This window comes from Erinaceus europaeus, chromosome 3 (genome assembly GCF_950295315.1).
Source record: "Erinaceus europaeus chromosome 3, mEriEur2.1, whole genome shotgun sequence".
NCBI lineage: Eukaryota > Metazoa > Chordata > Mammalia > Eulipotyphla > Erinaceidae > Erinaceus > Erinaceus europaeus.
The window spans coordinates 31087992-31232170 of NC_080164.1; the positions used below are offsets into that span (position 1 = coordinate 31087992).

Consider the following 144179-nt stretch of genomic DNA (forward strand, 5'->3'; position numbering starts at 1 on the left):
GGTTCAATCCCCAGTACCACCATCAGCTAGAGCTAAGTAGGGCTCTGGTAAATAAACAGAAAGAAAGAGAGACAGAAAGAGAGAAAAGGAAGAAAGAAAGAAAGAAAGAAAGAAAGAAAGAAAGAAAGGAAGAAGAAAGGAAGAAGAAAGTATTCTCATATCAGCTGTTGCGATTTTAGGGTGGGTTGCTTCAAAGGCCATCACAGATCACCCTGACACATTAAACCCTTCCTTTCACCACTGCTCAGCCTGCATAGGATGTGAGTGACTCACCATGTCACACAGCACCCCAGCACTACTCCATCACCCACTTTCTCTTCAGGGACTTTTGTCTCACATTTAGTCATGTTAAACGTGTGTGACAGTGTCACCTGGTTGTGTGCTCTTCAAGGACTTTTGTTCCCTGTATCTGCAGTGATTCTCTCCTGTTTGCTGGGCAGATCTTCCAGACTTTGTTTTAGTATCCCTTCCACCGGGAAGACCTACCCAATTCACCAACCCTAGCTGGACCCCAGTGCACCCACAAATATCAGAATCAGAACTGTTTTATGCATTAAACACTACAGAAAAATAAACCATGAACACATTCCTAAGACAAAACCAAAATGCTTAAGTCCACTCCAAACACAAGAGGGGTAATCAGAGCAGAGAGATATGGCAATCTTTATGTTTCTTTTGAATTTTATTTATTAATAGTTTGTTACAAGATTGTAAGATTACAATGTATAGTTCCCACCACAACCACAACCAAAGTTCTGTATACCCACCTTCCCACCTTCCAAAAATAACCATTATAGTTCTTATAAATCTTACAAATAGTTTGCTAGTATCTGGGTATTTTGTTTTTGTTTGTGTGTTAGTTTTTGGCAATTCATGTAAATCAGATCTCTAGATTCCACATGAGTGAAATCATCTGCTTGCCTTCATTCTCTTTAATGAAGTAAAGTCTTAAGCCTTTCAAGTCAAGTCTCTGGAAGGTTTCCATTGTCTGTGAACTTTGAATAATTACGGTTATTATTATGCAAAAAATATTTTCCTGCTTCTTTAAGCCAACCACTTTTATTTCAATACCTTATTCTTAGTGTTTCAATATATACTGTAATCTTAACACGTCATGCTTCAGATATTTTACCTTTGAAACATTTTACTAAACACAAGACTACTATGAAGCATTGGCAGAACCTTTTCTGGGATGAGGAGGAAGCTGGTAGAAGTGAGAAGCCCAAAGCTGAAGCACCAGGGAATTCCACAAAGAGATTCTGCCAGTTGTGTGCCTAGAAGAGGGAGCTTTTAATGTAGTTCAGTACAGGGGCTGGGGAGATAGCATAATGATTATGTAAAAAGACTTTCAAGCCTGAGGCAGAAAAGGCCCCAGATTCAATCCCCAGTACCACCATAAATCAGAGCTGAGCAGTGCTCTCGTAAGAAGAATAAAATAAATCTAACATAAAAATAAAGCAATAAAGTAATTCAGCAAAATAAATCGTGACATTGTTATAAACAGTATGTGCTTAGCAAGCGCGTGTTTGTGTTGTTGCTTGTAACTGCATACTTGTCTGGGCACAAAAACATGTCATCTAATAAATTAGCAGATGCACTGATGGGCCCAAAGAAAGTTATGATCCCTGGGGATAAAGAGAGTGGGGGCCTGGGGTGATGGAATAGGGGATTAAAGTGAGAGGAAAGGGGAAGAGAGAGAGTAAGTGACCCCCTCTACAGTGATAAGGAAAACCAATCTGAACTCTGCAGCAAGAAAAGCAGCAACAGCCCAAGACAGAGAGGGATGATTTGCGCGACACTTGGGAAGTAGAGGCTGGTCAGTCCCGCCCCCCCCCCCAAGTCCCTCCTTCCGCCTCTCGCCCTCCCCAGAGAAAGAAAAAAAAAAACCAAACCGGTAACCTCTACCCGGCCGTCTCCCATTGGGCATGTAAATGAGAGACATCTTCCAGAACCAATGAAACGCGGCCACGGCTTGGCGACCGTCTTCCGGCCCGCCTCCGCCGCGCCGACCCGAACCTGCCTCGCGGACTGAAGGCGGGACTTGGGGCGGTGGCGGGGGCGCGGCGCGGCGACGGAGCTGAGGCGAGGGCTGAGTGTGCGGCTGCTCGGACGCTCGGCATGGCTCTCCCCGTGATCGGTAGGCGCGGGGCTCCTGCTGCGGGGGAGCAGCCTGGGAGGCCGTGATCTTCCACTGCGGGGCTTCGGTCCGGTAGCGGGTGGGTGCGCGCGGGGCCTTCGCGGAGCCCGCGCTGGACTAGGGGCGTGCGGGCCCGGCCCACGAGGGCGACGACGGGGAGAGCTCTGAGGGTAGTCGGGAGACCCCCAAGGGGAAAGGCAGCTGAGGGGGAGCAGCCCTTGGTGGAAGCGGCCCTGCGGGATTTCAGGCTTGGGGGGGGGGAGAGGGCACGGTAGTGGGTGCGCGAGGAGCTGGGGCGGAGGCGGTGCTCGAACCCGGGGCTGCGGGGACCACCCGGGCGGGCTGGCCGCCAGGCCCGGGGATGGAGAGCCGCGGAGGAGCCGCGGAGGCAGACCACTTAGGGCACAGTCCCGGAGGAGGTTACGGGCATTGGGGGTGCAACCTAAAAAGGGGGCGCCGGGCTCAGTGTGGGCTGGTTGCCAGGCCTGAGCGTGTACAGAGAACCCTCCAAGCCCCCCGCTTAGAGGGGGCAGCGGGAAACGTGCAGACACAGCCCGAAGCCAGCCTCTGGAAGGAAGAGCACGCACAGTGCCTCCCCTGCCACGGGGCTGGGGGTGCAAGGGTGCAGGGCGGGGGTGGGGTGGGAGGGTTTTAACTGTAACCGAGCTTCTGAAAACTAAATCCAACCCAGACTGTGTTCCGCGAAAGATGTCGATGTCTGTTTTAGAAATTACAGGTGGTCAAGTTGAGAGGACCTCGCCACCAGCCGTGAGCTCTCCATCCAGACCCCAGCCTTCCCTCCCCGGCGTTGACTAGCAGGGACTGGGAGCGAGTGACTGACTCCGGGCTTGAGTTGATACAGAGTGAGCTAGGCACACATGCTGGCTGTAGTGGGCTGGGCTGGGGTGCTAGTGATAGCAGACTGAGCTTTAAAAGAGTGTCAGTTCCCTCATGATCTTAATGCAGTCTGTCAGCCTTTTGGGGGGAGCCCTCCTGGTTTCTCGATGGCCGCTTTGGGATCCTGTACTCTTGCTAGTAGATGTGGGACAGAGATATTATGGCTGTGGATTTATAGCATCCTTAACGACTGTGAAGGAATAATGGGCAGCCACAGATGGCCAAACCATCTGCTTCCAGAGATTGTAGACGCTTGGATGTTCCAGTTTCCCATTGGTCCTCATTATCAGTGAGTGGGCTGTCGATGGGAATTTCAGGAACAGCATTATTGGTCGCCACTGACCTACTTTAGTCTTATGTGGGTCCAGGGTTTTCTGTTCCGTTGAGGTTGGTTTTTGTTTGTTTTGTTTGGTTTGGTTTTTGAGGAGAGGTGCATTTATGTGCCTGAATTTCACACAACTTTTATTTTTTTAATTGGATAGAGAGAAATTGAAAGGAGAGGGAGGTAGGGAGGGAAAGAGAAAGAGATACCTGCAACCCTGCTTCAATACCTGTGTAGCTTTCTCCCTGCAGGTGGGGACCAGGGGCTTGAACCTGAGACCTTGTTCACTGTAATGTGTGCACTTAACCAGTTGCACCACCACCTGGCCCCTACACATCTTTTTCAATCTTTTTCTAAGTTGTGTTTGATTTCCTTCTATCTGTACTAGTTTATATTCCCCTTTAAGGAGTTGTCATCTGGAACGTTTATGAAGACATTTCTTTCTTTTTTTTTTCCTCCCCACACCCACCCCCAGAGTCTTTTACTTTAGTGCAATACGCCAATTCCATTTTAGGTTCTACTTGTGTTTTCTTTTCTGATCTTTTTTTCAACTTCTGCCTGAGAATGAGATCATCCCATATTCATCCTTCTGTTTCTGACTTATTTCACTCAACATTATTTTTTCAAGGTCTATCCAAGATCGGCTGAAAACGGTGAAGTCACCATTTTTTACAGCTGAGTAGTATTCCATTGTGTATATATACCACAACTTGTTCAGCCACTCATCTGTTGTTGGACACCTGGGTTGCTTCCAGGTTTTGGCTATTACAAATTGTGCTGCCAAGAACATATGTGTACACAGATCTTTTTGGATGGATGTGTTGGGTTCCTTAGGATATATCCCCAGGAGAGGAATTGCAGGGTCATAGGGTAGGTCCATTTCTAGCCTTCTGAGAGTTCTCCAGACTGTTCTCCACAGAGGCTGGACCAATTGACATTCCCACCAGCAGTGCAGGAGGGTTTCTTTGACCCCACACCCTCTCCAGCATTTGCTGCTGTTACCTTTTCTGATGTATGACATTCTCACAGGAGTGAAGTGATATCTCATTGTTGTATGAAGACACTTCTATTCAAGAGCTATATATCTCTTGGGAGAACCATGCAAAGGCAATCAGAAGTTCACCATCATTAATAGAAGCAAGCAGACTGATAAGATAGTTTACTTGTTTTGCCACACTGGTAACCTGGGTTCAAGTCAGGCTCCCACCTTGAGGGATGGAGGTGACTTTGGTGCTGTGGTATCTTTCCCTCTCTACTTAAAAAAGTTGGCCAAAGGGCGGGAGGTAGATAGCGTAATGGTTATGCAAAGAGACTGTCATGCGGAGGCTCCAAAGTTCCAGGTTCCATCCTCCTCACCACTGCAACCCATGTTCGAAGACATGACATTTGCATGGAATGGAAGTATATTCTTGAAGTAAAAGTAACAATCCATCCCTATGGTGACTTAAGCTTTCTTGTAACCACCTGAAGAAGAGAAAATATCCCTATTCCCATCCCTGATTGGCAAGAGAAGGGAAAGAACTTAATTTGAGTTTGAGAAGTTATAAAGGGAAATCTATAATAAAGTGTCATGTATAAACATAGTGAAGTTTTTAAAATTTCATATTGCATACAGAAGTAAAAAAAATTCACCAAAATATTAATAGGTCATTCTTTTTTTAATTTTTATATTTTTCTGTATTTTACCTTTTGTTGCCCTTGCTGTTTTTTTATTGTTGTTGTAATTATTATTGTTGTTGTCATTCTTTCTTTTAAATAGATATCTCTTTCACTTTTTAAAATTTATTTTATTATTTATTTCACAAAAGAGACAAAGGGAGAGAAAGACCAAAACATCACTCTGGCATATGCTCTGCTGGGGATTGAACTCCATATCTCATGCATCCAAGTCCAGCACTGTAACTACTGTGCCACCTCTGGGGCTGCATTTGACTTTTCTGTTACCGAAAATTTCCAGTGAGTGCCGTGTATTGGAGTTGTATCAAGTTTTGCAAAAAAACAACAACAACCAAAAACCAAAGAACTTCTAAGTAGTGGGTCTCCCTAGAGGACTATCCAGGACCAAACTTATTAAGAATTAGGACCATATCTGCATAGGATCTTACTAACTTGCTTTGATAAATATATCAAACTGTAAATGTTTTTTGCAGCAATGAAAAGATTATTGAGGGACACCATCCAATAGAAATAAGATTTGGGACCAGGGAAATATATGCATTAGTAGCACACAGGACTAGAATGCAAGAGGTCTCAAGTTCAGTCACCAGCACTGCTGGTAACCATAGCTGTAATTTAAATTTTTCTAGTAGATACATTTATAAAAGGAAAAAAAAAGTAAAATTTGTTTTGATATACTTTATACTTACAGTACATCTGTCAGTGTAAAAGTTGTGGGGGGTGGTCCATGTGAGTGATGATGCCATGTTGACCAGCACTCACTGGGAACCCCCGTGGTTGGCCTTACTCTATCGCATTCACCTTTTCCCATCCTGCAGAATGGAGGAGGTCATCCTATCACTGCTTCTGGGCTCCCTCCCCTCCTAACTCTGTTACTTTGTTTTGCTATTCCCTCTGCTTTATCATTAACCTCTCCAGCTTGGCATGCTATTTCTTCTTTTTCATATTCAAATCACTCCCATCTTAAAAAATAAAACTTGCTAGGGGAGCCAGATGGTAGGTAGCGCAGCGGATTAAGCGCACTTGGCATGAAGTGCAAGGACTGGCAAAAGGACAGTTCGAGTCTTAGGCCCCCACCTGCAGGGGGGTTACTTCACCAGCACTGAAGCAGGTCTGCAGGTGACTGTCTTTCTTACCCCTCTCTGTTTTCCCCTCCTCTCTTGATTTCTCTGTCCTATCCAGTGACAACAACAGTAATAATAATGAGCAACAAAGGGAAAAAATGGCCTCCAGGAGCAGTGGATTCGTAGTGCAGGCACTGAGCCTCAGTGATATCCCTAGAGACTGAAATAAACAAACAAATAAATAAAAATAAAATAAAACTTCCTTCTACCCTTTATTCTCTTGCTCCCTCTCATTTATAATAAACTTGTAGGGGCTGGGCAGTAGTGCAGCGGGTTAAGCACTCACGGTGTGATGCACAAGGACCGGCGTAAGGATCCCGATTCGAGCCCCCGGCTCCCCACCTGCAGGGAGGTCACTTCACAGGCGGTGAAGCAGGTGTCTATCTTTCTCTCCCCTTCTCTGTCTTCCCCTCCTCTCTCCATTTCTCTCTGTCCTATCCAACAACAATAACAATGATAAACAACAAGGGCAACAAAAGGGGAAAAAATAAACTTGTGTAAAGAATGGTCAGTATAGCTCTTACTCTACTCTTTGTAAACTGCCTCCTGCTTGTTTTCACTTTCAGGGGTCCTAGTGACCTGTCATTATATCTGATCACAGTCTTTCCTGCCTGACTTTCCTATGGCATGTGTTACTGCCACCTATTCTTTCCCTTGGTTTACGGGACACTGCCCACGTTGTAGCCAGAAGACACTTTGTCAAAAGCAAATCTGATCACATGCCCTGCGTCCTTTTTAAAATATATTTACTTATTCCCTTTTGTTGTCCTTGTTTTTTTATTGTAGTTATTGTTGTCGTTGTTGGATAGGACAGAGAGAAATGGAGAGAGGAAGGGAAGACAGGGGGACAGAAAGACAGACAGCTACAGACCTGCTTCACCACTTGTGAAGGGACTCCCCTGCAGGTGGGGAGGGGCTCAAACCAGGATCCTTAGGCCAGTCCTTGTGCTCGCTTTGTGCCACGTGCGCTTAACCGGCTGCACTACCGCCGGACTGCCCCCGCGTTAATCCTTTAGTAGTATTGTGTCATAGTATTTTGTGGGGTGGCATGGTCTAGATCATGTACATGCATGCTACCAAAATGGCATGTTTTAAATCTTTTGGAGAGGGAGCTATTCCACCAGCACCCCTCCACTGTCCCTGGGGTTCTCCCCTTTGCATCCCCCAACCCCGCTCTCCCCCCTGTTGCTCTCATGTTGTGCTGGGACTTTGTTCAGACTCACCTATAGGGTGAGCTACCCCCCTCCACCCTGGGCACCATTACCTTTTATTAAAACCATGGTTTTCTTACAGTCTTAACAATATAATTCAAACACAGTATACTTGAAGAGTGTGATTATTTCTTCATGTTCCTGGCATCCTATACCTTTTTCTCTTGAGCACTGAGAAAACAACATGGGTGAATGGAGGAAACTTGGAAATGCAGCTTAGAGAGCCACCAACACGATCTGACCATAGACTGGCCACTTGACCTCATTCTGTCTTGGCTTCTTTCTTTACAAAATACAGATTATTTCTGTCGTCTAGTCAGTAACGCTGTGAAATATCAAGTGACGTAGTATAGGTGAAAGTTCTGTGCGAGTCCAGGTGGAGGATTTCACAAATCAGAATGCTGTTGGTGCACACGCCTTCAAAAAGAAGTCCTCTGGGGGTGGGGGGAGGTGGTGCTTAGAAACTTTCCATTTGAGATCTTCCAGATTCTATTTATTAAGTAAGCATTTAAATTGTGATTTAAGATGACATGCACAGACACCTACCTTAGAAAAACACTGGTCTCACATACTGCGTATAACAATTTAACAACCATTTGTTTTGCTGAATGACTAAAAGTTCCGATGTTTAGTTAGGCAAAGTTCTTGTAAAGTCGTGGAAGGAATAAATAGTGTGGATTACCCAGTCACAAAGCTAGATGTCAAGTTCCAGTTTTTCAATGTGTTTCCAAAGTACTGATTTTTTTTTTTTTTTTTGCCATGTGCGCTTAACCCGTTATGCTACCGCCCGACGACTTTTTTTTTTTTTTTTTTATAATTAATAACTCGAGTTGAGTGGGCAGACTGTCTTGTTAGCCTTGCTTAGCAATGCAGGCAGGAATTAAACTCTAGGGATTCCAACAGCTGTAGGAAGATGTGGAGGATCCTGACCCTCCTGTGTGAAGGGCCATGGCTAGTTGAAGGAAACACTAGCTGCCCTCTTTGCCGTCAGAGCATAAACTGCCACTAATGGTGTGCTTTTTGTTGTCACTTCAGGTCTGGTGGCCTGTACCTTCTTTCTATCGGTGAATGGGCTGTATTCCTCTAGTGATGATGTCATTGAATTAACTCCATCGAATTTCAACCAAGAAGTTATTCAGAGTAATAGTTTGTGGCTTGTAGAATTCTATGCTCCATGGTAAGTATTATAAAATAGTTGCTAGACCTTTATGATACTTTATAAAATTTGGCGGAATGCTCTATGAAAGTGTGACTTCATTCATCCACCTGGATTTACCTAGTGTACTTGGTTAAAAGAGTTAGAGAGGGGCCAGGCAGTGGTCCACCTGGTTAAACACTCACATTAAAGAATTAGAGAGGAGTCACCAGGGAGGTGACTTAATATTAGAGCTCAGGATTTATATCTATAAGGCTTTGGATATGATATTCCATGCTGCTTATCATGCAGCAGTGCACTCCTGCGTGTATGTCTCTCCTTAAATTAAAGATTAGGGGGAGTCGGATGGTAGCACAGCAGGTTAAGCACAGGTGTCGTGAAGCTTAAGGACCAGCATAAGGATCCTGGTTTGAACCTCTGGCTCCCCACCTGCAGGGGAGTCGTTTCACAGGTGATGAAGCAGGTCTGCAGGTGTCTATCTTTCTCTCCCCCTCTGTCTTCCCCTCCTCTCTCCATTTCTCTCTGTCCTATCTAACAATGACGACATCAATAACAACAATAAAAAACAACAAGGTCAACAAAAAGGGAAAATAAATAGATATATGTATGTATAAAAGAGGGTTGATTCCAGAAACAATCAGTGTCATCTTAAAAGGTAGTTTAGTTTGGAATACATTCTATTTCTTTATATTCACTGTGGGTGGGGTGGGGAAGCAGTGTAATTCCCATTGAAATTAGTAGTACGTGGAGGTATATAGTCAGAATATAATTGCATTGTTCATGTGGATAAAATATTTTTGACACCAAATAAAACAAAAACCCAACAAATAGAAGATTGGTGGAAGTGGAGCAGACTATGCAAGAGACAGTCCCTGCTATAAACATTGATTGGAGGCCCTCGGTACTCAGAGAAGCCACCTAGCACCAGCCAGCTGTGTGTGTCTTACAGGAGCTGCATGGTGATCTGAGATCCACAATAGTCTTGTTTGGTTGGTTGCTTTTTTTGCCACCAGCATCATTCATGGGGCTCTGTACCTGCACAAGGAATTCACCTCTGGTGGTCTGGTAGGCTATCAGCCATGAGGTTCCGAGTTCAGTCCCCCTGGTAGCACACGTGCCAGAGTGATGTCTGGTTCTTTTTCTCTCTCTTCCTATCTTTCTCATAATTTTTTTTTTTCCTCCCTGGAGCACTAAGCAGCTCTGGTTTGTGATGGTACAGGGGATTGAACCCTGGGACTTTGGAACCTCAGGCATGAGAGTCTCTTTGCATAACCATTATGCTGTCTATCCCTGGCCTAAAAAAAAGGGAAGGGGTTTCACCTCTACTGGTAGCTTTTTTCTTTTTCTTTTTTTTTTTTTTTTTGCTAGGACAGTTAAATTGAGAGGAGAGAGGGAGAGACACCTGCAGCATTTGCTTCATTGCTCATGAAGCTTCCCCTCCTGCAGATGGGGAGTGGGGTCTCAAACCTAGGTTTTTGCACATTGGAGCTTGTGTGCTTAACCAGGGGCGCCACCACCCCCAGAATAGTCTTTTTAGGTGTCGACCATGCCTCCTGGCCTCACATAAAGATTTTCTTTACTTAGGGTGGTGCCAGGATTTTGGAGCCTCAGGCGTGATAGTCTCTGCGTAATTTTCTTACCTAAGTGGGCTCATTTTAGGGTATGCCTGATGAAGGGTTTTCCCCTATTACTTTTTTCTTTTTGGAAGACCTGCTACTGAGTTTTGGAAACTTAATACCAGTCCTCATGGACTCTTGCACTTAACATTGTGTAGCAAATTAAAGCAAAACCTTTTACTTTAAGCATTTATGTGTTCACACTGTGAATACTATTTGTTTTGAGATTTTTTTTTTTAATCTATTTGGTTTTTGTTTGCCAAATCCAAATGAGAGTTCACAGTACTAAATGTACAAATTGTAGTGTGCAAACTGTTAAACTGTTAGATCTTTTTGTGTAGTTTTTTTCTTCTGCTTTCTTAATGCATAGTTTTTATACATCAAGATTCTTATCATCCATGGCATGAGTCATTCACGTTGTTTGGGGGGCACTACAAAGCTACACTTGACAGCATAATTGATAAGACAGGATTGGGACCTGGTAGATAATTGTTACTGTCACACAGGTAGAGTTGTGCTTCATTGTTCTTGATGAGAATGTCTGCTGTCACACAGGTAGAGTTGTGCTTCATTGTTCTTGATGAGAATGTCTACTTAGAACAGACACTTTTAAACTTCTTTTTTTTTTTTTTTTGCCTCCAGGGGTATTTCTGTGGCTTGGTGCCTACACCACGAATCCGGTATTTCTGTGGCTTGGTGCCTACACCACAAATCCTCTGCTCCTGGAGGCCATTTTTCCCATTTTTGTTGCCCTTGTTGCATTTGTTCATTTATTGTTATTATAGCTGTTGTTGATGGGTAGGACAGAGAGAAATGGAGAGAGGAGGGGGAGAGAAAGATAAGACACCTGTAGACCTGCTTCACCACTTGTGAAGCGATGCCCCTACAGGTGAGGAGTTGGGTACTCGGACCGGGATCCTTAAGCCAGTCCTTGCGCTTTGTGCCATGTGCACTTAACCCGCTGCACTACTGCCCGGACCCCTAAACTTTTTTTTTTTTTTAAGAGTTCTTTATGAGACTTCTAAAGACAAGCAGGAAAGAGCTCTCTCTTTTAATACTTATTTTTTTGTTGCCTTTATTGGTTTTTTATTGTTGTAGTTACTGTTATTATTATTGATGTCTTTGTTGTTGGATAGGACAGAGAGAAATGGAACGAGGAGGGGGAGAAAAAGACACCTTCAGACCTGCTTCACCACCTGTGAAGCAACTCCCCTGCAGGTGGGGAGCCGGGGGCTCGAACCAGGATCCTTATGGCTGGTCCATGTGCTTCTCACCACCTGCGCTTAACCTGCCGCACTACCGCCCAACTCCCCTAAACTTTTTGTGCTTGGACTTTAGCAGTTTGGTGTGAAGGCCTTAGAATCCCTTCCTAGAATAAAATAGCATGTAGGGTAAAGTAGAGCATATAGCATCACAAAGGAAACCTAAAATATTGAAAAAAATCAACAAAATATTGAAGTACATCTATATGTACTTACATAACTACAAGATCCAGCAGCAGTTCTAGCACCTAGCCACCCATAATTCTGAAGTTAGTAATGAGTTTGAATTATTCTTTTTTTTTAAATATTTTTATTTATTTATTCCCTTTTGTTGCCCTTGTTGTTTTATTGTTGTGGTTATTATTGTTGTTGTCATTGTTGGATAGGACAGAGAGAAATGGAGAGAGGAGGGGAAGACAGAGAGGAGGAGAGAAAGATAGACACCTGCAGACCTGCTTCACCGCCTGTGAAGCGACTCCCCTGCAGGTGGGGAGCCAGGGTTCGAACCGGGATCCTTATGCCGGTCCTTGTGCTTTGCGCCACCTGTGCTTAACCCTCTGCGCTACAGCCCGACTCCCTGAATGATTCTTGAAGCTACTGCACATGGCGCTAAGCAAATGGCTGTGACTTTTATTCCTGAAATAATTAGAAGTATGACTAAATTATGTTGTTAATATTTATAGTTAATGGAATCATAAATTTGACATGCTGACTAATGAAAATAGAGGGTGTTTTTTTGCCATCAGAAGTCACAGAGCTCCAAACTTTTGGTTTGGAGCAAACTTTTGTTTGAAGACTTCTGAGTCAGATAGAGGGTATTCTATACTTTTATATCTGTGACACTTTTATCTGACTTTATACTGCTTGACATTGATGTTGAAAGTTATTTTCAGGCCAGTGATATAGCTCACCTGGAAGTATACATGCTTCACCATAGACAACCTGAGTTCAAGTCTTGACACCACCACCACCATGAGCGGGGTTGTGGTGTGGGGGGGAGGGGTTTCAGTACTGTGGTCTCTCCTTCCGGATCTCTCTCTTAGTGTCTGTGGTCTTCTTGGATGCTTTTTTTTGAATGGGAGATAACAGACTAACTGACACTTTGTGTTTTCATCTCCTAAAAGGTGTGGCCACTGTCAGAGGTTAACACCAGAGTGGAAGAAAGCAGCTAGTGCTTTAAAAGTAAGTCTCTGTGCCCACCATCATTGGTCTGTACCTGTTTAAATAAGTGTACAAATGGGCTTGGTGTCTGATAAAAAGCCAGTTGACGTATTGTTGTCCAAAACCCTGTTCTAGTGCTGAAATCATGTAGAAACAACAGGTTAATAAACAGTATATTTTTTGTTTTGGTTTGGTTTATTTTTATGACCAGAGCAGGACTCAGTGTTCCCTGTTAGTGGTGCTGGGGATGTAACATGTATGTTACTGTTGTGCTATCTCTCAACCCTACACTATGATTTTTTTTTATTGTTGTAGTTATTATTACTAATGTCATTGTTGAATGGGACAGAGAAATGGAGAGAGAAGACAGAGAGGGGGAGAGAAAGATAGACACATGCAGACCTGCTTCACCGTTTGTGAAGCGATTCCCCTGCAGGTAGGGAGCCGAGGGCTCGAACTGGGATAGTTGTGCAGGAATTTTTTTTTAAAGATTTTGTTTATTAGAACCAGTGCATCACACTGACATAAACATAACATTAACACATAAACACATGGGATGCCAGATACTAGACTTGAGAACCCATGCTTCCAAGTCCAGTGTCCCGCTCTGTGTGCCACCTCTCGGGCCCTACACTGTAGTGTTTATGTTGGGCTTTCTTAATTTTGTTTCTTGGGCAGTTGTTATGTCATCAAGTCCTGATGATTCCAGAAGCTGTAGTGTTTCCTTTATGGGACTAACTTGCTTGTCAGCCATCATTTCAGTTGGGAATTAAGTCCTCAGTGATTCTGTTTCTATACCTAAGCCTATCCTTAACTTATCTCCTCTCTGAACTGGCATGAATCAGATGACCAGTTTCTGCTTCAGTTGAGGAATACGGCTAGGGAAATAGCTCAGCATAGCAGAAAACATGACTAAGGTGCCTGAGACTCCCAGTTCGGTCCTCCCCTCTCTTGTACTGGTTTGGTGTACTGGCTGCTCTCGTGAAATAAATACAATTTTTTTTTTTTAAAGAAAAGTGAACATTTCTGTTCTTTTTCCACAGGGTGTTGTGAAAGTTGGCGCAGTGAATGCAGATAAGCACCAGTCCCTGGGAGGTCAGTACGGTGTCCAGGGATTTCCTACCATCAAGATTTTTGGATCCAACAAAAATAGAGCAGAGGATTATCAGGGTGAGGACTTTTCCTAACTCCCAAGATACTGTAACTTGTTACCTCTACTTTCAACACGTTTCTCAGTTCCTTTGTCTCCAAATTTCTTCATTTATAACATGGGATAGAATATTCCTCCCTCTTCTGGATTCCAAAAATTGAATAAACATTATAACAGGTAAAATATCTTTTGTTATGCATTATGTTCTGCTGCCTTCTTGTCTTGTTGTAATTTTCTAAATGCCATTTACTTAGTAAAGTTATACAAGTATTTTGTTCTAATTTCTCTTTCCTCTGTTCTACAAAAAGGGTCTTAGCGTATCCATGTGGGGGGAAAAAAAAGACTCTGGAATTTGAAAGTAGTGTAAATTGTCTTCTGACGTTAATTTGTGGTATTCTTCCCATAAATTTACACCTTACATAAACACATAGTTAATTATTACAGTTGGTTTTAATCTTCTAAACTGTTATGATAAATAAGTACCACAAAATTATCCCGTGTTGTAAAAATGTAAAGTATCTGATGTGGATTAGTGAGGTAAAAAGAGAATTCTGACTCTAGAGTCTCAAAGCTAACTTTTTAGTTACCCTGTTCTTTTATGGAGTAATCCTATTTTAATTAAGATAAACCACAAAGGTAATTAGGGACAAAGAAGATAGTGCATAGGTTATGCCTGAGTCTGCAAGGCCCCAAGTTTAGTCCCTGGCACCAACATGAGCCAGTTGACTGGTTCTGTGTTTAAGATTTCATTATATGGGACATTTAAGGTACTAATTTTAGTGTCTAACATTTGCTTGTTTTTAAATGCTCTATATGAAGAGAATGAGCTTCTATGGTTGGGGGTGGTAGGAAGGAGATTCTACATCACAATATAGCAAAACATTGTAGTTTGTACTTTTTGTATTTTGCACATTGTATTTTGCCTTGTATCGCACTGATCAAGAAAATGTTCTAGAAGAAAAAAAAAGGAAAGTGAATAGGAATGTTGAATCTGTGGAGTGTGAACTGCTGGCCTCATCACTTAAGCCCAGCAAAATTGTGTAGCTGCAGCAGACAGTAAGGCCTACAAAGCCTAAAAGATAATGGCTGCCTGACCCTGTACAGAAGGAATTGCTGGTTTTTGTATTAGAACATGGGGCCAGGCATTGGCGCACCTGCTTAAGCACACACATTACAGTTCACAAGGATCAGATCAAAGTTCAAGCCCCTGTTTCCCACCTGCAGGATAAAGCTTCACAAGTGGGGAATCAGGGATGCAGGTATCTCTCTGTCCCCTCCCCCCCTCTGTCCCTCCTTTTCCCTCTCCCCCTCCTCCCCCTCAACCAGATTATGGTGGTGCAGGGGACTGAACCTGCAACTTTGGAGCCTCAAGCATGAGAATATGTTTCCATAGCCATTATCCTATCTATCCCCACCCTCTCTCTCCCTCTATATTCCCCTTCCCTCTCAATTTCTCTCTGTCTCTATCCAATAATAAATCAGTAAAACAAACAATAAAAGGTAACACACTTGCTATTGTCCAAGGTGTAGTATGTGATGATGTAAACACATTCTGTGTGCCACTAAGTCTACTATGATCTCAGTTTTCCTCTTTCTGAGCAGTTTGGTTAGAAAAATCTCAAGAAAAAAGACTGAGTGAAAGATGAAATTCTACAAAGCTGAAGGAATTTTTTTTTTTTTGGAGTTTTGTCTTTCTGCTTTGAAGATCTCCTGGAATATATTCTCCTTACACTTTTGAAACATAGCCCCCTAAGTCTTGAACAGAAAGATTTGGGGAGACTCTTATCATTATCACATTTTTATAAACATATGAGAGAGTTTCACATGAGACACGGTCGAGTGACAAGCCAAAGCGTCGCTCTGGTGCATGCAGTCACGGGTTGGGATTCCATCTCCCCATGTGAGTCAAGTCCAGTCCTCTCGCCACTTAGCTACTTCCCAGTCCTTCATTGTTCTGTTTTAGTACAAGGTTTGTAACTTATTAGTAGTAAGTTCAGCCACAGAATCCGAAAATTTGACATGATAGCATTGTAAGCAAGACGGAGATTTGTTTTTCTTTTCTTTTTTTTTTTTTTTTTTTTTTTTTTTACCAAGAGCACTGTTCAGCTCTGTTTTACCAAGAGCACTGTTATGGTGGTGCGGGGGATTGAACCTGGGGAGATTTGAGTTACTTTCCTGTATATCTTTTCTGTTTTTTTGTTATCTCAAAGAGATACTTTTGTTGTGGCGGCTTTTATCATTTGGGAAATGGTGTTTAGAAACTTCCCTATTTTCTTAACTAGATAGTAAGCTTCTTGTTAATTTGAATATATGTTCAGTAAACATTTGTGGCTAACTCTCATGGTAAATGGCATTTGTAAGTGAGAAAATCTATTAAGAGAAAACTGGTTTTTCACATGCAGAATGCATTCTAGGGAGAAAATGCCTCTATACTAAAATTGCGGGTGGTAAATTTGAGCTGCAGATGAAGCCAACAAATCTGAAGGTGCAAGTCTTTTTACAGAGCCCACCCATTTCCTGTTTATCTGACATCCCCTGTCTTCCTATAGGTGGCAGGACTAGTGAAGCCATAGTCGATGCTGCTCTCACTGCTTTGCGCCAACTGGTGAAAGATCGCCTTGCTGGCAGGGATGGTGGGTACAGTTCTGGAAAACAAGTAAGGATTAATAATTATTACATTTTTTAACGTGTGTGATGATTTTGAAGCCTGAATGTAGAACTCATTGTAGAAAATCATGTTTTTAAATACTTATTTATTTTAATGAGTATGGGGAGGTAGAGTCTGAGCACTGCTTAGCTGTGACTTATGGTGGTGCTGGGGATTAAACCTGAGAGCTCAGGCAGAAAAAGCCTTTGGCATAACTATTATGCTGTCTCCTTAGCCCCCAAATGATTTTTTCTAATAACTTAATTTGGTTACCTTTCAATTAAAAGAACAGGTGTTGGGACCAACTGCCCTCCAGTGAGGCAGCCGGCGATCTCACTTTACCTCCTGAATCACTTGTCACCAGAGCCAGTCGGTCCCAGAGCATCTCACCACAGTTGCAGGACAAGAATCAGGCCCCCAGCTAAGCTCCTTGGGCACAGGCATGAATTAGGAATTTGTACTGCCAAGTGAGACAGGAGCTTTCTCATTGAATTCACTTCCAAAGAGGAGAATGAAACCACCTCCCCTCCAGAGTGACATTGGTCCAATAGGGATAAAGCTTGGATGAGCTCTTGACCTATTTGTGGGGGTCAAATGCAAATCCATGGACAAGTCTGTGTGAATTCACTTGGAAGACATAAAAGTTCCTATTCTGTGGATTGCTATCTTAAGTGCCCTCATATGAAATATGAAATTTAACTGTGATGTATTTTTTTCTTATGAAAAGGCATCTCGGGGATAAGTACAGATGCCCCTTCACTCTTTTAAAAGGCTAGTAAAACTAATTACCTTCTGCACATTTAAAGCCTACCCATGCTCTTTTATTTCAGATAGACATTGAATGATGCATTCATTCATCTTCCCCTACTCCTGTAGCATTTGGTCTAGACAGTGGGAGGCTAATTCCATAAGGAGAGTTGACTATTACTATTACCTTCCAAGAATGATTGAAGCTTTATGGCAAACAGTAACTCTAGTTATGTGTGAGGTCTTGGGAATGAATCAGGTGCTATATTTGAGTCTGAAATAGCAAGTTGTCAGAAAAGTCATGACATTTTTTTCTATGTAAAAATGTATCATGACTTTTGACAACCCAGAAGAATATAGTGTGGGTTAGTAAGGGGTTCGGTGGTCTGAAGCACACATCCTAAGACCCTGATTTCCAGCACCACCTAACAAACAAGGGTGGTATTGGGAGGGTGGGGTGACATAGAAATGTGGTAGGGGCAGATAGCACGGTGATTATGCAAAGAGACTCTCCTACATGAGGCCACAGAGTGTACCATCTCTACCCCACCCAGTAGATCAGCATTTTATCCTTTAAAAAAAAAAAAGAAAAGAAATGCCAACATGGTCCTCTGATCTCTCTCACAAATGGTTGAAATTTATTTATTGTCACCAGAATTATCACTGGAGCTCAGTACCTGCATGATTCCTCCACTTTGGTGGTCTTTTTTTCTATTTTTTTTTTTAGAGGAGGGTGATAGCAAGAGAAGGCAGGAGAGACAGTTCAGTACTACTCCACTGCTTGTGAAACTTGTCCCCTGTGTGCTCAAACTCAGGTCCTCATGCTTGGTAACATGTGCACTCTGCTTAGTACTTCTTCTTAGGGCCCCACCAAAGCCCTAAGAAGAAGTACTTGTATTATAAGTGATTCATTGAACCATGTTGCGTTTGTTTTATAAAATAAGTAGTAATGATAGAATTCAGATCCTTGTTATCATATTGAAAATACTAGTAATTGAAAGTAAATACTATGTAAAGCAAAAGTTTTCTTTTTATCAACAATTTTTGAAAGTCTCTTAAATATTTTTATTTTTTATTTATTAGATACAGAGAAAAATTGTGAGGGGGTGGGGAGATAGGGAGAGAGACAGAGAGACACTTGCAGTCCTGCTTTACCACTCATGAAGCTTTCCCTCTGCAGGTAGGGTGGGGACCAGGCTTGAACCAGGGTCCTGGCGCACTGTATTGTGTGCACTTAACCAGGTTTGCCACCACCTGGCCCCTTTTTATCAATGATTTAACAGTGTTCTACAAAATTATAAGACTTCAGGGTTATAATCTCACACACTTTGCCAAAGTTGTGTACACACACACACACACACACAACACACACACACACACACACACACACACACACACACACACACCAACCACCATAGTTCTCACAGAGTCCAGGAAACATCTTGAGTTTTTTTTTTTTAATGGGAGGGGAGAGAAGTTCATTTCTTTTATTCATTTATATTCCATACTTGAGCAAAACCACTGGGTAGTTGTCCTTAACTTCTTATTTTACTTAGCTTAATCATCTCCAGTTCCACCTATTTTGTTTTAAATGATATATTCTCATCTTATTAAAAACAGATATTAAGCAGTAACCTCACTTTGAGTAAAATAATTTTAACTTGGAATAAAGACTTTGTTAAAATGTAGAAATGATTTTTGTTTATGTGTGGGGAAAATATACATGTGTAAAATAAGAATAAGAACTGTGTTCTTTTGGCCAAGTTGTAATTTAATGTTTCATGTTACAAATCATAGGGAAGAAGTGAAAGTTCAAGTAAGAAAGATGTGATTGAGCTGACAGATGACAACTTTGATACGAATGTTCTTGACAGTGAAGATGTTTGGATGGTTGAGTTTTATGCTCCATGGTGTGGACACTGCAAGAAGTAAGTGCTTTTCACCAAGTACCTTTTTAAGCCACTGTGATTTTAGTGCATCTTTCTAGCTTGGTTTTGGACGTTTGTCCATTTTATTCCTTCTCTCTGGCAAGGAACAGTCTGTTCTTTGTAAATTTGGTTTTATTTTGATTGTTGTTAGAGTCCATATATAAGTGAATTGTATGTAACTCTTGTTTAAAAAGCCAAACCAGATAATGTCATCACTAAGATTTCTGGAAAAGTGCTGACTCTTATTTTTTATTGTAATTTTTTTTTCTATTGCAATTTTTAAAAAATTGTCAACAGGGTTATTACTGGGGCTTGGTGCCTGAACAGCAAGTCAACTTCTCCCATTGACTAGTTTTTGTTTGTTTGTTTTTTTTGTTTGTTGGTAGGACAGAGAGATTGAGAGGAGAGAGATAGGGATAGAGACCTACATTACTGTTTCATCACTTATGAAGTCCCCACGCACACTGGTAGGGATTGAGGGCTTGAACCCAAGTCCTAGTGCACGGTGGGTGACATGTGCACTCACCCTATGTGCCACAGCTCGGCCCCAAAAAGCTCTGACTGTAAATGAGTGTTTCCCTATCATATTTTCAAAGATTAACAGATGGCATCCAAATTTGGAGGGAGTGACAAAGGACTGAGATGTACATGTGAGAGGTATTATATATATATATATTTTATAAAAAGGAAACATTGACAAAACCATAGGATAAGAGGGGTACAACTCCACATAATTCCCACCACCAGATCTCCATATCCCATCCCCTCCCCGATAGCTTTCCTATTCTTTACCCCCTGGGAGTATGGACCCAAGGTTATTGTGGGATGCAGAAGGTGGAAGGCTTCTGTAATTGCTTCCCCACTGAACATGGGCATTGACAGGTTGATCCATACTCCCAGCCTGTCTCTCTCTTTCCCTAGTAGGGTGGGGCTCTGGGGAAGCAGGGCTCCAGGACACATTGGTGGGATTGTCTGTCCAGGGAAGTCTGGTCAGCATCATGCTAGCATCTGGAACCTGGTGGCTGAAAAGAGAGTTAACATACAAAGCCAAACAAATTATTGACCAATCATGAACCTAAAGGCTGGAATAGTGCAGATGAGTGGGGGGTGTCTCCATTTTTTAGATAGCTAGTAGGCATATTCTAGTTAAATTCCAAAGGGTCTGTGGCTATACTAGTTTTTTTGTTTGTTTGTTTGTTTGGTTTTGTTTTTTCTCCCTGAGCCTGAAATCTGATATGCAGGTGGATCCAAGTTATTGTCTAGGGAAATGATGTCATGGCTGGAAAAGGGACAGAAAGCTGGATCTGGGAAGAGAGTAGCTCCCTAATATGGGAAAAGGGTATAAATATTGTTGACTATAAACCCCATCTATTTGATTTGGTCTGGGGCCCATATTCAGCTTAGGAGTCTATGTGACCTCTGCATCCCTGTAGATCTGAGCTCACATTCTGTGGTCATGAGTAGGAACATTCCAAGCTGCCCCAATATCAGGACCCATCGCAAAAAACTTTCATGGCTGAGGATCTGAGCCCAGGTTCAGTCCCTAGCAACAACATAAGCCAGAGTGGAACAGTACTCTGGTTAAAATATAAACAAAAAAATCCTATAAGTTATAACTGTACTGGACAGAACTAAATGCATCAATTAAAATATACTGAAAGTTAAAATTCAGTTTTAGGGACTGGGCAGCAACTCCCTCAGTGCATCCCATGCCTGGGCGAACCCCTAGTGCCTAGGAGCATCCTGGCAGACGGAGTACTGCCAGTGATATCTCTTTGTCTTGAAAACAACAAATAACAAGCCAGGCTGAGGAGACTGCTCAGTAATATCTCTCACGGGTGAGGCCATGTGTTTATCCCCAGTGCTGCATGGGAAAAAAAAATGTTTACAATATGTTAAAATCTGTTTCAATAGCCTGGAGCCAGAATGGGCTGCTGCAGCTACTGAAGTAAAAGACCAGACAAAAGGAAAAGTGAAACTAGCCGCTGTGGATGCTACAGTTAATCAGGTTCTAGCCAGCCGATATGGGGTGAGTATACTGATGGGGCTCATTGCTTTGGGAAATGTACAGCATCTAAACTGGTACTTCACCCACAACTCCTGGCCGCCCTGTGAGGAGGAAGAGACGTTTAGACATATTGTAGTGAATAAATTGAATAACTTTATTGTTATAACTAAAATATCTGGAATTCAGAGCCATTCTTATCTTGCTCTTCAATATACACTGTGTGCTCAGTGTGAGGCACTAGCTCTCCCAAATTTTTACCAGTTGCTCATAAATCTTTTACAATTGACCCACTTGTTCCAAAAACAGATATTATGTTAAGTAGATATCAAAGGTTTCAGTCAGTTTGGCTATCAGCATGACAATCAGACTGTTAAAAAAACCCTGATTGGTGGTCAGGGTGGTGGTGCAGTGGATAAAGCATTGGGCTCTCAAGCATGAGGTCCTGAGTTCAACCCCCGGCAGCACATGTACCAGAGTGATGTCTGTTTTTTTCTCTTTCCTCCTATCTTTCCTATGAATAAATAAATTCTTTTTTTAAAAAATCCTAATTGATAGACATGTCTGTCATGTCTTAGATATTGATGCAGGCTGGGGAATTATCTTGTTAAATTGATGTCTATATGGTTTAAGAAAGCATGGTGATCTGTTTCTTATGCAATTAATTTGCTTTTTAAAAACAGATTAGAGGATTTCCTACAATCAAGATATTTCAGAAAGGCGAGTCCCCCATGGATTATGATGGAGGAAGAACAAAGTCTGACATAGTTTCACGGGCCCTCGATTTGTTTTCTGATAACGCCCCCCCTCCTGAGCTGCTTGAGGTAAAGTACATCAGTCACTGGTGGAGGGAAGTTTGTTCAGTCTGGTGGTGGAAATGTTAGAGCAGTCTTGATTCTCTTTATTAAAATGTCCCATTTAAGGTGATTTATATGCTTTCAAATGGGCAAAACTTTACTGATTAGAATCCTGCTTTTCATAATTTCTGGTGCTAAAATAATTGCACAGTGAGAACAGATGTACCTACACTTTAAGATAGTGTAGACTAGTATGTAAAAAGCACCATTTTGATGCATCTGCATAGATTTCTCATTTCATTCTTGTATGAGCACTTAAAGGTATGTACTGTTTTCCCTCTAACTTACATATGAGGAAGCAGGCCAAATGAGCCTTGAATTGATGTGATTGTACACATACACATCAGTCAAGCTAAACCTAGGAGTTCTGATTTCAAAGACTGCATACAAGAGCTTCACACAACCAAAAAGACAGCGCAGGAATAAATAGTAGAAGCCCTCTACAGTTTTATAGTTGGTGTTTCTATAATGATTACAAAGAAGTAGTATTAGGAAGAAGTCTTTTTTTCCCTCTCTTCAAATACTTTGGTCTTAATGAAAATTCCGATGCTAATTTTTTTTTCCAAGCTTACCTTTATGCTTTGTGGCATGTGACCTTCCAACCACCTCTTGTCTTCTGGGTCCCACAGATCGTCAATGAGGACATAGCCAAGAAGACATGTGAGGAACACCAGCTCTGTGTTGTGGCTGTGCTGCCTCATATTCTCGATACTGGTAAGATGGCACAGACCCACCTTCCTTTACGTGGTCAGCAGTACTTGCTCTGAAAAGACTTTCTAAATGAATTGATATTATAGACTTCCTTTATTTCACCTTGATTCTTATTCTATTTTTGTATGTCTAAATCAGGAGCTACAGGCAGAAATTCTTATTTGGAAGTTCTTCTGAAGTTAGCAGACAAATACAAGAAAAAAATGTGGGGGTAAGTTGCTGAATTTATCTGACTGTCCATTGGGTAGGAGAATATAGAGCTTCCTAAAAGTTTGAGGCTCCTGGTTTCCTGTTTCTCTAAGGCATGCCATCTTAATGCGTGCGTGCGTGCGTGCGTGTGTGTGTGTGTGTAAGATAAAAATTGGAGCTAGCTCACCAGAAAAGGCACATGCTGTACTATGTACATAGCCGAGCTTTGAGCTCTGGCATCAAAGCATAACATGTAGCTCTGCTGTGGTATCTGCTCCTCTCTCTCTCTCTCTCTCTCTCTCTCTCTGTGTGTGTGTGTGTGTGTGTGTGTGTATGTCTGTATCTAGATGAAAAACATGGCACAAACGCAGTGAAATCTCGCACACACAAAATAAATTTTAAAAGATAATTATCATGGCCAGGAGGAGACACAATGAATAGATAAAGCATTGAACTTAGAGGTATTGGGGCTCCAAATTCAATCCCCAGCATTTCATGTATCCAAGTGTTGTCCTGGTTCTCTCCCCAAAATAGGATAAAAATATCTAGGAAGAGGAGACACAATATAGATCTGTTTATAAAACAAGAGTCTTATTTATGCAATAGCATTTTTTTTTCTTATGAGAATTGCATGATGTTTGAAATGGTGGTTGGGGCCCCAGGCTAGCACACTGCAACTTAATCAGTAAAATAGCTAAATCCTAATACCACCTTAAAAGCTAAATCAAGAAGTATAAGAGAGTACTTATGTTAGTAGCACATGTATTAAAAGTCAGAACAGTGCAGAGAAGATAAGTGATTAAACTAGAGGAGCTTCTTGGCTCACTTCTGAGTGAGGACTTGGTCTGGGCAGATTTATGAACAGGATATGCTGCTGTCTTCTCCTTGATCCTCCTGATTCTCACCCTCAAACATCTGTTCCTGGGAGTCAGGTGGTAGTGCAGCGGGTTAAGTGCACGTGGCGCAAAGTACAAGGACCAGCCATAAGGATCCTGGTTCAAGCCCCTGGCTCTTCACCTGCAGGGGAGTCGCTTCACAGGCGATAAAGCAGGTCTGCAGGTGTCTGTCTTTCTCTCCACCTCTCTGTCTTCCCCTCTCCATTTCTCTCTGTCCTATCCAATGACAGTAACAATAGCAACAATAATAACCACAACAATAAAAGGGGCAACAAAAGGAAATAAATATATATAAAAAAGTAAAAGTAAAAACAAAAAATCTGTTCCTGTCTCTGATACTTCATGCCCCCTGCTGTCCTTCTCACAGTGACTTAGGTTTAGTGGTCGGTAGTTGAGGTCTGGAGAGACAACTGTTTTTTTTTTTTTTTTTTAATATTTTAATCTGTTTATTATTGGAGAGAAATTGAGAGGGGGGAAGGTAGAGAGGGAAGGAGACAGACACCTGCAGCCCTGCTTCACCACTCATGAAGCTTCCTCCCTGCAGGTGGGGACTAGGGGCTTGAACCTGGGTCCTTGAGCACTGTAGTGTGTGGTGTGTGTGCTTAGTCAGGTGTGCCACTGCCTGGTCCCGAAACACTGTCTTAAAGAGAGACCAATCCACTTTGGGGGTTTAATGGCATTAGACTTTAGAGAAGAACTATAGTTATTTGAGAGCATATACACTGTGCATTTTTTTAAAGATTTATTTAATAATACAAGACAATTGTTGGGAAAATAACAAGCATAATGGTTATGTAAATAATTTTCATGAGGGTTCAGGGTTCCATGTTCATCTCCCAGCATCACCATAAGCCAGAGCTTAGCAGTGCTCTGCTACAATGATAATAATAATAATAATATACAGTAAAAGAGAAGGGTGGGGAGAGAGAACCATCACATCACTCTGGGACATGGGTGTTTAAGTATAATATTTGTCTGTCAGATCTGCTGGTGAGATCTTTGTGGCTGCTAGATGGTCGTCCTGGGATTGCTCCTCTTTACACATGCACAAACCTTGGTTTAAGCCCTGACCCCCACTGCACTACGGATACTTTGGTGCTGTAGTGTCTCTTTCTGTCTGAACAAGGTGACTCAGCAGCCTAGGGAGTAGCATAGTAGTAGAATTCTGGAATTAAAACTTGAGGTCCCACATTCAGCCTGAGCATCATTACTGTAATAATGCCCTAGTTTTTCATCTCTCTCTCTCTCTCTCTGTATGCCTTATGAAATAGATTTTCTACAAATAATTTTTTTAAAGTTCACCCACAGTTATGAAGTCCTAACAGTGGCCACAGAAAGCAAAAGAGGGATCCTTGCCTTGACACATACTCTGCTTTTCTAGATGGCTGTGGACAGAAGCTGGAGCCCAGTCTGACCTTGAGAATGCGCTGGGCATTGGAGGCTTTGGATACCCTGCCATGGCTGCCATCAATGCTCGCAAGATGAAATTTGCTCTTCTAAAAGGCTCATTCAGTGAGCAAGGCATTAACGAGTTTCTCAGGTAATTCCTTGAGTCTTTATTTTGATATGGTCTCTGGTTTAAACTAGAATAGGCAACAGGTGGGATTATTATTATTTTTAAAAATATTTATTTATTCCCTTTTGTTGCCCTTGTTGTTTTGTTGTAGTTATTATTGTTGTCATTGTTGGATAGGACAGAGAGAAATGGAGAGAGGAGGGGAAGACAGGGGGAGAGAAAGATAGACACCTGCAGACCTGCTTCACTGCCTGTGAAGCGACTCCCCCTGCAGGTGGGAGGGATTATTTTTAATTGACATGGCAGAGGATTGGAGTTTATAATTATGTCATGTTCCTATGTTTTGCCCTTTTTGGTGGGTGGTTCTCCATAGTGAGTGACGCTTAACCTTCCTTGTCCTCAGGCTCCCTTGCCATTCTGTGCAGATGGCATTTGGGCACTTGCTGGTTTTCCTAAAGGTCACCTTTGGCTAGAAGCAGCCCTTTCTTACTCACTCTCATCCTGGTATTCTTTGAGCCACGAACTTCAGATGATAAGGCTCCATTTCTGTGAATTGGTTTTAGAGTGTCATTTCAAGGCTGACCAGTTTAGCCAGGGAAGTAGCTCCCTGCTCGGATGCTGTACTGTGGTCTTTCTCTCTACCATTCTGTTTCTGTTTTTTAAAAAAAAATTTTTTTTTAATCCAACTAATTTATAGAGTTTCTATTCTATGCTTCTCATTCTCATCCTAAAATGATTTCAATGTGTGCTAAATTTTATTAGTGCCTCATTCCTATAGTTAAGTTCCATGATGGTGTCTCTTAATAGGATGTTATAAAGAAAATTCATGTTTTACATTTGACAGTAAATACAATAGTTTGTACATGCATAACATTCCCCAGTTTCCCATATAACAATACAACCCCCACTAGGTCCTCTGTCATCCTTCTTGGATCTGTATTCTCCCTACCCACCCACCCCTAGGATGTTATTTCTAATTACTACTATGAAGAAAGCCTGCTATTAATTTCTTGGTAAATAGTTTCTGAATATTAATTATGATTTGAATTAGGAAAGACTTTTTACCCTCCAGGAATTTGCACATAGACAAGAAGACTACTTATAAATGTATTTCATTGGTTTTCTTGATTTTTTTTTTTTTTTTTAAGACCAGAGCACTGCTCAGCTCTGGTTAATGGTGGTGCTGGGGATTGAACCTGGGACCTTTGGCACCTCAGGCATGAAAGAAAGACTTTTTGCATAAATATTCTGCTGTCTCTGCAGCCCACTTCATTCTGTTTCAACAGCTAACTTCTGTATCAGACAATCTTAGGAAACTATGGGCTTCAGCCTTTGACTCATCTGGAAGTTAGATGTCCTTATCCCAGCTTTAATTTTTTTTTTTTTTTACATTTATTTTCAGGCTTATTTGCTATACACAGAGGAAAGAAATACTTTATGGACAATAGAATGCTGAAGGTTCTAGGGTTTGAGACCCTACCGGCTAGTGGACTTCAAGCTTGGTGTCATGTTAATAGTAGAAAACCTCAGAGCCCGCCCATTATCAATGGGGGAAGGAAGCAAAATATATACATGACAGTAAACTTGTTTATAGCAAGGGAGATTGAAAGCATAGAAAGCATATCATCAGGAGGAAGAATGCTACCTGGAGGTGGGGCCTCGCTGAGAGCTAGTGCACAGACCTGCTGTGGTCTGGCTCCTGGAAAATCAGACACAAATCACTAGTGCATAGTGTGCAGAATTTGTCATAAGCAACCTGTAGAAGTATGTGTAAATGATGAAGCTAAATTAATGATTGCTTGGTTTCATGAAACTGGCCAGCCTAAGTCAGTAAGTGATTTCTGCTTTTTTTTTTTTTTTTTTTTTTTTACCAGAGCACTGCTCATTCTGGCTTATGGTGGTGTGGGGGATAGAACCTGGGACCTTGTAGCCTCAGGCATGAAAGTTTTTACATAACCATTATGCTATCTCCCCTGCCCTGACTCCTGCGTCTTCCTTTGAAAATGCCTTACTGTGGTCCCGGGAGGTGGCGCAGTGGATAAAGCATTGGACTCTCAAGCATGAGGTCCTGAGTTCAATCCCCGGCAGCACATGTAGCAGAGTGATGCCTGGTTCTTTCTCTCTCTTCCTGTGTTTCTCATTAATAAGTAAAATCTTTTAAAAGAAAAAAAGAAAAGAAAATGACTTACCATGTTCCTGAAGTGAGATCCTGAAAATAGAATTCTCATTCTCAGCCCTGGGATTCTGTCTGAGCCATATAGCTGTTTGCCCATTCACACTGAAGGGTGTTAAGCAGTATTCCTGGCCTCTGCCGCTAGATGCCAGTAGAGCTCACATGCACAGAACTGTGATAGTTAAATGCCTCCAGACATTGCCAAATGTCCTCTGAGGACAAAAGCTGCTCCCATTTAAGAACCGCTGTCATATATTATGTTTAAAAAATAATAATAAAGGGAGTCAGATGGTAGCGCAGTGGGTGAAGCGCATGTGGCACAAAATGCTAAGGACCGCATAAGGATCCCGGTTCGAGCCCCAGCTCCCCACCTGCAGGGGAGTCGCTTCACAAGTGGTGAAGCAGGTCTGCAGGTGTCTATCTTCCCCCCAACCCCCATTTCTCTCTGTCCTATCCAACAACAACGACATCAATAATAACTACAACAATAAAAATGATAAAGATGATACTGTTTAGAAGGTATTTAAAGTTGTTTCTTCATCTGCGCCAACAGCCCATTGTAACTATGTATGCTTCTTTTGGTTATTCCCCTCAGAGAGCTCTCTTTTGGGCGTGGATCTACAGCACCTGTAGGAGGTGGGACTTTCCCTACCATCAGCACCAGAGAACCTTGGGATGGCAAGGATGGCGAGGTGAGTCACTAGCCAGAGGCCATACAGGACTCTTACCCATCCTGTTTTGACTTTCCCAACCCCTGTGCGTTTGTGCTACTTAGTAAGGTCTTCCCATCTAACCTAACCCTTGGCGTGTCGTCCAAGATATAGACTTGGAGTGGTTCTAGATTTGGGGAGAGCGCTTCTTTACTCTCAAGACCCTTCTTAATCCAGGGCCTGAGTGTAGCTCACCCAGTAGGGTGCATGCCTTGCCATGTGCAACATGGTTTCCAGTCTCAGTACCATACGGGAGGGAGTGTCATAGCAGGGGGAGAGAGGTGTTTGCACACGTGCATATGCAGGGCGGCTGCAGTGGTGTGGTATCTCTCCTTCCCTGTCACTATGTCTGAATTGAATGAAAAAGCCCTGAAATGGTGACGTTTTGCATGCTTAAGACTCGAGCATCATAAACAACAATAAAAACTTTAATTCCCTATTCAAAAGTGCTACGTGACATTTGATATTTTTGGCAGACACCAAGATCAATTTTAGGTAGCTTTCCTGATTCTTACCTAAAACTGGCAAACATTTAGCCTGGAATTCATTTGCTTTGCTCTAGAGAAACGTAAAATTATAGGTGGCTGGGTGGTGGCACACGTGGTTAAGTGTCCATATTACCAAGCGCAAGGACTCAGGTTCAGGCTCCCCCCACTTCCCACTCCAGTGGGTCTACTTCATGAGCAGAGAAGCAAGTCTGCAAGTGTCTTTCTCTCTCCCTCTAGCTCCCTGTCCTTTCTCAACTTCTCTTTAGCCTATCTTTAAAAGAAGGAAAAACTGGGAGTCAGGCGGTAGCGCAGCGGGTTAAGCGCACGTGGCGCAAAGTGCAAGGACCGGCATAAGGATCCAGGTTCAAGCCCCTGGCTCCCCACCTACAGGGGCATCGCTTCACAGGCGGTGAAGCAGGTCTGTAGGTGTCTATCTTTCTCTCCCTCTCTCTGTCTTCCCCTCCTCTCTCCATTTCTCTCTGTCCTATCCAACAACGACAACAATAATAACTACAACAATAAAACAACTAGGGCAACAAAAGGGAATAAATAAATATTAAAAAGAAGGAAAAACTGACAGCCAGGAACAGTGGTTTTGTAGTGCCAGCATAGAGCCCCAGCAATAACCCTAGTAGCAATAAAAATAATGATGATAAATAAATAAAAGAAATGTACAATTATGGCATTGTACTGGCACATTTCTGCCTCACTTCCTTAGGACAGCTGAATAGTTAACCAGCTTTGAAGAAGTTTACGTTGTGTTTCCTGTTCTCAGCTTTTTCCATCTACATAGTAGAAAGTTAAGAGCCGGATTGGGCTGGGGAGGGGAAGACTGGTTTTGTAACCCAGAGAGTATCTCTAGAGGTTTAAAAAAAAAAAAAGTGTGATAGTTGCGTTTTCAGAGTCTGTGGCAGACCCTGCAGGCCTGAAGCTGACAGTCGTTTCTGTTTTCCAGCTTCCTGTGGAAGATGACATTGACCTCAGTGATGTGGAACTGGATGACTTTGAAAACGATGAGTTGTAAGAGGCTCAGCATAGATGTCAGTTTTCTTTTCTTGGGAGTGGATTTGTCCAGCAGTGCCAGAAAATTCTTCAGGGACATGACTCTACCAGTGACCTTTTTAACCAAGAAGTAGCACGTGATCAGTCATTTGAGAACACTGCAACAGTGAACTTTTGCCTCTCAAGAAAACAGTGAAAAATTCTATGAATTGTAACCAGTGAATTGGGTTGTATTCTGCTGAGTGAGATTTTGAAGGAAACTAATGGGCAGTTGAAACACGTTTCCTCTGACTGCTGCTTGGATGTCCTTGGAAGTTGTTTCTTATATAAGTTTTTTTATGTGATTATTTCATTTGAATATTAATGGCTTTTTCCATTAAAGAATAAAACAATATTTTGGACAATGCCAATAAATGTATGGAGTTACTGTCCATATCATAAATTCAGAATCTGATGTTTAGCCAGCAAACTGGCTAAGTCAAGAGGAGGATTGACCCTGGTGTTTTTCCTCATTGTGAACTAGTGATTCAGATGACACTATCTGGATGTCTGCTCCAACAGAGTTCGCCTGTGTTCTTCTGCAAGGTCAAGTTGCATTTTTGTGAAATGTAAAGGATGAAAAGCAGTTGAGACTAACATGTTGTGCCCAGTATGTTGCCTCTGGGCTGTCACCAGTAACTAACTTAAAGAATGTAGCTGGCTTTACAATTAACAGGTTCTTCAGGGATCGTTTTTTTTTTTTTTTGTGTGTGTGTGTGTGTTATTACCAAAGCCTCACAAAATGTCCGAGATGTGAAATAAAGCCGCAGGTCACCAGTCTACAGGCAGTCCCCACTGATGTAAAACATTCAGGGAAATGAAGTTTTGAATTATGTTAGATCATTAAGAGGAGAGACAGTTTAAAGGAGTAAGAGTGTTTATTGTAACTTAAAAAAATAAATACATCTAACTAACTTTTCTGAGCAATTTCTCTTAGAAATCTAAATCCTGTAGGGTAGGTAATAGTAAACGTTTCTGCCTATAGGAGAGAAGCAACTGCTTGTTAGCGTGAGTATGAAAGTGTAGTGGGCTCAGCTCCTCCTTTTAGTCAAGAAGACTAAGGTCAATGTGGAAGTAAACATAAGGAAAATAGTCTTGGTTACTGAGTTGTAATCCTGGGATCTCCACCGATGCCTGCAAAAAAAGAAGAAGAAAAAAAAAAGACAATTTGTAAGGGCCAAAATAAGGTTACTGTTTGATGTTTATATTTTTGAGGTTAAGCGTATGTTCTTTGAAGGACCTGCTCCTCCCTGAACCTCAGCCCTCATATGCTCATGCACACACTCCACTCTTCACATGTGAGAAATGTAATTTTCCCCCCAAGTCTAGCAAGCACTAATTTTACAGAGTATCTCCCACATGGGAGAAGGGTGACTCATGGAGAAACAGCTACTTCTAGGTTATATACCTACATCTAATAGACTTGCAGCTGCTACTTGGTCCAGATGTCTGAAAACAGAGTTCAGCACCTCTCTTAAACGCTTGGTGGATGACTTCTTGTGAGGCTGAAGGAGCACTGCTTGAAAATTCACTGGTAGTCCATACCTTCTCAGACAAAATGTGTAAATGGGTTACCCTTCACACAAGTTAGAAGTAAAATGGATCAGACAAGTGATTAAGAATAAAACCTATCAGCATAGCTGAAACTAAGCATGAACCAAACAGTATTAAAAGAGCAGCTAAGTTACTTTGAAGAACATCTTTAAAATGCAAGATTTTGTATCCTACCACTTTGACAAATTTGTTTCTATTTGCTTTTTAGTGGAGTCTTAATCTTTTTCTAGCCTGATGACACTGGCAAATGGCAACACCTGGGGGTGAAGTTCACTGACAAATAGCCAGGTGCTGGATGGCTGGGAGGGCATGGTGAAGCAGGTCCTCAGGTGTCTTTCTCCCTATCTCCCCCTCGATTTCTATCCTATCCAGTAAAATGGAAGAAAAATGGCTGCCAAGAACAGGGGATCACAGTGCAGCAGCAAGCCCCAGAGATATCCTTAGAGGCAAAAAAAATTAAAAGGATGAGATCCTGGGTTTGATCTCTGGCGTTGAGTATACCAGAGTGATGATGCCCTGGTTCGTTCTCATAAGTAATTTGTTAAGTCAAAATTGATTTTTTTTTTAATCCACTCTGCTTTTTCTATAGTTTTCAAAACAAGTTTTGCTGGTAGTGGTTTGAGTTTTACTTGTGCTGCCTTAATGATGGGGCCTCCAAGGTCTATGACAGAGTCTCTGCTGGTCATTTTAGGAGTCACTGGGCCCTGGGAGGCTGCATAAGGGTCTAGGCAGAGCCAGCTGTAAAGAGTAGGAAGATACTATCCCAAGTCTTGTGGGAGAGGGAAGGGTTGTTTGACCCAGGGAGTCTTAGCATGTTGCCATGAGCCAGGAGTCAAGATAGAAAAGGTCAGGGTAAGTCAAGTGGAGGTCGAAGGGGCCCAGACACTCTCAGAGCTGGCTCCCACCCACAGGAAAGCTGGGTGGGGCATATCCTCCACAAACCTGAGCACAGACTCCACAAACACTCTCAGTGCCTTGATGTGGATCCAGGCAATAAAGGCTTCACTGAAGTTCACCTTGAGCCAACGCAACAGTGGACCCTGCAGAGACAGGAGAGCTGGTGACTCCCCCAGGCCACTGACCACTCTCCCACGCACCTGACCAGAAAGGTGTAGCCACCAGGAGGGCTGAGCCGAGAAGATACCAGCAGAAGCAGCAAGTCAGGTGGACGACCTGGGTGAAGACCAAGGCCACGTCCTCCAGGGTACCTGGTGCCGGGGAAGCTCAGGGGGCCAGCCACCTGGCACCTGCGTCAGTCGGGCCACCACAGGCTGAACAGCTCCTGACCTCAGCAGGTCCAGTGGGCAGCTGCCCTGGAGCCCACCTTCTCAGAAGGTTCTGCCCAGGCCCTGACATTGTCACCAGCTCTCTCTTGCAGGAGGGCTCCTCAGCCCCACCTCATATGGCCACAACTCCTTGGGGTCATAGCAGCTATCATGAATGCCAGTGTGGCCAGTCCTCTGGCAGAGCACAGGAGTCTCACAGCAAAAGCTTTGAACACCCAGCTGATAACCTCCAAGTGCCCACAAAGGTCCAGCCAGGGCAGCCCGGGGAGGGAGAGGAGCTGAACTGCCCAACCACCGCCCCCAGGAGGGCTTGCCCGCCACCAGCTGCAGCCACCTCCAGGCAGGGCAGAGACACCCTGGCCACCAAGCACCGGTCACTGCTGGGTGGGGGGGTAGCTCCAAGAGGCCCTGCAGGGTAGGAGAAAGGCATGATTCCAGACTCCTTGAGTTGAAGACCTCCAAAGCCACGCGAGATCCCAGGAAACACAAGGATCCATTTTCCCAGAGACACCTGAGCTGGAAAGGACATGCGAGCCAGCGAACCCCGGGACTCCGGGGGAGTTGCTTACCTCACCCTCGCCCTCACTCTCTCTTTCTCTGTCGGTCAGCCCCGCAGTGGGCCTATCAGGGTTCCCTAGCGGGGTTACCTTAACCTTGTGGTCCGGGAAGGTGGATGATCCCTTTTTAAGAGCAACACAGGAATTTTGCTAAAGGCACAGAAATGATTTATTAATCTTTCAGCAAACATGCATGACAAACAAACAAATAATTCTCATCACCTGAAAGGCATGTGAGAGCAGGGAATATGAGTGTACCCCCCAGGGACTGGTGGACTAGGTGGACTGCAGATGTGTGTGTGTGTGTGTGTGTGTGTGTGTGTGTGTGTGTGTGTGTGTCTGGGATGATAGGTCAGCCCCCAAAGGGTGTTCAGGTCATCAGTCTTCATGCTTCATGCCCTTCCTCTGCCTGACCTTAATCAGAACCTCCCCACCCCCAAAATAGACCAGGGCAAGGATAGCTCTAGCTGAATTGTACGTCTGGACTCAGCTAAGCGCAGCTGTAGCAGAGTCCTAGACCTTGGCGGTGCACTGAAGCAAGCAGTGTGCAGGAAGTTCATCAGGCAGGCCATCAGACACTGACTGACCCACACACCATCTTTCTTTGTGAACACAGGGAAATCCCATCCTATGCACTCAATGGGAACTGGGTCTCCAGAATCTAGTCCCTGTCTTCTGATCAACAAGTAACAAAGAAAGGAGGCAAGGTTTACCTCCAGAGGCTAACAGGAGCCAGAGCATCTCAAGAAGCCAGGCTGGACCTGACCCCCGCTACCCCACTCTGGCTCACTGTAGGTGAGAGCCTCACAAGCAGATAAATGTTCCAGATTAGTGTGTCTCCTTCGGAGCTCCATTTCCCTCCCCCAGAGCACCCCTGGCTGTGCGCCCTGAGGACGAGAGGGTGTAGAAGTTGACACTCTGTAAAAAACACCAGCTGGCAACCTGAGACCCAAAGCAGCAGGTGTGGGGCTCCCTTATTCTAAGAACATCCAGCGGGCCTACACAATGCAGAGTTGAGTGCCAGAGGCTCTCCCTGCCCACCTGGTCTTGGGCAAGGCCTCCTTCCTGAGAAATCCCTTAGAAAAGCCATCACCCAGGGCTGGAGAGACAGTATAATGGTTGTGCAAAAGACTCTCCTGTGTGAGGCTCCAGTATCCCAGGTTCAATCTCCAATGCCACCATCAGAGTTGAGCAGTGCTCTGGTCTCTCAACTCTCTCTTCCCTCTACCTCCCTCCTCTAAATTAAAAAAAAAAAAAGAAAAAAATATATATGGCAGGAGTAGATAGCATAGTGGTTATGCAAAGAGACTGTCATGCCTGAGGCTCCGAAGTCCCAGGTTCAATCCCCCCACACCACTATAAGCCAGAGCTGAGCAGTGCTTTGGTGTTTCTCTGTGTCTTTCTCTGCATCTCTCTCAAAAATAAAATTAATTAAATAATAAAAAAGGAAGAAAGAAAAGTCATTATTCTCTGGCTCTCATACAGAGATACTGCAGAGTCTTGGGAACAGGATTGGGCAGCCAGGAGTTTGGGGTAGCAGAGGTGAAGGCTTGCTTCTTCCCACAGGGAATCTGGGGCCATGGACACTGCTCTGAGGCCTTCAGGCTCCAGCTCCAGCTCAATCTTTCAGGTCAAGGAATACACTCAGAATCCACCCCCAAATCTGACAGATTTTTGGATCTGAGAAATATGTGTATACATGTCCAGGGCTGGGTGGTGGCATACCTGTTTAAGCACACATGTTATAATGTGTAAGGACCCAGATTCAAGGATTTGATCCCCACCTGCAGAGGGAAAGCTTTGCAAGTGGTGAAGCAGTGTTGCAGGTTTCTCTCTGTCTCTCTCCCTATCACCCTCTTTCCTCTCGACTTCTGGCTGTCTCTATCCAATAAATAAATAATTTTTAAAAAGTAAAAGAAAACATCTAAAGACACATGTCCACATGTATACACGTGTATATGCACACTCAGGGGGAGGGTTCAGACCCCAGTGGGGTGGACCTGGAGGTGATGCAACCATTAAAGCACTGAACCCAAGAGCATGAGTCCTGAGTTCAGTCCCTGGGATAGAAAGTACTAGAGTGGGAATCGGGCAGTAGGTAGCGCAGCAGGTTAAGTGCAGGTGACACAAAGTGCAAGGACCAGCGGAAGGATCCCGGTTCGAGCCCCTGGCTCCCCATCTGCTGGGGAGTCGCTTCACAGGCAGTGAAGCAGGTCTGCAGGTGTCTGTCTTTCTCTCCCCCTCTCTGTCTTCCCCTCCTCTCTCCATTTCTGTCTGTCCTATCCAACAACAACGGTATCAAAAACAACAATATCTACAATAATAAAACAACAAGGGCAACAAAAGGGAAAATAAATATTTTAAAAAATTTAAAAAAAAGAAGAAAGTACCAGAGTGCTGCTGCTTCTGGTTTTTTTTTTTCTCTCTCTTCTTTCTCTCTTCCCTTCCTCTTCTTTCTTTCCCTTCCTTCCTTCCTTCCTTCCTTCCTTCCTTCCTTCCTTCCTTCCTTCCTTCCTTCCTTGCTTTCTTTAACAGAACAATGCTCAACTTTGGCTTAACGGTACTACGGGGGATTGAACCTGTACTTTTGGTGCCTCTGGCATGCAAGTCTTCTTGTATAACATTTATGCTGTCTCTCTAGACCCTCTTTATTTTTTTTTCCTTTATTGGGGGATTAATGTTTTACATTTGACAATAAATACAATAGTTTGTACACACATAACATTTCTCAGTTTTCCACATAACAATACAACCCCCCAGACCCTCTCTTTAATGAATAAGTAAATCATTTTCTTAAATCCTTGATGGGGAAGGCAGGGCTAGATTATTAGCCCAATAGTAAAGAATGTGCACCATCTCCACCAGGGACCATGGCTTTGGTCCCAGGCACCTTAGCCCCTGACCACCACCACCACCCCCCAAAAAAAGATCCTCATTCTGCACTTCCACATGATCCATTCCCCTTTCCTCCTCTAAGGAGGGATGGGCCAATCCAGTGGGTCCCTGAGAAGCCCATTTGAAGAACCCCAAAGCAGGTACAGCTTATCTGGAGTCCCTGTAAAAAAAAAAAGGCCATTGACTCCAAGAGGTGCAGCTGGACGTGCAGAAACCCCTGTTCGATGCTGGAGGAGGCCGGGGAGCAAACACTCACCCCACAGGAAGCACTCAGTGCCACAGAAAAGCACATACTTACAGCTCTGTATTTACACAGTCTCTCACCAGGGCCTGGAGGACATTCTACTCATTCCTCCTACCCTCTTCATCACTAGAGGCTGTACTGGCAAGAGCTTCTGCAACCTTCCCCCAGGGCGTGGGGCAAAGAGTACCCAGAACCCCACCCAGCCACCTGGCTTGACCCAGCCACAGCTGGGGGCACTACATCTTGGATGTGTCTGTTTCCCAGGGCGGCAGAGCGGCCTGCCCCAGGCTACACCATGGATTACACCTCAGGATTCAAAGTCTGGTCAGTTCATTCTGGGGCTGAGCTGCCTTCACAGGGGAGGTTTGGCGTGGCTGAGTGGCTGCTGTTGGAAGTCTCAAGGACAAGCACACACACTTTGCTAAAGTAACTGTGAAGGTGAGGGAGGGTGTCACCTCAGCCTGGAAGTCACACCACCAGGGACGTCGGTGACACACCAGTCCTTCTCTCTGGAAGGGGTGGAACTGCATGGAGCCTGGTCTGCCCAGTTGGGGAGCCAGTCAGGGCCCTCTTCTACTGGAAATGTTCATTTAATCAAGTTCTCACACTCAAAGTGGAGCTAAGAGGCCCTCCCTGTCCTAGGAGGACAGGGCACATGACAGATGTCATATAGAAACACATCCTGCAGGCTGTCTGCCAGCTCAGGCGCTACCTCCACCTCTCCCATGCACAACCCCAGCCCCAGCCCCAGCCCCAGGGGAACAGGTGTCCTAAATGGTAGCACCCAGGGGAATGGCCCCTGTGGGGACTTGCTGGGCCCTATTGCCCCTGGGGTGTGGTAGGGATGGAGGAGTGAAGCCCATGTCCCACATAAAGGCCACCCAAGATTGTGGCATCTACTCACATATTGTTGCTTCTTATCAGACAGCAATCGGGTCATCTCCTCCCTTTCCCTTTTAATTTCTTTCTCATCATAGTAAAACTCACGGACAGTAAACCTGAAAGCAAACACACAGGAGGCTTTCACTGAAAGAAAGCCTCCATGTGAGTGAAGACCCCTCCCAGGAGGGCAGACAGAAACAACACCCAGGACTGGCCTGATCCGACTCATACTTGTTTTCTTTGGCTTTGGTTTTGAAATCGTTGATCACTTTCCGAAACAGAGTCACGGTGAAGAGGCCACCCTCATTGTCCTCGGCAATCAGTCTGTTGGAGAGAAGCATTTGTTGGCTAGGCTTGACACCAGGCCCCCCCCCAGGGGTCCCTCCTGAGCTGCAGCCCCCTCTCTGCCCTGAGGTCATCTTCAAGCTCCCTATAATTTTATTCTGCCCACCCCTACATAGGTCCAAATCATATGGGAATTCATTTCATCCATTAAAAAAATCAGGGGGTGGGGACTGGGTGGTGGTGCACCAGGTTAAGCACACATAGTAGGAAGCATAAGGACCCACACAAGGATCCTGGTTTGAGGCCCTGGCTCCCCACTTGCAAGGGGGCATTTCACAAGCAGTGAAGCAGGTCTGTGGGTGTCTATCTTTCACTCTCCCTCTTAATTTCTCACTGTCCTATCCAAAAAAAAATCAGAAAAAAAAATAAAATATGGGTAGGCCAGATGGTGGTCAGTTCCCATGTGCAGACCTGGGTTCAGGATCCAAGTCCCCACTTGCAGGGGAGAAGCTTTATGAGCAGTGGAGTAGCACACAACCACCTCTTCTCTCTTCTCTCTTCCTATCTCTCTCTGTCTCTCACCCTCTATTAAAAGGAAACAAAATGGTCACTGAGATCAGTGAAGACATTCAGACACCAAGCCCCAATGATAACCTTGGTAGCACAAAAATAAATAATTAAAATTTTTAAGATGTATTTATTTATTTGTAGGGTGGGAGGAGCAAACCAGAAGAACATCACTCTGGCACATTCAATGCCAGGGATTAAACATGGAGCCTCAGGGGATTCAGCGGTGACACACCTAGTAAAGCGCACACATTACAGTGCGCAAGGACCCAGGTTCAAGCCCCTGGTCCCACCTGCAGGGGGAAAGCTTCATGAATGGTAAAGCAGGATGCAGGTGTCTCTCTGTCTCTTTCCCTCTCTTATCTTCTCCACCCCTCTTAATTTCTCCCTGTTTCTAATCATTAAGTAGCAGTATAATTTAAAAAGCACACACACACAATAGGGAACCTCATGCTTGAGGGTTCAACACTTTACCCCCTGCACCACCTCCCAGGCTGCTTAAAATGTTTTAAGATTTACTATTATATGTGAGAGAGTTTCCTATGAGAAAGAGAATCCCGAGCCCCATTCCAATACATGTGACTACAGGGACAGAAACAGGAATCTCAGCATGCTTGTCGGATACTCCACCACAGCTGAGCGGCTTCCCCAGCTTCGGTTTCTTCATCTTTGGACTGTAGGTAAGCAATTACATGATGTTTTCCTAGCACAGCGTGCTTCTCCTGTTCTACACCAGAGTAAGATTCATTCCTGCCGCTGTGTGAAGCACTGGTTTTCCCAGCAGGGGCCAGATGTGGTGGGAATATGTGCCTTTATCTCTTCTCTAATCAACTGACCTAGTCCCCAGGGTCACATGCTGAGACCCTTGCTCCTCTGCTAAGCTCTGCAGCCACCACAGTGCAGCTATGTCCTGGCCCCTTGGGCATTCTCCTCTTAACCTTTAATCTCCTCCACCTGCTGGTCAGGGTGGGCCTCCCAGAGGAGGCATCAGGGAAGTGGAGCTCTGAAGCTGAAGGAAGTCAGCCATGTGACTAAGAGCCTGGCTATGTTAGACAAGGGGTTTCAGAGGGACGTGTGTGTGTGTGTGTGTGTGTGTGTGTGTGTGTGTGTGTGTGTAGGTTGAAGGTGACATCAGCTTGGCCACATCTGGTTTTGAGTGACCCAGAGCACCTGCACATGCCCTCCAGGGACCCCAGGACCTATCTGGGGGTTGACTTACTTGGTCGACCGAGGGACCACCATGTCTGAGAGGGACTCGTAGGTTTTTTGCCATTGCGTGTAGCTCTGTCTGTGGAAATAAAAACAAAACACTCAGTGTTTTTTGCAGGAAAGTCTGTGGGGGTAGCCTGAGAGCTGAGGAAGTTGGACACCCCTTTTCCCAAGAAAATGGGGTGAGCAAGGCAGGGAATAGGAAGAACCTACAAACATCCTGTGATGTCCTGGAAACTCCCCCTGGGGCAAGCCAGCTGACTTCTCCAGCCTTGGGACCAAGGATAATAAGAAATAAATGATTATCGGTGGCCATCGCCCACAAAATGGCCTATCCTCTCACTGCTGGTACCACCACAAGCACCATCTCCTGCTCCTGTTGCCACCCACACAGCTGCCCTATAGGGTTCGTGTTCCTTCTGTCTGCCAAGGCCAATTCCCTTCTGTGCTCACCCACAAAGGTCTAGATCCCAACCCCACTTACTTGGGGACGATGACCAGAAGTGTGATGAGGTACTCAGAATCCAACACAAAGTCTTCTTTGCTCACAATATCACTCAGTGTCCTCGTGAAGAGGTTTCCCCTGGACCCAGGTGAGACAAAGGGTTGTGAGCAGCAGCAGCAGCAAGGTAAACTGAGGCAGAGGGGGCCTGGGCTGGGGGGATGCACACCACAGCACACAAGTCCTGGGACAGAAGGGGCAGGAGGGAGGTGGCACTGGGACAGGCTCTTTGTGTAGAAACTGGAATAGCTGGGCCTGGCGGGGCCACGGGAGCTGTCACCTGTCTCCTGTGAACTATCGAACGTAACACCTCACTCCCCTGCGCTGCCCCAAGAGCCACCGACTACTGAGAGGGAACACAGCAGGCCGCGGGTAACTTGAGTTACTCAAGTGTCAACAAAGCGGCTGGCTCAAGTGGCTGTCTGCATGGAGGACCTGATAGTGTTCTGTTTCACTCGACACCTTACAGGCCTGGCAGCCAGGGGACACTGACCTGAAATAGCTTTCTACATGCCCAGTGGAACCTGTGTTGGGGATATAGTATCTTTTTTTAAAAAAAAAATCACTCTATTGGGGAGGCAGTGGTTACTATACAGTTGTTGGCACACGGGTGCATTCTCTCATCTTACCATGACAGGTGTCTGCAAAACATCCTCACCCCACCTTAGGTCCTTCTTCACCATCATGTACCAGGACCCCAGAGCACCCCAACCCCCTCTCTTCCCCTCCCTCCTCAGAGTCCTTTTCATCCGTGTGAGACCCACAGTATCTTTAGCATGTGGATCGAGGCTGTCCTACAAGCAAATGGGTCAAGACGTGGGGGAGAGGGGGAGACAGCATAGTGGTTCTGCAAAAGACTTTCCTGCCTGAGGCTCTGAAATCCCAGGTTCAATCCCCCAGCACCACCATAAGCTAGAGCTGAGCAGTGCTCTGGGGAAAAAAGAAGATAAGGAAAAAGAAGAAGGGGAGGGGGAGAGAAGGTGTAAGGACAATGAGGAAGAAAAGGAGACTTAAAATTTGAAGACATCAATCTTAATTTTAAAAGAAAGAAAGAAAGAAAGAAAGAAAAAAGAAAGAAAGAAAGAAAGAAAGAAAGAAAGAAAGAAAGAAAGAAAGAAAGGAAACCCAGCATCGGCAGAATAGCTCACTTGGACAGTGAACTGCTTTGCCATGTGCACAACCCACACTGGAGAAGTTTTCAGTGCTGTGGTCTCCTTCTTTCCTTCTTTCTTTCTCTCTTTCTTTCTTTCTTCCTTCCTTCCTTTCTTTCTTTCTTTCTCTCTTTCTATCTATCTATCTAGTAAATAGATAATAAATACATTTTTTAAATAAACAAAAGGACTGGGGAGATAGAATAATGATTCTGCAAAAAAGACTTTCATGCCCAAGGCTCTGAGGTCCCAGGTTCAATCCCAAGCTCCACCATTAGCTGGAGCTGAACGGTGCTCTCCACTGGGCTACCAGAGCCCACCACCCTCTGCTGGGCCAGTCTCTGATAGTCAGCCTCCTGCTGCCTTTGCAGAGAGCAACCTTGACAGAGCTTCTACAGGAGACTGGGGTGCACCCCAAGTGGCCTCAGTGGCCAGGGAGAGGCTAGCAGGAGGGAGGAATAACATCATTCTTTGTCCCTCTGCTGACTTATCTGCTCCAGATCCTGGTTTGTTGTTGTTGTTTGTTTGTTTGTTTGTTTTTTAAACCAATTATTGCTCAGCTCTGGTTTATGGTGGTGTGTGTGGGGGTTGGGGGTGGGGGGTTAGGATTAAACCTGGGACTTTGGAGCCTCAGGCATGAGATTCTCTTTTGCATAACCATTATGCTATCTATCCCCAGCCCCAGATCCTCCTTCTCATGGCACACAGCTCCTGGACAGAGGCAGGAGTACTGGGTCTGTCTGTCTGTCTGTCTCTCTAAGACACAGGCCCTGGATGAGCCAGCAGACTGAAAGTCATGTGGGCAGCCCAGCTGGAAGCCCTGCCCCAGCTGGACTCAGAGGCCAGGAGCGGACACTCACATGGATCTCTTCTCCAGGTTCTCCAGGTTGGTCTTCAGAGTGTTGTAGGCAGCTGTCCGGGACTTGAGATCTGTCTCAATCTGTGCCAGTTGCTATTTGAGAAAGCCACGAAGTCATAAGAGTTGGTCCACCCTTTCCCACAATGGCTGCAGGTGCTCCTTAAATACCATGGAGCAATCGGTGGGCCCCTTCTGTTTGTAGGGACAGCCTCTGCAGATCTCCCTGCTCACCAGGCTCCCCAACACAGTCCCACAGTAAACCCATGGGAGGCAGCAAAGGAACTAACACCCCCACTTGCAAAGTCAGAGGCCCCACCCCAGACACCGGTGGCTCTCCTAGGAGCCCCTCAGTGCTCCATGATTTGAAGATCAGAGCACTGTCCAACTCTGTAAACTCACTGGTCGGATGGCCTAGGGGACACAATCTTGCAAGCCCTGTGCTTGACCACTGAGCTATTCCCTAGGTCCTCCCGGGATTAATTGGAGACTGTCTTTCTGAAAAAAATCCTGTGGTTATTGGGAGATGCAAGGAGGACAGAGGGAGACTGGCAGAAGATGTCTTGGTGTGATGACATAGGAGTTCTGGAGAGTGTAGTGAGGATATCCGGTGCATGTGAGTGCAGAGATATGCTCCTCAAACCTTAGAATATTGCAAACCAGGACCAGGCAGTGATGTACCTGACTGAGTACACACATTACCATGTGCAGAGACCTGGGTTCAAGGCCCCAGTCTTCAACTGCTGGGGGGAAGCTTTACAAGGAGTAAAGCAGTGCTGCAAAGTATCTTTCTCCCTATCTAGAATATTGCAAATTAATGAAAAAATTACAGAATCCACAAACATGAAATTGGTTCAGCGAAATACAACACCTCCATTGTGGGTACTGGAAAAATGGACTAAGCACAGCAAGTCCTAGTTTCTGTCATCCAGACATCCTCGGAAATTTGAACTTGATGCAAAAAGTAGGCCCTAGAGTATACTTCATCCAAGGTTAGGCGGAACTGACTTTCTCCACACAACTCCAGAAATGAGAAATGACACTGAGAGTAAGGATATTATTTGAGGGTCTGCTGTAGCTTCATATGTGGCATCAGTGGGTTGCATGGTGGGAGTGGGGGTTCCCAAGGCTCCTAGAGAGAAAGAGCACACCTCCCATTTTTCTCTTCTGTTCCCACATTCACAGATATCTTAAAGTGCTCACCACTGGCCTGGAAGAAATTTTTATGCTTCATAAATCAAGTGATGCACAGAGCAGTACATGGCAGCTGGTAAGTCAGATTTCAAGGATCACGTATTAAGGGGAATTCTGGAAGATCGGAACGACTTGAGAGTTTGTCTTGGTTTTGGTTATCACTGGGGCTCTAAGCTTGAATGATTCTTCTGCTTCCAGAAGACAACTTTTTTGTAGATGGAGATGGAGGGTGGGGAGAGAAAGAGAGAGAGGACACCACCACAGCACTGCTTCACCACTTGAGACACATCCTTTATGATTCACTTTGAGTGGGACATGTCCAAAATAAAAGGAAACATAATCAAGTACATAAACAAATAAAATCCTGTACCATCCTTATGCCACTAGCCAATGACAAAATCACAGAGGGGATTTGGGGTGCCAGTGAAAACTGGGGCTTTGGAAGCAGTGAGGGAGGCTCAGACCTGAATGCCAGCCTCTGCTCCTGACAGGCTCGGCTTGTGGGCTTTGTGCCATGTGGGTACTGTGAGCTAGCACAGCCCAGACAGGACAGCTACCCAAGACGTGTTTAGGAAGGTCAAGTTTTGTTGAGGAAGGTCAAGTTTTCTGGTTGTTCATGGGCACCAGCCCACTGTGATTCTGGGCAGGGCGACTAGCACGGGCACAGGCTCGCCAGAACCAAAGCCTCCTGGTTCCACTCCTTCTCATTGCATGACCTACTGGCATGTCCCATGTCTGAAGGTGGGTGTGACAGACAGAAGCCCCGAGGTCTCCTGGAATGCCCCCCAACAGCCCTCAGAGTTGCTTCAGGTGAGGGCCTGCACCCCGAGAGACTGCCCCCAAGAGGTGCAGGTCCCCACCAACCTCTGGCTGTTCCTCTGGGGAGACCAGGAGCCTTTCTTTCCTCTTCTCTTTTTTTCCTTTTTGCCACCAAGATTATCACTGGAGTTCAGTGTCTGCACAACTCCAGCATTGCTGGTGGCCAAATTTTGAAATAGATTTCTTTTTTTGATAACTTATTTACTTATTTATTTTTGTTGGATAGAGACAGAAAGAAATTGAGAGGGAAGGAAAAGGCAGAGAGGGAGAGGGAAAATAAGATACCTGCATCACTGCTTCACCACTTGTGAAGCTTTCACTCTGCAGGTGGGGCAATTAAAATTTTTTTATCGTTTATTTATTTATTTTAAATTTTATTTTATATTTATTTATTTATTCCCTTTTGTTGCCCTTGTTGTTTTATTGTTGTAGTTATTGATGTCGTCGTTGTTGGATAGGACAGAGAGAAATGTAGGGAGGAGGGGAAGACAGAGAGGGGGAGAGAAAGATAGACACCTGCAGACCTGCTTCACCGCCTGTGCTTCAACTCCCCTGCAGGTGGGGAGCCAGGGCTCGAACCGGGATCCTTATGCCAGTCCTTGTGTTTTGTGCCACCTGCACTTAACCCTCTGAGCTACAGCCCGACTCCCATTATTTATTTATTTTATTTGCTATTGGACAGAGAGAGAAATTGAGAGGGGAAATGGAGACAGACAACTGCAGCCCTGCTTCACCACTCCTGAAGCTTTTCCCCCTGCAGGTAGGGATCAGGGGCTTGGACCTGGGTCCTTGCACACTGTAATGTGTGCGCTTAACCAGGTGCGCCACCGCCTGGGCAGCCCCCCACCTTTTTAAAATATTTTTTTTTTTATGGAGGATGGAAGACAGAGAGGGAGAGAGGGGCAGGGGGGTAGCTTCACAAGCGGTGAAGCAGGTCTGCAGGTGTCTATCTTTCTCCCTCTCTGTTTTCCCCTCCTCTCTCCATTTCTCTGTCCTGTCCAACAACGACAGCAATAACAACAACAATAATGACAATGATAAATAACAAGGGCAACAAAAGGAAAACATGGCTTCCAGGAGCAGTGGATTCATAGTGCAGGCACTGAACCCCAGTGATAACCCTGGAAGAAAAAAAAGAGGGAGAGAGAAAGAGAGAAGAGAGACATCTGCCAACACTGCTCCATCACTCATGAAGCTTCCCCCACCATACGTGGCAATGGGGGGGCTTGAACCAATGTTCCTCTCATATATACTGGGTGTGCTACCAGATGCACCACCAGCTAGCCCCTGAGACTGAGATGCTGCCACACTGTGTGCAGAGGCTGCTTGTCCTGCATTCTTGTTTAAGGGACACAGGCAGGCTCACTGTGACTGCTGGAAGGACCCAGGGCTGCCTGGGGTCAGCACTGGGCTGTTCAGATTCAGACCTGCCTGGACACCTCACAGCCTGATGGATGGTGCAGTGCCTCCGCGCCTCCAGTTAACAGACTCAGACCTTCCACTGAAAGAATAAGACCTCAGCCAGGACTGGCGTGTCACTTGTATTCCCAGAGCAGGATATGTGGGGAGCCAGCACCCAGACTCTCTGTCCGGCTGGCCTCAGATAACAAAGTCCCTGCACGGAGATAGCTCAGGCTTTTAGCAGTAGTGGTGCCCACGGATGGTACAACCAAGACCTACATTTCCAGCACAGGGTGAGGAGCCCATGGACCCTGGAACAGCTACTGAACTTCTCAACCAGCACCCCTATCTCAAACAGGAGAGGATTACTACCTACCAAAATGCCCATAGGCAGGGGGAGGAGATGGCTCACCAGCTACAGCGAACACTTCACTGTGTGTAGAGACCTGGGTTCAAGCCTCCAGCACCATGTGGAAGCCTCGGTAAACTCCATGAATGGAATGGTGAGCAGTGCTGTGGTGCCTTTCCTGCTTTCTCTCTCTCTCTCTCTCTCTCTCTGCCTAACATCAAAAAAAAAAAAAATTGAAAAGTCTACGAGGGACAGCAAAATTGCACATATGTGAGGCCCCAGTAGCAATAAAATAACAATGATTAGGGCTGGGGAGACAGCATAGTGGTTATACAAGACTTGCATGCCTGAGGTTCTGACGTCCCGGGTTCAGTCCCCAGCACCACCATAAGCCAGAGCTGAGCAGTGTTCTGGTTAAAAAAATAAGGGACCGGGTGGTGGCGCACCTGGTTGAGCGTACATGTTACAGTGCTCAAGGTTCTGGGTTCGAGCCCTCAGTCCCCACCTGCAGAGGGAAAGCTTTGCAAGTGGTGAAGTAGGGCTGCAGGTATCTCTCTGTCTCTCTCCCTCTGTTTCCCCTACCCTCTCGATTTCTGGCTATCTCTATCCAATAAATAAAGATAATAAAAAATAAAAATAAATAAAATAAAAATAAAAGTAACTATAGAAAAGGTTATATAGGGCTGGTAAAACAGCTCACTTGAGTGGTGCTGACCCAGTGAGTGACCCAGGTCAAAGTCTGGCCCCCACTGCATTAAAGGAAGCTTTGGTGTTGTGATCTCTTTCTCTCTCTCTAACTTCTCTGTCACAAAAAGGGGGTCAGGGCAGGGAAGTGGCTTAATGACAGTCTACATAAAAGTATAAAGAGTTGGTATATTCCACCAAAGTAAAAGACTCTGGGGCAGGGGACAGAGGGGAGTGCTCAGGTCCTGGAACATGATGGGGAGGACCTAGGTGGAGGGTTAGAATGTTCTGTAGAAAACTGAGAAATGTTACACATGTACCAATTACTGTCTTTGACTGTCAACTGTAGAACACTAATCCCCCCAATGAGGAAAAACTATATAAGGAGGGGAAACGGTGGAAGAAATAGAAGTAATGAGAGCTCTTCTGTACAGAGGTGTTCAAAGGGTTAGGGTCCTCAGTCTCTCACCACCTCAAGCTAATTGAGAAAGGTTCAAGGGAATAATTCAAGCTTGGTTCACAAACAAGAACTGTATTATTATTATTATTATTATTATTATTATTATTATTATTATTATTATTCCAGAACACTGCTCAGCTCTGGCTTATGGTGGTGCTGGGGACTGAACCTAGGTTCTCTGGTGCCCCAGTTGCAGGTCTTCTTGCATAACCCCCAGAGTGGGGTTGTATTTTGCTGATGCCTAAAAATGTCTCAAAATGAGGCAGCAAGAGGAAGAAGAAGAAAATAAAAAAAAGACTGAAAGGAGAGGAAGCTGCAATTCTGACAATCTGATAAATCTGGATTTCAGGCCTATAGCCATACCACCAGAATGGGCACCTTCTCCTGAACTCACTTTCCTGCCCAAGTCCCCCTTCAGTTGATTCCCTGGGCTGGAAAGGAGCCAGGTCCTGTCCTCCACTTCTGCTGGGTTCCCTTTAGGGCCATACCCTGATGCTTTCCAGAGGGTATTTGTCACTGGGCAAGACTCCCCCAAGACAGACCAGCATTGTCCCAGATTGACTCGGAATGCTCAGGGGCCCTGCCTGGCACCCCACGCCTAGTGGAGGGCAGGGCACAGCGTCTAGTGTCTGGGGGCACTGTGAGTACAACAGTTCTCCCCCAGGGTGCCTGCCACACCTGGCACAGGGGCTCCGGACAGCCCCTCTTTACAGGGCCTTCCACAGTCACTGGCTGATTGTCCCCAGAGAGGCTGGGGCCTCTGTGAGGTAAGAGGTGTCCCAAGAGCTGCACCCAGATTCCAGAGCCTCGGGGCCCCACCCGGACCTACAGAGACAGGGCTGTGTGAGGACGGGTCTCAGAGGCCACCTCCTTCACCCAAATTGCCCAGCCACACCTGGGTGGTTCTGCTGTCTGCCCAGACAATGGGGAAGCTTTGTTCCCTGCCTAGCTGATGCTCCCTCCCAGGCACCTGAGGCCAACAGGAGCTGTGACAAGTCAAGGACCTAGTGTATGGTGACAGGAAGGGAGGACAGACAGTGGCAGAACTAAATCTCAGAGTTCTAGCCAGGGATCACCCCTCTGCGAGTCACATCTACCCTCAAAAATTTGGACCTTCATGTTTTTGCTCACAAAGGCAGAACTGGAGGCCAGAGAGAAGGGGTTGCCCCTCAGGAGGTCTTACTGTTGTCCCAGGTACCTCAGAGCCATGCCCGTCCTAGGGTGGTGGCTTCCATCAATGTCTGGTGGAGTTAGGACTTGGAAACAGAGTTTGATCCAGTATATCCTCCCTCTGGGAGTGGGAGTGCTAGGTTCACAGGAGAGAAACTTATCCAGCATTGTTCCACCACTCATGAAGCTTCCCCTTGAAGGTGGGGATGAGGCTTGAACCTGGCTCTTTACATATGTTAATGTGTGTGTTCTACAGGGTCAGCCACCACCTACTTTTCTAAAGGCCCATGAGTGGAGTGCACTGAATGGCCTAGAGTCTGAACCCACAGAGAGCTCAGAGAGCTGCCAAGGGAAGGTCTGGAGAGGTACAGACACCCCATCAGGTTATGGGGCAACATGAGAGGAGCCATCACAGACCCCTGCAAGCGTCAACCCGGCTTTGACCTAGCACGTTATGATTGGGCCCTCCTCAATCACTATCGAACAGGCCATGGCCGGTGCGCCGCTATGTTCCATCGCTGGGGAGCCAGAGACGACCCGAACTGCCCCTGCGGCTCCAGACTATGACCCACATAGTCAACGACTGCCACCCATCCAGATTCAAAGGAGGTCTCGAAACTTTACATCAGGCTCAACCTGACGCTGTTGACTGGCTACGGAAGAAGGGCAAACGCTAGAAGAAGAAGAGGAGCCCCAGAGGGCAGGGAGTGGCTTCCTCCTTTTCCCAACCTGCCCTAACATTGGGAAAATGTGAAAGGCCCCATCTCAGAGGCCCATGTGGGTAAGAGTGATGGAAACAGAGGGAAAGGGAACTTGATCCGAGGTCACTCCACAAGGCTCGTGCCCCAGCCTCCAGCCTCCGGCTCCTGAAAAGCAACTTCCCACTCTGCCGGGCTCCAAATGCCCTGGAGACCCTCCCCAAGAGTCAGATGTCCCCTGTCACAGAATCCTATTTGTCCCCGGAAGGAGCCTTCTCCTACCTTTGCTAGTGTGTCCACCACACCCACCAGCGGCTGCTTCACGGGGTATTTGGCCATGTCCCATTCAAAGTGGGTCACGAAGGACGTCAGGTCAACTGCAAGCACACAAACACAGTTCAGCAAAGGAGCAGACACCCCAATCTGTGATAATGAGACTGTTAACACCAAGCCTGATAACCCATTCACCCCCCGAGAAACATGTAGAACAGAGGATAGGCTCAGGACCCTGGGAGCAGGGTACTGAGCCACTCCTGACTGACCATGGGCTGCACTCTACACCCCTCCAGAAAACACCACCAGCTGTAACAGGTGCACTTCTGTGCCCCAAACACCCTTCTGACAGCTGCCCACCTCATAAATATGTACTTAGGTGACTCCACTATCTTAAGAGGTGGTGTCCAGGAGTGTGATATTCAGGGAACACCAGGCTATCTTTTTTTTTCTCTTTTAATATATTTTTTTAAATATTTATTTATTTCCTTTTTGTTGCCCTCATTTTTTATTGTTGTAGTTATTATTGTTGTTATTGATGTCATCATTGTTGGATAGGACAGAGAGAAATAGAGAGAGGAGGGGAAAACAGAGCAGGGAAGAGAAAGATAGACACCTGCAAACCTGCTTCACTGCCTGTGAAGTGACTCCCCTGCAGGTGGGGAGCTGGGGGCTTGAACTGGGCTCCTTATACTGGTCCTTGCGCTTTGCGCCACACACGCTTAACCCACTGCGCTACCGCCTGACTCTCTCTTTCAATATTTTTATTGGGAGGTAAATGGTTTATATTACAGCAGTTGGAACAAGGTACAATTTCTCATCTCCCCAGGATAGGCGTCTACAAACACTCTGACCCCCAACTTCGCTTCTTCTCCACAGTCAGGGACCAGGACACCAGCTTCCTCTCTGTCCTCCTTCCCCATAATCCTTTGTTTTGATGCAATACATCAAACCCAATCCAAGTTTCCCTTTCGGTTTTCTCCTTCCTTCCTTCCTTCCTTCCTTCCTTCCTTCCTTCCTTCCTTCCTTTCTTTCTTCCTTCCTTCCTTTCTCTCCCTTTCTTTCTAAAGATTTAAAAAATACTTATTCCCTTTTGTTGCCCTTTTTTTTTTTTAAATTGTTGTAGTTATTGATGTCGTCATTGTTTGGATAGGACAGAGAGAAATGGAGAGAGGAGGGGAAGACAGAGAGGGGAGAGAAAGATAGACACCTGCAGACCTGCTTCACCACCTGTGAAGTGACTCCCCTGTCGGTGGGGAGCCGGGGGCTCGAATCAGGATCCTTATGCAGGTCCTTGCGTTTTATGCCACCTGTACTTAATCCACTGCACTACCACCCGACTCCCCTGTCTTTGTTTAAGTCCCACCTATAAGTGGAATTTAACCAGAGCACTGCTCAGCTCTGGCTTGTAGTGGTGCTGGACACTGAACCTTGAAGGTCTGAGTCTCAAGCATTAAAGTTGTTTACATAACTATTATGCTCTTTCCCCAGTCCAACACAAGGCTATTGTTTGCCTTTTTCTGTTGCCCCTGGCTCCCACAAACCCACAGGCAGTAATGGGTGCCACCTGCTCAAAAGACAAGCCATGACCCCACCTTCTGCTGCCAAGGACCATGGGGGCGACTGACTTCACACGCCTGCTCTCTCCTAAAGAAGACATTTCAAACACAAGCAAGACACTGGCATCATTGAGCATACTTTTGACTGTATGGTACAAAGGTCCATTTCCCAACACGTGCCATCGATCAAGGACATTGATCCACTACAGGAACCTTCTCTGGGGCTGGGGCAATGAGGTGCTTTGATAGAGAGAAACAGTGATGGGGTAGGGTAGAGGAAGAAGAAGCTAAGAGTAACCAAAGCTCTGGGAATACAGAGGAGCCAGCAGGGTCAGCAGGAGGTGGGGACAATGACCCACAGAGTGCCAAGGTGGAAGGAGGGAACACTGGCTACATTGGGCAGCTACAGAGGTGGCAGCATTGGATGAAGTGGATGAGAGAGGAGGGGTGTTCCTCTTGGGACAAGCCCTAGTTTAAGATGTAGGAGGAGATTTGCAGGGAGGGGCTGGGTGGTGGGAAAAAAAAAAAAAAAAAGATGTAGGAGGACAAGTCCTTTGAAAGGAAATGGGGTTCAGAGTGGGGAACTGTCTATGGGGAATTGGAGGAAGTGCCTTCAATTAATGATGCTGCTGTTGGGTCAGAGGAGAAAGCACAGTGATTATGCAAAAAACTTTCTTTTAAAAAATTTTTTTTTCAATATTTATTTTTCCTTTTGTTGCCCTTGTTTTATTGTTATAGTTATTATTGTGGTTGTTATTGATGTTGTCGTTGTTGGATAGAACAGAGAGAAATGGAGAGAGGAGGGGAAGACAGAGAGGGGGAGAGAAAGATAGACACCTACGGACTTGCTTCACCACTTGTGAAGTGACTCCCCTGCAGGTGGGGAGCAGGGGGCTCGAACCAGGATCCTTATGCAAGTCTGCAAAAGACTTTCATGCCTGAGGCTTCATGGTCTAAGATGCAATTCCCTGTACCACCATAAGCCTCCAAGTTGCAGACACAATATGAATCCATCCTGACTTCCCTGGGTAGATGACCTCACCTATGGGTCCCGGAACTTCACCTCTCCAGAGCCCCACCCCACTAGGGAAAGACAGACACAGGCTGGGGATATGGATCCACCTGTCAAAGCCCATGTTCAGCGGAGAAGCAATTACAGTAGTCAGAACTTCCACCTTCTGCACCCCAAAAAGAACTTTGGTCCATATTCCCAGAGAAATAAAGAATAGGGAACCTTCCAATGGAGGTGATAAGATATGGAATTCTGATGGTGGAAACTGTATGGAATAATACCCATGTTATCTTACAATATTTTTCCAATATTTTTCATCATTATTAAATCACTATTAAGATTAATAAAATGTCAGGAATTAAGCCAACTCCCCCTGCTCCATCCGTTTCCAACTTGCCACTTCTGGTTTTATCCTATAAAAGCATTGGCTCTCTGATCAATAGATCCTTCTGCATTACCATGCTGCCACAAGTTCCTGAGTGATCTATTTCCCAAGTCGCTGAGTGAGTAGCAGCCCAGGCTGAGTCCGGTAGAGTTCTCTCCAACCCAGAGAACACGCCCCCCGGGGAAGAAGCACCCTCATGCTAGCCCAGCAATTAAATAAAAACATAATAATAAGGATGTCGTGTTTGGTGATGATCATTAAAATGGTAACATTTACTATTTACCTTGGCCAGGTCACATGAATTATTTCCTTTAATTAACTCTTCACCCCTATTAAGAGCTATTATTCTTTCCATTTTAGCAATGAAGAAACTCTGGCATAGAAAGTTATGTAACTTCTGCTATAAAATGAGACCACAAGCTTCAGAAGAGTCACAGGGCGCCCCACCCTCTCTTACCTGACCCAACTATACTCAAGCACACTGCAGCAAAAAAAAAAAAAGAAAGAAAGAAAGAGAAAAGAAAAGAAAAAGAAAAGGAACATGGGAGTCAATTGGTAGCATATCTGGTTGATTATACATACATATTCCCATGTGCCAGGTTCCAGGTTCCAGCCCCTAGTCCCCCACCTGGAGGACTCTTTACTCTTTACAAGAGTAAAGCAGGGCAGGTGTCTCTTTCTCCCTCTCCCCTCTCCATTTCTCTCTGTCCTATCAAAAAGAAAATAAAATAACTTAAATAATTTAAAAAGTGCATTGCATGAAAGTAAAAGACTCTAGGGTGAGGGGGCAGGTTCAGGTCCTGGAACATGATGGCAGAGGAGGACCTAGTGGGGGGTGAACGGAATGTGGAAAATGGAGAAATGTTACACATGTACAAACTATTGTATTTTACTATTGACTGTAACCCACTAATCCCCCAATAAGGAAATTAAAAAGAACAAAACAAAGCAAAAAATGTTTAAAAGGGAGCCTGGGCAGTGGCACACCCAGTTAAGCACATATATGACCATATTCAAGGACCCAAATTAAATTCCCCAGTTCCTGGGGCAGTAATGCCATGGGTTAAGTGAAGGCGCAAAGCACACGGGCCGGCAGAAGGATCCCAGTTTGAGCCCCTGGCTTCCCACCTGCAGGAGAGTCACTTCACAAGTGGTGAAGCAGGTCTGCAGGTGTCTTTCTCTCCCCCTCTCTGTCTTCCCCTCCTTTCTTCATTTCTCTCTGTTCTATCCAACAACAATGATATCACTAACAACAATAATGATTACAACAATAAAATAACAAGGGAAAAAAAAGGGAATAAATAATTTTTTTAAACATTCCCCAGTTCCCACTTGCAGAGGGAAAGCTTCACAAGTGGTAAAGCAGTCCTGCAAGTTCCTATCAATCAATCAATCAATCAATCAATCAATCAACTATCTATTTCTACCTCCCTATATATCTCCCTTTCACCCTCAATGTTTCTCTGTACTGTCAAATAAATAAATATTTAAAAAGTTAAATAACAAAAGTCTAAAAAGAGGTATGCACATTTCTGATCTCCTTCCCAGGAACCATAAGTCAGTATTATTCAAGTAATTAAACCAAGAAAAGGTCCTTCAGATCCCAGTGGAGTGCCTCTGAGTCAAGGGTGAGCCCTGACCTGAGAGAAGTAATGTAATGTCCTTCTAAGATGCTTACTTTTCCTCAACCCACCACATGTTCACACTAGCAAAAGGCCATATGAATACACAGTGAGAAGATGGACTTCTACGAGCCCTCACCTACAACCAAGCCAGCAGACATTCTGCTCCTGCAGCCTCCAGAACTCTGAGAGCTAAAAAGTCTGTTGTTTCAACACCCCCATCTACAGATTTTTATATGGCAGCCCAAATCTATAGATCTTGGAATTGGTTTGGTATTAGCAGGGATTGTGGCATTTCTACCCAGTATCAGGGAAATGACTTTTACAGAGGATCCAGGCCTGGAAGGGAGTAATTACTAGCTGGGCAACAGCAGAGCAAGGGTCAGAGGCTGAACATAGAGGTGGCAGGGGACACCTGCCTCAGCAATGGTCATTAATCCCATTGACTGGTCCCTCTTGTGGGCCAAGCAATGGGCAAGCATGTTTGTCATACATGTACCATGTGGTCACAGGCTCACAGAACAGGGAATAGCCAGCCTCCAGCAGAAGGAACCAAACAGCTGTGTGCTTTGGAATCTCTCTCTTCTCCTCCTGAATGCTTCCAGATCCCCACAAGCACACTGTCAGCAAGCTACCACCCACCACCTTATTCTCTGTCTTTTACTGCTACTTTGGTCCTTCCACAACAGGACCAAGACCAGTCCTGCCTCACTTGTCCTACTAACCAGAGGCCATGGATATTCAACTGCTCTGTTATACTAGACTTCATGATCCTAAACAAAGAAGGCGTACAACTCAATAAGGAAAACTACATTTCCCAGAATTCTTAGTCCCAAGCATCCAAGAAAGAAAAAAGTGCCCCAGTGGAAGAATAAAAGGCAAATGTTAATGCTTGATTGATTCTGGGTCTTAAATACTAGAAGCAGAGGAAGAAAGGCAAGAAGCAGCAGAAGCATGAAAGAATGGGGAGATGCAGTTAGAACTGAGAGCATATGAGGCCATGTGATGGCACACCTGGTTCCGTGCACATATTACAATGCACGAGAGCCAAGGTTCAAGCCCCTGGTCCCCACCTGCAGAAGGGAGGCTTCATAAGTGGTGAATTAGTGCTGTAGGTGTTTCTCTCTCTCTCACTCTCTCTCTCTTTCTCTCTCTCTCTCATTTTCTCTTTGAACGGAGGCGGAAAGGTAGCAGTTGTCATGGACGTTTCTTTTCTGAGTGTTTTTCACTGTTTCTTTTCTGAGTGTTTTTCTCTAAGACAATAAAACCTCATTTTTGGTACAATTAATAAATGTTTGTTGGTTTTATTTGGTTGTCAGAAAATCATGACACATTTTTGCATAGAAATACATTAAAAAAAGAAAACATAAAATAATACATCATAACTTTTCCAAGAACCCCAAAGTAGCCCCTAAAATGTAACAGCCTCAAATTAGTGATTTCCATTCTAATAGAGGCAAAAATCCCATATTAACTTGCAACACAAGCTCTCCCTATACCAATGACACTGCATGGCCACCCCTGATTTTCTTGTTCTTTCTTGTCAGGCACCTTGAGAGCAGGTGTAGTCTCTTGTGGCCTCAGTGCCCGTCACAAAGTCTGACACTAACAAAAGCTTTGTTCCATTCTACGAGGCTTCCTCCAAATCAGAGAAGGCTGAACACAGGCCAGCACCTCTGGAGCAACAATTATCTCATCAGAGAACTAAAACAAGACCTTCCTGGCAGTCCAGCAAAAGACCAAACCAGACAGACAGCCATGTGTTTACAATAGGTGTGCACATCCTAAGGCCTGCAGCAGACAGTTGTCCATACTGGCTCCGAGTCTGCTACAATCAAACTATCTGTGTCCTGTCAGGCTATGAGCTCAGCGCTCAGACCAAGAACAAACAAAACCAAAGGTGTCTAGGCAAAGGTAAGAGGCCCTTAAGGGATTAAGCTCACTGACAGGTAAGAGAGCCATGCAAAGGGAGCTGCCAAGGTCATGCAGGTCTTTACCCAAAAGGCCAGTGTCTGATAGCACCTGCGTTGTCAGATGTCCTAGTGTACCCTGAGGGTGATGGGGATAGGCCCATGTGCTGGGGACAACAGTCCCTCTAGGCCCTCCTGATGATAGGAACATGGGGGTGCTCTCCAGAAGGAAATCCACCCTTCCCCTACCATGGATATGCTGTCGGGAAATTTGCATCAAATTAGTTTCAAAAGGTCTCTGAGACTGGGAAAATAGCACAGTGGTTATGCAAAAGACTCTCAAGCCAGAGACTTCAAGGTCCCAAGTTCAATCCCCACACCACCATAAACCAGAGCTGAGCAGTGCTCTGGTGTCTAGATAGATAATTAAAATAAAATTAAATAAAAAATTTAAAGGTTTAAGGGCTGCAGAGCCTTTACTGTTCCAACATGTGTCAAAAATGTTCAGGAATTACCCATGAATAAGTTTAGTGTTCTGGATTTTTGTTTGCAAGGGCTGGTATAACAAACAAGGTCTAGAACCTCTAGTCTTGGAAGTTAATGGGGCAGGGGCTGGGCAATGGCTTACCTAGCTAAGCACACACATTACAGTGTACAAGAATGCAGGTTCAAGCTCCTGATCCCCACCTGCCAGTGGGAAACTTCATGAATGATGAAGCAGTGATGTAGGTGTCTTTCTCTCTCTCCCTCTCTATATCCCAATTCCCTCTCAATTTCTCTCTGTCTCTACCCAAAGTAAATGAAAATAAAAGGAGGACTTGGACAGAATATTCACTACAGAAGAGATCCAAAAGGCTGAGAAACACATGAAAAAATGCTCCAAATCTCTGATTGTCAGAGAAATGCAAATAAAGACAACAATGAGATATCACTTCACTCCTGTGAGAATGTCATACATCAGAAAAGGTAACGGCAGCAAATGCTGGAGAGGGTGTGGGGTCAAAGGAACCCTCCTGCACTGCTGGTGGGAATGTCAATTGGTCCAACCTCTGTGGAGAACAGTCTGGAGAACTCTCAGAAGGCTAGAAATGGACCTACCCTATGACCCTGCAATTCCTCTCCTGGGGATATATCCTAAGGAACCCAACACATCCATCCAAAAAGACCTGTGGACACATATGTTCTTGGCAGCACAATTTGTAATAGCCAAAACCTGGAAGCAACCCAGGTGTCCAACAACAGATGAGTGGCTGAGCAAGTTGTGGTATATATACACAATGGAATACTACTCAGCTGTAAAAAATGGTGACTTCACCGTTTTCTGCCGATCTTGGATGGACCTTGAAAAAATCATGTTGAGTGAAATAAGTCAGAAACAGAAGGATGAATATGGGATGATCTCACTCTCAGGCAGAAGTTGAAAAACAAGATTAAAAATGAAAACACAAGTAGAACCTGAAATGGAATTGGCGTATCGCATCAAAGTATAAGACTCTGGGGTGGGTGGGTGGGGAGAATACAGGTCCATGAAGGATGATAAATGACATAGTGGGGGTTGTATTGTTAAATGGGAAACTGGGGAATGTTATGCATGTACAAACTATTGTATTTACTGTTGAATGTAAAACATTAATTCCCTAATAAAGAAAAAAATTAAAATAAAGGGGGTAGGAAAATAGCATAATGTTTACGCAAATGATGTTAATGCCTAAGGCTTCTAAGTCCTAGGTTCACAAGTTCAATCCATAACATCACCATAATACAGAGCTAAACAGTGCTCTGGTAGAAGAAAAAATTAATTAATGAAAAAAAAGTTATGGGGGTGGGAAGTGGCACAGTGAATCAAGGATTGACTTCATTCCCTGGAACTGCATATGCCAGAGTGATACTCTGGTTCTCTTCACCTCTCCTTCCTCTGTCTCTTTCTTTTTTTTTTTTATTTTTTTTTTATTTTATTTAAGAAAGGATTAATTAACAAAACCATAGGGTAGGAGGGGTACAACTCCACACAATTCCCACCGCCCAATCTCCATATCCCACCCCTCCCCCGATAGCTTTCCCATTCTCTATCCCTCTGGGAGCATGGACCCAGGGTCATTGAGGGTTGCAGAAGGTAGAAGGTCTGTCTCTTTCATTAATAAAAAAAATAGCATAAAATAAATAATAAAAAACTAAAAAAAAGAAGTCATGAGAACCCAACTGGCAGGCAGCTTCAAGATAACAAGACACAATGACTGACTAGAATCAAGTATATTTCCTCCCTTTAGAAAGAGGCCATCTCTAGATCTGGAATCACTAGACTGGGGATGGATACTAAGGAATGAAAACATATCAACTTTCTTTCTTTTTTCTTTTCTTTTTTTTAAAATTTTTTGATTAATATTTATTTCCTTTTGTTGCCCTTTTTTATTGTTGTAGTTATTATTGTGGTTGTTACTGATGTCATCGTTGTTGGATAGGACAGAGAGAAATGGAGAGGGGGAGATAGAGAGAGGGAGAGAAAGACAGACACCTGCAGACCTACTTCACTGGCTATGAAGCAACTCCCCTGCAGGTGGGGAGCCGGGGGCTCGAACCGGGATCCTTATGCCGGTCCTTGTGCTTTGTGCTACGTGCGCTTAACCCACTGCACTACAGCCTGACTCCCTCTTTTTCTTTTCTCTTCTTTCTTTCTTTCTTCCTTCCTTTCTTTCTTTCTTTCTTTCTTTCTTTCTTTCTTTCTTTCTTTCTTTCTTTCTTTTTTTTTTTGCCTCCAAGGTTATTGCTGGGCTTAGTGCCAGCACTATGAGTCCACTGCTCCTGAAGGCCATTTTTTTTTCCCATTTTATTGGATAGGACAGGGAAACTGAGAGAGGAGGGGGAGAGACGGAGTTAGACACCTGCAGACCTGCTTCACCACTTGTGAAGAGACCCCTTTCAAGTGAAGAACTGGGATTCTTATGCAGGTCCTTACTCTTTGTAGTATGTGCGCTTAACCCAGTACACCACCGCCCAGCGCCCCCCCCCACCACCATTTTTAACATAAACTCCATTCTTCCTGCCTGAGAGGCCAGGCTTCTGTGTAGCAAACCACTCTACCTTTAATCTGGTCTTATTAGTAGTAGTATTGTTATCATTTAGGGTTTGTTTTGTTTTTGTTTGGTTTTTAGAGACAGAAAAAAGATAGAGAAGTATTGCTGAAATAGCTCAGTTGGGAGAGCGTTAAACTGAAGAAAAGAGAGGGGGGAGAAGTAGGGGGAGAGAGAGAACTGCAGAGAAGCTTCTTCCTTCAATGCTGTGGGAGCTCCAACCTGGGTCACACACACAGCAAAGCAACACATTAGCCAAGTAAGCTATTTTGCTGGGCCTAAATCTGTTCTTCAGTCAAGAGCCCTATGAATAATTTGCTGGGAAATGAAAATCAGTAATCAAATTAATTATTTTATTCACACCAGCAAAAAAAAATCTTACTTTAACAAACAAACAAAAACTTGTAACTTTCTCCACTCTAATAAAAGATTTGTATATTTTGTAAGAGGGAGATAGCATAATGGTTATGCAAAGAGACTCCCATGCTTGAGGTGCCTGAGTTCCAGGTTCAGTCCCCCACACCACCGTAAGTCAGACCTAAGCGGTGGCCTGGTAAAAATAAATAAATAGGGGGCTGGGCAGCAGCGCAGCGGGGTAAGCGCACATGGTGCAAGAATCCTGGCTCGAGTCCCCAGCTTCCCACCTGCAGGGGGGTCACTTCACAAGCAGTGAAGCAGGTCTGCAGGTGTCTATCTTTCTCTCCCCCTCTCTGTCTTCCCCTTCTCTCTCCATTTCTCTCTGTCCTAGCCAACAACAACAACTTTAACAACAATAACAACAAGGGCAACAAAATGGGAAAAAATGGCCTCCAGGAACAATGGATTTGTAGTGCAGGCACTGAGCCCCAGCAATAACCCTGGAGGCAAAAATTAAATTAAAATAAATAGATTAGTTAATTCATTTAATTAAATTAAATGTTAGGGGATGGTGACCAGAGGGCTCTGAATTCCAGTTCCATCAAGACCCAGAGAGAAAAGAAGAAAAAAGAAGGACATTTGTAAGTAGCAATAGGTGTAGATGTGACTTAGAAAGGAAGAGAGGGCAGGACAATAGAAAAAACATACCTAAATATAGATAGGTATAGAAATAATAGTCCACTCATATCTGTGACCTTGGGAGAACTACTACAGTTTCCAATGGAGGGAACGGGGACACAGAACTCTGGTGGTGGGAATACTGTAGAATTATGCCCTAACTGGAAGCAATTACAGAAACCAGACCTTCCACCTTCTGCATCTCACAATGACCTTGGGTCCATACTCCCAGAGGGATTAAAAGTAGGAAAGTTATCAAGGGAGGGGATGGAATATGGAGTTCTGGTGGTGGGAATTGTGTGGAGTTGTACCCCTCTTATCCTATGGTTTTGTCAGTGTTTCCTTTTTATTAATAAAATAATAAAAAGAATTATTCCTTTATTACCTCACAATTTATAAATCTATTTTAAATCACCAATAAAAATGAATAATAACATATAAAGTCAACATAAATTAATAAAATTTGCATTGTTGACTTAACTTTCACCAGTTTGTGAGCAGATGGGAGAAAAAAAAAATGCAAAGCCAATAGTGCTTTCTCATTCTAAGGCGAGGAAAAACTGTTTGAGCAAAGGGACTTCCCAAAGGTGCTCAAGAGAAGAAGACTGGTGAGAGGAATGGGCACTTCCAAGGCTCACAGAGAGCTTAGCCATTAATAGTCATTAACTAAGAGCAGACCACAGGCTATTAGGTACAGAAGTTCAACTTCAACTGCAAACCAAAGGATTCCCATGCCCTAGACACATTAGAGCTGGGAGAGGCTGGGAACACTAGAGAAGGGAAAGAGTTAAATAGTTGCTCTCTGTGTCCTGTGGATATCGTGAGTCAGGTGTATGAAACTGTCACTTGAGAAACCTATCGCATCGTGACCAGATCACTGTAGTACCCCTACCCCCACCCCAGTTAGACTGAGATTCCACTTTCCCAGGGACATGCAGGCGTCACACTGAGCACACACACAGGGCAAACAGCACACAACCTACTCTTTAAACATTTCATTTTTTCCTTTAAACCTGCAATAGAATAAAAGGTGGAGTTAGCAAACCACATGAATAGATAGAGGCAAGTTCAGATTTGGGAGTGTGAACATTTCTTTATGACATTTTTAAACAAACACGCTTTTAAAAAAGAAGCCACTAAATGTTCCCAGGAAGAAAAAATATGAAAACACCTGAGTTAGGCAGTGGCAAACCCAGAAGAGCACATACACTTTGTCATGTCCAAGCACCCAGGTTTAAGAGCCTGGTCCCCACCTGAAGGGAAGGAAGCTTCTTGTGTGGTGAAGCAGTGTTGCAGGTATTTCTTTCTCTCTTTATCTCTCCCTTCTCTCTGAGTTTCTCTCTGTCTATATTAAAAAAGAAAGGAAGAAAGAAAGAGAGAGAAAGAAAGAAGAAAAAAATATTTGTGTATACCTATGTTCATAGCAGCACAATTTGTCATAGCCAAAACCTGGAAGCAACCCAGGTGTCCAACATCAGATGAGTCGCTGAGCAAGTTGTGGTGTATATACACAATGGAATACTATTCAGCTATTAAAAATAGTGATTTCACCATTTTCAGCCCATCTTGGATGGAGCTTGAAGAAATCATGTTAAGTGAAATAAGTCAGAAACAGAAGGATGAATATGGGATGATCTCACTCTCAGGCAGAAGTTGAAAAACAAGATCAGAAAAGAAAACACAAGTAGAACCTGAACTGGAGTTGGTAGAAAACACAAGTAGAACCTGAACTGGAGTTGGTGTCTTGCACCAAAGTAAAAATCTCTGGGGTGGGTAGTAGGGAGAGTACGGGTCCTGGAAAAGGATGACAGAAGACCTAGTGTGGGTTGTATTGTCACGTAGAAAACTAAGAAATGTTATGCATGTACAAACTATTGTATTCACTGTCAAATGTAAAACATTAATGGCCCAGTAAAAGAAAAAAAAAACTGTGACAAATTATGCAAATGTTAAATAAATAACATAATATGTAATATATAAGTAACAATATATATTTCCCATCTATATGCATATCATAGAGACACAGGACATAGAATTGATGATTGTGGTGGATATTTGAATGCCTAATTCTAAAGTTTCCAAAATCAAGTTTTTGTCTTGCACATTTTTTTTTTATAATTTATTTCTTTATTGGGGAATTAATGTTTTACATTCAACAGTAAATACAATAGTTTGTACATGCATAACATTCTCCAGATTGTCTTGCACATTTTTAAATGCACTGTCAAATGATACAGACATAATTTATGAAACAAAATATCATTGGAATCTAAAGATGCATCCTATTACAGCAAGGAAAACAGAAATTCCAACATACCAACATTACAAAGTTTTGGTCAACACTGTCCTTGTGTCTTTGGCACAACTTAAGACAAGTCTGAGCCATTTCTCAGCACATTAAGGCATTCAGGGATAAATCGATTGCATAGAAAGGATGGGATTTTCCCACTGGAGACAGTGGAGGCTAACAGAGAAGAAGTCTGGATCAAACAGTAAGAGTCTGGTTTAGGTCCCACCAAACCCACTTTCACATTGGCTATCACTGAGGAGTTCAGCTCAATAAGAAATGCCAGATGCTGTGGTCTGGGAAGTGGCGCAGTGGATAAAGCATTGGACTCTCAAGCATGAGGTCCTGAGTTCCATCCCCGGCAGCACATGTACCAGAGTAATATCTGGTTCTTTCTGTCTCCTCCTATCTTTCTAATGAATGAGTAAATAAAATATTTTTTAAAAAATGCCAGATGCTTTAGCAGTGAGACAGCAGAGCAGAGCGTGTAGCTTAGCAGTAGAGTACATGCTTTGCATGTACAAGGCTTGATCCTGGCTTCATCCCCCACACCCACAAGAAAAAGAAAGGAAGGGAGGAAGGAACATGAAGAGGAGAGTAAGGAAAAAAAAAAAAAAAAAAGAACTGCATTAGCTAGACTAAAAACTTGCCAAGAGGAAGAAAAGAAGAAGAGAGGGATGAAGGAGGGAGGCAAGAAGGAAGGGAAAAAGGAAAGAAAAATAAATGTGGGTGGTGGGGATACCATACTTTTTATGCAAAGAGACTGTCGTGCCTGAAGAACCAAAGGTCCCAGGTTCTATCCCTGCACTCCAACATAAGTCAGAGCTGAGCAGTACTTTGGAAAGAAGAAAGGAAGGAAGGAGGGAAGGAAGGAAGGAAGGAAGGAAGGAAGGAAGGAAGGAAGGGCTAAAAACTTGCTGAGAAAGTGGAAGGAACAGAAAGGAAAGGAGGAAGAAAGACAGGATGGAGGAAAGGAAGGAGGAAAAAGGGGATGGGGAAAGGTAGAAAGGAAAGAAAGAAATCTGACATTGGGACTAAAACCTTGCCCCGGGGACATGGCTTCAAACAGGTACCACTGCTGAGCTAAAGACCAGTCAGTGTTCAGCTTCTGCCTAACTTGTCAACTCAGAATGTCAGTGTGGCCACCACCACTCCAGCCACCACTGTGTGGCCACACTGAAGGTTCCCAATGGACCAAGATGAGATGAAAAAGCTGTAATAATAAGAACACTCAGTGACCTACCTCCATTGGCCAGGAGGTTCTCCTGAACTTTACCCTTAGCATCTTCCATCACTTCCACCACACTCTGGGCCATTCTTTTTATGAGGCTTTGGAAAAAGAAGATAAAGTTGGTTAGAGCAGGAAATGGCCTCAGAATCCTCTCACAGGCTGCTGGCAGGGAGAAAGGATGGGGTGTCACCCCATGAGGAGAAAACTGGCAATATGTCTGAAGAGACTTAAAATGTTAATAGCCTCTGAACCAGTATTTCCACTTCTGAGAAATTGTATGAAGGAAATAGGACATGCAGAGAAAGCTCTCAGAATAAAAAGAACTTCTTCACAGCACTGTGGCTGACAGTGAAATATTGGAAACCCCTGAAATGTTCCATGATCGGGGATGGTTTAAGTGGATGACGGTATATTCATGTGAGGGATACGGAAAATAAGCTTTACAGGAAATCTCTAATCCTGTGGAGCAAGGTTATATATGATAATGTTACATGGGAGACAAAAAAGACACAAAATTATACAGTTGGCAACAATGTAAAAGTATACGTTCTAATTTACATCTTTTCAATTATAATACAATAATCTATAATTAGAAAACATTGTATCATTTTATTAGAGACTTAACGGTTTACAGTACTGTTGTTGACACATGGGTACTATTTTCCATCTCCCAATGACAGGTATCTATAAAGCACACTCACCCCCAAGTTAGGTGCTATTCCATCATTATTTGCCAGTGTCCAACATCCTCTTCACACCCTGCCTCCCCTTCCTTCCCCAGAGTCCTTTGCTTGGGTGTGATACACCATACCCAGTCTAAGTTTCACTTTGTGTTTTCCTGTCCATCCTTGTTTCTTAAGTTCTAATAACTAGGAGGAAAAAAAATTATCATGTGTCCTTTTTTATTATTGTTTGTTTTTAAAGATTTTTTGCTTATTTATTAATGAGAAAGATAGGAGAGAGAAGAAGAACCAGACATCATTCTGGTACATGTGCTGCCGGGGACTGAACTCAGGACCTCACGCTTGTGCTTCAGAGTCCAATGTTTTATCCAATGCACCACCTCTAGGACCACTGTTTGTTTGTTATCTCTAGGATTTAATTCCAAGGTGACTTTTTTTTTTTGCTTGAAACAGAGAGAGAACACAGCACTAAAAGTTGTTCTAACTGAAATTGGCATGTTGCACCAAAGTAAAAGACTCTGGGGTGGGGGTAGGGTGGGGGAGAATACAGGTCCAAAAAGGATGACAGAGGGCCTAGCGAGGGTTGTATTATATGGAAAACGGGAAAACATTATACATGTACAAACTATTGTATTTACTGCGGAATGTAAAACGTTAATTCCCCAATAAAGAAATAAAAAAAAAAAAGGTACTCATGTTAAAAAAAAACAAAAAACCTTCCTCTAATGAGAGGGGGATTGGGCTCAAACCTGGGTCATGCACATGCTAAAGCAGTACACTATCCAAGTGAGCTATCTTGCCAGCCCTGAAAACTAAAACTTTTTTTAAAGTCTTCAGAAAGCATACAGAGTGCTTCAGAGGAAGGCATGAGAAAGGAAAGGAAGGTATGGGAGCTGGAGGCAGAAAAACTCTAATTTACCATAGCTCTGTCAACTATCAGATACACCATTTTGGTCTAATGTATAGAATCTGTTGGAATTGTGACCCTTTTATATGAACGATGCAAATCATGCTTCTTTTGCAGGATTATTTTTATTTTTTATATTTATTTATTTTCCCTTCCGTTGCCCTTGTTGTTGTTTATTATTGTTGTTGTTATTGTTGTTGTTACTGATGCTGTTGTCGTTAGGACAGAGAGAAATGGGGGGGAGATTGAGAGGGAGAGAGAAAGACAGACACCTGCAGACCTGCTTCACGGCCTGTGAAGCAACTCCCCTGCAGGTGGGGAGCCAGGGGCTCGAACCGGGATCCTTACGCTGGTCCTTGTGCTTTGCGCCACATGTGCTTAACCTGCTGTACTACCGCCCAACTCCCCTTTTGCAGATTATTATAAACATTCCCTTAAGAGCACTAACCCTAGTAGCAAAGAGAAGTCACCCCGGGAGGGCAACCAATGAGAGGTCTAATTGGAAAACAGGTCAACCTGAGATCAGCTTCTAAAAGTGCTGAGTTCTAACCTCTGCCTTTTCTCTAAAGTCTCCTGGGTCTCAGAAGGGAGGCCATATTTGCATGGAGGGTGGATTGGGTCATTGAATTTCCAGGAGAGAACACGGCCTTCTCTTACTGCAGGTGCTAGCCCTGTTGGTCTGTTCAGAGCATAGGAGCCCTGGGACACAGAGTTCCACCCAGAAGACCAGGCAAGAGCACTTATGGAAATAAAAAGAGAGAGAGAGAGAGAGAGAGGAAGAAGAGAGAGGAAGAAGAGAGAGAGAGACAGAGAGGACGAAGAGAGAGAGAGAGAGGAGGAGGAGGAGGAGGAAGGAAACAACTTGATTTCCTATCAGACTAATGATATGTGTTGATGATCAAGACTTAAAAAAAAAGCATGGTAAATCCAGTCAGACAGCTTACTTGAATAGTCTGCTGTTTTGCATTTAAGGAAGATGTGCTCTCTTTCACTCTCTTTCTCTTATAAGACAACACACTACAACATGACACAGTAAAATGCACATTGGCCCAGAAGGCAGAACACTGGTAGAGCTCTGGATTCACAAGCATTAAGTCCTGAGTTGGATCGCTGGCATAACATATGCCAAAATGCTGTTATGGTCTTGCCCATCCCCTCAATCTACTTCAATCTCTTTTGAAATCAAATAACCACTTTTTTAAAATTGCCACCGGGGCTATCATTGAGGCTCAGTGATGGCACTATGAGTCCACTGTTCCTGGTGGATTTTTTTTTTTTTTTTATAGAAACAGAGAAGTTGGGAGTCGGGCAGTAGTGCAGCGGGTTAAGTGCATATAGCACAAAATGCAAGGACCGGTATAAGGATCCTGGTTTGAGCCCTTGGCTCCCCACCTGCAGGGGAGTTGCTTCACAGACAGTGAAGCAGGTCTGCAGGTGTCTTTCTCTCTCCCTCTCTGTCTTCTCCTCTCTCCATTTCTCTCCATCCTATCCAACAACGATGACATCAGTAACAACAACAATAACTACAACAATAAAATAAGGGCAAAAAAAGGGAATAAATAAATAAATAAATTTTTAAAAAGAAAGAGAAGTTGAGATAGGATATATATATATATATATATATATATATATATAGAGAGAGAGAGAGAGAGAGAGAGACCTGCAGCCCTGCTTCATCACTCGTAAAGCTTTCCTTCTGCAGGTGGGGGACCAGGGGCTTAAACCTGGGTCCTTGTGTACTATAATGTGTGCACTTAAGCAGGTGTGCCCACCCTCTGACCCCACCGCCATTTTCCCCCTTTTCTTTCTGTTATATTTGATAGGGCAGAGAGAAATTGAGAAGGGGAGGAGAGAGAAACTGAGAAGGGAGAAAGACAGACACCTACAGTACTGCTCCACCTCTCATGAAGCATCTCTCCCCCCCACACACACACACAGATAGGAAGCAGAGGCTTAAGGCCTGGTCCTCAAGCACAATAATGTGTGAGCCTAGCCCCTAAAATAGTAATTTTAAAAAGGACTTACTTGTAGGGGTAGATAGCACGGCTATACAAAGAAACTTTCATGCCTGGAGCTCCCAGGTCCCAACTTCTATCTCCCATACCACCATAAGCCAGAGCTGAGCAGTGCTCTAGTAAAAAAAAAAATTACTTTATTTATTCCATGAGAGATAAATAGATTGAGAAAGAACATGGGTGTGTGTGTTGGTGGGGGCAGAGAGAGAGAGCCTCAACCATAGCATTTCTCTGGCACATTCAATATTGGGGACCAAAGGCAGGCCCTCCTGTTTTGTAGGTCTGACATTCTAGCCACAGCACCACCTCTCAGGCCACCATTTCCAGACTTGATGTGAATTGAGGTTTTCTTTTGATAAAACCACCTAGTTAGTGAAGTCTACCCACTGCTACACATTCTTGACTCATTGTCACATCTAGTTCTCTGAAACATTCTAGAAAGTATTCTAGATACTATTCCACTTGAGAGATGGGAAGACAGATTCTGAGAGTAATCTGCCTGCCAGCCATCTGGTAAGTAGATCTGTGACTCCAAGACTCAGTCATCAGGTCATACTACTGGCCTTTCTGGGCTTAAAGTTCCACAAATATGTTGGTGTCTCTTAGAATAGTAGTACTGCACCTTTTTGTTTGTTTGTTTGTTTAAACTTTATGATTCATTTAGGATAAAGATAGAGAAATTAAAAGGGAGTGGGGAGGACTCAACACTATTTCCCTGCTTGTGAAGTTTCCTCCTTGCAGGTGGGGACTGGGGTGCTTGAACCTGAGTTCTTGTGCACTATAATGTGTGTGCTCAACCAGGCACAGCACCATCCAGTTCCCTCCCCCCTTTTTTTCCTAACTAAAAGACTTCTCTGCTATGGCTTATGGTAGTGCTGGGGACTGAACCTGGGGCCTTAGAATCTCAGGCATGAGCCTACACCTTAAGCATTCTAATTTGGACACATTATTTACTTTAATCTCCCTCCTCTCACAGCATTAAGCATAGAGTTTGCAGCTGTGCATCAGAAATGCCGCCCTCGGGGGGTGGGGTCTGAATCTACAGATATACCCCTGTAACCTGAGGGCCCCATCTGGCTCTTTGCCCTAGGGTCCTGGGGAATTTCAGCAGGAGGGGGGCAGCGTTGTCAGCTTCCCCTTCCAATCCAGTGAGCTCTCTCCTCTCATCCCCTCCACTGTGAGCCTCTCCTCTGCCTACTCCGGACTCCTATTTAAACACTCTACCTTCTGTGCCCTGCCCCAGCCATCCCATCGCCACACGCAGAGCTTGCTGCACACCACACTATCTGCTGAATGAATAAAGTCTCTCTTGAGCTAAAATAGCACATGTTTCCTTCCTATTAGAGCTAAAACAAACAAACAAAAAAAGCCCACTCATCCTGCTGTTAATGATTCCGTGCTGCTTCTGATTCTAGCCTCTGTGAAGTCTTAAACTCTATACAACAAGCACAGCCGCATACCTGCCCTTAGGCGTGTACACCGCTACGGAACATCTCAGAACTACACGGTCTGACTGAAGCTTAACTGCTGGGAAAATTGCCTAATGCTTATAACAAAAACAACCCTGATTTATCTGTGATCATTAACTACAGACATCATCAGTCAACTGTGTATTACTTGAGTCCAAACATCTTTCTCTGGAAGGAATTTAAGATTCTTTTACATGCTGCTTGATTTTTTCCTCCAAATTATGTATGTATGTATGTATGTATTTATTTATTTATGGCTACAGAGAGAGAAACTGAGAGGGGGTAGGGGTACACAGAGACAGATAAACAGACAGGTACACCTGCAGCACTGTTTCACCATTCATAAAACCTTCCCCCTGTAGTTGGGTACTGGGGACCAGATTCTTGCACACTGTAATGTGTGTACTCAGTCAGGTGTGCCATCACCCAGCCCTCTTTTTTCTTTTGTTTTCTTTTTTTAAAAAACTTATTTCCATGACATATACAGAGAGAGAGAGAACACTGCTCAGTTCTGGCTTATGGTGGTGATGGGGATTGAACCTGGGACCTATGGAGTCTCAGGCATGAAAGACTCTTTGTATAACCATTATGCTATCTCCCCAGTCCTAGCCCTCTTTTTTCTAACTAAACTTTAGTTTGTGGCTGGGGGAGGCAGTACAGTGATAAAGCAAAGACTGTAAAGATAAGGTCCTAAGTTCTATCTTTGGCATCACATAGGTCAGAGTAAATCTCCAGTTCTCTTTCCCTATTGTAATTTTATTTTATTATTTTATTTTATTTTATTATTTTATTTTATTTTATTATTTTATTTTATTTTATTTTTACCAGAGCACTGCTCACTTCTGGCTTATGGCAATGTAGGGGATTGAATCTGGGACTTTGGAGCCTCAAGCAAAAGTGTCTCTTTGCATGACCATTATGCTATCTACCCTTGCCCCCATTAAAACAGTTTTAAAAATATATTTATTGGGTGGTGGAGATAACATAATGGTTATGCAAAGAGACTCTCAGGTCTGAGGATCCAAAGTCTGCGAAGTCTCCGGTTCAACTACCCTGCACTACCATAAGCCATTGCTGAGCAGTATTCTGGTAACAAGGCAAAACACTGTTTTAACAGGTTTAAAACTCTAGCACAGGGAGTCGGGGGTATTGCAGCGGGTTAAGCGCAGGTGGCGCAAAGCGCAAGGACCGGCGGAAGGATCCCAGTTCCAGCCCCGGCTCCCCACCTGCAGGGAAGTCATCTCACAGGCGGTGAAGCAGGTCTGCAGGTGTCTGTCTTTCTCTCCCTCTCTCTGTCTTCCCCTCCTCTCTCCATTTCTCTCTGCCCTATCCAGCAACGACGACATCAGTAACAACAACAACAATAATAACTACAACAATAAAACAACAAGGGCAACAAAAGGGAATAAATAAATAAATATTAATAAAAAACTTTAAAAATTAAAAAAAAATAAAACTCTAGCACATATTTTTGTCACGTTGCTTCTATTAAAAAGTACTAATGGGGAGGCTGGGCAGTAGCGTAGTGGGTTAAGTGTATGCGGTGCAAACTGCAAAAAGTACTGATGGGGGCGCAGAGATAGATAGCATAATGGTTATGAAAAAAGAAACTCATGTTTGAGGCTCCGAAGCCCCAGATTCAGTCTCTTGCACCACCATAAGCCAGAGCTGAGCAGTGCTCTGGAAAAAAAAAAAAAAAAAAAAAAAAAAAAAAAAAAAAATATATATATATATATATATATATATATATATATATATATATACATATGGATTTGGAACAAGGAGACAGCAGACTTTCATGCTTAAGACTCAAAGGTGTCAGGTTCAACCTCTGGCATCACCATAAACCAGAGCTATGTAGTGCTTTGGTTAAAAACAAACAAAAAACAATGAGGGGGGGGGCTAGGGAGAGGATAGGTGGTGGTGCCCTGGTTGAATGCATTCATTATAGTGAACAACGACCCAGGTTCAAGCCCTGGTCCCCATCTACAGGGGAGAAGCTTCATGACAGGTGTCTCTTTCTCTCTTCCTCTATATTCCCCTTTCCTCTAAACTTCTCTGTCTCTATCCAAAACTAAATGAAAATTAAACAGCGAAGAAGTGGCAGGAAATGGCTGAACACTAGCGTACATTACACATACCTTCCATGCATGAAACTCTGGGTCCCGTCCCCAGTACCACACACAGAGCAGCCCTGGGGGCCAGGCACTCAGGGGCTACCCCACCAGCCTTCCCCTTCATCATGTGGGTCCTCAGAGAATGCATCATCTCAGGTTCAAGGGATTGAGTTCAAGTCTGCAACCCGAAATGGATTTTCAGCCTTGCTTGGGTTCTCCAGATCATTCAGACAAAAAGCAGGCTAACCTATTCCGAAACTACCCCCAGCCTGGAGGGGGGGGCGAGGGGGAAGGCTGGCAGCAGGTGATAGGCAGCAGAGGCAGTTTCCTGGGGTATGAAGCAAGAATAGTAAGAGCCTCCAAAGAGCTAAAGCTACAAGCTCCCTGATGCCTAGAGAAAGAACAACCCAGTGACCCCTCCTCCCCCAACTCAAGTCTCTGTCTACACTAGCTACTTCAGTGCCCTGGAGGCTGACTTTTAGGTCTTTGGATAACACCCTACAGTGTGACCTGTCCTCAGTGTCTATCTCCCTCTGCAGCCTTGTGGGAGCCCTAAGGGCTGAGGTCCAGAAGCTTCCACAAAGGTGGAAAGTCTGCTTCCCAGATCACTCCCTCTCCAGGCCTGTTATTCATGAAGCCCTGGTGAGGTGCCACCTGTTCCTTTGTCAGGGAAAACAAGGGAACAGTGCAGTTTCTATTCAATCAGATGTTTAAAAACAAAATGGGGGGGGGGGCAGGGAGTCAGGCAGTGGCGCAGCGGGTTAAGCATACATGGCACAAAGCGTAAGGGCTGGCAAAGGATCCTGGTTCGAGCCCCCGGCTCTCCACCTACAGGGGAGTCGCTTCACAAGTGGTGAAGCAGGTCTGCAGGTGTCTGTCTTTCTCTCCCCCTCTCTGTCTTCCCCTCCTCTCTCCATTTCTCTCTGTCCTATCCAACAACAATGACATCAATAATCAACAATGTTAAACAACAAGGGCAACAAAAGGGGAAATAAATAAATATTAAAAAAAGATGGGGGGCAAAGATGTGGGGAGTTTCTAGAAAGCTTGAGGAAGTCTGGGAGGTTCTAATAGAAATGAAGGGCTCTGGGCTGGGGAGATAGCATAATGATGAGGCATCCTGGCCCCAGGTTCAAGCCCTAGCATCACCATAAACCAGAGCTGAGCAGTGCTCTGGTAAAAATAAAAATAAACAAAGTTCCAGGTTCAATTCCCTGCACTACCATAAGCCAGAGCTGAGCAGTGCTCAGATAAATAAATAAATAAATAAATAAATAAATAAATAAATAAATAAATAGTTAAAATAAAAATTGGCGCTGGGTGGTGGCACACTCAGTTGAGCACACACGTTACTATGTGTAAGAATCAAGGTTCAGGGGCCTGTTGGTGGCACACCTGGTTGAGTGCACATGATACAGTGCACGAGGACCCAGGTTCAAGCCCCCAGTCCCCACCTGCAGGGGAAAAGCTTTGTGAATGGTGAAACAGGTCTGCAGGTATCTTTCTGTCTCTCTCCTCTCTAGCTTCCCTTCTCCTCTCAATTTTTGGCTATCTCTATCCAATAAATAAATAAATATAATTAAAAAGTAAATAATAAAAAAAGAATCAAGGTTCAAATCTCCAATCCCACTAGCAGGAAAGCAGTGTAGCAGGTATCTCCCTTTCACTCTTATATGATGCTGGGGATTGAACTCAAGATCTCAAAGTCCAACACTTTACCCCTCAACCCCGGCACCACCTCTAGTACTACAATCAGAGTTTTAATTATAATAGAATGGTCCTTGCGGGGAGTTGGGCGGTGGCACAACAGGTTAGGCGTATGTGATGCAAAGTGCAAGGACCAGAGAAAGGATCCCGGTTTGAGCCCCTGGCTCCCCACCTACAGAGGAGTTGCTTCACAGGTGGTGTAGCAGGTCTGCAGGTGTCTCTCTTTCTCTCCCCCTCTCTGTCTTTCCCTCCTTTCTCCATTTCTCTCTGTCCTGTCTATCAATAACCACAACAAGGGCAACAAAAGGAAAAATAAATAAATAAATAAATGTATAAAAAAATTAAGGATGGGGGCCAGGTGGAGGCGAACCTGGTTGAGTGTACATGTTACAATGCGCAAGAACCTGAGTTCGAGCCACCAGTCCCCACCTGCAAGGGGAAAGCTTCACAAGCGGTGAAGCAAGTGCTATAGGTGTCTCTCTGTCTCTCACCCTCTCTAGCCCTCCCTTCCCTCTCAATTTCTGGCTGTATCTATCCAATCAATAAATAAAAGATAATAAAAAATTAAGAATGGTTCTTGTGTTCCGCTACCATAAAAAATTCCATTATTGGGAGTCAGGCGGTAGCACAGCAGGTTAAATGCAGGTGGCACAAAGTGCAAGGACCATAGGATCCTGGTTTGAGCCCCCCAGCTCCCCACCTGCAGGGGGAGTCGCTCCACAAGCGGTGAAGCAGGTCTGCAGGTGTCTATCTTTCTCTCCCTCTCTGTCTTCCCCTCCTCTCTCCATTTCTCTCTGTCCTATCCAACAACAACAACAACAATAATAACTACAATGATAAAACAACAAGGGCAACAAAAGGGGATAAATAAATATTTTTTTAAAAATACCATTATTTGGGGGGGGCTGGGTAGTGGCACACCTGGTCAAACGCACATGTTACAATGTGCAAGGACCCAGGTTCAATCCCCAGTCCCCACCTGTAGAGGGAAAGTATCATGAGTGGTGAAGTAGGGCTACAGGTATCTGTTTCTCTATCGCTTCCTTCCCTCTCTATTTCTGGCGGTCTCTATCCAATAAATAAATAAAGATAATTTTTTAAATGCCATTGTTTCAGAATCACGGAAGTGCGACTGTAATAGGATCTGCCCATCCAGAACCACTGAGTGGGTCACAGATGGGAGGAGTTTAGGGACCAAGGACAGGTCAGACCTTGCTACAGGTCACACAGGTCCTTAGTGGCTGACCAAGGAAAAAAACAGATGAGGGTGACACTCCCTAGAAGAAAGGTTAATGTGTACAGCCTTTCTTTGGGGTGTGATAAGAACATTCTGGAACTAGATGATGGAGACCAGTGAATTGTATACATAACAGCAGCTCTTAATTTGAAGCACAAGCCCTTCTCTTGGTTTTAAGGATGGAGACTCTGCTTGGAGAAGAATGTCCCGCACAGATTTGGTGCTTTATGACAGATGTCATCATCTCCTCCAGTTTCAGGCTCTGTTCCCTGTCTTTTCCATCAGTACCATATTTCATGGATACTAACAGCCTGCCCAAGTCTTGCCCGGTGTCTCCGTCCTGGACAGTCTCTCTCTCTCTCTCTCTGGAGTTCCTGCTACAGCTTCCTCTCAGCTTCTGTTGCACCCAAGCCAATTCCTCCCTAAAAATATGCACCTTAGCATATCAGTGGCTCCCCAAGTTGTCTTTTTCTTTCTTCCTTTGTTTAAATTTAATTATACTTGGCAGGACAGAGAGAAATTGAGAGAGGAAGGGGAGATAGAGAGGGAGAGAGACAGCTGTAGACCTGTTTCACTGCCAGTGAAGTTCCCCCCCTGCAGATGGGGACCAGCGGCTCGAATCTGGATCCTAGTGCATTGTAATGTGTGCATTCAACCGGGTGCACAAACACCCAGCCCAGGTTCCTTGAGTTTGAATGCTGAGGTTCAGATTCCTCAGCAGAATCCACAAGGATTGGACCTCCTCTTGTTTCTCCACCTCTCCCCATCACTGCTCTTGCCTTTCTTTCTTTTTTTTTTTTGCTTTTCTTTATTGTTTTTTGCTTTAGACAGAGGCTGAAGAGAGTGAAAGAGACCACGGCACCAAAGCTTTCTTCAATGCAGTGGGGTCAGGGCTCAAACCTGCATCCCACACATGGCAAAGTGGCGCACTATCCCAGTGAGCTATCTTGCCAGCCCACAACCTTGCCTTTCCTCTGCCAGGTCTCCTGACCAGCTGGATACTGCTCACCCTTTACAGCAGCCAATCATCTTCTTCTTGGGGCCAGTCTCCCCCAGCAAATACCATACATTGTTGGACAGCACCCCTAACTCAATACAGCTGCTTCTTTTAGGAAAAAAAATAGATAGATAGACAGACAGACAGACAGAAAGACGTGTAGTGTCCAATGGGTAGTGTTCAATGTCTCCAGAGACACTAGAGATAGTGAGGAAGAGAGAGACAGAGAGATATCTGCAGCACTACTTCACCACTTATGAAGCATTCCCCTGAGGTGGGGACCAGGGGCTTGAACCCTGGTCCTTGTGCATTGAATTATGTACTTAACCAGGTGTCCACCACCCAGCCCCTATAGCTTGTTCTTGAACTCAGCAAAAGCAAACCGAGGGTTGGAAAAATAGTTCATGAAGGAGCTTCTAGGCTGCCATTTCTCCACTTGCAGTTCTCACTCTAACTGAAAAAAAAGTTGACCCAGAGCAGTGAAGTCTGATAGGCAACAATGACAAGAAACAGTGAGTGTGATCCCCAGCATCTCATATGCCAGAATGATGTGTTGCTTCTCTCCCTCATTAATAAGTGAAATATAAACATACATACTATAGATAAATCGCAAGTAATGATATTGAATGGGAAAAAAATCTAAAAGAGGGGGTACACCCAGTCAAGTACACCTATTATTATGTGTGAGGACCCGAGTTCAAGCCCCTTTTCCCACCTGTAGGGGGAAACACTTTCACGAGCAGTGAAGCAGGTCTGTAGGAGTCTGCCTTTCCCTCTCCCTCTCAGTTTTTTTCTGTCCTATCAAATGAAATGGAAGAGAGTGCACGACTAGGGAAATACCATAGTGATTATTCGAAAGACTTTCAGGCCTGAAGCTCCATGGTCCTAGGTTAATCACAAACCAGAGCTGAGTAGTACTCTGGTAGAGAGAGAAAGAAATAGAAAGAGAGAGAGAGAGAGAGGAAACTCTATTATTCCATTTAAATGAAAGTTCTTAGTATTGCAAATAATTTTATATTGTTGAAGAAAAATGTTAGTTAAAGTTTAAGGGCTAATGGACCTACTCATTATCCTGACTCTGGTGAAAATTTCATATATATACATACACTATACAGCTATAGAGCTATAGAAACAGTTCATCAGGTAGAGTACCCGCATTGCCACACATGCGACCCAGGTTCCCCTGAGAAGTGTTATGGCACTGGAAGAAGTTTTGGTGATGTATTGTCTCTCCCTCTCTTCTCTCCCTCTCTCTGTCTCACTCTCTGAATGAACAAGGTGGCCGGGAGCAAGCAGAAGAAGAGCATGCGCAAGGCCCCGGCTCTCCCCCGCCAAGTAAATAAAAAATCATCAGTCAAATCACACACTGGAAGTCTGCCGTTTGTTGCATGTCATTTATGTCTAAATGAAGTCATTAAAATAACACAATGGTTCTGTGAAAGATTTTCTTTCATACATGGGGCTCTGAAGTTCCAGGTTCAATCCCTCCTTCCTACTACCATAATACAAAGCTGTGTAGTGCTCTGGTTAAAAAAAAGGGGGGGAAAGAAGGAAGGAACAGACCTACAGGGGCTGGAAAGAGAGAAAGAAAGAAAGGAAGGAAGGAAGGAAGGAAGGAAGGAAGGAAGGAAGGAAGGGGAAAGACCTTGCCATTTTTGGCCTACATTTTGGACTATCTGCTGCGCTCCCCGCTAGGCCTGAACTGTGGTGTACCTGGTTAAGCACACACATTACTGTGCATAAGGATTTGTGTTTGACACCCCACTTCCAACCTGCAAGGAGGAAGTTGCATGAGCAATGAAGCAGATCTGCTGGTGTCTATCTGTCTCCCTCACCCTTTCCCTCTCCGCTCCCTACCCCCCCCCCCCCAGTTTCTATCTGTCCAAATAACAACAAGAAAAAAGCCACTGGACACCAAGCTCCACTGATAACCCTGGTGGCAATGAGAGAGAGAGAGAGAGGGAGGAAATTGCTCACACTTCACTGGGGGAAGTTTTAGTGTTTAGTGTTTGAGTGTTTAGTGCTTTCTCCTTGCCCCACCTGACAATAGTTGGCTCAGAGCAATGAAACACTGGCAGCAACAACAAGAAAAACAGTTAAGTTGCTCTTTAAACTCTCGAGAATAAGGAAACGCTAAGTGGTAACTGTGTACTTAAAGTGTGAAGAGGGCCATCATGGAGTACTGCCTTGAACCCAATGGGGCTAAGGTCACAGAACACATGCTATGGGTCCCAGGAACTGACTGAGTTCTAAAATGTAAATGCAATGGACTAAATCTAACTACTCCAGAATTATTTTGCAAATTTCACCATGTTGTTTCAGACTGGCTGAGTTTAGGACACGCCACACACAAAGTAGCCAGCTGACTTTGCTCCCTTCCCGGCTGACTGGACTTTTGGTTTCATGGGAGCCACTGGAAGGTAGGACGGCCAGGTCCTGAGTCACTTTAGGAGAAGCAGAGACACAGGGCAGGGCTTGAAGGTTGGGGGAGGGGCTAGCTGTCCTCAGCCAAGGCCTCTCTGCCCAAGGGAGAGATGGAGGCTCAACAGGTAAAGAAGGCCTGAAACTCTTCTGCCCTGTGACTTTGAAGTCACTCAACTCTGCGAATGTCAGTTCTCATACAGGGGCTGGCAAGATAGCTTCCCTGCTTTGCATGTACACTTGACCCAGGCTCAAGCCAGGCAACTCCCATTACAAGAAGGGGAAGCGTGGGTGCTGTGGTGTCTTCCCCCCTCCCATCTCTTTCTCTGTCTTAATCTGTTTGAAAAAAAAGTCAACATAGTGTGGTAAAGAGACCAGTGACAGAAATCAATCAATCAATCAATAAATAAATATTTTCATCTAGGGCTGAGGAGACAGCATAATGGTTATGCAAAAGGCTTTCATGCCTGAGGCTCTAATTTCCCAGTTTCAATATCTAGCACTACCATAAACTACCATAAGCAGTCAGTGCTCTGGTAAAAATATTTATGGGAGTCGGGCGGTAGCGCAGTGGGTTAAGTGCATGTGGCGCAAAGCTCAAGGACCAGCAAAAGGAGCCTGGTTCAAGCCCCCGGCTCCTCACTTGCAGGGGAGTTGATTCACAGGCGGTGAAGCAGGTCTGCAGGTGTCTATCTTTCTCTCCCCCTCTCTGTCTTCCCCTCCTCTCTCCATTTCTCTCTGTCCTATCCAACAACAATGACATCAATAAGAACAACAACAACTGCAACAATAAAACAACAAGGGCAACAAAAGGGAATATTTTTTTTAAAAATCAGCTTAAAAAACAGCTTCAAAGATAAATTAAATAAATAAATGAATAAAAGTGTAAGATTCATTCATTGAAAATAATTATAGGGGGCTGGGCAGTGGGCACCCATCAGAGCACACATATTTCAATACTCAAGGCCTCGGGTTCAAGCCCCATGTCCCCACCTGCAGGGAAAAAGCTTCACAAGTAATGAAGCAGTGCTACAGGTGTCTCTCTTTTTCTCTACCTCCCCCTTCCCTCTTGATTTCTCTCTGTCTCTATCCAATAAATAAATAAATTATATATATATATATTTTAATTAACATCTAGAACATGTGGACAGTGATCTAGGGTCTGGTGAGGGTTTCAGGAAGGAATGGAGAAACGGAAAGTGCCAACCCAGTGCCTGGCACACACTGGCGATCAGTAAGTGACTATTCCAGAGAAGTGACAAACATCAAGTGGCGTGGACCAGAGAACGGAGAACTGTATAAACAGAGGCTCTAGAGAGAAGACATCAAGTGACATCCCTCAACAGAGCTGTGATTCGCAGATGTGGGTGCATGCCAGAGGAGCAACAAAGTACATACAGGGTAAGATATGGATCCAGTAGATACAAAAGCCACTAGTGTTATTGCTTCAAGATGTGCACCAACTGTATATAATGAAAACCAAAGAATGTGCCAAGAAATTACTAGAAAAATCACAAGCATGTTGGTTCACAAAGAAGACTTCAAATCCCCAAAAGGAGAAAACAGCACTTAGGGAGTCGGGTGGTAGTGCAGCGGGTTAAGCGCAGGTGGTACAAAGCGCAAGGACCAACGTAAGGAACCCGGTTCAAGCCCCCGGCTCCCCACCTTCAGGGGAATCTCTTCACAAGCGGTGAAGCAGGTCTGCAGGTGTCTTTCTCTCCCACTCTCCATCTTCCCCTCCTCTCTCTATTTCTCTCTGTCCTATCCAACAATGACGACATTAAGAACAACAATAATAAAAGAAAAAAATAAAATAAAATAAAAAAGAACAACAATAATAACTACAACAATAAAACAAGGGCAACAGAAGGGAATAAATAAATAAATATAAAAAAATAAAAACAGCACTTCATACTCTAACAATAAAACAGCAAACTTATGCCACAACAAGGACAACAAAAATGGCCTCCAGGAGCAGTGGATTTGTAGTATAGGCACCAAGCCCCAGCAATAACCCTGGAGGAAAAACAAACAAAACAAAACAAAACAAAAAAGCAAACAAACAAAAAACCCAGCAAACTTAGAAGTGAAAACCAAAACAAACACAAAACAACAACCAAATACCTTGGGTTTTCCTGAAATTAAAAATAAAACATTTGACACTTGTAGATAGTGGAGAATAAATAGTCATGCAGGTATCATATGTCAAAAGTTATATAATCTCGGGGGGGGACACAGACATTGCTTTAAGCATTACAAAATAAGACAAAAAGTGAATAAAGGAATGGACTAATCATGAAACTCAATGTTTTGCAAGAAACTCAAATAAAGTGGGGGAAAATTAGTATAAATGCAGAAATTAGAAAGTTCAAAGCTGGACTGGGAGATATATCACCCAGTAGAATGCACACTTTACCCTAAGTTAAAGCACCCAGCACCACATGGGAATACCACCACAGACTCAGGAGACACATGGGCCAGTAATGTTAAATGTTCAGCCATGGTATGTCAAGTGTGGTCTGCAGACCACCTGTATCACCTGCTCCACGGGTAGCACCTGCATCACTGAGAAACTAGTAAGAAAAGCAGGTTCCCAGACTCAGCCTAGCTAGAACCGCTCAGTCGGAATCTGCATTTTATCTCTCGGAGAATTCGTTTGTACCATCTAAATGTTAAGGCAACACCATCAAGAGTTCTAGTGTAGCGAGAAATAGAATTCTATAAAAATACAATGCAAGGGTCTGGGGAGATAGCATAATGGTTATGCAAAAGACTCTTGTGCCTTAGACTCCAAGGTCCCAGGTTCAATACTCAGCACCACCATAAGCTAGAGCTGAGCAGTACTCTGCTCTTTCTGCATCTTTCTCTCATTGAAATAAAATTAAAAATCTTTTAAAAAGAAAGAAAATATGTAAAAACAAACAATAGAATGCAAGGTGACCTAAGGTGGCACAATGGATACTGGACTCTCAAGTGTGAGGTCTTGAGTTAGATCCTTGACATCACATGCTGAAGTGGTGCTCTGGTTCTCTTTCCCTCTCCCTCTCTTCCTCATTAACAAACAAATCTAATAATAATAATAATAATGTCACATTATGTAACTTAATATTTTCTGGTAGCTATGGTTAAAAAACAGCAGGGTGGGAGGTCGGGCGGTGGTGCAATAGGTTAAGAGCAAGTGGCGCAAAGCGCAAGGACCAGCGTAAGGATCCCAGTTCGAGCCCCCGGCTCCCCACCTGCAGAGGAGTCGCTTCACAGGCGGTGAAGCCGGTCTGCGGGTGTCTGTCTTTCTCTCCCCCTCTCTGTCTTCCCCTCCTCTCCCCATCTCTCTCTGTCCTATCCAACAACGAACAACGTCAACAATGGTAATAATAATAACCACAACGAGGCTACAACAACAAGGGCAACAAAAGGGGGGAAAAGTGGCCTCCAGGAGCGGTGGATTCATGGTGCAGGCACTGAGCCCAGCAATAACCCTGGAGGAAAAAAACAAAACAAAAACAGCAGGGCGTCAGGCACAGCGGGTTAAGCACATAGGGCATGAAGAGCAAGGACCGACATAAGGATCCCGGTTCGAGCCCCCGGCTCCCCACTTGCAGGGGCACAGGTGGTGAAGCAGGTCTGTAAGTGTCTGTCTTTCCCCCTCTGTCTTCCCCTCCTCTCTTGATCTCTCTCTGTCCTATCCAACAACAGTAATGGCAACAATAATAATGACAACAACAAGGGCAACAAAATGGAAAAAAAATGTCCTCCAGGAGCAGTGGATTTGTAGTGCAGGCACCTGGGCCCCAGCAATAACCCTGGAGGAAAGAAAAAAAAAAGCAGCCTGAGAGGCAGGGCATAGAATTTATATACCTGGGGGCTGGGTGGTAGTGCACCAGGTTAAGTGCACATAGTAAGAAGCGCAAGGATTCAGGTTCTATCCCCCAGCTCCCCACCTTGCAAGGGTTTCATGTCGCAAGCAGTGAAGCAGGTCTGCAGGTGTCTATCTTTCTCTCTACCTCTCTGTCTTTCCCTCCTCTTTCAACTTCTCTCTGTTCTAGCCAACAACAATAGCAACAACAACAATGACAACAACAATGGGGGGGGAAAGATGGCCGCCAGGAGCAGTGGATACATAGGGCAGGCACCGAGCCCCACTGATAACCCTGGAGGCAAAAATAAAATAAAACAAAATAAAATAAAATAAAATAAAATAAAATTTAAATAAGAATTTGCATGTCTGAGACCCCAAATTCAGTTTCAAGCACTACATATGCCAGTGTTGTTCTAATTCTCTCTGAAAATCAATCTTTATAACTTTAAAGTACTCCTTCATCCCTCATACCTTTTTAAGAAAAATAAAACAATGACATTAATTTTAATAATACACTCTATGTAATCCAATATCCAAAATATGATTTCAACATGTAGTGAAGACTAAAATAATAATAATAATAATAATAATAATAATAATAATAATGTATGTGGGGGCTAGAGAAATAGAATAATTGTTATACAAAAAAGCTTTAGGGCCTGAGACTCTGACATCCCAGGTTCAATGCCTGGTACCACCATAAGCCAGAGCTTTGGAGTGCCCTAGTTTGAAAATAGAAATTAAAAAAAAATTGTGTGTGGCACTAAGGCCTTGTACAATCAGGATTCTAAAACTGCAGGCCAACTTTTTTTCTTCCTTTCTTTAGATTTATTTATTTGCTAATGAGAGAGAAGGATAGAGAGAACCAGAGCATCATTCTAGCATATGTGATGCCAGAGGTTGAGTTTAGGATCTCACATTTGAGAGTCCAACTCTTTATCCACTGAGCCATCTCCTTGGCCCCCATCTAGGTCAAATCTCTCTTTTGTTTTCTTTCTTTCTTTTGAATTTCAGAGAGAGATGGGTGAGGGAGAGACACCACAGCACTTCTCCACTATCCATAAATGTATATGTATGTATGTGTGTGGCTTTTTTTTTTTTAGATTGTTTTTCCTTCCTTCCTTCCTTCCTTCCTTCCTTCCTTCCTTCTTTCTTTCTTTCTTTCCTTCTTTCTTTTAAAGATTTTATTTATTTATGAGAAAGATAGGAAGAGAGAGAAAGAACCAGATATCACTCTGGCACATGTGCTGCTGGGGATCGAACTCGAGACTTCATGCTTGAGAGTCCAAAGCTTTATCATTGCGCCACCTCCCAGACCACATCTTTCTCCTCTTTCTTTCTTTTTTCCCCACCAGGGTTACCACTGGGAAGAGAAACCCCCCCCCCAATGCTTATTAAGGGTTACTTATAAAGACAAGAAGAAGTTAAATGAGAAATTTTTGTGTGCTTTGTGCACCATTTGGTCTTTTAATGTTGAAGTGACTATGATAGAAGATTTTTGAAACCTCTGTATTTAGAAATACTGTGAAACATTCTCATAAATAGCAACAATAATTGATGATAATGGCAGGAAGGGCAGAAGAGAGGAAGAACACTTTCTGGTTAGTTCATATTAAGCTAAGACACTAGGTCCCAATGAGCCTATGGGAACCAGGTAGAGGCAGGGAGGACACATACAGACCATCCACTGCTGGAGATGCTGGTAACCTAGATGGAGGAACCTGCTGCCCCCAGTCCACCTGGCTTTTTCCTGGCACTTTCTCTGGGCACGCTTGTTTCCTCATCTGGAATTGGAAGGGGCTAGATTACATCAGTGTTCTGGGGATCTAACTGCATAAAAGGCTGGCCTCATGGAGTGACAGTAGAGCCAGCGCTGTCACTGTTAAGGGCAAAGTTACTCAGTTTTTTGTTGTTGTTGTTGTTGTTGTTGTTGTTTTAACTAGGACCATTTGTTTTTGGCTCCAGCACTAAAAGAGAAGAAAAAAGAAGGCTACCTGAGGGAGTAACCATACATATAGGCATGGCTTAGAAAGGAAGGAGATGTTGGGGGCCTTATAAGTCTTACCTGGGGGACAGGATCAATAGAAGAGTCAGGTCATTTAACCAGACCAATGAGTTCATTCTAGGTAGACAGGTTGGAATAAGAGTTCAACTTTGTCAACTAGTGGTTATTTTGCCAGAATGACCCACACATGTCTGTATCTGTATATTTTCATTTTCTTAAATAAAGTATGCAGTGCCTGATTGTGGCCCCCCCAGTTCTTTGTGGAGCACATCCCGGAGAGTGAGACACTATGGGGGAGACACCTCAGTCTCATCTCCCAAAACAGTGCTAAGAAGGGGTGTGTGCTCAGCTATATAGCTGAGCTGGAAACAGTGGGGCTGGGGAGGGGGTTCATGCAGGAACCGAGCCCCAGCAATAGCCCTAGTGGAAATCAGATTTCTTTTTTTTAAATTTACTCTCCCTTTTGTTGCCCTTGTTGTCTTTTTATTGTTGTTGTTGTTATTGATGTCGTCATTAGATAGGACAGAGAGAAATGGAGAGAGGAGGGGAAGACAGAGAGAGGGAGAGAAAGATAGATACCTGCAGACCTGCTTCACTGCCTGTGAAGCGACTCCCCTGCAGGTGGGGAGCCAGAGGCATGAGCTGGGATCCTTCTGCTGGTCCCTGCGCTTTGTGCCACCTGCGCTTACCCTGTTGCACTACTGCCCAACTCCCGGAAATCAGATTTCTTTTAAATCACTTTTACTACATTTCACTTCTTTTACTTTCATTTTTCTTCATTTTTTGGTGCCTGAGATGAAACCCAGGGCCTTCTACCCTAGAAGCATGTCCTCTATTTAAAAACTTTTTTTTTCTATTCTCTTTATTTATTGGATAAAGACAGTCAGAAATCGAGAGGAAAGGAAAAGATAGAGAGGGAGAGAGAGAGACAGACAATTGCAGAACTGCTTCACCACTCTGTGAAGCTTTCCCCCTGCAGGTGGGGAGCAGGGACTCAAACCCGGGTCATAGTGCATTGTAACATGTGCACTCAACTAGGTGCGCCACTGAGCTAAACTCTCCCCCAGCCTCCAGATAGTCTTTCAGTAACAGAGAAGCTTGAGTAATGCTTTTGTAATTATATTTGCTTTTCTTTAGAATGCCCTTAGGCTTCAAGCAGTAGGTAGCATAGTCAATGGTCTCTCGTGCTGGATTTAAAACACCCCTAGAAGAACTTGCTTTCTAAGATCTCTATCACCAAGCAGACATCTGCACTTAGATCTGTAATCTTTCTGGGAGGATTTCAGTCTCTGGTTAATTTCAGGGACCCATATGGGTAAGACAGGCCACCAGCTGTCCCAGGAGTGGGTCATTATGCTCAGGGTTTGCTAGACAGCCGCACATGCCATAGAGACCAGCCAGGCTAGAGCCTATACCTACGTACTTGTGAAATGTAATATTCCAACCAGCAATACAAAAACAGGTTAAAGGTATCAATGCTGTGAAGGACTCACTTATTTTTTTAAAGGCAGCTGGGGGTGCTTTCCAAAGATAAAATCCCCCAGCTTCTTAAATGTTCGTGTATTACAGTATAAAAACACATCAAATAAACAAAGGCAAAACAAATGGGAGAATAAATCAAAAATAAAGGGCAAACTCCTGTAAGTAAAACCTGCCTTCCAGCTACATGGAAAAACACTCTGGTGCCCTGAGTAAATAAATAATAAAAGGGTAGGGAAACAATATACCTTGAAAACTCCTGGCCAGAAGCAGTGCTAACAGGTTTATGCTGCCTGCCTAATAAGCCCAGTTACTGTATATTTATGTCAAAACACTTGAGTGTTTTTCACAATCAGTAGGGCATTTCAAAGGAGGGAAGGCAGGCTGTGTCTTACTGTGTATCTACACCAGGCTCCAAGGACTCACTTTCAAGATAAGGTTTTCTAACCCCTGGACTGGATAAATGCTAAAAATACTCATCTGGGAGTGCCAGACCAAACCGTTTCACTCCCCCCCCCCTCCCCCCCCCCCCCCCCGCCCCACAGGAAGACTCCTGGAAAACAACAATACACAGTGATTTTATTCTTAACATTACCTTAAAAACTGTACTTTAGTTCATCTAAATTCTATTTCACAATTATAGCCTTAATCTTGCTTGCTTATACTGTTTCATATTATCTTTTTTAAAAAATCATTTTGTTGAGGGGGGCTAATGCATATTATTTCTTAACATATGCTGTATTCCACCATCACAAGCAAGTTATGCAACAAAGAGCTACAAAACAAAATTTAGTGAGGGGGCTGGAAGATCGCATAATGGTTATGCAAAAAGACTTTCATGCCTGAGGCTCTAAAGTATCAGGTTCAGTTTCCAGCATCACCATAAACCAGGCCTGAGAAGGGCTTTGGAGGAAATAAGTAAATAAATAAGGAATATTACTAATCCAGGAGCAAAGGATTCCAAAACTAAAGGGAGTGTTGGTGAATAAGGGCTAGGGCAGATTTGGTAGCCAAGAAAGATCTAGAAAGATAAAAATCCCAAGGAGCTGCCACTTCAGCAGCAGACTTGGGAACAAGTCACCTTGGGGAGCCATCACCACGCACATGACCTCACAGCCTCCAGCATGGGTCTTGTGTTCAGTCCTTTTCAGCCTGGGGGGTGGATCTGGAACCCAAGTATATATGCTATACCCACCCCTGTAGCAGAAAAGCACAAGTCTAGGGAAGGAAATTGAGAAGTGGGGGGAGGTGGGGAATCCAGTCTGGCCCCTTCCTTATGTTGAATTTCCTGAGAAGCTTCCCTGGCATGTGACAGATTTGACAATGTTAAAATGCGGTTTTACTCCCCTTCATTTTTTGGTGAAACCCAGAGGTGACGACTATGATCCCGTTTCACAGATGAAAAACAGAGACAGGCGGAGGAACAAACTACTCATCTACTCGTTGACCCAATATTTCAACTTCTTTTTTCTTTTTTGCTACCAGGGTTTTGACTAGGGCTTTGTCTTAGTGATTCCACCACTCCCAGTAGAGAATTTTTATTTTTTTAAGATGGATGAAAAGAGAGAGGGGGAGGAGAGAAGCGCTACCATAGCATTGGTCCATCATCATCATAATCATCATTGTTATTATTATTATTATTTTTATTTTTAACCAGTTTATGGCTTATGGTGGTGCTGGGGATTAAACACAGGGTCTTTGGTGCCTCAGGTATAAGTCTTTTTGCATAACTATCCAGCTATCTTGCCAGCCTGTTTAAAAATATTTACTAATCAATTTGTTTACCTATCTTATTTATTATGAAAGAGAGATACAGAGTGAAAACTACAGAGAGACCAGAGCACTGTTCAACTCTGACTTGTGGTGGTGCTGAGGACTAAACCTGGCACCTCAGAGCCACAGGTATGAAAGTTGTTTGCATGACCATTATGCTATTCGCCAGCCCACTACTCTGCCCCACATGAAGTGCTCCCATGTGTGGTATTCCCATGCAGTATGGAATACTCAAACCTGGGTCTTCACACACACACATGTGTGTTCTAGTGGGCAAGCATTTCCTGGCTCCACGTTTCAATTTTAATTATCCCATGTGCATCAATAAGTATGGAAAGAGAAGATAGCCTTATATAGCAGTGTCTGTCACAGAAAAGGCTGGAAGACTTAACTATCTCTCAACAAGGAGATTCGAATAAACTAAGATGCAGTTCAGAAGGTGGCACGGAATATAACATGCCGGACTCTCAAGCATGAGGCCCCACATGTGATCCCTGACATTGTATGTGCCAGAGGGATGCCTCTGGTTCTCTCTCACCTCTTTCATGAATACATACATAAATAAATAAATATATTCTGAAAAATAAAATAAGCTAAGGCACAGTATTCAAGGTACTGCAGGCAGCAAAAAAGGACCAGCAGGTGTAAACGAATGTGAAGTGATCAGTGAGATGTAATTGCCTGAAAACAGCAAGGCAGATGATAACATTTATGTAAGATTACTCTGAAGAACATTTACATTTGCTTGTACACATCCAGGCTGCCTCTGGAAATGATAACACTGCCTCAAAAATGAGGAAATGATGGAGTAGATGGGAGGGGAAAACCTTAGTTATCACTTCCCATTGTACTTTACATTTTTACTTGTTTTTCTTTCTTTTTTTTTTAATATTTATTTTATTTATTTCCTTTTGTTGCCCTTGTTGTTTTATTGTTGTAGTTATTATTGTTGTTGTCGTTGTTGGATAGGACAGAGAGAAATGGAGAGAGGAGGGGAAGACAGAGAGGAGGAGAGAAAGATAGACACCTGCAGACCTGCTTCACCACCTGTGAAGTGACTCCCCTGCAGGTGGGGAGCCGGGGTTCGAACCGGGATCCTTATGCCGGTCCTTGTGCTTTTACTTGTTTTTCTTGGTGCCAAAACAAAAGCAAAGCCTTGGAGGAGAAGTGCACCAGTTATTTTCTCAAAGTCTTAGTACCTTTGCCATGTGCTTTATGTCTTCTTCCTGGCCTTTTTTTTTTTTCTTTTTGGTTTTCAATATTTATTTATTTATGAGAAAGAGAACCAGAGCATCATTCTGGTACATGTGAAGTCAGGGATTGAACTAGGAACATCATGCTTAAGAGTACGACACCTTATCTAATTTATCTGTCTATCTATTTATTTATTTTTGCTAAAGACAGAAATTGAGAGGGGTGCGGGGGACAGACAGGGAGAGAGAAAGAAAGATGCCTGCATCACTGCTTCACTGCTCATAAAGCTTCCCCACTGCAGGTGGGGAGACGAGGATCAAACCCAGGTCCTTGCATATGGAAACATACGCGCTCCACTGGCTATGCTCCACTGTCTGGCTCCAAAAATATTTAATCAATGAATGATTTAAAACGTAAAGAAATCAAGAAGGAAAGAGGAGGTAGAGAAATATCTGCAGCCCTGCTTTGCTGCTGGTGAAGCTTCTCCCCTTGGCAGGTGGGGACCAGGGGATTGAACCCAGGTCCTTGCATGTGAGATGATATGTGTGCTCTACCAGATGCACCACCACCCAGCCCTGTACCTTCATTTTGAAGGCAGCCCCCTAAAAGAGAACCAGACAGCCAGCACACATAACTATTTGAGGGCCCCCAAGGGCTACCATGGACTGGTCCCCTCACCTAGACCTGCACTGGCTTTTAGGCCAGGTTCAGGTTCAGGTTCAGACAAGTGCAGATCTGGCCAGAGCAAAGGCAGTGTGTCCTTTCACAACAATGTCAGTCTCACTTGTGTGTAGTAAATAAGACAGAGTTTACCTTTCAGCAAAGCTATCGAGTTTTCCCAACTCATCAGAGAGGCCAACAAGGGAATCCAAGGTCCCCACCTAGAAAGACCAGAAAGAAGTTAGAGCTTCACACTCAGTGGCAGGAGGCTAGAGGGCCTTCTTCAACAAGAGTTCAAGGAATTCTGCTACTTGTCTCCCTGGGAAATGAGTGATTTTTTTTTTCCTTTTTCTTTATGAGAGCCCTGCTCAGCTCTGGTTTATGGTAGTGCTGGGGACTGAAGCTAGAACTTCAGAGTCTCGGGCATGAAAGTCTTTTGTTTAACCATTATGCTATCTACCCTGCTTGGAGGGGTATTTTTTGTGTGTGTGGTTGTACCTTTCAGCAAAGGTACAACAGATTGAACTGTCATATCTGTTTACTTCTTTTCTTTTTTTTTCCTCTTTTTTTTATAGGTTTTTCTTTTTTTATATGTATTTTTCCTTTTGTTTCCCTTGTTGTTTTAACATTGTTGTGGTTATTATTATTTTTGTTATTGATATCATTGTTGTTGGATAGGACAGAGAGAAATGGAGAGAGGAGAGGAAGACAGAGAGGAGGAGAGAAAGCCAGACACCTGCAGACCTGCTTCACTGCCTGTGAAGCAACTCTCCTGCAGGTGGGGAGCCGGGGGCTCGAACTGGGATCCTTATGCTGGTCCTTGCACTTTGTGCCACATGTGCTTAATCCGCTGTGCCACTGCCCGACTCCCTTTTTTTTTTTTCCTCTTTTTTTCTCTGATAAAGGGAGAGGGATAAAGAGGGAGAAATAAAGGAAAAGAGAAACACCTATAGCAGTTCTCCACAGCTCATTAAGTTCCCCTCCACGCAGGTGGGGAGCAGGGGTGTGCAGCCAGGTCCTCTTGCATGAGAAAAGTGCACTCTAATGGATGGGTCACCACACCCGGCCCCTGAACTGCCACATTTCTGTTATAGGAAGTGTGACATCAGATCACTGATCTTAGAATGTCACTATGGGCCAGGTGGTTGGCACACCTGGTTAAGTGTACATTACGGTGCTCAAGGAGCCAGATTCAAAGCCCCCACCTGGTCCCCACCTGCAGGGGAAAAGCTTCACGAGTGGTGAAGTAGGTCTGCAGGTGTCTCTCTATCTCTCTCACTATCTCTCTCTCCTCTTTCAATTTCTTTCTGTCTCTATCCAGTTTAAAAAAAACAGTAAAAAATGGCACTATGCTGGAGGTGGCACAATGAAAGGATTGAACAAGGTCCCAAGTTCAACTCCTGGCACTGCATATGCTAGAGTAATGCCTTCTATCTCTTTCATGTTTCTCTCTCTCTCTCTCTCTCTCTCTCTCTCTCCTATTTTAAAAATAATTTCAGTTGAGAGGGAGAAATACCAGAAAGATTTTTTTTCTGCCGAGACATGTCACTGGGACTTCACTTTTTTTTTATTGTTGTTGTTGTAGTTATTGTTGTTGTCATTGATGTCGTTGTTAGGACAGAAAGAAATGGAGAGAGGAGGGGAAGACAAAGAGGGGGAGAGAAAGATAGACACCTGAAGACCTGTTTCACTACCTGTGAAATGAGTCCCCTCCAGGTGAGAAGCCGGAGGCTCAAACCGGGAACCTTGAGCCAGTCCTTGCGCTTCGCACCACGTGCGCTTAACCCGCTGCGCTACCGTCCGACTCCAGGGACTTTACTTCTATGTGATTCCACTGCTTTTCCTAGTAATGGCTCTCCCACCCCCCAACCCCACCACCCTGTCTCTTCAGATAGAGGGAGAAAGAAACTGAGAGAGAAGACACCACAGCATTGCTCCATTGCTCCTGAAGCTTCCCCTTTGCATGGTGTCATTATGTGGTAGCCAGGGTCTTGAACCTGGTTCCTCATGCATGAAGTGTATGCTCTAGGGAGAGGGAAACAGCATAAAGATTATGCAAAAAGACTTCCATGCCCAGAGGCTAGGCGGTGGTGTACCTGGTGGAGTGATATGTTACAATATGCATGGACCCAGTTCAAGTCCCCAATCTCCATGATCAGTGAAGGAGTGCTGCAGATGTCACTCTCTTCTTCTCTAGTCTCCCTTCCCTCTCTACTTCTCTCTCGCTATCCAGTGAGTAATAATAATAGTAAAAGAAAATTATATTCAAAAAGAAAGACTTTCATTTCTGAGGTTCCAAAGCTCCAGGTTCAATCCTAACACCACCATAAGCCAGAGCTGAGCAGTCTCTAGTTAAAAAAAAAAGGGGGAGGAGTCGGCTGGTAGCGCAGCAGGTCAAGCGCACATGGCACAAAGCACAAGGCCTGGCGTAAGGATACTGGTTCCAGCCCCCGGCTCTCCACCTGCAGGGGGTTCGCTTCACAGGCGGTGAAGCAGGTCTGCAGGTGTCTATCTTTCTCTCCCCCTCTCTGTCTTCCCCTCCTCTCTCCATTTCTCTCCGCCCTATCCAACAATGATGATGTCAATTACAACAATAAAACAACAAGGGCAACCAAAAGGGAATAAAATAGATAATTTTTTTAAAGTGTACACTCTAGTGGGTTATCATTTCTTCTCCAAGACAGTCCAATAGATTCCCTTGTCTGTTCTTCTTCACTATTATTAGCAGAAATCTTGCTTGGGGAAGGGCAACTTTTCCTCCTACTCCCACATCAGCATTCATTCATCGACTTTTCAGACTACCTGAGCTCTTTCTCAAGGTGGGTTTTTTTCCCCTCTCATCATCAGGACTTCACTGTTACAAGATGATTTTTTCAGATAAAGACAAGAGGCAGAGAAAGAAAGTGAAAGAGAACACAGCACAGAAGCTTCCTCCAATGCAGTGGGGAGTAGGCTCAAACCTGGGTCACACACATGAGGAAAACAGGACACTGGGGCCAGATGGTGGTGCACCTGGTTGGGCTCACATGTTGCAATGTACAAGGACCTGGGTTCAAGCCCCGGGTCCCGGCCTGCAAGGGGGAAGCTTTGCAAGTGGTGAAGCAGTGTTGTTGCGGGTGTCTCTCTCCTTTCTCTATCACCCCATTTCCGTCTCAATTTCTGGCTATCTCTATCCAATAAATAAATAAAGATAAAAATTATATACATAATTTATAAATATAGTTTAGAAATTATTACAAGGTTCGCACCAAAGTAAAAGACTCTGGGGTGGGGGTGGGGGGGTGGGGAGAAAGGTTCAAAACTATATTTGAAGGTCTACTCAGGGCCAGAGAGATAAGATAGTGGTTATGCAAAAAACTCTCAGGTCTGAAGCTCTGAGATCCCAGGTTTTTCCCCCAGCACCAACAGAAGCCAGAGTTGAGCTGTGCTCTGGAATATATGTATTCCACCAGTCAGACACTGAAAGTAATTAGGCCAGAGGTGTAGCTGGGAGGTAGAGTGCCTACTTTGCATATATGAGACCCTGGGTCCCACCTGGCACCAAAAACAGAATTAGAACATTCAGGGAGGTTGCTCAGTGGGTAGAGTGCAGGGTTTGCATGTGGGTGAATGTGCTTTGATCTCTCTCCTCATAAAATAAGTAAATCTTTTTTTCCAAAGTTATTTAGTTATTTTGAAGCCAGAATAGTGCCAAGTCAGTCTAGGTTTGGTATCTCTAGCCTACTTTCTTTTCTTTTTTTTCAATAGAAGGTAAGAGACAGAGAGATAGAGAGTGAGTGACAAGGGAGGGGGCCGGGTAGTGGTGCACCTGGTTGAGCGCACACGTTACAATGCACAAGGACCCAGCCCCTGATCCTCACCTGCAGGAATGTCTCTCTGTCTCTCTATCTACCCCTTCCCTCTCAATTTCTGGCTGTCTCTATCCAATAAATAAATAAAGATAATTTTTTTAAATATCACCTTTAAAAAGGAGAGAGACAGAGAGAGTGACAGGGAGGGGACACACCTGCAGCACTGCTCCATTACTTGTGAAGTTCCCCTCAGCAGGTGGGGACCACAGGCTTGAATCTGGGTCCTGGTGCATGTTAACCTGTGTGCTCTCCCAGGTGAACTACCACCCAGCCCCTGGGCTATCTTTTTTTCAAGCAACTTGACTTTAAGCAGCTTTTGGTAGAGATCTTTCTTTTTATATATTGTTTGCTTGTTTTTATGTTTTAGCAAAACACTGCTCAGCTCTGGCTTCTGTTGGTACCAAGGACTGATTCTGGGACCTCTGGTGCCTGAAACATGAAAGTTTGTTGTATAAATTGCTATACTACTTAGTCAGCCCCATAACTTTTTTTATCCTCTTGTGTAGCACAACTTTGATGGATAGTGCTAGATTTACTCATTTAAGTAGTCGCCACCAGGCAGACAGCAAGATACGGGTTTAGGAACCAGCACTGCTGTGTGGAGCTCTGCAACCTCACTCCCCTCTCTCATGTCCTGATTTATGACATGGGAGTTTAGAAGCTTCCAGATGACACATTTAAAGCACCAGTCCCGTGGTCCAGGAGGTGGCGCAGTGGGTAAAGCATTGAACTTTCAAGCATGAGTTCAATCCCTGGCAGCACATGCACCAGAGTGATGCCTGGCTCTTTCTCCTCCTATCTTTCTCATTAATAAAGCAATAAAATCTTTAAAAAAAAAAAAAAAAAAAGCGTGGTATGGGAGGTGGCGCAGTGGATAAAGCATCGGACTCTCAAGCATGAGGTCTTGAGTTCAATCCTCGCAGCACATGTACCAGAGTGATGTCTGGTTCTTTCTCTCTCTCTCTTCTTATCTTCCTCATTAACAAATAAATAAAATCTTTAAAAAAAAAAAAAAGCACCAGTCCCAGCACAGTGAACACCCAGCAAACACACCAGCATCACCAACAACTGTGCAACTCCTGGTAGTGAGTGCGAACAAGTATTATAAGACTATTTTTAAATATTTATTTATTTATACTCTTTTTGTTGCCCTTGTTTTTACTGTTGTAGTGACTACTGTTGTTGTTACTGATGTTGTCATTGTTGAATAGGACAGAGAGAAATGGAGAGAGGAGGGGAAGACAGAGAGGGGGAGAGAAAGATAGACACCTGCAGACCTGCTTCACCGCCTGTGAAGTGACTCCCCTGCAGGTGGGGAGCAAGGGGCTTGAACTGGAACCCTTACACTGGTCCTTGCGCTTTGGAGCCACCTGTGCTTAACTGGCTGCACTACCACCTGCTCCCAAGACTATTTTCTAGAAGGGTCAGTTAGCACCATGCCTCCAGAAGCCAAAAGGCATTGACACCTATGTTTTCCAGAAGAATGCTACAGTTTTTAGGAAGCACGCTCCTCTTTCATGTCTGTTTCATTTTACTCTGTGCTCCACAGCAGGCGCCCTTAGACACTCAGGTATAATCAAATCTATCTCCTCAAAGTCACTAATTCTCTCCCTTCCCTCCTCTTCATTAGAATCAAGCGATTCCTGGATTTTCTTCCCCTCTCCTAGTTTGAGAGCACAAGCAGAGGGGCTGGATGGTCTGCACCGGGTTGAGCGTGCATGTTACAGCACTCAAGGACCAGAACTCAAGGCCCCCGCTCCCACTTTCACAAGAGACGAAGCAGTGTTGCAGGTGTTTCTCAGTCTCTCTCACTATCTCCCCCTTCCCTCTCGATATCTCTGTCTCTATCCAATAAATAAGTAAATAAAAAATAAAATAAAACAAGTTAAAGAGAAAAAAAGGGGTGCAGGCAGTGGTACATCTGGTTAAAAGCTCACATGACAGTGAGCAAGGACCCGGGTTCAAGACCCTAGTCCCCACCTGTAGGGGGAAAGCTTCACAAGTGGTGAAGCAGGTCTGCAAGTGTCTCTCTGTCTCTCTCCCTATCTTTCCCTCCCCTCTCAAGTTCTCTGTCTTTACCCAATAATAAATAAAATTAAAATATTAAAAAAAGAAAAAGAAAAAGGGTGTGGGCAGTGGCATACCCAGTTAAATACACATAGTACTATAGGCAAGGAGCCAGGTTCAAACCCCCCTCCCCACCTGCACCAGGAACACTTAACAAGCAGTGAAGTAGGTCTTCAGGTATCTCTCTTTTCGCCTATCTCACCCTCTCCTCTCAATTTACTCTATACTAATGAATAAATCTGGAAAGAAAAAAACAAAACAAAAACCCAACAAAACAAAATCAAACAAACTCAACCAGGGCTGGGGAGACAGCATAGTGGTTATGCAAAAAGACTTTCATGCCTGAGGCTTTGAGGCTCTAGGTTGGATCCTTAGCAACACCATATGCCAGAGATAACTACCGCTCAGGTATGTCTGTCTGTCTATCTCTCTCATTAAAATAAATAAAATGCTTTAAAACAGTACGATGGTGGCTGAAGGTCTCCATCCCCACTCAAACTATGCCACTGCTCTTCTGTGTTGAAGACAAAACAGGAAGAGTCTAAGAAAATGAAGGACTCAAGTGTGTACAATATTTTTTCTTTATTTTTAAAATTTTATTTATTTGATAGGACAGAAAGAAATTAGGAGTGGAATGGAGAGATAGTAAGAGAGAGAAAGAGAGAGAGGCCTGCAACACTGCTGTGAAGCTTCCTCCCAAAAAGGTGGGGAGTAGAGGTTTGAACCAGGGTCCTTGAGCACTGTAACATGTGTACTCAACTGGGTGTGCCACCCCCGGGCCTAATACTTTTTGTTGTTGTTGTTGTTGTTGTTGTTGTTTACCTCTAGGGTTATTGCTGGGGCTCTGTGCCGGCACTACAAATCCACTGCTTGTGGTGACTTTTTTTTTTTTTACCATTTTATTGGATAGGACAGAGAGAAATTGAGAGGGGAGGGGAAGACAGAGAGGGAGAGAAAAAGGGGCTAGGTGGTGACATACCTGGTTCAGTGCACATGTTACAGTGCACAAGGACCCAGGTTTGAGCCCCCGGTTCCCACCTTCAGGGAGAAAGCTTTACAAGTGTTAAAACAGTGCTACAGGCGCCTCTGTCTCTCACCCTTTCTATCACCCCCTTCCCTCTTGATTTCTGGCTGTCTCTAGCCAATAAATACATAATAATAATAATTTTTTAAAAAGAGGGAGAGAGAAAGACAGCTGCAGACCTGCCTCACTGCTCCTGAAGCAACCCCACCCCTTCACAGGTGGGTGGCAAGCCGGGGACTGGAAACAGGATCCTTATGCGGGCCCTTGTACTTTGCACCTTGTGCGCTTAACCCGGATCGCCACCACCTGACCTCCATACCCAAACTTACTTACTTTCTTTCTTTCTTTCTTTCTTTCTTTCTTTCTTTCTTTCTTTCTTTCTTTCTTTCTTTCTTGATTTCTTTACTTTTTAAACACATTTATTTATTTATTTGTTTGTTTGTTATTTAATAAAGACAGAAAGAAACTGAGGAGGGTGAGATAAAGAGGGAAAGAGACAGGGAGACATCTTCAGCCCTGCTTCACCATTAGAAAAGTTTTCCCCCTGCAGGTGGGGACCAGGAAGCTGAACCTGTGTTCTTACACTGTAATGTAATGAGCGCTTAACCAGCTGTGCTCCTGCCTGGCCCTTCTGTCTTTATTTATTTTTATTTTTATCTTTTATTATTTTTTTACATGTATTTATTTTCCCTTTTGTTTCCCTTGTTGTTTTTATTGTTATTGTATTTATTATTGTTGTTATTGATGTCATTGTTGTTGGATAGGACAGAGAGAAATGGAGAGAGGAGGGGAAGACAGAGAGTGGGAGAGAAAGATAGACACCTGCAGACCTGCTTCACCGCCTGTGAAGCGACTCCCCTGCAGATGGGGCGCAGGGGGCTCGAAAAGTGATCCTTATGCCGGTCCTTGAGCTTTGTGCCACGTGCGCTTAACCTGCGGCGCTACCACCTGATTCCCTCTCCTTATTTATTTTTTAAATTTTATTTATTATTTTTTTAGCCAGAGTACTGCTCAGCTCTGGCCTATGTTGGGGGGTGGGGGCTTGAACCTGGGACTTTGGAGCCTCAGGCATGAGAGTCTCTTTACATAACCATTATATTATTGGTGTGGAGGTTAGATAGCATAATGGTTATGCAAAGAGCTCTCATACCTGAGGCTCTGAAACCCCAGGTTCAACCCTCCCCCCCTTCCCAACATCAGCCAGAGCTGAGCAGTGCTCTGGTAAAAAAAAATAAATTAAATTAAAAAAATATATATATATATATGCATATATATATATGCTATCTGCCCTCTGCCTACATTTTTATTTATGCATTTATTTATTTTTAGAGAGAGAGAAAGTGAAAGAGACCACAGTACCGAGGCGTCCTTCAACGCAGTGAGGGCAGGGTTCAAACCTGGGCTGCACACATGGCAGTAGCACACTATCCAAATGAGCTATTTTACCAACTTGTGTAAAATGCTGACACATTTTGCAGCTTCAGACACTGTACCCACACCCTTATTCCCATTCACTCTTTCTTGTGGCACTAAGTCCACGGGTGCCACCATTAGTGGTGGACTGTGGTGTAAAGTCCCATGACGACTGATGACTCCCCATCCACCCACGGCCCTCAAACGCTGGTAGTACTGAGCATGGTTCTTTTTGCCCAGTTATTTCTCCTTGGCTTCCCAAACCCCTGTCTACCACCTCCTAACTTCCCCCTCCCCAGGAATCTTACCTTGAAGTCAGGAATGGTGAATTTGGTGTTGTAAGATAGGTTAGACTTGGAGGTGACTGTATTCATTCTCTCCAGTGCTTGTAGGTTTTCCTTATCACCTGGTGCAGATATTAACCAGAACTCCGACATGCTTCCTGGTCTTCTTTGGTTCAGTTACTGACCAGAGAACCACAGCAACATATACAAACAGAAACAGGAGGACAGAAGTGTCAAATGGCTCTTCTCCTTCACCACTCCCTGGCCTCAGAGTTAATCCTCAGCAGCTGTCACCAGGCCCCTTCCCATTCTTTCTTTCTGGACCTGTTAGTTTAGATTCTCCAGTTCCAAGGACAGCCATTGGCAGGCCCACGCAATGTCTTATCTCCACTTGGAAAGCCCTGAGGTCTTCACAAAGGCACTCGATGGCCCTCCCACTCTAGGGTGGTTCTGACACACATATCTTTCTTCTTCCCTTTCTTTTTTAAAAAAATATGTAGTTATTTATTTATTGGATAGAGACAGAGACATCAAGTGGGAAGTGGGCGATAGAAAGGGAAAGAAAGAGAGGCATATGCAGCCCTGCTTCACCACTCATGAAATTTCCCCATGCAGGTGAGGAGAGGAGATTGAGCCCAGATCCTTGTGCAAGGCAATGGGCGCTCTCTAACGGGTGCACCACCACCTGGCCCATCTTTTCTCTCTTTCTTACTAGAGTATTGTGCTCAGATCTGCTTTGTGGTATGTTGGGGGTTGAACCCAAAACCTCAGAGCCTCAGGAATGAACGTCATAGGTGGGGGTATAGTATAATGGTTATGCAAAAAGACTTTCATGCCTGAGGCTCTCAAGTCCCAAGTTTAATCCCCCACACCACCATGAGCCAGAGCTGAGCAGTGCTCTGGAAAAAAAAAAAAACGGGGGGGGGGTGGAGCGGGGAGTTGGGCAGTAGCGCATGTGGCACAAAGTGCAAGGACTGTCTTCAAGATCCCCCAGCTCCCCACCTACAGGGAAGTCGCTTCACAGGCGGTGAAGCAGGTCTGCAGGTGTCTATCTTTCTCTCCCCTTCTCTGTCTTCCTTGCCTCTCTCCATTTCTCTCTGTCTTATCCAACAACAACATCAATAACAACTACAACAATAAAACAACAAGGGCAACAAAAGGGAATAGATAAATAAATAAAAAGGCTTAAAAAAAAAAAAGGAATGAAAGTCATTTGCAATTATGCAGTCTCCCCAGCCCCTCCCCCCAGCTCCTTTTGTTTTTTCTTTTGTTTTGTTTGGGGGAGGAGTGTTGGTGGGAGAGTGGTTGGAATGGACTGCCAAATTCCTTTCATTCACTCTACTTCAGTGAAAACTTGTTTGACAATATCAAACAGGGGCAGTAAACCAGATTTGGGTACTCTCTGGAGTGACATTTTTCTCTCCTCCAAACTGCATCTTCTGGGAATGCAGGATGGGATGGATAAAGGACTAGAACAAGGAGGGATTTTTCTATAGCGGGCCTCTAGGGTGAACCCCAGACTTTAACTCACCAATCTTGAAATAGGTGCTAGCTTTAAAAATAGACTTTGGAGTGAGTCGAGTCATGTGGTAGCGCAGCGGGTGGGTTAGGTGCAAGTGGCACAAAGTACGAGGACCGAGTTAAAGATTCTGGTTTGAGCCCACGGCTCCCCACCTGTAGGGGAGAAGCTTCACAGGCAGTGAAGCAGGCCTGCTGGTGTCTATCTTTCTCTCCTCCTCTCAGTCTTCTCCTCCTCTCTCCATTTCTCTGTTCTATCAGACAACAACAACGACATCAATAATAACTATAACAAAAGGGAATAAATAAATATTTTTTAAAAAATAAACTTTAAAAAATACTTCTTTTGTAATCAGAGATGGACAAAAAGAACAGGGCATACTAACTTCGCTTCCCCACAAAACTGTGTAGAGGTGGGTCAATTGCTGGGCCTAGCTGGTAATTTCTTCCCAACGTCCCTGGCCTCTCAAGTCCATTAGTTCTGCTCATTCAAACGTGGGCACACCCACACCTTTCTCCCCTGGGCCAGTTCCTCCTGCCCTTTGCCTCCTTAAAGTGCTTTGAGGGGTCAGGCAGTAGCGCAGCCAGTTAAGAGCACGTGGCGAGAAGCGAGAAGCGCAAGGACCAGGGTAAGAATCCAGCCCTGGCTCCCCAACTGTAGGGGAGAAGCTTCACAGGCAGTGAAGCAGGTCTGCAGGTGTCTATCTTTCTCTCTCCCTCTCTGTCTCCCCTTCCTCTCTCCACTTCTGTCTGTCTTATCTAACAACGATGACATCTTCATCAACAACAATAATAACTACAACAACAATAAAACAACAAGGGCAACAAGAGGGAAAATAAATAACAAAATTAAATTTAAAAAAATAAAGTGCTCTGATGGCTCAGGGGGAAAATAATAATAAATAAAATAAAAATAAAGGGGCCTGGCAGTGGCTCACCCAGTAGCACATACATGTTCCCATGTTCGAGGACCCCTGTTCAAGCCCCCACTCCCCATCTGCAAGAGGGAAGCTTGACAGTGGGAAAGCAACGCTGCGGATGTCTCTCTTGCTCTCTCTCTGTCTCCTCCTTCCCTCTCAATTTCTATCTCAACAAAAATAAATACACATTAAAAAGAATATTCTAAAAACAAATAACATTAAAAGAGTCGGACGTAATAACAGTCTGACACTCCACATTTGCAGTTTTTGTTTCTCTTCTCCTTTTCATCACCCATCTTCCCCCTCTCCAAGAGTGAAGTCGGTGCTTCTTAGTCTCTGCGCGCTGGATGCAGCGAACCTTCGCTGGCCAGGGGGCGAACAGGACGTGCACATGACCTGGGGCGATGCCACCTGTCCCGGCCCCCGGGAGGGCACAGCGGAGGCGCCGGCCGGCCGCCCCGGTTCCCACGGACGGAGCTCAGAGCCGGGCCGCGCTGGAGAGCCGGGCGCCCCGGGACCTAGCTGGCGCGCCGCCCTGGAGCCGGTGCCCTGGCCGTGCTCCCGCCCCCGCCCCGCACGTCCCAGTCCCTCCGCGGGGCTTACCCGGAGCAGGGGCCTCTCGGTCGGGGCTGCGCTCGGCGGGCTCCCGGGAGGCAGCGGCTGGGGTGCTCCGCCCCGCCACGCGCTTTTATCCGGAGCGGGGGAGGCCACCGCGGACCCCGCCCGTCCGTCGGGCATTTGCATAGTCGGCTGCCCGCCTCCCGCGGGGGCTGGGGCCGGACTGAAGCCGAGGCTGGGGTTGCGGCCACCACGGCGCCCCGGGTCGCCCCGGGAGGGACTGTCGTCCCCTTCATCCCTGGCAGAGATCCCCAAGCACTTACTCACGGAGTTGGGGCGCCGGCGGGGTCCCGGGGTGCATCCGACGGGGTCTCCAGCGTGACCCGACGTGAAGGCTACCGGAGCAGGTGAAGGAGCCAGAGCAAGTCAAGTGCACCCGTGGGCACCTGCCACCCGGATCGGGTGTCCCCACCCCCTCACTTCGCGGTGACAGGGGACGGAGGTTAGCGAGCCACTGAGCCACAGGACTGACCTGCGGAAAGCGACGCGACAGGTTCACCTGTGTTTGGGAGCGCACACCTGAGCAGAGGAAGGAACCTACCTGCCCAAGTGGGCGGGGACCTGCCCTGGATTGTCGGGGCGGCTCCTGGTGCTGACGCGCCGGGTTCCCGAACCTCTTCCTGTGTGTGCGGGGCCAGGGGCACCCAACCTACTGTTGGGGACCACAGTGACTCATGCTGTGGGAAACAAGTGTGGAAGGGTCCCACAAACGAACCTGTGACCGTGAAAGAAAAGGGGAGGGGGGAAAAAAAGCAAAGCAAAATAAAACAAAACAAAACAGGAGACTCTGAGAATTGGTTTTCTCTGGAGTCCAGGAGGAAATAGTGCATACCTTTTCTATGGGCGACGTTTTCAGCAGTTTCTGGGAAAGAAAAATCTTGGAATTGGGGGGAAGGGAGCAGTTTTGAAGATTAGCAGTTTCCTAAACTTCTCCCTCCCAGAATAAAACTTCTGGGGGGGGGGGGACTGCATACCTGGGTGATGCACATGCTCATGGACGATGCTCATGGACCCAGGTTCAAGTCCCTGGTCCCCACGAGCTGTAAAGCAATGCTGCAAATTACTCTCCCTTCCTTCCTTCCTTCCTTCCTTCCTTCCTTCCTTCCTTCCTTCCTTTCTCTCTCCCTCCCTCCCTCCCTCCCTCCCTTCTCTCAATTTCCCTCTGTCACTATCATAATTAAGTGTCTCTGTGTGTTTTAAATAAATAAAACTGGTCAGAACATCTCTTCATCTTTTATTGTGAATGCTTTCAGGTTTGGGGAGGGAAGAGGTCAAGTGAAATAAAAGAAAAAATAAAAGGAAGAAAGAAAGGAGAAGAAAGAGGAAGAAAGAAAGATAGAAAGAAAGAAAGAAAGAAAGGCAGAAGAGGTCAGTCTCAAAAGAGGCTGGATGGGTGACAGACCAGAAAGGTGAAGTTTAAGGTCATGACACCACTGTGAGGTGCTTATGGATGTGGACTTGGTTTGGGGCTGCCTGCACCTGTATCATGGCTATTGGGACACCGAGGTGCATTAGTCAGGCCTTGCAACATCTTCCTGAAGGAGGACACCTGAAACCCAATGATGAGGAAACCCCGGGGTGTGCAGGGAGCTTAAGTGCAATTCCAGGGAAGGAGTGGCTTGCTTCCAGGTTGACAGGGGTCTTTAATCTCCAGCTTTATCCAATAACTGCCCTTCTTACCATTCAGAGAGGACATTGTCTAGAGCTGAGGCCAGACTTCAATGGCAAGCACTGGTAGGGATTCACACAGAAGTTGCATGGACTGCTGGGTGTCACCGGTTACTGGCAGAGCTCTCAGTGGGGCTCAAGTCTCTGACCCAAATCTGTGTCCTCCCCACTGAGCCCAGCAAACCAGCAGAGCTGGATCACAACCGGAGGGAGATCCCTGCTTTCTACTTCAGTCTGTGTTTTTCTAGCTTTCTATGTTCAAGACTAATGACCTGGTTTCTCAGAAACTGAGGGACACATAGGAAGTGTCATCTCTTTGTTGAGGGCCCCATTTATTTATTTACTCATTCACTCATTTAGTAGAGACAGAGGGAAACTTAGATGGAAGGAAGAGAGAGAGAGAAAAAAAAAGACACCTTCAACACTGTTTTACTGTATTAAAGGTGGAGACTAGAGGCTTGAAGCGTAGTCCTTGTGTGTGGTAACATGTATAGTCTATTGGGTATACCATCACCTGGCCTCAACTTCATCTATTTCCTTTTATCATTTTCTTGGGGATGGGGGTTAATGGTTTAAAATACAGTCATTGATACTTGGGTACAATCTCTCATTTCCCTATAATAGGTATCTGCAATACACTCTCACTCCCAACTTGGAACCTCATTCTTTCTATATAATCAGTTTCCACCATCAAACTGAACAAGTTCATTTTGTGAAAGAAAGCACTTAGATGCAAAGTGAGTTCTGCACATCTCATTAAGAAAATTAAAGCAGGGAGAGAGTATAACCGTTATGTAAAAAGACTTTCATGCCTGAGGTTCTAATGTCCCCCAAATTCAGTCCCCTACACCATTATAAACCAGAACTGAGCAGTGCTCTGGGGGGGGGGGGGGGAGGAAGAAGGAAAAAAATGGATAGTGACTGGGGAAGTTGCTTAGTACTTTCATGTGAAAGGTACTGTGTTTGATTCCTGGCATAATCTATGCTTGTTTGCCCTCTCTTTCATTCTCATTTAATAAATGAATCAATCTTGTTCAGTTCAGAGGAATAGCCGGATCATCATGCTGGTTGGCACACTTGGGATCTCATGCTAGAGAATTCAATGCCTTATTCACCATACCACCTCCTGGGCCACAATCAATAAATCTTTTTATTTAAAAAAAGAAGTCCCTATAATGACACAGTGGATAAAGCATGGACTCGAGTGGTCCGGGAGGTGGTGCAATGAATATAGGGTTGGACTCTGAAGCATGAGGTCCTGAGTTCCATCTCTGGCAGCACATGTACTAGAGTGATATCTGGTCCTTTCTCCTCCTATCCTTCTCATAAATAAATAAATATTTTAAATTTTTTTCTTTATCTTTATTTATTGGATAGAGACAGCCAGAAATCAAGAGGGAAGGGGTGACAGAGAGGGAGAGAGACACCTGTAGGCCTGCTTTACCACTCGTAAAGCTTTCCCCCTACAGGTGGAGACCAGGGCTCGAGACCTGGGTCCTTGCACATTGTAATACATGCACTTAATCAGGTGCACCACTATCCAGCCCCATAAATAAATATTTTTTTAAAAAGCAAGCATAGGTCCTAGGTTTGATCCATGGCATCACATATGCCAGAGTGCCAAAGTGATGCTCTCTTTCTTGCTCACTGTCTCCCCACACTTTCTTTTTTATAAAGTATTTTTTAAAAAAGATAACAATAAGGATCCGTGTTAATCCTAGCCTATCTTGAAATCAAAAATTGAAACTCTTGTATGTCTTTCACATCCTGCATTTCTTAGAGCTAGTTTACTTTTTTTTTTTAACCAGAGCACTGTTCAGCTCTGGTTTATGGTGGTATGGGGGATTGAACCTGGGACTTTGGAGCCTCGGCCATGAGAGTTTCTTTGCATAACTATCATGCTTTCTTCCTAGTTTGCCGACCTAGTTTGCCTTTTCTCAAATAACAATTTTTTTTTGTTTATAAAGGTATTTTTATGTTTCTTATCTGACATTCAGAAAACACAGAGTATAGAAAAGAAAGTAATACATTTATCTTTATTTACATAATCTGAAAATAGCCACTGTTAACATTCAAATTCATTGTGTTAATTTTCAATTCATATTCATATACACAGATTCATATACACTTTTTGGTATGATCGAGATTACATATAAAAGTATGGCATTTGCTATTGATTGCTTTTTAAAGAAAATGGAATCTAATCTGTCTTATCACTAAAGGGTAATTCAGTGTCATCAACAATTTACCACAGTCCAGAACTTGGGTTGCATATGTTTTATTCCAAAAAACAAATAAAGAAATCTTGCTGGAGAGCTTCAGGAGAGAAAGAAAATGAAAACAGTACTGTCTTGCCCACGGATATTTTGACTTGCAGTTTTCAAAGACAAGAGCCTATGTGCTTATCAGTTTGGAATCACCTTGTGTTATTCCTTCAAGTTTCCCTATAAAGTGAGATCAGTCTTGGACACAGAGAAACAGGGAGAAATCAGCTGAAAGTTTCAGAGCCTGGGTCTTGAATATTTTAGGAGAATATAAGACAGCATTCCTGACCTATAAGGAAAGATGTTCTTTCGCATAGATTAGCCCGAAGCAGCTCTCAGCAGTACCTTTCCAATTCTCCTTCACACTCCTAAAGTCTCTGAAATCTATAACTAATTTACGTGCTTTGACCATTGCCTTGAAAATAGGCCCCAGGCTAAGCCACTGTCCCTCTCCAATGCTTTCTTTACACAGCCAGGTTATAAAGAAAACTATCTCTTCCTGGGATTTAAAGCTGGTGAAGACATGCCATCAACCCTGGAGCATCTCCTGCTTTGAATGATTTTGACTCTGGCACGATATTCCAGATATGCGTCTGCCGTTGTCACTGATCATGCATTGAGCCAGCTGAGGTCTGCGCAAGAGCCAACAGTCCCATCGGGTTTGGAACCAGAAAGACAAGGCTGACCCAGTTGTTCTGGACTTACTGCTCTCCAGCCTCTCTCAGAGGGTGTTTTTTGAGACCTCTTTAACTCTTCCTTTTTGGTGGCAGCCCTCCTAGGATGCTCTTTCCCAACTAGTAGATACATGATCCCACCTGTACTTGGCCAGGTGGATTTTTCTGGGCTTTGCAGAAAAGAACGCAGGGCAGTATTTTTTTCTTGGGGGTGGAGTGAAGGTCAAGCATGAAGACGTGGGTGGGGGGGTGGATTGGTTAGGCGCACGTGGCATAGGGACGGGCATAGGGATCCCGGTTCAAGTCCCCCCCCCCCCCCCCGGTTCCCCACCTGGGGGGGGGGTTGCTTCACAAGCAGTGAAGCAGGTCTGCAGGTCTCTTTCTCTCCCACTCTCTGTCTCCCCCCCCCCTCCATTTCTCTCTGTCCTATCTGGCAACAACAACAGCAATAACAAAGGTAACAAAATAGGAAAAATGGCCTCCAGGAGCAGTGGGTTCATAGTGTAGGCACTGAGCCCCAGAGATAACCCTGGAGGGGAAAGAGAAAAAGAAAAGAAAAGAGATGAGAAAAGACAAGACAAGATAAGACAAGACATGGGCAGTGATGAGGAGGGAATGACTCTCTAGTGGAGAAAAAGACAAGCAGAATTGTCCCTTGATAGGTTGGTGAAGATAGCACGTGGTTATGCAAAAAGACTTTCATGCCTGAGGCTCTGAAGTTCCAGGTTCAGTCCTCTACAAGACCATAAACCAGAGCTGAGCAGAGTTCTGTTTTTTTTTTTCTTTAAAAAAAAAAGGGTCAGGTGGTGGTACACCTGGTAGAGTGCTTATGTTACAGTGTGTAGGACCCAGTTTCAAGCTCCCAATCCTCACTTGCAGGGGGAGGGGAGGCTTTATGAGCAAGCGATAAAGCAGTATTGCATCTCTCTTACTCTCTGTCTCCTCCTTCCTTCTCAATTTATTTCTGTCTCTAATAAATAAACAAAATATGGGGGGCAGTGGCATACTCAATTAAGCATACATGTTTCTATGTGCAAAGACCCAGGTTCAAACTACCAGTCCCCACCTTCAGGAGGGAAGTTTCACTAGTGGTGAATCAGTGCTACAAATGTCTCTCTTTCTCCTTCTGTATCGCCCCCATCCGTGTCAATTTCTCCCATTCTATGAAATGAAAAGAGAGAGAGAAAAAAAAAAAAAAAAACAGAAGGGAAGAACTGGCCATCAAGAGCAGTGGACTTTTCCTGAGGGCAGTGAGCCCCAGCAAATAACACTGGTGGCAGTAAAAATATAATTAATATATATTAAAATTTTTTAAAGAAGGAGAAGAATTGTCCTTTGGTGCCATTGTGGTAAAAGCAGATTAAGCTTTGTAATCAGATGGTTGGATAAGCAACTTAAACTTGTTGAGCTGCAGTTTTCCACCTGAAACAGGAAGGACAATAATGTTCAGCTTTCAAGCTTGTGATAAAGATGAAGGAGAATCAAATAGCCTCTGAGGCACAAAGACCAGCTGAGCTGTGCCTGTTCAACTTTTCCTTCCCTTTCACCATCCCTATGCTCTCTTAGATATGTTTAGGGCTCCATATATTATAAACGGAATATGGTAATAATGCAATTATTAGCCATATAAGAATAGCCCAGAATTTTTCATCAAGAACCCAAAGCTCTTTATTTCTCACTTATTTTTCTGTCGTTTTATTGAGGTGTCAGTAATTTCCATGACAGCAGTTGGCACATGGCACAATTTCTCATCCCCCCATGCGAGGTGTCTATAAAACACTTTCACCCCCAATTATGGTCCTTTTCTACCATCATGCACCAGGACCCTCTCTTTTAATTTTTTTAAAATTTTATGTATTTGATAGAGACAGCCAGAAATTGAAAGGAGTGGGGAGATAGAGGGGGAGAGAGACACCTGCAGCCCTGCTTCACCACTTATGAAGCTTTCCCCCTGCAGGTGGAAACTGAGGGCTTGAACCCAGGTCCTTGCACGCTGTAATGTGAACACTCAACCAGGTGCACCACCACCTGCCCCCCCCCAGATCCCTCTCCTCCCTCCTTCTCCAGAGTCCTTTGCTTTGTTGTAATGCACCAGTATTATTTTATTTTAATGAGAAAGATACAGAGAGAACGATACAAAGAGATAGAGACCAGAGTACTACTCAGCTCTGGCTAATGGTGGTGTAGGGAATTGAACCTGGGGCCTTAGAGCCTCAGACATGGAAGTCTTTTTTCCCTCCCTCCCTTCCTTCCTTCTCATAGAGACAGAAAAGCAGTGAGGCAGAAGGAAAATGAGATCACAGCACCATGGCCTGGGAGATGGGGCAATGGATAAAGCATTGGACTCTCAAACATGAGGTCTCGAGTTCAATTCCCAGTAGCACATGTATCAGAGTCATGTTTGGTTCTTTCTTTCTCTCCTCCTATCTTTCTTATCAAATAAATAAAACCTTTAAGAGAGAGAGAGAGAGAGAGAGAGAGAGAGCAAGAGCAAGAGCAAGAGAGGGAGACCACAGCACCAAAGCTCCCTTCAATATTGTGAGGACTGGGCTTGCATCTGAATCACCCACATGGCAAAGCAACACATAACCCGAGTGAGCTATTTCGCTGGCCTGAAAGTCTTTAGCATAACCATTCTGCAGTTTCCCCAGCCCAAAGCTCTTCTATCTACATTTTCTCATCCACTCAATACCTTTGTGATTTAAGGACAGCTGTCAAGATGGCTTTCACTTTTCCCTGGAGGACATGGAAATCATGTCTTCTTTGTCCAAGTGAACTAGTGAACCTCAATCTCTCATTTAACCAACTGTTGCATGGTTTGTTTTGTTCTCAACATCTGCAAGCCACCGTGAGGTTTACAAGAGAATAGAGTGAGGAGGACAACTTTTGCAAGCTTTGGGTCCATGATTGCTCAACAATTTGTTTGGCTTTGTATGTTAACTCTCTTTTCAGTCACCAGGTTCCAGGTGTCATCAGGATGCCGGCCAGACTTCCCTGGATTGAAGACCCCACCAATGTGTCCTGGAGCTCAGCTTCCCCAGAGACCCACCCTACTAGGGAAAGAGAGAGGCAGACTGGGAGTATGGACCGACCAGTCAACGCCCATGTTCAGCGGGGAAGCAATGACAGAAGCCAGACCTTCTACCTTCTGCATCCCACAATGACCCTGGGTCCATGCTCCCAGAGGGATAGAGAATGGGAAAGCTACTGGGGAGGGGGTTGGATATGGAGATTGGGCGGTGGGAATTGTGTGGAGTTGTACCCCTCCTACCCTATGGTTTTGTTAATTAATCCTTTCTTAAAAAAAGATTAAAAAATTAAAAAATTTAAAAAAAAAAGAATGAGGAGGACAAGGAGGAGGAGGATGGCTAAGCAGTGGTGTTCCCAGTAGAGCACTCATTTTACTATTCACAAGGATCCAGGTTCAAATCCCCGGGGGGAGGAAGATTCACAAGCAATGGAGCAGTACTGCAGGTGTATCTATCTATCTTCCTTTTCCCTATCAATTTTTCTCTGTCTGTATTCAAAATAGATTACATAAAAATACAGTTAATAGGGGAGTCGGGCTGTAGCGCAGCAGGTTAAGCACAGGTGGCGCAAAGCACAAGGACCGGCATAAGGATCCCGGTTCGAACCCCGGCTCCTCACCTGCAGGGGAGTCGCTTCACAGGCGGTGAAGCAGGTCTGCAGGTGTCTCTCTTTCTCTCCTCCTCTCTGTCTTCCCCTCCTCTCTCCATTTCTCTCTGTCCTATCCAACAACGACAACAACAATAATAACTACAACAATAAAACAACAAGGGCAACAAAAGGGAATAAATAAATAAAATAAATATTAAAAAAAATACAGTTAATAACAATGATGATGATGATCTACTTTCAGACCAGTAGTAGAGTCAAGCAAATATGGTAAACACAAGTTCTATCAACCCCAACCCATTAAGGCACGAATCCAAAGCAGGATGTGATGTCAGCTCGAAAGTGAGACAGGTATGATTTCTCAAGAAATACCATGAGCCTCATCTCACAGAGGAGGAAATGGGCCCAAGGAGATTAAATGACCTAACCAGCTTCACTCTCCTACTGCACAAGTGCAGACTGCACAACAAGGCCTACACAGGTCCTCTCCTCATCTGTCTGATGAGCTAGTTACTGGCACTGTCTGGAGCTAAATTCCTGACTTTCCCCCTCACTAGCTGAATGAACTTAAATAAGTTATTTGACTTCAGTGGGCTTTTTCGTAAACTCTAGAATAGGGAGTGTATTATACCTAGTTTAGATTTTTTAAAATAATGATTTATTTATTTGTTGGGAGAGATGAAAGAACTAGAGCATCACTCTGGCACATGCAATGCTGGGGATTGAACTTGGTACCACATACTTAAGGTTCAGCTTTTTATCAGTTGGACCACCTTCTGGGTCATGCTCAGAGATCTTTCCTTCTTTCTCTCTTTGTTTATAGTTTTTTTTTTCCCCTTTGTTTTCCTGTTACCACAGTAGTGCTCAGCTCTGGCTTATGGCGGAGCTGGTGACTGAACCTGGGACTTCAGAGTATCAGTCATGAAAGTCTGTTCCATAACCATAATGCTGTCCCTCCCAGCCCATACTCAGGTTTTTTTTTTTTTTTTGGTGTGTTTGCATGTGCCTGTGTGTGTGCATGTACATGTGTGTGTGTGTGATGAATGACATGGTATAGGGACAGGGCAGTAGTGATGAGTCATTGATCTACTGACCTGCCTTTTAAACTACTTGAAGAACTCACTCCTTCCTGCTCCTTTCCTTCCTTCTGCATTACTTTTCAAATCCCCCCTCTCCCTCCTCCCAATTATTTTAGAAGGGATTAATTCTGGGATGGGAGGTAACTGCATGGGGGCGGAGGTGTGTACCTGGTTGAGCACACGTATTATAGTACATAAGAATCTGGGTTCGAGCCCCTGTCCCCACCTGAGGGGGGGAAGCTTTTCAAGCGGTGAAGGTGTCTCTTCCCTTTCCCTTCCTACCTACCTTCCCTCCTCATGTCTCTGTCTCTATCCAAAATAATTAAATAGGGTGGTGTCAGATAGCATAATGGCTATACAAAGAGACTCTCATGACTGAGGCTCTGGATTCCCAGGTTCAATCCTCTGTACCACCATAAGCCAGAACTGAGCCATGCTCTGGTAAAAAACAAACAAAAGCAATAAATAAATAAAAATAAAATAACTCACTGGTTAGGGTAGTTGATTCTTCATGCAAGAAGCCCCATTAGAGAAGTCTTGGCATCACATCAGAGTACCAGGGCACCAGGGAAAGCTCAGTGCTATATCTTCCCCTCTCTCTGAGCAACGAAATCGTATATGTTCAAGGACCATATCAGGGAAAAAAAAAAAAAGAATAGGATATGTTTCAGTTCTATAGTAAGCACTTGGCCCATTCATCATTCATGACTTTACTAACTGCAGTCTTGACTTTGATGTAGTTTACCAGGTACACCAGGTGCTTAGAAAAATGTCCCCAGGGAGTTCTGAGCTCTGCCTTGGGAGCTGAGAGGATCTGACTGTAAGAACTAGTTGTTTCTTTCCTTCCTTCCCTCCTTCCTTCCCTCCTTCCTTCATTCCTTCCTTCCTTTCTTTTTTTAATTAATTAATTTTTAAAAATTTATTTCTTTATTGGGGAATTAATGTTTTACATTCAACAGTAAATACAATAGTTTGTACATGCATAACATTCCCCAGTTTCCCATTTAACAATACAACCCCCACTATGTCATTTATCATCTTTCATGGACCTGTATTCTCCCCACCCACCCACTCCAGAGTCTTTTACTTGGGTGCAATACGCCAATTCCATTTCAGGTTCTACTTGTGTTTTCTTTTCTGATCTTGTTTTTCAACTTCTGCCTGAGAGTGAGATCATCCTATATTCATCCTTCTGTTTCTGACTTATTTCACTCAACATGATTTTTTCAAGGTCCATCCAAGATCGGCAGAAAACGGTGAAGTCACCATTTTTTACAGCTGAGTAGTATTCCATTGTGTATATATACCACAACTTGCTCAGCCACTCATCTGTGGTTGGACACCTGGGTTGCTTCCAGGTTTTGGCTATTACAAATTGTGCTGCCAAGAACATATGTGTACACAGATCTTTTTGGATGGATGTGTTGGGTTCCTTAGGATATATCCCCAGGAGAGGAATTGCAGGATCATAGGGTAGGTCCATTTCTAGCCTTCTGAGAGTTCTCCAGACTGCTCTCCACAGAGGTTGGACCAATTGACATTCCCACCAGCAGTGCAGGAGGGTTCCTTTGACCCCACACCCTCTCCAGCATTTGCTGCTGTTACCTTTTCTGATGTATGACATTCTCACAGGAGTGAAGTGATATCTCATTGTTGTCTTGATTTGCATTTCTCTGACAATCAGAGACTTGGAGCATTTTTTCGTGTGTTTCTTGGCCTTTTGGATCTCTTCTGTGATGAATATTCTGTCCAAGTCCTCCCCCCATTTTTGGATGGGGTTGTTTGTTGTCCTGTTGTTGAGTCTGGCATGGGTTGACCTTCTATCTATAACTATCTATCTCTGCATATATATTTAAAGATTTTATTTACTTATTCATGAAGCCGAGGCGGAGAGAGAGATAAGGAAAGAACTAGGCATTGCTCTGGTACATGTGCTGCCAGGGATTGAACTCGGGACCTCACTTGAGAGTTCAGTGCTTTATCCACTGTGCCACCTCCTGGACCACTAATTTTTGCCAGTTTTTTTCTATGGTCCTGCCTCCACATCTTTTGTTTTCTTTCTTTTCATTTTTTTTCCTCCAGGGTTTTGCTGGGGTTTGGTGTCTCCACTATGAATCCACTGCTCCTGGAGGCTATTTTTTCCCATTTGTTGCCCTTGTTGTTTATCAATGTTGTTATTATTATTGTTGTTGTTGTTATTGCTGTGGTTGTTGTTGCATAGGACAGAGAGAAATAGAGAAAGGAGGGGAAGACACACCTGCAGACCTGCTTCACAGCTTGTGAAGTGACTCTCCTGCAAGTGGGGAGCCAGGGGCTCGAACTGGGATCCTTACGCCAGTCCTTGTGCTTTGCGCCATGTGCACTTAACCCACTGCGCTACCGCCCACCTGCCCACACATCTTTTCTAAGTCATGTTTACACTTATTGCCACTTTTTTTTTTGCCTCCAGGGTTATCATTGGGGCTCAGTGCCAGCACTACGAATCCACTGCTTCTGGAGGCTATTTTTCCCATTTTGTTGCCCTTGTTGTTGCTGCTATTGTTATTGTTGTTATAGCTGTTGTTGTCATAGGATAGGACAAAGAGAAATGGAGAGAGGAGGGGAAGACAGAGAGGGGGAGAGAAAGACACCTGAAGACCTGCTTCACTGCCTGTGAAGCGACTCCCCTGCAGGTGGGGAGCCGGGGGCTCAAAGCAGGATCCTTGCTCTGGTCCTTGCGCTTTGCACCATGTGTGCTTGACTGGCTGCGCTACCGCCTAGCCCCCCTTATTGCTATTTCTGAGTGTCCTTTCTTTTTCCTCTTCTCCCTCAGATTAGTGAGATAGTTAGTGCCTTGTTTCCTCAAGTGTTTTCCAAAATTGTTTCCTTTTCAGTGATGGTATAAAAATGAAGATTCCTGGTTACAGACTCTTTGGGTCCCACTGTAATTAGGGTGCAGAGCCCTCTGGCATTTTATCACCTTTTCTCCCCTCTGGGAGTATGGATTAACATTTATTTTGCGGTGCAGAAGATGGGAGTTCTGTTTCTATAATTGCTTCTCCACCAGTGGATATGGGTATTGGCAGGTCAATTCATAATCCTAGCCTGTTTCTTTCCCATTTCATTTCATTTCTTTCTTCTCTTTTTCTCTTTCTTTTTTATTTATTTATAAAAAAGAAACACTGACAAAACTGTAGGATAAGAAGGGTACGACTCCACACAATCCCCACCACCAGAACTCCGTATCCCATCCCCTTTCCTGACAGCTTCCCTATTCTTTAACCATCTGGCACCATGGACCCAGGGTCATTATGGGGTGCAGAAGGTGCTATGGCATTGGGGGGAAGCTCTGGTATTTGTCTTTCTTTCTTTCTGTCTGTCTGCCTATCTATCTCTATCTATCTATCTATCTATCTATCTATCTATCTATCTATCTCTAAAGCAGTAGCCTAGGGCACTGAGATCATCACTCTGAGACTCTATTTGCCAGGTGACTAGAGAAAGGAGGTGGAAAAAACAAGGAACTGGTGGCTTAGACCAGGTCCTTAAGCACTGTAATTTAGAGCTCAACCTTGTGCACACCACCCAGCCCCATCTGTCCATCTGAATGTCTATCTTATCTATCTATCTATCTATCTATCTATCTATCTATCTATTTATCTATAAAACAGCCTAGAGCACTGAAATCATGACTCTCAGAGACTCTATTTGCCACATGACTAGAGAAAAGAAGTGGAGGGGCCGGATGCCCTTAGGGGAAAAGCACTCACTAGGTTGTTGTGATAGTCAAGTGTGTTAATTAATTGCCCTTTGCATTTACTTTGAATCTTGATTTTGAATTATCTGTTTAAAGTTGTATGATTGCTTCCCAAGTCATTTAATATTTCTCAAAGCATTTACATTATTTTTATATTTAAAAAAGATTTATTGGTGCTCATGGTGGCACACCTGGCTGAGTGCACTCATTATCGTACACAAAGACCCTGGTTCAAGTCCCTAGTCCTCACCTGCAGGGGAGAAGCTTCATGAGTAGTAAAGCACTGCTGCAGGGGTCTCTCTATCTTCCCTCCTACCCCAGTCTCTCCATGTCTCTAACAAAAGTTTAAAAAAATGTATATGTTTTAAAGGTATTAAAAGGATTTATTTATGAGAGGAAAAAGAGAGGGGAACAGAGCAGCACTCTGACATAGGTAATGGTAGGGATTGAACATAGGACCTCGTGGTTTGGTTTTTGTTTTTTTCTTTTCAATTTTTTTTTTTTTTACCATAGCACTGCTCAGCTCTGGCTTATGGTGGTGCAGGGGATTGAACCTGGGACTTTGGAGCCTCAGGCACGAGAGTCTCTTTGCATAACCGTTATGCTGTCTACCCCTGTCCCTGTTTTGTTTTTGTCTCCAGGGTGGGACGTCATACAGGTAGTACAAATCTACTACTCCTGGTGGCCAGATTCCCCCCCCCCCATTTTATTTGATAAGACAGAGAAATTGAGAGGGGAGGGAGAGGTAGAGAGGGAGAGAAAGAGAGACACCTTCAGATGTGAAGCACCCCCACTACAGGTGGGGAGTAGGGGCTTGAACCCAGTTTCTTTCGCATGGTATGATGTGTGCTTAGCTGGATGCACCCTGAACCTCATGCTTTTAAGTCCAACACTTTAACGACAGCACCACTACCTCCCAGCTGTTATTTTATCTTTTTAAAGAATTGCTTATATTAGGGGGCCAGGTGGTGGTGCCACACAGCTAAGCACACATATCACCATGTACAAGGACACAGCTTCTTTTTTTTTTAATTTTTAAATTATTTTAAATACATTTTTTAAATATTTATTTATTTTCCCTTTTGTTGCCCTTTTTTATATTTATTTTATTTTATTTATTCCCTTTTGTTGCCCTTGTTGTTTTATTGTTGTAGTTATTATTGTTGTTGTCGTTGTTGGATAGGACAGAGAGAAATGGAGAGAGGAGGGGAAGACAGAGAGGAGGAGAGAAAGATAGACACCTGCAGACCTGCTTCACCGCCTGTGAAGCGACTCCCCTGCAGGTGGGGAGCCGGGGTTCGAACTGGGATCCTTATGCCTGTCCTTGCGCTTTGCGCCACCTGCGCTTAACCCGCTGCGCTACAGCCCGACTCCCATGCCCTTTTTGTTTTTTATTGTCGGTGTAGTTATTGTTGTTATTGATGTCCACTCCCATGTGGTACCAGGGTCACTTACATGGCAAAGCACACCTCCTACCTGGTAAGCTATGCCTCTGGCCCAGTAAGACAATCTCATTACCAGAGACTGGGAATTCTGAGTTGAGGCCACTAAAGTACTGCTCCACTGTCCTCAGGGTTCCCTTCGTGCTGTCCATGGTGCTGACTTGTGGTTCTTGGGGTGCAAGCCAGGGTTTTCTGTCTAGCAGGGCAAGTGTTTTTCCAGGTGAGCCTTCCTCCCACCCCCTCATATGTTCACTCTTCAGTTATTGAGCATCACTTTTACCAAAATGACTCTGGCTGTGGCCTGTAGTAGCCAGGCTTGAACCAGGGTCTTGAACATAGCAATGCCAACTTTCTTCTTCAGCAATGTGTCCATGGTCTTAGCCTAGATTTCATAATAACTAAAAACTGTGTCTCTTCCTGCTTCTTGGGTCCTGCTTCCCACCCTCAGGCCACTGGAAAGAAGAATGTATGATAAAGACATTGCTTGTCCTCTGTCACCCAAAGAGAAAAGAGATCTTCAGGTCAGTGAAATAGCTCACTTGGCTAGTGCAAAGCTTTGCCTGTATAGCCCAGGTTCGAGCCTGGCCCACACCACATTGAAGGAAGCTTTAGTGCTGGGATCTCTTTTACCTTCTTCTTTTTTTTTTCCTCTTTTACCTTCTATGTCCTCTCTCTGCCTTTCTGCCTCTGACATAGAGAGAGAGAGAGAGGGAAGAAGGGAGGGAGGGAGGGAGAGAGAGAGAGAGAGAGAGAGAGAGAGACTTTATCTTCCTCCTTTTCCTCTTAGTAGAGAATTTTCTAGAGAGAAGTATATTTGTAAACCCTACCCATGTCTTTTGATGCCTATATAAATCTTTTCAAGATCTACAAAAGCCTCTGGCTAACACTGCAGATCAGATATCTTTTTAATTTTTTTTTCTTTAGGGGCAAAGAGTCACCTCTTTGAAATGTAAACACCAAGGAAGATGCCTTCCTGTTACTACTTGCAGAAATACTCTTAGTTTCAGTTTTCCCTGCAGAAAGGCAGTTAGCTAACACAGTTGATTATTCCAACTGCCAAGTGAATGCTCTTCCCCCAACACCAACCACTTGTTTTTCCCATCTCCTTTCTCTCTCTTTCTCTGTCTCTCTTTTAACTTTAGTTTTTTAAAAAATATCTTTATTTATTTATTGGCTAGAGAAAGCCAGAAATCAAGAGGGAAGGGTGTGATAGCGAGGGAGAGACAGACACCTGCAGCACTGCTTCACCACTCGCAAAGCTTTCCCTCTGCAGGTGGGGATCAGGGGCTTGAACCTGGATCCTGTGCATTGCTACATGTGCTCAACCAGGTGTACCACCACCAGGTCCCTCCACTTCCTTTCTCTAGTCATGTGGCAAATAGAGTCTCTGAGAGTGATGATTTCAGTGCTTTAGGCTGCTTGATAGATAGATAGATAGATAGATAGATAGATAGATAGATAGATAGATAGGTAAGATAGACAGACATTCAGACGGACAGATGGGGCTGGGTGGTGCGCACAAGGCTGAGCTGTAAATTATAGTGCTTAAGGACCTGGTTCAAGCCCCAGCCCCTACCTGCAGGGGAAGTTTCATAAGTAGTAAAGCAGTGCTGCAGTTCTCTTTTTCTCTCCCTTTGTAGCCCCCCCACCTTCCCTCTCAACTTCTCTCTGTCTCTATCCAAAACTAAATAAACAAAATGTATTTGGGTGGGGGAGATAGCATAATCATTATGAAAAGAAACTCTCATCCCTGAGGCTCCAAAGTCCCAGGTTCAGTCCCCCACACCTTAACAAGCCAGAGCATGTGATCCCAGGGTCACTTACATGGCAAGGCACAACTCCTACCTGGTAAGCTGTGCCTCTGGCCGAGTGAAATAGTCTAATCACAATATGAAACTCAGAATTCTGAGTTGAGGAATCTGTACAAATCAACCATGCTTTGTTTTGTTTTTTTTTTACATTTATTTATATTTATTTTTCCCTTTTTGTTGCCCTTGTTGTTTTTTTATTGTTGTTGTAATTATTATTGTTGCTGATGTTGTCGTTGTTAGATAGGAAAGAGAGAAATGGAGAGAGAAGGGGAAGGCAGAGAGGGAGAGAAAGAGAGACACCTGCAGAACTGCTTCACTGCCTGTGAAGCGACTCCCCTGCAGGTGGGGAGCCAGGGGCTCGAACCGGAATCCTTAGGCCGGTCCTTGTACTTTGCACCACATGTGCTTAACCCACTGCTCTACTGCCTGACTCCCTCAAATCAGCTATGTTTAACTACCCCGATCTCTCCAGTCACTTCACCACTTACTACTCCTAATCCAAACTCCTTTTATCTTGTCAGTTCTTCATGCATCTATTGCTTCTTTGCCTAAAAAGTACAAAATCTTATTATTCTGATTCTCTCTTCAGATGTCCATTCTTTATGCACATGAAAAATTAAGAAGATGTGAGTGTTCTTTTCCTGTTGTCTGGTTAGTTCTTAGGTTCAGTCAGAGCCCCAAATAGGGCAGAGGAGGATTTTTATTCCCTACATTTTTACTTTAAATGTATGAGAAGTGAAGCAGGGAGATAGCTCACCCAGTAGAGCACACAATCTGCCTTGCTTGAGGACCCAGGTTCACCATCCCAACACCACATGGGAGTATCACACCCAACTCCTGGGGAAGCTCTGTGAGTTTTTCTGTGGCGCTTCTTCTCTTTCTAGCTCTCTCTCTCTCTTGTTCTGTCTATCTGGTATTTATCTCCCCCGCCCCCTTCTGATTCAAGTCATTGAGCCTGCACAGCTTCACCACTCTGGGACACTCCCCTCAAATAGGAAACACAGAGAGAGAAGACACACTATAGTACAAGAATCTCCTCCAGTGTCATAGCACCTCCTGTGTGGTGTCAGGGTTCAAATATGAGTTGAGTGTATGACTTAAGCACACACACTGGTTGAGAGCACATGTTACAATGCTCAAGGACCCAGGTTCAAGGCCCTGGTCCCCACTTACAGGGGAAATGTTTTGCAAGTGATGAAGCAGTGCTGCAGATGTTTCTCTGTCTATTCCCCCCCCCTCAATTTCTGGCTGTCTGTATCCAATAAATAAATAATTATAATAAAAAACCCCTGGAACTATAAATTCAGAAGAAGGAAATAATAGGAGTCAAACTTTATTATTCAGAGCTAAGAAGAAGCTTATTACCTATAATATCAAAATAACAACAAAAGGCAACTAGATAGGTTGGACTTCATATGTTTCAAACAGCACCTACAAACTGCAGAGACAGCCCACAGAACAGGGAAAATAAAACTCTAAAGGACTTGTATCCAGAATTTATCAGAAGCTTTTACAACTTCATGATAAAAACAGAAATAACCCAATGGAAAGCAGGCGACAGAGGCTAGGTGGTGGCGCACCTGGTTGAGTGCACCTGTGATACTGTCCAAGGACCTAGGTTTGAGATCCTGGTCCCACGAAAGCTTTGCAAATGGTGAAGCAGTGCTGCAGCTCTCTTTCTCTCCCCCTCGTTTTCTCCTCCACCCTCTCAATTTCTGACTGTCTCTATCCAATCAATACAGATAATAAAAAGTTGAAAAAAAGGAAAGAAAGAAAGTAGGTGACAGATCTGACAAAGAAAGGAAGCAGAGCTACAGATGGTCAACAGGCTCATTAAAAAGTTCTCAATATTATTAGTCACCAGAGAAACAGATGCAAGTAATAGAAACCACAATTAGTCATTAGAGAAATACATGCCAGTAAAAACCACAATGAGCGATCACTTCACACCCACTAATATGGCCATAATTAAAACAATAAAAGAAAATGAGCGTTAACAAAGACGTAGATAAACTGGAACCTTCACATTGCTGGTGGGAGTATAACATGGTACAGCAACTTTGGAAAGTCATTTTGACAACTGAGCAACTCTTTTATTTATTTTTAAGTAAATCTTTTTTTAAAAATCAGATAAATTTGACTGAGGAGACAGTTAAGCAGTAGAACGCAGGATTCCCGTGCATGAGGTCCCAGTGCTAATACCTGGCGTGGCATATGCCAGCACTGAACATGTTTGGTTTCATGAGGTCCCAGTGCTAATACCTGGCGTGGCATATGCCAGCACTGAACATGTTTGGTTTCATGAGGTCCCAGTGCTAATACCTGGCATGGCATATGCCAGCACTGAACATGTTTGGTTTCATGAGGTCCCAGCGCTAATACCTGGCGTGGCATATGCCAGCACTGAACATGTTTGGTTTCATGAGGTCCCAGCGCTAATACCTGGCGTGGCATATGCCAGCACTGAACATGTTTGGTTTCATGAGGTCCCAGCGCTAATACCTGGCGTGGCATATGCCAGCACTGAACATGTTTGGTTTCATGAGGTCCCAGCGCTAATACCTGGCGTGGCATATGCCAGCACTGAACATGTTTGGTTTCATGAGGTCCCAGCGCTAATACCTGGCGTGGCATATGCCAGCACTGAACATGTTTGGTTTCATGAGGTCCCAGCGCTAATTCCTGGCGTGGCATATGCCAGCACTGAACATGTTTGGTTTCATGAGGTCCCAGCGCTGATACCTGGCGTGGCATATGCCAGCACTGAACATGTTTGGTTTCATGAGGTCCCAGTGCTAATACCTGGCGTGGCATATGCCAGCACTGAACAAGTTTGGTTTCTTTTTCTCACTCTTCCCCTCTTATAAAGATAGTTTCTTTTCTTTTCTTTATAGAAAGGAAACACTGAAAAAAACATAGGATAAGAGGGGTACAACTCCACACAATTCCCACCACCAGAACTCCGTGTATTTCTTTAGGTAGGTGTAGGTGTCAGGGACCATCACAATGTAATTCAACATGCCAACAACAGGAAAATAAAAAATTATCAAAAGAACAACAAGATACCATCTCACCCCTGTGAGAATGACCTACATCAAAAAGGACCATACAACAGGTGTTGGTGAGAAAATGTGGAGATGTAGAGAAAAGGGAACCCTTCTTTTTTTTTTTTTAATATTTATTTTATTCCCTTTTGTTGCCCTTGCTGTTTTTTTATTGTTGTAGTTATTATTGTTGTTGTTGTTGGATAGGACAGAGAGAAATGGAGAGAGGAGGGGAGGACAAAGAGGGGGAGAGAAAGACAGACACCTGCAGACCTGCTTCACCACTTGTGAAGCGACTCTCCTGCAGGTGGGGAGCCAGGGCTTGAACCGGGATCCTTATGCCGGTCCTTGAGCTTTGCGCCACCTGCGCTTAACCCGCTGTGCTACAGCCCGACTCCCAAGGGAACCCTTCTATACTGTTGGTGGAAATGCAAATTAATGCAGCCCCTGTGGAAAACAGTTTGGAGATCCCTGAAAACAAAGTCCGACTATTATACATCCCCAAAATTCTGGCTACTTACCACCTACGTTTGTATAATTACACACTGTGAAGTTCCTACAATGATAAAATCTAGTGGCATGATTTGCAGAAGGTGTCCTATCCTTAAAGTAAGCCCTACTGTAATGGTCTCAGCCCAAGGTACCTGGTGCAGGGCTCGGAAAACCCTAGGAATTTCCCAGATGGTATGAGTAGTAAAGGTGTCTTTTGTTATGATAACGAAGTCATTTTGGAGAGCGCTTAAGAATGGGTGTTCATGGCCCACAGAACCTAGTGCAATACCTATTTCCCTGTCATCTCTGTGCCCTGATGAGGACACTGTGTCCCACAGGGCATGGGGCCTCAGGTAAGGCTACACTATGGGCTGCTCACTTGGCCTGGTTTAAGACTTCAGCTGAGCCAGGGAGAACGCAAAGATTGAGACCCAGGCAAAAAGGCACAGTGGTGCTGCTGATACAGCATAGTGGTTCTGCAAAAGAATTTCATGCCTGAGCCTCTGAAGTTCCAGCTTTAGTCCCCAGTACCGCCATAAGCCAAAGCTGGGCAGTGCTCTAGAAATACATAAATTAATTAGTTAACTATAAGGCACAGTGAGCAGTGGTGAGGGAAGGCAATGGTCAGTGATGTCACCTTTGTCTCTACTGCACTGATGCTCTCCTGCCAGCTCAGTGAATAGTCTACATTTCTTCCACAGGGACTTTAGGAGGACAGTATAGGCTGTCCTCTGGGGTGTGTAAGGTGACCTCACTAAAGCCATATTAAAAGAGAGCCAGAGAAAGCCACTGTAACAAAAGCTGCTTTGTTGTCCTCTTCAAACTGGATCTGAGCAACCCAGGAAGCAGTACAGTAGATAAAGTCTTGGGCTCTCAAGCATGAGATTCTGAGTTTGAACATGGCATTGTACATTCCAGAGTGATGCCCTAGTTCTATTTCTCTCCTCTCTCATTCATAAGTAAATAAACATTTTTTGGGAAACTGGGGAATGTTATGCATGTACAAACTATTGTATTTACTGTTGAATGTAAAACATTAATTCCCCAATAAAGAAATTAAAAAAAAAAGAAAGCAAAACACAGAGAAGCAAGAAAGTGGTGAAGTAGCACTATTAGGAGAGAAAACTCATTACGCTAGTAGCTAATGCATTCATGCTATCTGAGGAAAAGGACGTAACACATGAATAAAATTCATAGAAAAAATAAAAAAATAAGTAAATAAACATTTTTAAAAGATTTATTTATTCATTTATAAATGAGAGAGAAAAAGAGAGATAGAGCACAAAAGAGAACTAAAGCATCCCTCTAGCACATACAAAGCCAGGGACTGGACATGGCATCTTATGCTTGAGTCCAATGCTTTATCTGCAGGACCACCACCCAGGTCACATAAATAAGTATTTTTTAATATTTATTTATTTATTCCCTTTTGTTGCCCTTGTTGTTTCATTGTTGTAGTTATTATTGTTGTCATTGTTGGATGGGACAGAGAGAAATAGAGAGAGGAGGGGAAGACAGAGGGGGGAGAGAAAGATAGACACCTGCAGACCTGCTTCACTACCTGTGAAGCGACTCCCCTGCAGGTGGGGAGCCAGGGGCTAGAACTGGGATCCTTACTCCGGTCCTTGTGCTTTGTGCCATGTGCACTTAACCCACTGCGCTACTGCCGGACTTCCATAAATAAGTATTAAAAAAATTAATAACAAATGATTCTGGAGAGTAGTCTGTGTTCCCCCTGCCCTCCTTTTCTTGGGGGGGGGATGTGTAATGTGTATAAGGTTTGTTTTTATTTAGTCATTTAAAAAAAATTAATTGACTATTGGACAGTTCTTAAGGAGAGGTAGGTGGATTGACTCCACATTTCACTTCACAGATTTAATTTAGAAAGCATCCTTCATCTAGTTCTCTAGTTTTTCTTCAGTATTTTACTATTATTTTCTTTTTATTAGTGATTTAATATTGATTTACAAAATTATGAGATAACAGAGATATAATACCACACCATTCCCACCACCAGAGTTCAGTGTTCCCATTCTCTCCATTGGAAACTGCAATAGTTTTCCCAAGGTACAGATACAGATGGACTATTCTTTCTTTCTCTCTCTCCCTTTCTTTCTCTCTCTTTCTTTCTTTCTTTCTTTCTCTCTCTCTCTCTTTCTTTCTCCCTTCTTTCCTTTTTAAAAAATATTTTATTTATAAGGGCAACAAAAGGGAAAATCAATAAATATTTAAAAAATTAAAAAAATATTTTATTTATTATTTATGAGAAAGATAATATGAGAAAGAACCAGACATGTGCTACCAGGGATTGAAATTGGAACCTCATGCATGAGAGTCTTGTGCTTTATCCACTGTACCACCTGGATCACTTGACTGTTATTTTTATAACTATCTATATTGCTATGTATTTGCCCATTTTTCTATAGACCTATGTTTCATTTCCTTCCTTTCTTTCTAAGTCACACCTGCACCTATTGCTACTGCCAAATGCCCTTCCTCTTCTCTCTTTGGGTCTTGATGGAATTGGAGTCTGGTCATCTTCCCTTATCATTTCCCCCTCTCTCGCTGTGAGTACAGATCAAAATTCTGTTGAGGGTGCAGGAAGTGGGAGTTCTGACTTCTGTAATTGCTTCTCTGCTGGACATGGATACTGGCACATTGATTCATACTCCCAACCTGTTTCTACCTTTCCCTAGTAGGATAAGGCTCTGGAAAGGTTCCAGTACCCATTAGTGATGTCTGCTCAGGAAAAGTCTGGATGGAATCATAGTAGCATCTATGACTTGGTGGCTGAAAGGTAAGATATAAAGCAAGACAAAACAATTAAACAATAAAGAATTAAACAATAAACCCATCTAGTGCTCTTAACAGGGTGTATAGCTAATGCTTCATTTAATAACTTACTCCTTTTTGAAAGTTGCCTTTCTCTCCACCCTTGAATAGGCCCATTTGATGAAATCATACAAGTGGGTAGAGCCCGTCTTACTCCTCCTCTTCTCTATGATGCACAATATATGTGACTGCGACTCTCAAGGAAATCTGCTTGCCAGTTGATTTTTTAAAGTTAATTTCTAACTTTCTTCACTGATAAACAAGGAAAGTACTGCACCCTTGAAATACACCAAATGAAGGGCCAGGCGGTGGCATACCTGGTTAAGTGTACACATTACCATGCTCAAGGACCTGTGTTCAAACCCCTCCTCACCAGCTGCAGGGGGTCACTTCATGAGTAGTGAAACAAGTTCTGCAGGTGTCTTTCTGTCTTTCACCATCTCCCCTCTCAATTTCTTTCTTTCTTTCTTTCTTTCTTTTTTTTTCCTCCAGGGTTATTGCTGGGCTCGGTGCCTACACCATGAATCCACTGCTCCTGGAGGCCATTCCCCCCCCCTTTTGTTGCCCTTGTTGTTGTAGCCTCGTTGTGGTTAGTTATTATTATTGCCATTGTCGATGTTGTTTGTTGTTGGATAGGACAGAGAGAAATGGAGAGAGGAGGGGAAGACAGAGAGGAGGAGAGAAAGAGAGACACCTGCAGACCTGCTTCACCGCCTGTGAAGCGACTCCCAGTTTTAAAATTTTTTTTAGGTGTGGAGAGAGAGAGAGAGCGAGAGAGAGAGAGAGAGAGCGAGAGCGAGAGCGAGAGAGAGAGAGAGAGAGAGAGAGAGTGCAGAGTTTAAGTGGTTCCAGATGTGAGCTATAGAGGTTACATACACTCCTGTGCTGACTATGGACCCCAGATCAAATTGATGGGGTTTAAGGTTAACAATATTTATACACTTTTCCCATATTTGGGAGCTACTCTCTTCCCTGACCCAGCTTTCTGGTCCTTTTCCCAACTATTTCACCATCCCCCAGACAATAACTTAGGTTACCTGCATATTAGATGTCAGGCTCAGGCAAAAACTAGTAGGGTCATTCCCCCTTGGAATATACTTAAAACAGATCTACTAGCTTTTTCCAAAATGGAGACCCCCAAATCTTCATCTGCAATATTCTTGCCTTTAGGTTCATGATTAGTCAACAATTTGTTTTGCTTTACATATTAACTCTTTTTCAGCTACCAGGTTCCAGATGCTATCATGATGCCAGCCTGACTTTGCTGGGCAGACATCCCCACCAATGTGTCCTGGATATTCACCACCCCAGATCCCTACACCCCACTAGGGAAAGAGAGAGACAGGCTGGGAGTATGGATTGATCTGTCAATGCCCATGTTCAGCAGGGAAGCAATTACAGAAGCCAGACCTTCCACCTTCTTCACCCCAGAATGACCCTGGGTCCATACTCCCAGAGAAACAGTATCACTCCAGATAATAACTTGGATCCACCTGCATATCAGATGTCGGGCTCAGGGAAAAACAAACAAACTAAAAAAAACCAATCAAACAAACAAACAAAAAACCAACCAACTAGTATAGTCATGGGCCCTTTGGAATATAACTAAAATAGGCCTACTAACTATCTACAAAATAGAGACTGCCCCCAATTCATCATCTGAACTATTCCAGCCTTTAGATTCATGATTATTCAACAATTTCTTTGGCTTTATATGTTAACTCTTTTTTCAGCCACCAGGTTCCAGATGCTAACATAATGCCAACCAGGCTTCCCTGGGCAGACGACTGTACCAATGCGTCCTGGAGCCCCGCTTCCCCAGAGCCCCACCCCACCAAGGAAAGAGAGAGGCAGACTGGGAGTATAGATCGACCTGCCAATGCCCATGCTCATCGGGGAAGCAATTACAGTAGCCAGATCTTCCACCTTCTGCACCCCATAATGACCCTGGGTCTATACTCCCAGAAGGTTAAAGAATAGGAAAGCTATCAGGGGAAGTGATAGAATACAGAGTTCTGGTAGTGGGAACAGTGTGGAGTTGTACCCCTCTTATCCTATGGCTTTTGTCAGTGTTTCCTTTTTATGAATAAAAATTTTTTAAATTAAAAAATTTTTAAAAAGAATGGGAGAACTATCAAGGGAGGGGATTGGATGAAGAGTTCTGGTGGTGGGAATTATGTGGAATTGTGCCCCTCTTATCCTATGGTCTTGTCAATATTTCCATTTTACAAATAAACATTTTTTAAAAAGTGGTGCCAGAAATCCAACTGGCAACTTCCAGCATGAAAGTCTCCTGCTTGACTGCTTGAGCCATTTCTCCAGCAGCTATAAATATATCTTATGAAAGGATAACTTCCACTCAATTCTGAGACTTTTTCTTGTGTCTGTTGCTTTAATAAACATGGGTAGAGTGCAGGGCTTTCAGGCCTGAGGCTCCCAGTTCAGTCCCCAGTGTAGTAAGTGCCAGACCTCTGCTTTGACTCCTGGCTTGTTCCCATATGGAACTCTCTCATATAATTTAAATTTTAAAACAATCTTTTAAAACTAATAAGTGATGCAGCCTAGAAAAATGGTGCAGTGAATAATGCATGGGACACTCAAGCCTGAGGTCCAGAGTTCGAGCCTTAGTATCACATGAACCAAAGTGATGATCTGGTTCCCTCTCCCCCACTTCTCTCTTCTCCACCCTCACTCCCGCCTCCTTCTGTCTGTCTGTCTCTCTCTAAATACTAACATAAATCTTTAAAATAATAGTAAAATGTGGTCTGGGAGGTGGCACAGTGGATAAAACATTGGACTTTAAAGCATGAGGTGCTGAATTCAATCCCCGGCTGCATATGCACCAGAGTGATGTCTGATTCTTTCTCTCTCCTATCTTTCTCATGAATAAATAAAGTCTTAAAGTAATAATAATAATAAATAACAGGTTCAAGATAGATATTCTGCCAAGGAGACATTTCTTTAACAATAACAACAACAAAAGGTGATGATTTCAATCTTGATATTTCCTTTTGATAAAAGATAAGAGAGAGACGGAGTAAGAGAGAAAGGAAGATACCCACAGCACTGCATCATCATTCATGAAGCTTCCCTCCTGCAAGTGGAGACCAGGAGGTTTGAACTCAGGTCCTCACACTGGTAATGTGTGTGCTCCACCAGCCCCTGGAGACAGATTTCTGAGGAGCAAATCTTGCTCATCCACAAATGAATGACAGGGTGAAATGTGATTATCAGGTTGTTCTCTCCTCCCCAGTAAGGACTGGATTGTCAGTATGTGACTTTGCCCCAGTATTTCTCTCCAGTTCAAGATGGGGTGGTCTCAGTGTCCCCAGTGGCCCCATCCACTCTACCTCTAAGTTCCGCCTTCCCTATTTGGTCCTTTTACCTGCCCACTCCTTATACCAGCCATACCTTGTGCCCTGTCATCAACTGAAACTGCTCCACCCTGGAAAGGTTGAACACCAATATCCCTCTCGCCACAACTGCTGTCCTGCCCACTCACGTGTGCTGCCCACTACAGGCACACGCCCCTGGCTGGAAGCCAGCTCTGCCAGCACTTTGGATTCTTCATTCTGTAGGTGACTGGGTTTCAAGAAAGAGTGGTCTCCTCATGTTACCATACGGAAGAACCCCAGTTTGAGCCACTGGCTTTCACCCGCAGGGGAGGAAGCTTCAAGAGCAGTGAAACAGTGCTGCAGGTCCTATTTCTGTCTCTATCATATAAAAAAAGAAAAAATAATAAAAGGAAAAATGATGACCAGAAGTGGTGGATACAAGTGCAGGCATCCAATCCCAGTAATAACTTTGGTGGCAAAAGAAAAAAAACGTGGTCTAACATTGTTTCAAATTCTGCTTACCTAGGACTTTTAACTCTATACTCGCCTTAGCCACTCTACAACATCTTTTTTAAATTTATTTATGAAAAACAGAGGAGACACTGCGTTAAGCGAACATAGTGTGAAGCACAAGGATCTGCTCAAAGCTTCTGATTGGAGCCCCTGGGTCCCCACCTGCAGGGGGGTTGCTTCACAAGTGGAGAAGTAGGTCTGCAGGTGTCTGTCTCTCTGTCTCTCTCTCTCTCTCTATTTGCCCATCTTCTCTCTGTTCTATCCAATGGGGGGGGGATGAAAAATTGCCACAAGGAGCAGTGGGTTCATAGTGCAGGCACCAAGCTCCAGCATTGACCCTGGAGGCAAAAAAAAGGAGAGGAGAAGGAGAAAAAATATCACTTTGAAAAAACATCACTTTGGCACATGCAATACTGGGAGTTGAATTCAGGACCTTGTGCTTGAGAGTTCAATACCTTACTCACTAAGTCATGTCCCTGGTCATATTAACAATTTTATTTGTCTTAATTTAATTTGTTTATCTTGGATAGAGACAAAGAGAAATTGAGAGAGGGAAGGGAAGGTAGAGAGGAAGAGAGAGAGAGAGAACAAGAGCTAGGGAGATAGCACAATGGTTATGCAAACAGTTTTCGTGCCTCTGATGTCCCAGGTTCAATTGTCAGCACCACCATTCACCAGAGCTGAGCAGTGCTCTGATCTCTCTCTATGTATATCTTTCTCATTAAACATAAATAAAAGTATTAAGAGAGAGAGAGAGAGAGAGCTGCAGCCCTGCTTCAGCTCTCATGAAGCGTCCCTCCTGTAGGTGGGGACTAAGGCCTTGAACCTTGGTCCTTGAGCATTTTGTTATTATTATTATTATTATTTATTTGTTCACATTTTTTAATTTCTTTATTGGGGAATTAATGTTTTACATTCAACAGTAAATATAATAGTTTGTGTATGCATAACATTCCCCAGTTTCCCATATAACAATACAACCCCCACTAGGTCCTCTGTCATCCTTTTTGGACCTGTATTCTCCCCACCCATCCACCCCCACCCTTGAGGATTTTATTTTTTATTATTATTTTTTAAATTTGTTTATTTATTTAAGAAAGGAGACATTAACAAAATCATAGGATGGGGGGGTTCAACTCCACACAATTCCCGCCACCCAATCTCCATATCCCATCCCCTCCCCAATAGCTTTCCCATTCTCTATCCCTCTGGGAGCATGGACCCAGGGTCATTGTGGTTTGCAGAAGGTGGGAGGTCTGGCTTCTGTAATTGCTTCCCCGCTGAATATGGGCGTTGACTGGATGATCCATACTCCCAGTCTGCCTCTCTCTTTCCCTAGTAAGGTGAGTCTCTGGGGAAGCTGAGCTCCAGGATGCATTGGTGGGGTCTTCAGTCCAGGGAAGCCTGGCTGGCATCCTGATGGCATCTGGAACCTGGTGGCTGAAAAGAGAGTTAACATACAAAGCCAAACAAATTGTTGAAGAATCGTGGACCCAAAGGTTGGAATAGTGGAGATGAAGTGTTGGGGGGTACTCACTGCAAACTCTAGTGTACTACTGCTTTCAGATATATTTGCCCTAGTTTATGGATACCTGTGAACATATGCTCTATCTCCTGGAACCTGGTCTATATCTAGGTTTTGGGACTTTGTTAGGAAGTGAACCACCTGGGATGGAATTAGAGTATACTATGAAAGGAAAGGTCTCACCCAAGTGATGAAGCTGAAGGGTTGTCGTTCCACACTTGAAGTCTCTGGACACAGTCTGAAGTGAAGCGTGCTGGGGTGGCACTTGTTGCGTTGATTAGGTTACAATCAGCAGATGCAATATTATTTGATAAGAATTGGGAGAAGCATATGGGAAAGTGGGCCCTGCCCTAGGGTCCCAGGACTGGGGGAAGTTTAGGCTCTATAGTGGAGATGTGAGGTTCCTGCTGTTTGAGAAGACAGTGGATAGTTACTGTTATCATCACATTATGTGGTAATTGGGTTAGCTTTGAAAAGTCCCTTTGTTAGACATACAATCAATTTTCCCCCTCTCATATTAATTAGTGATTTATATTACTACAATTTAATAGGTGTGTACATAAACACCATTCCCATCACCAAAAGATTGTGTCCCACCCCACCCACTCCCACCCCCACCCCCCACCCCCCCGCTGGCCGAGGAAGCCGCATGTCCACCCTCCCGCTCACCACAGGGTTTTTGCTTTGATGCCCTACTTTCAGTTTAGTCAGATCCTGCCTTTAGTTTCCCTTTCTGATCTTTCTCAACTTCTGTTGATGAGTGGGATCACCCCATACTCATCTTTATCTTTCTGACTTAGCTCACTTAACGTAATTCCTTCTAGCTCTGACCAAGATGGGTCAGAGAAGTTGACTTCATTGTTCTTAGTAGCTGCAACCCTTGTGCATTTTAATATGGTGTTCGACCAGGTGTGCCACCACCTGGCCCCCATAGATCAACAATTTTCTTTCTTTCTTTTCTTTCTTTCTCTTTCTTCCTTCCTTCCTTCCCTCCCTTTCTTTCCTCTTTCTCTCTCTCTTTCTTCCCCTCCTTCCTTCCCTCCAGCTCTCCTTCCATCTTTTCCTCCTTCCCTCTTCTTTCTCTCTCTCTCACCCCACCCCCATCTATCTATCTATCTATCTATCTATCTATCTATCTATCTATCGATCTATCTATCTATCTAAATGTACATGGCCACTAGAAGAGGCATTACTCAAACCAGTCTCCCCCTCTTGCTTGTTTTGGAGACTATTTTTACAGGTAAGGGGGAGGGGCTAGAGAGGTGGGTTTGGGGAGCAGCGGAGCTGGACCTAGAGTAGGTCTTAAATCATTGTTTGACCTGAAGGCCAGAGGCCAGCAGCAACCAGAGGAGTGTGAGTCTTCAGGCCATCAAGTCATCTGGCCTTCTGGATCAGTGTCAGGTGGTCCTGTTTGGCAGCCCTTTCCTTCCAGAATTGTGGTATCACTTTGTTAGGGGAGGGGAAGGGCTAACTGGAGCCTTCCCCAGATCACTCTTGAGTAGGTATGTCATGGGGATTCTTGAAAGAACTGCAAGATAAGACTCCATGATTGGTATGCAGGTTCCAAACTTGCTTTATTTAGTTATGAGGTAGAAATAGCGCAGAAGTGAAGTAAAGAGTGTAGAGAAAGCTTGAGGTGATAGGATCTCCAAGGACCTGGGAAGATTCCAAAAGACCTCCCAGTGTGAATGTCCCCTCCTCTTAAATTTTATATATGTCACACCTGGGCCAGCTTCCTATTGGACTGCTTAAATCGCCAGGTGTATTACCTTACCAAGACTCCGCCCATAGTTTGCAAAGGTATTATTGTGCCCTAATCCCCATTCCCCATGTGTGCAGATGTGGTGCAGCAAAGTTGTTATGTTTCCGGGCTCTTCCTTCCGAGATCCTGCGTGTTCAGGGTGGTATGGTCGTAGAGTTCAGGGCTCTTCCTAACTATTCCCTGACCTCAACAACTTGTCCCAGAGTCTCCTCTACCTACCACTCATTCTATTTCCTTCCTTCCTGAAATTCATATATACAATTTGTTTTAATGAGAGGTACAGAGAGAGGGGAGAGAGACCAGATCACTGCTCAGGTCTGGCTTATGGTGGTGCTGGGGATTGAACCTGGGACCTTGTAGCTGCAGGCATGAAAGTCTCTTTGCAGAACCACTATGCTGTCCCCCAACCCCCTTCCTGAAATTCTTCAAAGGAGCCCTTGGCGCTCTCTCTCTCTCTCTCTCTCTCTCTCACACACACACACACACAGACACACACACACACACACACACACTGCTGCTGCTGACAGTAAACCTACTGTGTGCTGGGACCTGTGTTCACTGATTGGGTGGTGATGGGAACACCACAGGCAGGGTCACTGACCTCTCATGGGTAAATACTGGCTCTGAAGGTGGCACAGTGGGTTGAGGGCTTGACTTGCAAGCATGAGGTCCTGAGTTCTATCCCTGACATTGTATATGCCAGAGTGATGCTCTGGTTCTCTCTCCCTCTCCCCTTCACATTAGTAAACAAGTAAAGGAGAGAGGTACAACACAGTGGTTTATGCAGCAGACTTCCCTGCCTTTCCAGCTATACTTTCTTATTTTCCTTCTTTTGAAAGCCCCCCCCCCCAGTGCCCCAGGGTGGGTTAGGAGCACCTTTTCTGTGTGCCCACTCTGTGTATAGGACGGGCTAGAGAAGGCAGGGCTCCTTGTTGACAAATGAAGCCTTTCAAGGTGGCAGTAGCAGTGTGTTAAATACAGGAAGCCCTTGTGAGCATAGGGTCTGTGCCCACCCACACCTGTCACCATTTCACTAGGGGCAGGACCCCCTTGAGCTCTGGGGGACCTGGACAATTCACCCATGGAGTTGTTCTCTACTAAAATCAGTGACTTTTGTCTTTTCCTATAACCTGATCAATTTACTCATTTTTTAAATGATGCATATAATGCATGATTAAAAAATGGAGGAGGGGGACTGGGTGGTGGGGCACCTGGTTCAGTGCACGTGTTACAATGTGTAATGACCTGGGTGGTGCAGGGCTGCAGGTGTCTCTCTTTTTCTCTACCTCTCTATTGTATCCTTCCCTCTTGACTTCTACTTGTTACAATCAAATACAGTTTTAAAAAGATAAATAAGATAAATTTTAAAGAAAGAAAGGAAATGGAGGAGACATTAGGGAGATAGCTTGGTGGTTATACAAGGCTTTCATACCTAAGGCTCTGAGGGTCCAGATTCAATCCCCTGCCCTACCATAAACCAGTGCTGAGCTGTATCAAAACAAGACAAACAGAGCAGGGGTAGATAGCATAATGGTTATGCAAACAGATTGTCATGCCTGAGGCTTCGAAGCCCTAGGTTCAATCCCCTACACTACCATAAACCAAAGCTGATGAGTGCTCTGGTAAACAAACAAATAAACAACAACAAAAAGACAAAAACATAAATATGTCATAGGAACCTATTTTTTAGTACGTTAATAAAGAGAAGACCAACTATAGGTTGAGAAGGATTCTATGTCAAAACTTCTATTGACAAGTTCTGTCCAGCCTGTGGTCTGGGGCTCATATTGGTACTAAGGTATTTATAAGGTTCTTGTGATTCAATCAAAGCCAAAAGAATGTCTGCTTCCAAGTAGGGCTGGTCTCATCTTCTGGACTATAAGTCTTGGCTGGTGTGTGTGAATTTTCTTTTAAAGATTTGTTTCATTTATTTATGGAAGAGAGGAGGGAAGAGGGAAGAGACAGAGAGTGAGGGGGAAGAGGAGAGAGAGAGGTATGGGGAGACTGAGAGGGAGGATGAGGAAGAGGGAGAGGGAGAGGGAGAGGGAGAGGGAGAGGGAGAGGGAGAGGGAGAGGGAGAGGGAGAGGGAGAGGGAGAGGGAGAGGGAAAGAGAGAACACTCTGGCAAATGCAATGCTAGGAGATTGGAGTAGAGATCTCATGTTTGAAAGATCAATGCCTTATCTACTGTGCCATCCCCCAGTGGTGTGTGTGTGTGTGTGTGTGTGTGTGTGTGTGTGTGTGTGTGTTCCCCTCTGCTTCCTTAATCCTTAATTTTAGTCCTATAAGAAGGAAAGGGAGGGGAGTCGGGCTGTAGCGCAGCGGGTTAAGCGCAGGTGGCGCAAAGCACAAGGACCGGCATAAGGATCCTGGTTCGAACCCCGGCTCCCCACCTGCAGGGGAGTCGCTTCACAGGTGGTGAAGCAGGTCTGCAGGTGTCTATCTTTCTCTCCTCCTCTCTGTCTTCCCCTCCTTTCTCCATTTCTCTCTGTCCTATCCAACAACGACAACAACAATAATAACTACAACAATAAAACAACAAGGGCAACAAAAGGGAATAAATAAATAAAATAAATATTAAAAAAAAAAGAAGGAAAGGGAACAGAGTTGAAAAAAGCTTTAGTTATTTGATTACAGTTGCAAAGATCTTTCAGTTCAAGCACAATATTTATGCATTTTAGCAGTTAAACACAGACTGGGAAGACAGCATAATGGTTACACAAAAGAATTCTAAAAAAATATTTGTTTATTCCTTTTTGTTGCCCTTGTTGCTTTTTTATTGTTGTAGTTATTGATGTCATCGTTGTAGGATAGGACAGAGAGAAATGAAGAAAGGAAAGGAAGACAGAGAGGGGGAGAGAAAGATAGACACCTGCAGACCTGCTTCACTGCTTGTGAAATGACTCCCCTGCAGGTGGGGAGGTGGGGGCTCGAACCAGGATCCTTATGCCAGTCCTTGCGCTTTGCACCACCTGTGCTTAACCTGCTGCGCTACCCCCCTACTCCCAACAAAATACTTTCATGTCTGAAGTTCTGAGATGCCCAGGTTCAATCCCCAAAACCACCTCAAACCAGAGCTCACAGAGTGTCCTGAGAAAAACAAAAAGAAAGAAATTTAGCAATAAACACATAATACATTTTAATTTAATTTTAATTTGTCATCTCCTTGCCATACAGCAGGAGTATCACATGGAAAGTGATTCTCTTCTTTCCTGTTTAGGTTCTGACTCTTAGGAATCTAATGACAACTCTGGGTCTGTTCCATCGGAAAGTGCACACTTAAAGATTTTTTTAAAAATATTGTATTTATTTATTAATGAGAAAGGCAGGAAGAGAGAGAGAGAGAGAGAGAAAAACAAATATCACTCTGGTACATGTGCTGCTGGGGATTGAACTCGGGACCTCATGCAATCCAGTGCTTTACCCACTGTGCTACCGCCCGGACCACACACACGTATAGATATTTTACATTCTTCTCAGGGGTTTGAGAACTCCTCTCAGCCCAGGTGTGGAAGCTTGCTGAGCTGGGAGGGTATACATGGAATTATCTAGAGGGAGGTACCAAGAGAATTCACACTGACTCAAAGTCCAGAAATGCACATGTGGTGAGTGGACACTAGTCACTTGCACCTGCCCAACATTCCCTCCCCCTCCCACCCCCAAGTTGCAAAGTGAGTCTTGGAGCATAACTATTAAGCTATCTCCTCAGCCCAATCAATATAATTTCTATGAAACTCAAGTAACCCTTTGTCAGATAAACATAGTGAACTGCTATGACAGTTCTTTTGAATTCTCTGTTCCTACATGACCAAGGTGATTTAATTCTTCATCATCGTCCTCTATTTGATTCATCACAAAATCTCCTTTCATAGGGGAACTCATGACATCATTGGACTTTCACTTGGCTCACACATGTCCTTATCTTATTACTTCATCCCCGTCCCCCCTCACTAAACCAAGACAATGAAAACAATAGAATGTGGCACCAGTGGGCTGTAAGCTTAAGTGCAAACTTGGCAGGTGGTAGTACTTTCAGACAATGGAAAACCAGATAATCAGATATGCTGATACAATTGTTGAAGAGAGTCACATTGAAAGAGAAAAACAGTGTTCATGTCAGCAGCACATAGACTAGAACTAGAATGATGGAGAGAAGGTTAGCAGGGCTCATGTGCAGGCCTGACATGGAAATTCAGGAAGTGTTCTGTTACAAAAGAAAAAAAGGAGGCTGGCCAGTGGTGCACCTGGTTGAACACATATGTTACTATGCACAAGGCACCCTAGTTCCTCGTGGCCTGGTTTGGAGCCCTAGTTTCCCACCTGCAGGGGGGATGTTTCATGAGTGGTAAAACAGGTCTGCAGGTGTCTATCTTTCTCTCTATCTCCCCTTCTCCTCTCAATTTCTCTCTGTCCTATCAAATAAAAATAGAAAGAAAAAAAAAAAGGAAAAAATGGCTTCTGGGAGCTGTGGAATTGTAGTGCTGGTGCCATGCCCCAGCTATAACCCCGACAGCAATAATACTAATAATACCAATAATAATAAAATAACTTAAAAAAGAAAAAAGAAAGAAAACCTGTTAGTTTCTGAAGTTAGTTTTGGAATATAAGTATAAATTCTAGTTAAAGGAACACGGTATTGAGACAATATACAGTATTTCATGAGAATTTAGATTTCTTCTTGTTGGTCATCTCCAGGCTTTTACTGCTCCAAGCTGACTTTTAAAATTTACCAGTCAATGTCCATGTTCAGTGGGGAAGCAATTACAGAAGCCAGGCCTTCCACCTTCTGCAACCCACAACGACCCTGGGTCCATGCTCCCAGAGGGATAGAGAATGGGAAAGCTGTCAGGGGAGGGGATGGGATATGGAGATTGGGTGCTGGGAATTGTGTGGAGTTGTACCCTCCCATCCTATGATTTTGTTAGTTAATCCTTTCTTAAATAAAAAATAAATTTAAAAATTTATTTATTTATTTATTTATTTATTTTTTACACCAGAGCACTGATCAGCTCTGGTTTATGTTGGTACTAGGGATTGGACCTGGGACCTCAGAGCCTCAGGCATGAAAGTCTTTCGAATAACCATTATGCTGTCTCCTCAGCGCCTCCCAGCTGACTTTTCCACACAGAGACAGACAGGAAAAGATGCCACTGCTGTGAAACTTCCTTCAATACAGTGTGGGCCAGGCCTGAACCTGGGTTGTGCATGTGGTAAAGCAGTTCACTAAGTGAATTATTTTGCAGGCCCTTATTTTTATTATTGTTTTGTTGGTGGTGCCAGGACTTCATTACTTTAGGCTGTCTTTTTCAGATGGAAAGACACAAAGACACACAGAGAGAGAGTGAGATGGAGAGACATAATCTTGCTCTCTCCCCAAAGCATCTTCCAATATGGTGGCAGCTGGGCTTGAATCTGGAACACACACATGGCAAAACAGCACACTAACCAAGTGAGCTGTTCCACCGGTGGAACGTTTATTTATTTATTTTGGAAAGAGACAGAAATTGAGAGAGGAAAAGGGAGACAGAAAGAGAAAGACACTTGTGAAGCTCCCCTCCCCTGCCACTCTCCCACCCCCTGTAGCTGGGGACTGGGGCTGGAACCAGGGTTCTGTGCTCTGTAATGTGTGCACTCAACCAGGTGCATCACCACTCCACTCCGAGTGGAATGTTTTGTAAACCCACCTTTTCTTGTCAATTTTTCAAGGTTATTGTTTCTTGACTGGTTCTCTACCTGACTGATCTGCCCATGGTTACAAATGGGTGCTAAAACCCCCCTACTATTTTTGTCAGTGTTACCCTTTGCTTTTATTAAAATGTATTTATTTTGGTAGTCCATCCTTTGATGCATACATATTAATGCTTTTGTTGTTGTTATTGTTGTATTAAGCTCTTTATCATGATATAATGTATGTGCTATCTCTCAATCTTTTTTTTTTTTCTGGAGCCAGTGTCTCAGCATGCATGACTTCACTGCTCCAGGAATTGAGCCTAGGCATATGATAGCTCTCTGGTCTTGGACTAGTGGTTTTGTTTTGTTTTAAGATGTACTTATGAATGAGAGAGAGAAAACCAGAGTATCACTCTGGCACATGATACCGGGGATTGTACATGGGATCTGATTCTTGAGAGTCCAAAGCCTTATCCGCTGTACTATATCTATGGTCACTAGTGTTGTTTTAGAAATAAATAAATAAATTTACTTATTACTATTTTTTATTAAACCAGGTCTTACTATTTTTATTTAAACCAGCTCTGGTTTATGGTAGTACAGGAGATTGAACCTGGGACTTTGAAGCCTCATGCATTTACTTATTTATTTCCCACATTTATTTATTTTTTTTTTCTTTCTTTTTTTTTATTTATTTTTTATTAAAGAAAGGATTAATTAACAAAACCATAGGTTAGGAGGGGTACAACTCCACACAATTCCCACCGCCCAATCTCCATATCCCACCCCCTCCCCCGATAGTTTTCCCATTCTCTATCCCTCTGGGAGCATGGACCCAGGGTCATTGAGGGTTGCAGAAGGTAGAAGGTCTGGCTTCTGTAATTGCTTCCTCGCTGAACATGGGCGTTGACTGGTCGGTCCATACTCCCAGTCTGCCTCTCTCTTTCCCTAGTAGGATGGGTCTCTGGGGAAGCTGAGCTCCAGGACACATTGGTGGTGTCTTCAATCCAGGGAAGTCTGGCCGGCATCCTGATGACACCTGGAACCTGGTGACTGAAAAGAGAGTTAACTTACAAAGCCAAACAGATTGTTGAGCAATCATGGACCCAAAGCTTGGAAAAGTGGAGAGGAAGTATTAGGGAGGTACTCACTGCAAACTCTAGTATACTTCTGCTTTCTTACTTTGGTGCCATACTCCAAACTCAGTCAATTTCTGCTTTGCGTTTCTACTTCTTTTTTTTTTTTTTACATGCATAACATTCCCCAGATTCCCATTTAGCAATACAACCCCCACTATTTCATTCATCATTTTTCATGGACCTGTATTCTCCCCACCCACCCACCCACCCCAGAGTCTTTTACTTTGGTGTAATACTCCAATTCCATTTCAGGTTCGACTTGTGTTTTCTTTTCTAATCTTGTTTTTCAACTTCGGCCTGAGAGTGAGATCATCCCATATTCATCCTTCTGTTTCTGACTTATTTCACTCAACATGATTTTTTCAAGGTCCATCCAAGATCGGCTGAAAACGGTGAAGTCACCATTTTTTACAGCTGAGTAGTATTCCATTGTGTATATATACCACAACTTGCTCAGCCACTCATCTGTTGTTGGACACCTGGGTTGCTTCCAACATTTATTTATTTTTATTCTTATTATTTATTTGTTTTGGATAGAGACAGAGAGAAATTGGGAGGGAATGGGGAGATAGAAGGGAAAAAAGAGAGACACTTGTAGCACTGTTTCACAACTTGTGGAGCTTCTCCCCTGCAGGTGGGGGTTGAGGGCTTGAACCTGCATCCTTGTGCACTGTAATGTGTGCATTTAACCAGGTGCACCACCACCTGGCCCCAAATTTACTAATTTTTAAAGTATTACTTATTTTTTAATTAATTAATTTATTCCCTTTTGTTGCCCTTGTTGATTTATTGTTGTAATTACTATTACTGTCATTGTTGTTGTTGGATAGGACAGAGAGAAATGGAGAGAGGAGGGGAAGACAGATAGACACCTGCAGACCTACTTCACCCTTTGTGAAGCGACTCCCCTGCAGGTGGGCAGCCCGAGGCTTCCGCCAGTCCTTGCTCTTTGCACCACTGTGCGCTTAACCCACTGCGCTACTGCCCGACTTCCGTATTACTTGTTTTTTTTAAGTATTTATTTAAAACCAGGACTTCACCTCATGCCTTCAACTTTGGTGCTCTACATAATTCATGGCCCAGACTGCTGTTTAGTTATTTTGTTGTATATGTGGAGAGGTGAGTGCAGTTCTTTTTTTTTTTTTCTTTTTTTTTTTTAAGAGTTTGTTGATTTATTATTTACGAGAAAAGATAGGAGATAGAGAAAGAACCAGATATCACTCTAGTACAGGTGCTGCTGGGAACTGAACTCAAGACCTTACGGTTGAGAGTCTAATGTTTTATCTATTGTGCCACCTCCTCTTGTCCTAACTGAGAATGAATCTGACGTCTGAAAGGCAGAATCAAAAGGATTTGGAGATTGGCCAGGGCAAGAAAGAATTTGGAGAGGAATCATGTTACGTAGATGTTCCTGGAAAGGCAACTAAATGCAGTTGAGTTGCTGCTAAAAACGTTGGAGAAGCTGCCCCCTCCTTTGTAGTTCCATCCTTAGAAGAAAACAACGCAACAGAGCAGCAGCTCAAACCCTCAGGCCTGTGACTGGAGATGCAGCTGTCCTGGCGCTGAGGACAAAGAGCACTTCGTCTTACCTTGCAAGAAACACGGTGTTCCCTCGTGTGTGATGTCTGACTTGCCATGAAGTGATGACCTTCCTGTTGGTAAGAAGATAGTTAATGGACATGTTGGAAACTGATTACCTGGTGGAACTATGTTGTTTTCAGTATCAGCAAAAGTCGGGATATATGGAACAAAGATTTAGGACTTTGGGACAAGATGAGGAATGATCAATTGGCTGATTAATTTTTTCCAAATATTTATGCAACTAGGTAAGTGGGGCAGTGAACAGCCATTGGATTTGCCTGCACAAGTTCGATCCATGATACTGCATATGCCAGAATGATGCTCTGGTTTTCTCTCATAAATAAATAATTTTATCTTTTTAAAAGATTCATTCTACTGTATATTAACAGGAGAGAGAAAGTGAGAAAGGTGAGAAAGAACTAGAGCATCACTGTGGTGCATGCAATACTGGGAATTAAATTCAGGGCCTCATCCTGGGTCAAATAAATATTTTTAAAATTTTCTTTCTTTTTTTTTTTAGAGTGAGAATCTTTTAAATTTTTTTTCTAAATTATCTTTATTTACTTATTGGATAGAGACAGCCAGGAATTGAGAGGGAAGGGGCTGAGAGAGAGAGAGAGAGAGAGACCTGCAGCCCTGCTTCACCACTCGCAAAGCTTTCTGCCTACGGGGGGGGGGGGGGGGGGACCAGAGGCTTGAACCTGTGTCCTTGCACATTATAACATGTGCACTCAACCAGGTGCACCATCACCCAGCCCAAAATTTTCTTTTTCTCTTTTTCTGCCTTCAGGGTTATTGCTGGGGCTCAGTGCCTGCACTACGAATCCACTGCTCCTGGAGACTATTTTTTGCCTTTTGTTGCCCTTGTCATTTATCGTTGTTGTTATTGTTGTCATTATTGGATAGGACAGAGAGAAATGGAGAGAAGAGAGGGAGACAGAGAGGTGGAGAGAAAGATAGACACCTGCAGACCTGCTTCATTGCTTGTGAAGTTGCCCACTTGCAGGTGGAAATCCGGAAGCTTGAAGTGGGATCCTTATGCCAGTCCTTGCCCTTCACACCATGCACGCTCAGCCCACTGTGCTACCGCCTGATGTTGTTGTTGTGGTCAGGTGTCAGGCTGCACCGAGGAGAAGAGAGAGGAAGTCCAGAGCAAGTGGAGTACACAAATATTTATTATAGGATGGGGGGGGGGTGGCTCAGGCCATGTGGAGTCAGCCGACAATGGCCGTCCCCACTACCTCACCACCTGGCGAGAGAAGGGAGAGAGATCTGAGAGAGAGCCAAAGGAGGAGAGAGAGAGAGAGAGAGAGAGAGAGAGAGAGGGAGGGAGTCGAGAGCCCAGAGAGAGCGAGGGGGGGTGAGGGGGCTTTTATTGGGCGACAACCAGGGGTGATGTGTGGGGCCAGGATTGGTTGAAGGGGGCACTGCTAGGATTTCGCAGGGCGTGGTAAAACCTGGGGGAGGAGACTGCATCAGAATAATTCCTCAGCGTCAGCCTGACCCCACCCCCAAATTTCTTTTTATTTAAGGCAGAGACAAGCAAGGCAAAGAGAAAAAGTGAAAGAGGGGGCCAGCTGGTGGCGTACCTGGTTAAGTGCACATGTTATAGATTGCAAGGACCCAGGTTCAAGTCCCTGGTCCCCACCTGTAGGAGGGAAGTTTCACCATTGGTGAAGCAGGTCTGCAGGTGTCTCTCTTCCTCTCTATCTACCCTGCCACTCTCAATTTTCACAGTCTCTATCCAATAATAAATAAACAAATAAATAAATAAATAAAAGAGTGAAAGAGACCACAGCACCAATGGTTCCTTCAATGCACTAGATGCTAGACTTGAACCTGACAAAGCAGCGCACTATCCAAGTGGGCTATTTCACTAGCCAATAAATTCTTTTTAAGATTTATATTATTTTTATGACAAGGAGAGAGAGAAAAAGTGAGCCCAGAACACTTTGGTTAATGGTGGTGCTGGGGATTGAACCTGGAGCCTCAAGCATGAAAGGTGTTTGATTAATCATTATGCTATCTCCCCAGTCTCCTATATATATATATTTTTTTAACCAGAGCACTGCTCAACTCTGGTTTATGGTGGTAAGGGCGACTGAACCTGGAACTTTGGAACCTCAGGCAATTTTTTGCACAGCCATTATACTATTTACCCCCACCCCAATAAGTATATATTTAATATTTTATTTATTATTGGATAAAGACAGAAAGAAATTGAGAGGGGAGGAGGGATAGAGAGAGAAAGAGACAGATACCTGCAGCACTGCTTCATCAGTTGTGAAGCTTTCTCCCTGCAGGTGGGGACCAGGGGCTTGAACCCGGGCCCTTGTGCACTACTGTGTGTGTGCTTAACCAGGTGTGCTACCTCCTGGCCCCCTCAAACAGATATTATTTTAAAAGAAAAGTCTTTCCTACAGCTGAGGGGTAAGTAGGTAGAGCATAGGATGTGCACATGTGAGAGCCTGAGTTCAATTCACAATACCACATTACAGTGCCCTGGTATCTTTTTCTTTCTTATTAAATGTCTTTTAAAAAGTAATATTTACGGGAGTCGGGCAGTAGCTCAGCAGGTTAAGCACAGGTAGCACAAAGCACAAGGACTGGCGTAAGGATCCTGGTTCGAGCCCCTGGCTCCCCACCTGCAGGTAAGTTGTTTCTTTTTTTTTATTTTTTTATATTTATTTACTCTCTTTTGTTGCCCTTGTTTTATTGTTGTAGATATTATTGTTGTTAGTGAGGTCATTGTTGGACAGGACAGAGAGAAATGGAGAGAGGAGGGGAAGACAGAGAGGGAGAGAGAAAGACAGACACCTGCAGACCTGCTTCACCATCTATGAAGCGACTCCCCTGCAGGTGGGGAGCCAGGGGCTCGAACCGGGATCCTTAGGCTGGTCCTTGTGCTTTGCACCAACTGCGCTTTAAGCCGCTGCGCTACCGCCTGACTCCCGGGAAGTTGTTTCATAAGTGGTGAAGCAGGCCTGCAGGTGTCTATCTTTCTCTCCCCCTCTCTGTCTTCCCCTCCTCTCTCTATTTCTCTCTGTCCTATCCAACAATAATGATATCAACAACTACAACAATAAAACAACAAGGGCAACAAGAGGGAATAAATAAATAATATATTTTTAAAAAGTAATATTTACTAAGACTATGTACCAGACACCAGTCAGGCTTAGGGAACTCATAGATTATGAATGAATTAAAGTCAGTCCCACCATCTAATCTATTGGGAGGAGGTGGTCGTATTGAATGTACTGAAATGTAAAAAGTTAATTGTCCTAGATTTGCTTCAAAATCATTCAAAAAGGACGAGGGAGAGGAAAAAATGGCTTATGTGTGAATTTTTGAAGCTAGGTGATGCATGAGTCCAATACATTATTATACTTTTAAACATGTCAAGACATCTTTCTATTGTAATAAATCCAGGAATACAAAAACAGAGTGAAGAACAGGTTCAAAGGGAATCTATCCCAAGTTTCATAAAGAGAGATTTATGGGATCGTTAAAATTTAATTAGCCTTCAAGTCTTGTTATGACCTCAGGAAACTACAGTGCCTAAAGGAACCTAGTGAGTACAGGAATCTAGAATAACTTTATACTCAAGTTCTTTATTGTGGTCTGGGAGGTGGCACAGTAGATAAAGCACTGGACTCTCAAGCAGGAGGTCTTGATTTCTATCCCCAGCGGCACATGTACCAGAGTGATGTTTGGTTCTTTCTCTCTTTCCTCTATCATTCTCATTAATGAACAATAAAAAAGTTCTTATTATTGTAGAATGTGTTATATTACTGTATATTTTGCTAAATATTTCCAAAGAAGATAGAGTTAATATAAAAGTACTTATTTATATAGTACAGTGAAAACATAGAATTATTATTATTATTCTTGAAAATTATCAACTTGTATGTTTCTAATGTATGGTTTCTACATACTGTTAAGTTTGGTGACATTTACTGATCATGTAGTACTAAGTACTTGAATTCCAGCTGAGCTCTGAGTCCCACTACCCATCTTGGTAAAATTCTCCAAATGAAAAGATAACAGGCACTGCCTTTTCATAAAATGTACAAAGCAAACCATCTTATACACTTTTAGCAGGTCTTACATTTCAGGAACTATTATGGAGAAATTCCTATCAGGTAGACACAAGAATTCTAGAATGTTCTCACCAACATTTCAGTATAGAAGACAGTCTCTTTTTAATTTTTATTTGTGACTAACAGCAGTTTACAAGATTGTAAGATTACTGTATATAGTTCTACAACACACCCACAACTAGAGTTCTGTATCCCCACCCTCCCACATTCCAAAGATAACTACACTAGTTCTCATGAGTCTTAGAAACAGTTTGAGGAGTTGGGCGGTAGCGCAGCGGGTTAAGCGCATGTGGCGCCAAGTGCAAGGACCCGCATAAGGATCCTGGTTCCAGCGGCCGGCACCCTACCTGCAGGGGAGTCGCTTCACAGGAGGTGAAGCAGGTCTGCAGGTGTGTAACTTTCTCTGCCCCCCTCTGTCTTCCCCTCCTCTCTCCATTTCTCTCTGTCCTATCTAATAACGATGACATCAATAATAACTACAACAATAAAAAACAAGGGCAACAAAAGGGAAAATAAATAAATATAAAGAAACAGTTTGCTTGCTTCTTCTTTTTTTTTCTTTTCCCCAAGTTCATGTGTATCAGATCCCACAAATGAGAGTGAGACCATCTGGTAGTTGTCTTTCATCTTTTTACTTATTTCTCTAAGTATAATCACCTCCAGTTCTATCCATTTTGTTCCAAATGACACAATATCATCTTTTTTGGTTGCAGAGTATTCCATGGTATATGTAGCTTCTTTAGCCAGTCATCTGTTGATGGGCATTTAGGTTGCTTCCACTCTTGGACTATTGTGAATAATGCAGCTATGAACACAGAGGTGCATATATCCTTTTGAATTAGTATTTCAGTGTCATTTGGATTAAAAAAAAAAAAAAAGCATAGGCTAATTCTACCAAAAAAAAAAAAGATAAAGTTGTCAGGGCCAGGTGGTGGCACACCTGGTTAGTGTGCATGTCAAGTGCACGTTTCCCCACCTGCAAGGGGAAAGCTCTGCGAGTGGTGAAGCAGTGTTGCAGGTATCTTGCTGTCTCTCTTCCTCTTTTTTTTTTTTTTTTAACTTTTTTAAAAAAAATATTTATTTATTCACTTTTGTTGCCCTTGTTGTTTTATTGTAGTTATTACTGTTGTTATTTATGTCATCGTTGTTGGATAGGACAGAGAGAAATGGAGAGAGGAGGGGAAGACAGAGAGGGGGAGAGAAAGATAGACACCTGCAGACCTGCTTCACTGTCTGTGAAGTGACTCCCCTGCAGGTGGGGAGCCGGGGGCTCGAAATGGGATCCTTGCGCCGGTCCTTGCGTTTTGCGTCACCTGCGCTTAACCCGCTGCGCTACCGCCCGACTTCCATCTCTCTTCCTCTTTATCCCCCACTTCCCTCTCGATTTCTGGCTGTCTCTATCCAATAAATAAATAAAGGTAATAAAAAAGATAAAATTGTTCCAAGAAGGATTCAGAGGATCTAGTGGAGGCTGTATTGTTATATGGGAAACTGGGGAATGTTATGCATGTACAAACTATTGTACTTACTGTTAAATGTAAAACATTAATTCCCCAATAAAAAAAAACTTAGAGGAAAAAAAAGTTGCCATAAAGCATTAATTTATATTGAGAATGGGGCCCAGGAGATGGTGTGGTGGATCAAGTGTTGAACTCTTAGGCATGAGGCCCCAAGTTCAGTGCTTCACACTACATGTGACAGAATGATGCTTTTGTTCTATCTCTCATAAATAAATAAATAAATATATTAAAAAAAGAAAACATGATAATGAGCAAAATATAAAGTGCATCACTTGCATGCCTGAGGCCTGGTTTGCAGGAGAGGAGCAGTGCTATTATTTTCTCTCTTCTGCTATCACATGATATAAATATATCTTAAAATATATTCAAGGGTGGGGCCGGGCAATAGTGCATCCAATAGAGCACATGTTACCATTTGCAAAGACCTGAATTCAAATCCACAGTTCCTACCTGAAGTGGGGGAAGCTTTGAGAGTGGTGACATAGTGCTGCAGGCGTCTTTCTCTCTCCTTATCTCTTCCTTCCCTCTCAATTTCTGTCTCTATCCAAATAAACACAGTTCATTTTAAAAATGTTGATGAAAGGCAAAACTAGGAGGGTTACATGGGAAATGGGACTGAAAAGTGAACACTAGGGTCCTTAGTTAACAAGTTAAGGAATAGGTTTTATCTATATTTCATATCTAACACATAGCACATAACAAGTGACAGCTAATATTATTTCATAGGCAATCTTCTTCTAGCGTTTGCCCTTCTTCCGTAGCCAGTCAACAGCATCAGGTTGAGCCTGATGTAAAGTTTCGAGACCTCCTTTGAATCTGGAGAGGTGGCAGTCGTTGACTATGTGGGTCATAGTCTGTATGTAGCCACAGGGGCAGTTCGGGTCGTCTCTGGCTCCCCAGCGATGGAACATAGTGGCGCACCGGCCATGGCCTGTTCGATAGCAACTGAGGAGGGCCCAATCATAACGTGCTAGGTCAAAGCCGGGTTGACACTTGCAGGGGTCTGTGATGAGGTGTTTGTTCTTTACCTCAGCTGACTGCCAACTCTGTTTCCAAGAGTCTGGAACAGAGAAGTTCAGTGTAGGCGTAGGAGACCAGATTGGATGACGAGATGTCAAGCGTTGGACAGGGTGGGCGAAGATATCCGCGTATATTGGCAGGTCCGGTCGAGCGTAGATGTGGGAAATGAACTTAGATGATGCCGCATCCCGACGAATATCTGGCGGGGCGATGTTGCTAAGAACTGGCAGCCATGGAACCGGGGTGGAACGGATGGTTCCAGAAATTATCCTCATGGAGGAATATAATTTGGAATCGACCAAGTGGACATGGGGGCTACGGAACCATACTGGGGCATAGTATTCTGCAGTGGAAT

General features: G+C 44.0%; 2 protein-coding genes across 7 annotated transcripts; one reads left to right on the forward strand and one right to left on the reverse strand.

Moving 5' to 3' along the window:
- Positions 1 to 1981: 1981 nt before the first annotated feature.
- Positions 1982 to 29996, forward strand: PDIA6 (protein disulfide isomerase family A member 6). Its single transcript, XM_007529842.3, has 13 exons — positions 1982 to 2137; positions 8404 to 8545; positions 12527 to 12584; positions 13607 to 13733; positions 16263 to 16369; positions 18905 to 19035; positions 20950 to 21064; positions 21724 to 21864; positions 22527 to 22611; positions 22747 to 22819; positions 25075 to 25233; positions 27978 to 28074; positions 29536 to 29996. The coding sequence occupies exons 1-13, from the start codon at positions 2119 to 2121 to the stop codon at positions 29602 to 29604; spliced, it is 1323 nt and encodes a 440-aa protein (XP_007529904.1). The 5' UTR covers positions 1982 to 2118; the 3' UTR covers positions 29605 to 29996.
- A 342-nt stretch (positions 29997 to 30338) lies between these two features.
- Positions 30339 to 100060, reverse strand: ATP6V1C2 (ATPase H+ transporting V1 subunit C2). Of its 6 annotated transcripts, none has more exons than XM_060186984.1 (15): positions 99249 to 100060; positions 95950 to 96105; positions 87440 to 87507; positions 62779 to 62864; positions 48667 to 48761; positions 41614 to 41705; positions 39585 to 39683; positions 39111 to 39179; positions 37271 to 37363; positions 37062 to 37155; positions 35409 to 35504; positions 33031 to 33168; positions 32118 to 32215; positions 31034 to 31166; positions 30339 to 30755 (listed from the first exon to the last, which is right to left on the reverse strand). In XM_060186984.1, the coding sequence occupies exons 2-15, from the start codon at positions 96076 to 96078 to the stop codon at positions 30666 to 30668; spliced, it is 1380 nt and encodes a 459-aa protein (XP_060042967.1). In that variant the 5' UTR covers positions 96079 to 96105; positions 99249 to 100060; the 3' UTR covers positions 30339 to 30665. The 6 variants fall into 6 exon arrangements, with proteins under 6 accessions (XP_060042967.1, XP_060042965.1, XP_060042966.1 ...); XM_060186982.1 differs by having other exon boundaries at positions 98967 to 100060; XM_060186983.1 differs by having other exon boundaries at positions 99245 to 100059.
- Positions 100061 to 144179: the final 44119 nt, after the last annotated feature.

Coding starts and splice junctions, on each gene's coding strand:
- ATP6V1C2 (XM_060186984.1), bottom strand. CDS start 96,078: ATGTCGGAGTTCTGGTTAATATCTGCACCAGGTGATAAGGAAAACCTA. Junction 48,762..62,778: donor GAACCTCCTGGCCAATGGAG/GTAGGTCACTGA, acceptor GTGTGCTTGCAG/TTGACCTGACGTCCTTCGTG. Junction 41,706..48,666: donor TGGTGGACACACTAGCAAAG/GTAGGAGAAGGC, acceptor TTTCTCAAATAG/CAACTGGCACAGATTGAGAC.
- PDIA6 (XM_007529842.3), top strand. Junction 13,734..16,262: donor TAGAGCAGAGGATTATCAGG/GTGAGGACTTTT, acceptor GTCTTCCTATAG/GTGGCAGGACTAGTGAAGCC. Junction 22,820..25,074: donor TACAAGAAAAAAATGTGGGG/GTAAGTTGCTGA, acceptor CTGCTTTTCTAG/ATGGCTGTGGACAGAAGCTG.